The sequence below is a fragment of the Diceros bicornis genome, chromosome 14 (assembly GCF_020826845.1).
Source record: "Diceros bicornis minor isolate mBicDic1 chromosome 14, mDicBic1.mat.cur, whole genome shotgun sequence".
Lineage (NCBI taxonomy): Eukaryota > Metazoa > Chordata > Mammalia > Perissodactyla > Rhinocerotidae > Diceros > Diceros bicornis.
The window spans coordinates 38,397,743-38,541,921 of NC_080753.1; the positions used below are offsets into that span (position 1 = coordinate 38,397,743).

A 144,179-nucleotide genomic window follows, 5' to 3' on the forward strand; every position below is an offset into this window, starting at 1 on the left:
AAATGAAATAGAAGTTACAACTAAGACAACAGGAATTCAAAGGATCATAAGAGATTACTATGAACAATTATATGCCAACAAATTGGACAACCTAGAAGAAATGGATAAATTCCTAGACACATATAATCTTCCAAGACTGCATCAGGAAGAAATAGAAAATATGAACAGACCAATTACTAGAAATGAAACTAAATCAGTACAGTCATGCACAATTTAATGACAAGGATTCATTCTGAGAAATATGTTGTTAGGCGATTTCATCATAGTGCAAACATCATAGAGTGTACTTACACAAACCTAGATGGTATAGCCTACTACATACCTAAGCTATATGGTACTAATCCAATGGGACCACCATCATATGTGTGGTCTGTCATTGACAGAAATGTTGTTATGCAATGCATGACTGTAATCAAAAAACCCCAATAAACAAAATTCCAGGACCAGGTGGCTTCACAGGTGAATTTTACCAAACATTTAAAGAATAGTCAATACCTATCATTCTCAAACTATTCCAAATAATTGAAGAAAAAGGAATGCTTCTGAAATCATTTTGTGAGGCCAGCATTACCCTGGTATCAAAACCAGACAAAGGCACTGCAAAAAAATTATAGGCCAATATCCCTGATGAACATAGATGCAAAAATCCTCAACAAAATATTAGCAAATTGAATTCAACAATACATTAAAAGGGTCATACACCATGACAAAATGAGATTTACCCCAGGGATGTAAGGATGGTTCAATGTCTGCAAATCAATCAACATGATGCACCACATTAATAAAATGAAGGATAAAAATCATGATTATCTCAATAAATGAAGTAAAAGCTTTTGATAAGTTTCAACATCAATTTATGATCAAAATTCTCAACAAAGGGTGTATAGAGGGAATATACCTCAACATAATAAAGGCTATATATAACAAACCCACAGCTAACATCATACTCAACAGTGAAAAGCTGAAAGATTTTCCTCTAAGATCAGGAATGAGACAAGGATGCCTACTCTCACTACTTTTATTCAACGTAGTATGGGAAGTCCTAGCCACAACAATCAGACAAGAAAAGGAAATTAAAGGCATCCAAATTGGAAAGGAAGAAGTAAAACTATCACTATTTGCAAATATGATACTATATATAGAAAACCCTAAAGACTCCACCAAAAAAATATTAGAACTAATAAATGAATTCAGTAAAGTTGCAGGATACAAAATCAATCTATAGAAATCTGTTACATTTCTATACACTAATAACAAACAATCAGAAAGAGAAATTAAGAAAACATTCTCATTTATAATTGCATCAGAAAGAATAAAATACCTAGGAATAAATTTAACCAAAAAGGTGAAAGACCTGTACTCTGAAAACTATAAAACATTAATGAAAGAAATTAAAGACAATACAAATAAATGGAAAGATATATTTTGCTCATGGATTGGAATAACTGATAATGTTAAAATGTCCATACTACCCAAAGCAATATACAGATTCAATGCAATCCCTATTGAAATACCAACGGGTTTTTTCACAGAACTAGAACAAATAATTCTAAAATTTATACGGAACCGCAAAAGACCCTAAATAGCCAAAGTAATCTTGAGAAAGAAGAAGAAAGCTAGAGGTATCATGCTGTCTAATTTTCAAGCTATACTACAAAGCTGTAGTAATCAAAACAGTATTGTACTGGCACAAAACAGCCACATAAATCAACGGAATAGAATAGAGAGCCTAGAAATAAACCCACACATATATGGTCAATTAATCCATGACAAAGGAGGTAAGAATATACAATAGGGAAAAGACAGTATCTTCAATAACTGGTGCTGGGAAAACTGGACAGGTACATGCAAAAGGATTAAATTGGACCACTTTCTTACACCATATACAAAAATAAACTCAAAATGGATTAAATAGTTAAATGTAAGACCTGAGACCATAACATTTCTAGTAGAAAACATAGTCAGTAAGCTCTTTGACATTGGCTTTAGAAAATTTTTTTTGGATCTGTCTCCCCAGGCAAAGGCAACAAAAGCAAAAATAAACAAATGAGACTACATCAAACTAAAAAGATTTTGCACAGTGAAGGAAATCACCAACAAAATGAAAAGGCAACCTACTGAATGGGAGAAAATATTTGCAAATGATATATCTGATAAGGGATTAATAGCCAAAATACATAAAGAACTCATACAACTCAGAATAAAAAAACAAAAAATCCAATTAAAAAATAGGCAGAGGACCTGAACAGATGTTTTTCCAAAGAAGACATACAGATGGCCAACAGACACATGAAAAGATGTTCAACACCACTAATCATCAGGGAAATGCAAATCAACACCATCAGGGAAATGAGATATCACCTCACACCCATCAGAATGGCAATTATCAAAAAGATAACAAATAACAAGTGTTGGCGAGGAGAAAAGGGAACACTGTACACTGTTGGTGGGAAGGTAAATTGGTGCTGCCACTAGGGAAAACAATATCAAGGTTTACTGGACTTGTCATGGTGATCATTTCATAATGTATATAGATGTTGAATCAGTATGTTGTACACCTGAAACTAATATAATACTGTATGTCAACTATACTTCAATAAAAATAAGTGAAGGAGAAATAAAAGTTTTCTCAAAAAGAATTGAGGTAATTTGTAACCAGTAGACATGCCTTGCAAGAAACGTTAAAAGAAGTTATTTCAAGAGAAGGAAATGATATAGGTCAGAAACATGGATCGATGTATAGAAAGAAAGAGTGTTAGAGAAGAAATAAAAGAAGGAAAATAAAACTGTATTTCTATTTTTCTTAATTTATCTAATGGGTAATAGCTTGTTCAAAATAATATCAACAATATTTCAGTGACTATAGCTTATGGATACATGAAATGAGTAACAAAAATTTTATAAGGAATAGGAGGGAGGAATTGAGACCACATTGTTATCAGGTACTTGCACTACCTGCATAGAGCTATAGTGTTATTTGAAAATGAACTTGGATTAGTTGTAAATGTATATTGCAAACACAAGGGCAACCACTACCACTAAAAAAAATAAAATAAGAAACATAATTAAAGTGCTAAGAGAAGATAAAAAAATGGAATCAAACAAAATACTCAAAACCAGAGAAAGCAGAAAAAGAGAGGAAGACAAAAAAAGAAATAAAGAACAGTGGCAATGAATAGAAAACAGTAACAAATATGGTAAGTATTACTCCAACTTTATCAATAATCACTTTAAATGTCAGGGGTTTAAATACACCAATTAAAAGACAGACACTGTCAGAGTGGATCAGAAAACAAAACCTAATTACATATTGTCTACAGAGAAACTACTTTTTATATAAAGACACATATAGATTAAAAGCAAAAGATGGAGAAAGACATATCACACTAACAGTAATCAAAAGGAAGCTGGAGTAGCTATATTAATATCAGAGCACATTTCAGAGCAAAGAAAATTATCAGGGATAAATAGTGGCAATACATAATGATCAAAGGGTTAATTCTCCAAGAAAATATAACAATACCTAATGTATTTGTGCCTAACAACAGAGTATCAAGATACATGAGGCAAAAACTGATAGAACTACAAGAAGAAATAGATGAGTCCGTAATATAGCTGGAAACTTCAACACCCTTCTATCAGTTATGAACAGATACAGAAGACAGAAAAATCTGTGAGGACACAGTTGAACTCAATAGGACCATCAAGGAACTGGATTTAATTGATATCTATAGAATTCTTCATCCAACAACAACAGAATACACATTCCCTCAAGCTCACCTGGAACATTCACCAAGATAGACCACACTCTGGGCCATTAAAACACATCTTAACAAATTTAAAAGAATAGAAATCATACAATATCTACACTCAAACCACAAGGAAATAAAACTAGAAATCAATAACAGAAAGATAACTGGAAAACCCCAAGATACTTGGAGATTAAACAACACACAACTAAATAACTCATGGCTCAAGGAAGAAGTCTTAAGAAAAACGTAAAAATATTTCAAATTGAATTAAAATAAAAATACAATTCTCAAAATTTGGGGGATGCAGTCAAAGCAGTGCTTTGAGGCAAATTTATAGCATTGAATGCAGCTATTAGAAAAGAAGAAAGATCTAAAATCAATTTAAACTTACACCTTAGGTATGTAGAAAAAGAAGAAATTAACCCAAAGTAAGCAGAAGAAAAATATATAATCAAAATTACAGCAGAAATCAATGAAATCAAAAACAGGGAATCAATAGAGAAAATCAACAAAACCAAAAGCTGGTTGTTTGAAAAAAAAATTAATAAAATTGATAAATCTCTAGCCATGTAACTAAGAAAACAAGAGAGAAGTCACTAAATATAATATCAGAAGTGAAAGAGGGGGCATCACTATTGAACCCATAAACATTAAAAGGATAATAAAAAAGTATTATGACCAACTGTATGCTCACAAATTCGATAACTTAGATGAAATGGACCAATTCCTTGAAAGATACAATCTACCAAAATTCACACAAGCAGACATAGATAACCTGAATAGGTCTATGCTGTAGACTAAATGTTTGTGTACCCCCAAAATTCATATGTTGAAACCTATTATCCTAATATAATGGTATTTGGAGGTGGGGCCTTTGGAAGGTTATTAGGTTATGAGGGCAGATCCCTTACGAATGGGATTAGTGCCCTTATTAAAGAGACCCCAGAGAGCTCCTTCATCCTTCTGCTATATGAGGACACAGCAAGAAGATGGCCATTTGAGTGAGTAAGCAAGCCTTCACCAGACAATAAATCTGCCAGTGTCTTGATCTTGGACTTCCAGCCTCCAGAACCCTGAGAAATAAATGTTTGTTGCTTGTAAGCCACTCAGTCTATAGTACTCTCTTATAGCACTCTGAATGGAGTAAGACAGTCTATATATATTAAAGAAACTGAATCAATGGTTAAACTTTTCCAAACAGAAAGCAACAAGCCCAGATGGATTCATTAGCAAAATCTACTAAACATTTAAGGAAGAAATTATACCAATTTTCTACAATTTTTTCCAAAAAATAGAAGCAAAGAGAATAATTCCTAACTCCTTCTATGAGGCCAGTGTCATCCTAATACTGAAACCAAAACCAGACAAAGACCTCATGAGAAAGGAAAATTAAAAATCGGTATCAGTCATGAATGTAGATGTAAAAATTTACAAAAAAATATCAGTAAATAAAATCCAGCAATGTGTAAAAAGAATTATACACCCAACCAATTGGGATTTATTCCAGGTACACAAGCCTATTTCAACTTTCAAAAATCAATTAAGTAATCCATCATATCAACAAGCTAAAGATGAAAAATCATATAATTATATCAATAGATGCAGAAAAAGCATTTGACAAAATCCAACACTCATTCATGATAAGAACTCTTGGCAAAGTATGAATAGACGGGAACTTCCTCAACTTGATAAAGGACATCTACAAAAGACCTACAGCTAACATCATACTTAGTGATAAGAAACTAAGATCTTGGATGCTTTCCTACTAATGTCAGGGATAAGGCAAGGATATCCACTCTTACCACTCCTATTCAACATTGTGCTGGAAGTCCTAGCTACTGTCTTACAAGACAGAAAAGAAAATAAAATGTATACTGATAGGGAGGAAAAAATAAAACTATCATTGTTCACAGATGACATGATTGTCTATGTAGAAAGTCCCAAAGAATCAACAACAAAAACTGCTGGAACTAACAAGCAGACTATAGCAAGCATACAGGATAAAGTTAATATACAAAAATCAATTGCTTTCTTATATACCAGCAATGAACCATTGGAATTTGACATTAAAAACATAATATTGTTTATATTACCACCAAAAAAAGAGAAATACTTAGTATAAATCTGACAAAATATGTGCAAGATACATGAGGTAAACTATAAAAGTCTAATGAAAGAAATCAAAGAAGATCTAAACAAATAGAAAGGTATTCCATATACATGGACAGGAAGATTCAATATTATCAAGATGTCAGTTCTTCCCAACTGGATCTATTGAGTCAGCACAATCCTAATCAAAATACCAGCAAGTTATTTTGTGAATATTGACAAACTAATTCTAAAATTTATATGGAGAGGCAAAATACCCAGAATAGCCAACACAAAATTGAAGAAGAAGAAAGTTGGAGGACTGATAGCACTCGACCTCAAGACTTACTATAAACCTACAGTAATCACAACAGTGTGGTATTGGCAAAAGAAAAGACAAATAGATCGGTGGAACAGAATAGAGAACCCGGAAATAGGCCCACATAAATATAGTCAACTGAACTTTGACAAAGGAGCAAAGGCAATACAATGGAGCAAAGATAGTCTTTTCAACAAATGGTGCTGGAACAACTGGACATCCACATGCAAAAAAAAAAAAGAATGAATCCAGACACAGACTTATATCCTTCATAAAACAACTCAAAATGGATCATAGACCTAAATGTAAAACGCAAAACTATAAAACTCCTGCAAGATAACATAGGAGAAAATCTAGGTGACTTGGGTTTGGTGGTGACTTCTTAGATATGACACAAAAAACACAATTCATGAGAGAAAAAAATTGATAAGCTGGGCTTGATTAAAGTTTGGAATTTCTGTTCTGCAAAGGACATTCTTAAGAAAATGAAAAGACAAGCCACAGACTGGGAGGAAATATTTGCAAAGCACATATCTGATAAAGGACTGTTATCCAAAATATACAAAGAACACTTAAAACTCAACAATAAGACAACAAATAACCCAATTTTTTAAATGGGCAAAAGATCTGAACAGACAACTTAACAAAGAAGATATAGAGATGGCAAATAAGCATATGAAAATATGTTCAACATCATATGTCTTTGGGGGATTGCAGATTAAAACAGCAATAAAATACTACTACATACCTATTAGAATGGCCAAAATCCAAAACGCTGACAATACCAATGGTTGGTGAGGATGTGGAGTAACAGGAACTCTCATTCATTGCTTGTGGAAATGCAAAATGTTACAGCCACTGTGGAAGACAATCTAGCAGTTTCTCACAAAACTAAACATAGTCTTACAATATGATCCAGGTATCATGATTCCTGGTGCTTACCCAAATGAATTGAAAACTTACATCCACACAAAAGTCTGTACATGAACATTTATAATAGTTTTATTTATAATTGCCAAAACTTGGAAGCAACCAAGGTGTCCTTCAATAGGTGAATATGTAAACAAACCGTGGTACATTCAGACAATGGAATATTATTCAGTGATAAAAAGAAATGAGCTACCAAGACACAAAAAGACATGGAGGAAACTTAAATGCATATTACTAAATGAAAGAAGCCAATCTGAAAAGCCTATCAAACCGTATGATTCCAATTACATGACATTATGAAAATGCAAAACTATGGAGAAAGTAAAAAGATAAGTGGTTCCAAGGGGTTCCAGGGGAGGGAGGAAGACATGAGTATGTGAAGCACAGGATATTTTTAGGACAATGAAACTATTATTTTGTATGATACTGTAGTGACAGATACATATTATACTTGTTTGTCAAAACTCATAGAAAGTTTAATGCAAAGAATGAATCTTAATGGAAACTATAGACTTTAGTAAATAATAACGTATCAATATTGGCTCCTCAATTGTAACAAGTGCACCACACTATTGCAAGATGTTAATAATAGGGGAAGTTGGTGAGGGGCCATGAGAGGTGCTATAGAACCTCTCTGTACTTTTTGCTCAGTTTTTTCAATAAACCTAAAATTGCTCAAAAAACATAATGTTTATTAATTTTCAAAACAAGATAATGGGCTGTTAAAAGCAAAAACAATAACAATATATTTTTTGCTTGAAAAATTAAAAATACAATTAACATATGACCAGCAATTGCACTGCTGGTTATTTATCTCAGAGAAATGAAAGCTTTATTCACACAAAACCTGTATACTAACGTTTATAGCAGCTTTATTTATAAGAGCAAAAAACTGGAAATTCAAATGTCCTTCAATGGGTGCATAGTTAAACAAACTGTAGTACATCTATACTATGAAATACTACTCAGCAATAAAAAGGAATGAACTAGTGATACACATAAAATATAGATTAATCTCAATATAATTATAATGAGTGAAAAAAGCTAATCTAAAAGGATATATAATGTATTATTCCATTATTAAAAATTCTAGAAAATACAAACTAATCTATAGTAACAGAAAATATAATGACCAACAGATCAGTGGTTTCCTGGGGACTGAGTGGGGGGCAATGGAAGGATTGATTACCAGGCATCATAATTAGCTTTTGGGGATAATGGGTAAACTCATAACCTTGATCGTACTGCTGGTTTTATGTGTGTAATCATATCACAAAACTGAAAAATTTGTTCATTTGAATATATACAGTATATTGTATATCAGCTGTACCTCAATAAGGCTGTACCCCCTTTAAAAAAGGAATGAAAAAAATTAATAAAGATGCAAATAATTATGAATGAATTTTGCCATGTAAAGCAAACATGATAATATCTAACAGGATTTCCAAAAAAAGATATATTTAAAATATACATGTCAATTTTATATAGGTCAGGAGAAATGTAAACAAATTTAATACGTACTAGGGTCCTTTTTACTATCCAGAAGAAAGGAAAGGATGCTGACTAAATTTAAAGTTTAAGAAGTAAAGTGCACTTGTTCTAATATATAGAGTAACCACTAAAGAAAAGATACAATTTATAACTTTAAAACAGGTGGGAGGAAAAAGGAACCCTTTTAAAAATTAATTTAAATGAAGGCCAACAAGAAACAAAAAGAGGTAGCTCAAAAAGTCCCATTCCATTAGCAATAACATTAACCAAAATAGATAAATTTTCTTATACAAGACACTGATTAAGTTAATAAAAATGCAATAATACAACGTTTCCAAGAGACTCATCTAAAACTTAAGAATACAAAAAGATTTAAAGAAAACAGATGCAAAAGTTAAACCCTAAAAACATTGACCAGAATAAAACTGATATACTAATATCAGATAAAATGGAATTTGGTGCTGAAACATTGCTAGACATAAAGAGAGACACTTCAAAATGATAAAAAGCTTCAATTCAGAAAGAGAATAAAAATTTTATATTTGTAAATACCTAATTATATAGCTTCAAAACATATAAAGTGAAAATTCTCAGTACTATAGGCAGAATAGATAAATCCACAATCAGATTAAGAGATTTAGGCATATTTCAATAATTAATGCAAGCAAAAAGTAAATTCCACAAAAAGAAAAAGTGAATAATTTAAAATCTGACCTAATGGACCTATAGAAGATATTGTACCCAATATTGCAAAATATAAAATATTTTAAGGCATACACACAGAATTTAAAAAAATTGAACATATAATGCCATAAAGCAAGCCTCAACCCATTTCAAAGAAGAGAAACAATATGAAACAGGTTATTTAAACACAATGCCACAATTTAATGAATGAGATATTAAGAATTATAGAAAAGATAACTAGAAAATCCCCTCATGTATCAAAATTGAGAAATACACTTCTAAAACATCCATGAGCCAAAAAATAAATCATTAGAAAATATTTTGAATTGAAAAATAACAAAAATGCTACTTATCAAAATTGTATTTTGTTGCAAATTTGAAGTTATTATTAATAAAACTGCTGTAAATCTTGTACATGACTTTTTGTGGATATATGCACTAGTTTCTCCTGGCTATGACAAAGTATGTAGTGGGGTTGCTGGATCATAAGAGAGGTATATGCGTGGCTTTATTATAAAGTACAAAACAATTTTCAGAAGTGGTTGCACCATCTTATAATTGTATCAGCAACACGTGAACATTTCAAGTGTTCCACAGCCTCACCAAGTCATGGAATTATCAATCTTTTTCATTTTAGCCATCCTAGTGTCTAGTGATACCTCATTCTGGCTTTAATTTGCATTTTGCTTGACTATTACTACATAACAACCTATCCCCAAACGTTTCCTTTTAAAAAATAATCATCACTTATTTTGCTCCATGAATCAAATTATCATGCTATCACATGTGTGGAGCCTTGACTGGGAAGATTCAAACAAGTGGGCACTAGAAAACCTGAAGTTCCTGATGTCTCTCTCTGTTTCTGTCTCCATCTCTCTCTCTCTCTCCCTCCCTCCCTCTCTAAATTGATAAATTTCTAACCATAGTCTTCAGGAAAAAAAGAGAGAGGAGATGCAAAGGGATATCACTAGAGATTCTACAAATATTAAAATAATATAAAGTGATGTTATGAATTCTTTTGCCAATAACTTTGACAATTTAAGTGAAATGGAAAAATTCCCTGAAAGACACAAACTACCAAAAGTTCTTTCAAGAAAAAAATAGATAACTCAAATAGTCCTATATCTATTAAAGAAATTGAATTCACACTTTATAATCTTCCCACCAAAAAAAGTCGGGCCTAGATGGCTTCAAGGTGAATTTTACCAACTATTTAAAGAATAAATAATACCAATTTTATACAAATTCTTTCAGAAAGTAAAAGAGGAGGGCACACACCTAAACTCACTTTATAAGGCCAGCATCACCTTAAGGTCAAAACCAGACAAAGACATTACAAGGAAAGAAACTACGGACAAATGTTTTGCATAAAAAGAAAAAAATCCTTAAAATTACTAGCAAATCAAATCCAGTAGTTTATAAAATGATACTACATCATGACCAAGCAGGATATTCCCGGGATAAACTCCAGGAATAAACTCCAGGAATTCGAGGGTAGTGTAACATTCAAAACCCAATTAGGGCCAGCCCCGGTGATCTAGTGGTTAAGTTCGATGTGCTCTGCTTCCGTGGCCTGGGGTTCAGTTCTGAGCACAGACCTACACCATTCATCTGTCAGTGGCCATGCTGTGGCAGCGGCTCACATACAAAAAAATGGAATATTGGCAACAGATGTTAGCTCAGGACAAATCTTCCTCAGCAAAAAGAGGAAAATTGGCAACTGATGTTAGCTCACAGCAAATCTTCCTTAGGAAAAAAAAACAACAACAATTAGTATTGGTTAATCACATTAACAAGTAAAAAACAAAGCCACATAACTATCTCAAAGCTTGCAGAAATTGCATTTCACAAAATGCCACATCTACTCATAATATATAAAAACTTTCAGCAAATGTGGAACAGAAGAGAACATCCTTAATCTTATAAAGGACATATAAGGAAAACCTACAACTGCCATTGTGTATTATGGCAAAAACAGAATGTTTGGCCCTAAAATCAGGAATAAGGCAAGCATGTTCACTCTTGTCATTTCTATTCAACGTTGTTCCAGAAGTCTTAACCATTGTAAATAAAGCAAGAAAAAAATAATAAAAGGCATAAATTGTTTAAATGAAGAAGTAAAATAAAATTGTCTCTATTTTGAGATGATCAGCTACATAGAAAATCCTAAAATATTTATTAAAAAACTAATAGAAATAACAAGTGAGTTTAGCAAGATGACAGAATACAAGGTCAATTTTTTAAAAACAATTCCTTATGATAGCAAAGAAAAATTGAAAAAAATTTTAAAGATATAATTTACAAGAGCATCAAAACTAAGAAATACTTCAGGATAAATTTTAAAATATATGCTGGACGTGTACACTGTAAACTACAAAAGTTAGCTGAGATAAGTTAGTAAAGACTTAAATAAATGAGGGAAATATGAATCAGAAGACTCAACATTACAAAGACAGCAGTTCTCTCCAGATTGGTCTAAAGATTCAACACCAGCCAAATTAAAATCCCAGCAGGCTTTTTAAAAATAGAAATTGACAATCTGATTTATAGATTTATATGGCAAAGCAAAGGATCTAGAGTAGGCGAAACAATTTTGAAAAAGAAGAACAAAGTTGGACACCTTAATCTGCGTGATTTCAAGGCTTAGAATAAATCTACAGTAATTAAGAAAGTGAAGTATTGGTGAAAAGATAGGCCATCCAGTTATGATCAATTGATTTTTCAAAGAGGGTCAAGGTAATACAATGGGGAAAATTAAATCTTTTCAACAAATTGTGCTGGAACAATAGGATGTTCATATGATTAAAAAGAACCTTAACCTCATACCATATATAAAAAGAACTCAGAATGGATCATGACCCAAACATAAGAGCTAAAACTATAAAACTTTTAGCATAAAACAAGAAAAAAAATCATGACTTTGATTTGGGGAAGCAGATTGACTGGAAATTTTTGAGTTGTTGGAAATTTTCTTTATCTTATTGTGGTGGTCATTTTAAGGGTGTATAAATTTACCAAAATTCATCAAATTATACATTTAAAATTGGCACATTTTATTGTATGTAAACTATATACAAATAAAACTGAGGTTTTTTTAAGCCTTTAAGCTGTGCATTAATGATTAAGCACTTTACTGTATGCATAAGTTCCCTTAATAAAAAAATAAGTTGTCAATGAGGGACATTTATACCTTTGAACACATACATTACAGAGAAGTCTAGTAGTTAAGATGGGCTAAGATATGCTGTGGTTACAAACAATGCAAAACAACACAAGAAAACACAAGTTTATACCTTTCCACTCACTGAAGGAGACAGAAAACACATTGCTTCTCAGGGACACAACTTCTTTGCCACCACATTTCTCCAAAGCGGGGAAAGGAGGCCTGCCTTCTCTGAGGCTCTCTTAGGATCTCCAAAAGTAGGAAAGTGATCAGTTGTCTACCACACTAAGAGCTGACCTATTCACAGAAGGTTGAAACAACATTCTTTCAACTAAATGTTTTTAGTCCTTGACCTTGCTTATTTCCTAGACGCTATGCTAGGCTCTAGCGATACAGAATTCAGTCTGTTACCCCAAGAAATTTATTGTCTGAAACAGTGGTCCTCAACCCTACCAATGACCTATTTTTATATTTTCTAACACTTTATTTCATCAGCTACAATGCATAGATAATATAACTTACTTATACAAATAATTTCCCAAGAACACCAAATTATAATATAAAATAAATAAAAAGAAAGGATTTCATAATGATTCCATTTGTTTTTCGATATGTAAATACCTGAGCTTGAAAACACAAGAAAATAAAACAGGCAGAAAGATGTTCCGTGGAATCTGACTGATTCCACGGAATCGTGAACAATGCAAGAGCTGCAAACGAAGCAGGTGTGTCATACCAGACACTAGTATTGGCATTAGTGACCTGGTTTTCTGAAATAGTGAACACTTTTTGGCGAGTTTCTGAACAACAACAACAAAAAGACTAACATCCCTCAATTTATAAGGCAATTATATTCATTGAAAATTTGTTGTATACTAAGACCGTGAAAAACATGTTTTCACATCCCTGTATCTCCAATACAAATGCCAGTAATGTCCCCCAGATCATTTTGGCAACCAAAAATGTCCTTTTTTAGTGATAACATACCAAATGAAAACCATTAGTCTAGCATTCTTTTAACGGGTTCAAAACCTGTTGTTCATGTTAAAAAGAAGCCAATAATGTGGTTCCTGTTAGGAAATGGTGCAGAAGAAGTAGCACGGCAGTGAGAAATTCCAGGCAACACCTTACTCTGAAGGTCTTTGACTCTGTGATTGGAAAAGTTCAGAGAGACCTGGAAGGTGCTAAGAAGTTTCAGAAGGTGCCATAGAGTGTGATGCTCAGAAAGTTTCTTGATAGACATGGCTATGAGATATCAGAGGTCTGGCTCTCCTTTTTCTCCACTGGAACAAGCCCCCTTCTGGCTGGGCCACAATCATTGGGACCGTGCTAGGGCATTTGGCTTCCAAGTAGAGGTATCTAATTTGGCATAGCATAAATTTCAGAAAAGAATAACTGAAAGGAAGTGGAGAGATCTCCGCAGAAGAGAGGCAGATTTCAGTTACATGAAGAGAAGACATTTCCCTGAAATGTGGGATTTTCCCAGGCCTGCATGGTATGGAATGGTTATGGCAAGAAAGAAATAAAGGCAGAATCAGAAGTGGTGGTAATATTACCACTCATTATTTATGCCAAATGGATTCTGAGAAAAAGTCATGTAAACATGGCATTTCAATAATAATTTACTGTTGACATTTCAAACCACCTTCTAAGAGGTGTAGGGATTTGAGATAAACTGAAGCCTTTTAGGAAAAAGGGCAATGTGCAAGCCTGGTGTCTTCAGGAAAGAGCTACTGCCTGCACCCTCCCTATGCTTATATCACTGTCATTCTGTGTACATCATACAATCTTCATGACATACACAGGAGATCCACAATGGTCTTGAGAGTGTTATACCAGCAGACACACTGCCAACTTGGACTGAGAAGGACAGAGAGGGGACAAAATGAAAGAAAGAGGTTGAACTCCCAAAATTCTCTAGGCAGAAAACAGGTTGATCAAACTACTCAGCTGCAAACATGTACTACCCTTCACAAAAGTAGAGGGGTGACTCCAAGGGCAGAAACCCTAGTCTGGGGGCAGAGCCTCAAACTACAGAGGATTATTCCCAGACCTTGAAAGCCAATGTTGTTTGCCTGGCTGCATTTTGAAAATCCAAAATCGAGAAGGGATTTGGAAAATCCATTCTGGAATTGCTTGGAACTGGTGACTCCTTTATCCCTTCAATTTTATCCCTTTTTCGTTGGAATGTCTATAACTGTTATCCTATGCCTATTCCACGATTGTATTTTGGGGAGCAGATAACTTGTGATTTTCACAGATTTATAGATGGAGAGGAATTGTGCCCAGAATTGATTATACACAGAGCCTCACTAATACTGAATTTGGGTGACTTAGGTGATGATATTTGCAATTTTTGAACTGATAAGATTTAGATGAGTGAATGCTGAAATGAGTTGAGATTTTGGGGGAAATTGGAATGAAGTGAATGTTTTTTTCCCATAGGACAGGTGTGAATCTTTGGGGACCAGTAAGCAGACTATGGTAGGTGTAATAATGTCTTCCACCCCTTTCCTGAGATACCCATTTCCCAATCTCCAAAACCAGTCAATATGTTATCTTATATGGCAAAAAGAACTTTGCAGGTGTGATTAAGCTAAGGATCTTGATTTAGGAAGATTTTCCTGGATACCCAGGTGGACTCAGTATAATCACAAGATTCTTATAAGAGGGTGGTAGGAGGGTCAGAGTCAGAGAAGGAGATGCAGTAGAAGTAGAGGTCAGAGTGATGTGACCATGACCCAAGGAGTGTGGGCAGCCTCTAGAAGCTGGAAATAGTAAGGAATGAATTCTCCTGTAGGGTATCTGGAAGGAAGGCAGCTCTGTCACACCTTGATCTTAGCCCCATAAGACCCATTTCAGAATTATGACATCCAGAACTGTAAAATAATAAATTTATACTATTTTAAGGTACCACATTTTTTGTAATTTTCTAGGGCAGCAAATAGGCAATTAATACAGACAGGTATTTGTGTGCATTGTAGTCGGTGAATTGAAAAACTGTCTTGCCACCAAAGCAAGCAGGTACCAAAAGAAACTGGTAAAGTTGTTGAAGGTCTACAGCCCCATTTATAACCACATCACACCACATTGACTGGGAGTTAGTCCTGGAATCTAGATGTAAAGTTCTTGAAGGTCTACAGCCCCATTTATAATCACATCACACCACGTTGACTGGGAGTTAGTCCTGGAATCTAGATTTCGTACCAGAGAACTTGATTAGTGAAATACTTTTCTCTGCTATCATCCTTCTTTCTCAAATGAAAGTCTGTGGAAGTGACAAAACTCTCATGCCTTCTCTGAGGTTCGAACTCAGGACCTTCAGATTATGAGACTGATGCGCTGCCTACTGCGCTAAGAAGGCACTCCCTTCAGGGTTTTTCAGCAGAACTACTGACTTTAACCCTCTCAAGCCTAGGGGAAATTTCTAAGAAGCTAGATTTTTACAATCGGGTACAAAATAAGAGTATCATATGTTTACTGCTGCTCCGAGTATGTCACAATGATTGATCAAAATCATTTCAGTTTTTATCCTTGATTAAATAAACATGCAACACACTGGATTTTTTCCATGTGGTAAACACCACTTACTGCTGGGAGACATTAGACTTAAGTTTCACACTGCCCCACATTACAATGACATGTGTAGAAGGTGACATACGGATACAAGGGGCCTGAGCTGAGTCCACAGGCATGAAGGTTTCCACACTTCACCGATGTCGGTCGCAGAAAGCTGCTTAGCTCTGATGAGAGCCGAGCTGTGGTCTCTTTACCCAACTCTGAAGCTTCCCTGGCTGCCAATGTTCCCCTTACAATTGATATTCCGGACCTTGACATCTGAAGGCCGGTCTATCCCGGCTAGAAGTAAATAGAGGCGAGATAAGGCAGAAGAGATGAGGTGAGATGATTGAGAATGGAGAATGAATATACTGGATTTCAAGTTAAAACAATCACGAAAAATAGAAAATGTCCTAATTTTAAAATTGTAGGATTGGAATGTCAATCTTCCATGTGTCATCTATTAATTTAGGGGGAAAAAATTCACTTGGTTTTTTTGCGAATAAGTTACTTAATTTTAAAAGCTTTATTATCTGTAAAATGGGATAAGATCTCACAGTATCGTCAAAAAGACTGAACACAGCCCAAAATGTGTTCAATGAATAAGTGACACAAATAATGATAGTAAACTTTAAGTGCTTATTATAGACAAGATACTCTTTTAAGCAGCTTACATGTATTGGCTTAAAAATAAGGAGATAAATCTCTCATTTCTTTAGGTAAGTTTTATTGTCCCCATTTTACATAAGAAGAAAGTGAGACCCGCTTAAGCTTTAAGCGACTTGCCAATGGACCTATGGCTATTAAGTGGAGCCGCCGGGATTTGAAAAAGTAGAACTGAGGCTCACTCAAAGGAGGCAGAATCTTATGGATCAGGCGGGACTGAGTGAGAGGATGAGCGGTCTGGAAGCCGAGACCTGGGAGAAAGGACCCAAGGGACCCGCCCAGATCGCGTTGGTGGGGTTAGAGAGGGCAGGACACGTTCTCTCCGGGCCCGCAGAGGATGAGATGCTCCGCACCAAATGCAAACTGATTACCGCCCTGAACTTCGTAAATTGAGACCACGAACACATTCAGGAAAAAAAGTAGGTCTGTTTGCAAAGTTGTTTCCTTCCACGACTTTCACAAGAAGTCACACACAAACCAGGACTCGAGTTCCGGGTGAGAGGGAAGGGGAGCTCCTCTGTTTTCTGGTTGCGGACATTAAAAATGACTTTCCGCTGCCGACCCCCAAACGCAGCTGACAAACGGGCGACTCTTGATCTCAGCGTCCTTAGAGTTCCAATGCTGCGTCGGTGGTGCTGATTTCTAATCATTTTCCCGAGGACTGATTCTCTTCCCGTTTGATGGATATTGCGCATTGGCTGCCTCTCCCTTTACCCTCGGGTACCAGAAACAGCACAAAAGGCAAACGTAGGTCTCCCAGTTCAGGACAAAGGGCCGGGACTAGGAACCTATTTGAGGATTTTGTTGGTGGTTGGGACGGCAGAATTGTCTATGGGGGAAAAAAATGCTCTAGAAAAAATTACGCGCGCAACAGTCTTGTGCGTTCTAAACCATTAAGAAGTGTTTTAAAGTAGCGGGTATGTGGTAGCGTGGCCGAGCGGTCTAAGGCGCTGGATTAAGGCTCCAGTCTCTTCGGGGGGCGTGGGTTCGAATCCTACCGCTGCCAATTTTATTGTTATACCCACTGATCGGATCAATTTCTGTAGCGATTGCTTGAGGCTGTAGCGATTGCTTGAGGCTGGGAGAGCATTTTCCCAACTAAGGGGCGCACAGGTGTTTATCTCTGTAACAGTACTCTGAGACCAATTATAGTCCTCAGGAAAAAAAAAAAATAGTCTGACTGCCAATTATTTATATCTAAGAACAGGATTTCGCGTCCATGGGGAAATTCCTTTTTAATGTTTTTTAAATGTTTGTACAGAAAGAAGTAAAACTTTCACATGGTTCAAAATTACAAAAATGTAAGAGTACTTATACAGTGAAAGTCTACCCTCACCTCACCTCTTTCCACCCCGGCACCCGATCCTGGCTCCTTGAGAAAACATATTAGAGGCTGGAGTTACCTTCAAGGTATGCTTTTTGCATATACAAGCCAAAAGAAACCCGTTATTTTCCTCCTATTTTATACTTTCGGAACCTATGCTACCACGCCTTGCCTTTATCACTTCATGTGTGTTGCAGTGGTTTCCATGTCAACACAGAAAGAGCTTTTCTTTTTCTTTTGTCTCAATAGTATTCCATTTATGGATATATCTTCATTTATTTCACCAGCCACATTTAACAATATAAACAATGTTGCAGTAAGTTATAGCCACATTCCATAAGTGTGTGGGATTAGAGAACTTTCTAAAAGTGCAGTTGCTAAATCAAATCATATGTGTGATGGTCATTTTGGTTCCCTAAATGCTACTAATTTATCCTCCTATAGCGCTGGGGAAGGGCTTGTTTCCTTGACACCCTGACCAGCACAGAACGTTGTAATAATGACAATTAGCCACTTAGCTCCAGTTCAGCCCCAGACACTGTCATAAGTTCTTTAAATATATTAAGTCATCTAATATTCTCGATAGTATATAAGGAAGTTCATATTATTATTCCCATTTTACTGAAAAGGAAACTGGTTATAACCAGTTAATCCCTTGCTTGTATGTGGAGGAAGCAGGATGTTAATGCCTATGGTAGACTGAAAAACGGCCCCCCAAAAGTTATCTCCATTGTAATTCCTGGAAGCTGTAAATATTACTTTATATGGCAGAAAAATTGAGGAGTCTTTGCAGAAGAGATTAAGTTAAAGGTCTTGAGATGGGGAATTTATCCTGGATTATCCAGATAAACCTCGAATGCTGTCACAAATGTCCTTATAAGAAAGGCATAGGGAGATTACAGAGAGACAGAAGAGGAGAAGGCAATGTGAGTACAGAGGCAGAGATAGGAGTGATGGGACTACAAGCCAAGGAATGCTGGCAGGCACCAGAAGCTGGAAGAGGCAAGGACAGATTCTCCCCTACAGCCTCAATAGGGAGTATGACCCTGTCAACACCTTTCCACCCAGTGATAGTGACTTTGGACTTCTCGCCTCCAGAATTGTGAGAAAATAAATTTCAGTTGTTTTAAGCCACTGAGCTTGTTGTAATTTGTTACAGAAGCTACAGGAACCTAATACAATGTCTTTAAGTGCTAATAGGCAACTCTACCACAAACAATTGTTTTTGTTTGTTTGCCAATCTGATAAATAAAAAATATTATTTCATTGTAGTTCTATAGTTTCATTTTGGATGTCTCTAGGAAACTCCACGAACTAGAACAGAAGAAAAGACGATTAGGAGAGACTCCCACGCCTTTAACTACTTGCTCTTGGCTGGAAGAACTGTCCTCTGGTAAGCTATTTCCTCGAAGTGGGAATTTTCCCCAAGCTTTTAAGGAAGAGCCTGTTTACTAGTTATTTGCCTCCCCGAGCGAGCCGGGATGGTGGCAGTGGGATCCGAACCGGCGTTTCTAAAGAAATTGGAGACTTATTTCGCATCCTAGAAGACTCCCACACTACCTCCAAAGGAAGGGGCTTTTAATTAAACGTTTTTCTCGTTTCCAAAAGATATGAAGAAAGTTCTGCAGTCTGTCTGTATCTTTAAATGCACTGTACTTTTCCTGCTTTCTTTGTACAAAATAGGAGCTTCCATTCCTACCCCTAGGAATATCCGAGTCCCATCTGCGAGCATCACCTGCTGGATCCTACCGACAGCTCCCGCGTAACGAGCACTCCTCCACCCTCACGCGGCTATTGCCCCTCTGTCCGTCAAGTAGGGACCCTGGAGACCTGAGTTTCGCCTCCTCTTCTGTCTCTTTATGATACCCAGTGTAAAGGCAGCCAAAGAACAAAATCCATTAAACTCTGGGGGCAGGAGAGGAGATTATTTCTTGAGAAAATGATTAAAAATCACCACGGCGGACACGGTGCCAGGACAGTGACTAGCTGAGGCGACGAGTCTTTGGTCCCTTGTCAATTGCGTCAGGAGATAGACAGCGGGAAGTTATTTTTAACGCCTGCAACTAGAAGTCAGAGGAGCTCCCACCCCATCTTCCCAACCTCCCCACCAGGAATTGGAGTGAAACTGAAGTCGTGGGTGTGTGTGTGAGTGTGACAGAGAGAGAGAGACAGAGACAGAGAGAGACACATAGATAGACAGACAGACAGACAGAGCGACTAAAAGTTCAGGACAGGGGCTCCGTTTGCGTTTGATGCGGATCTACACGTCCTCCCGGGCCCTGAGAGGGTATGATCCTGCCGGCTCCAACACCACCAACGCGGTCTGGGCGGGTCCTCGTGTCTCCCCTCCCCTGTCCGGGCCTCCCTGCTCTCCTCGCCTCAGTCCTCTCAGTCCCTGCCTGTCCTAGGGGCCCCGGGGCCCTCAGACACCTCGACTCCCAAGGCCCTTCCCCGACCCTACGCGGGGCCTTCTGGGGGCGCGCAGCCGCGATCAGGTGGACCGCCCGCCGGCCCGGCTCTCTGCACGTCCCCAGGGACGATGCGATCCCCGAGGGGAAAAGGGCGGGTCACCTCACAGACCAGGTTAGGGGGGAGAAGGCTTTACTTTCTTTGCCAGTTGATGACATTGCACTCGAAATCAGGCCTTGGTTGAGCAGGAGTGGGCAAAGAGGTGGTTCACTGGAACCGTAAGGCTCCTCACCTTAGAAGGATTGTACCTGGACCCTGGGAACATCTGTAGCCACCCGGGGCCCACTCCGCCTCTTTTTCCCCAAAAGTCTCTCATCTGTGGTTGTCTGATCAGAGTGTTTACCGCGCCGTTGACCTTGGTGTTGTGGGATTTTAAGAGAGCGATGCCTGACTCTAGCCGAAGTCTACACACCCAGCCCTCCTCTTGTCCGCTCCCTACCCCTCCCCTCCAAATCTCTGCTTGCAAAGTGCAAGGGACGTGTAAGGACACTATATGCCCTAACCCGGCAGTCTAAGAGGCTTTCAGTGGCGTTCCTTTTTTAGAGATCCTCACTTAGTACATTCGAGTGAAGAATCTAAGTTACCAAAGACAAGGTGCATTACCAGCAAAGTTTGCTTTTAGAACATTTGGAAAGAGTGGGTAGCCTCGACGTTTACTGATGGTTATCCTTGGACAAATTGGAGTGTTATTGGTCCTAACACGCAAGCTACCTGAAACTTTTCCCGCTTGTATTAGCTCTGCCGCGCATGGAAGTAAGCAAAACGTCTTCTTGGAGTTTGCCATTTTCTCAGGGTAAACTGCTCTGAATCGTATAGATTATGTCAAACATATTTAATCTAACAGTAAGGACAGGTTTATTATAGTCGCAAGTGTGCAGGTGGGCTCCATGGCTTAGTGGGTTAAAGCGCCTGTCTTGTAAACAGGAGATCCTGGGTTCGAATCCCAGTGGGGCCTTTGCTTTTCCTCTTTCTGGAAAACCACAATCTCTTCATTACCCCTCAATACGCCTAATTCCCTGCTGTATTCACTGTTATTGTAAATTCTGATCCAATCACTTATAAGCAGTTGTGATTGCAAAATTCTCATTCTCAAAGAAAAACTGCTGGGTCTTTTTATGTTCAAAGTGATCACAACTGTAAGAGAGGAAACAGAGAGAAGGAAAATGGATTCTTGATGGCCCTGAGAGCTGGAAGGCCCAGAAGTCAGTAACTTTCTTTGTGACCTCTTTGCTAAAGCTCTTCCCTGTCCTCTCTTTTTTTGCGGGGGTGGGGCTTTTTCTGAACGCCAGTTTAATTTATTAGTGATTCTAGAGAGTCCAGCATTATGTTATCTGTTTTACACGATTTTCCGAATATTACTACATTATAAAACAGTAATTTATATTTGCTTATACGTTCTCAGTCTTCAAGGAAGGTTTTCGGTCCCAAGGAAATAAATAAATTGGCCCCACTGGAAACTGAATCTTAGTTCTGCAATTTAAAAAACAGAATGATCCTATAATGCAATGATTCCCAAGCTTAGTGTGCATTTAAATCGCCTGGGGAACTAGTGAACATACAGTTTCTTGGGATTCATCCCCAGAGGTTTTAATTCTGGTTTGGTGAAGGGCCCAGAGATGTGTATTTTTAACAAGCACTCCAAGTAATTTTGAAGCAAATGAATCACCTTTGCAAAACTCTGGCTTAAAATATTGCACACACAGCTGAACTGAAAGTGAGGCCCACCTGTGACATTAGCGCTTTTGTACTGATCCATGAACATCCACTTACACTCTAATCAAGGTAGCATTATTGGAATTCCACTATATTTCAGATGATTCCAGACACACTCTCATTTAACCAACCCAACAATCTGTCAAATGTGTGTTATAATCAGCTCTTTGAAGAAGAGGAAACAGGCTCAATAATGTTCACGGTAACGTAGTTAGCAAGTGACAGAGTTCAATTTCAAACCATGTCTGTCTGACTTTGGGACCCATGCTTCTCTCATGACATCTGTATTGTATTTGATTAAAGTCAAGAATGAAATGTTTGGCCACTGAGCTAAACCAAATTAAGTGACTTAGACTGATCTCAAACCTTGTCCTATGGGTTAGGGAGCCTGAGACAACTTTCTGTTTTCTGTGAAAAATACCAGCCCAGTGAACAGTTGTTTACCTCACTTAACTCATGGGGGAGGAAAATATAAAATAAAACCTCAGGAATCTATGTAGGAGGTTCTCCATGAAGAATGAACAGGCCATGTGAACAAACTGAATTAAGTTTCTCCATTTCCTAAGCTCTATCTATCTGCTTTTGCCTTGGACATGCTCTCTTCATCCCCTCATTCTTTCTTTTTGTTTGTTTTTTAATTATTTTTTATTTTTATTTTTTGTGAGGATGCTAACATCCATGCTAATCCTCCCGGTTTCCCCCCCCCCCCAAAGCCCCAGTAGATAGCTGTACGTCATAGTTGCACATCCTTCTAGTTGCTATATGTGGGACACGGCCTCAGCATGGCCGGACAAGCGGTGCGTTGGTGAGTGCCCAGGATCCGAATCCGGGCCACCAGTAGCGGAGTGCGCGTACTTATCCGCTAAGCCATGGGGCCGGCCCTCATTCTTTCAATTTAAACATAGTGTATTCATCAGCTGGGGCTGCCATAACAAAATACCACAGACTGGGTGGCTTAAACAACAGAAGTTTATTTTCTTATAGTTCTGGAGTCTAGAAGTCAAAGATCAAGGTGCCATCAGAGTTGGTTTTAGGTGAGACCTCTCTTCTTGCCTCGTAGACAGCCACCTTCTCTCTGTGGCCTCACAAGGCCTTTGCTCTGTGCGCATGAGGAAGGAGAGGGAGAGCACTAGCTCTGCTGTGCCCTCTTCTTATAAAGACACCAGTCTTATTGGATTAGGGGCCCACTTTTATGATCTCATTTAACCTTAATTACCTGCTTAAAGGCCCTATCTCAAAATATAGTCACATGGCCAGTTAGGGCTTCAACATATGAATTTTGGGGGACACAATTCAGTCCATAACAAGTAGGAGAGAGAGGATTGTATGCCTTAGTTCTGAGTAACCACTTAGTCATGACAGCATCTAACAACTTCTGAAGTGCAGCTTTTTGGATGTGAAGAGAGTGTTAAGATAAAAGTATTGTCAGACAGTCAAGGAAGGATTTGGTCTTTAAAGTACTTTTTTTTTCCTTTTTTTTTTTGCTGAGGCAGATTTGCCCTGAGCTAACATTGGTGCCAATCTTCCTCTGTTTTTTAGTATGTGGGCCACCAGCACAGCATGCTGCTAACAGAGTGGTATAGGTCTGCACCTGGGAACTGAACCTTGGGCTACTGAAGCAGAGCACACTGAACTTAACTACTAGGCCACCGGGCCTGGCCCTTAAAGCACTTTTTAAATTGCTTCTTTAGTTCTACCTTGTTCTGAGGAGTGACCTGCTCTGAGACAGTCTTCATGTGATGGAGATGAGTAGAAATTGTACTAGCATTTATAAGAAACAAAAGGAGGATCTTAGTTTGATTAGCACGTGCTTATGCCAGTTGAAAAAGAGGACATAAACCTTGTCCCCAAGGAGTTTTCAATATGGTTGAAAAAAACAAATAAGCACAAACCCCAAAGACTACAGACATAAGAAAACCAATGTTCACTCGTGACATTTCCAAAGCATTCACTTGGTGTTTGAACTCTGGAAATATGTAAAGCTTGGACAAATTACTTACCTTTTTTAAGCTTCAAGTTCCTCCACTATAAAATGAGGAGAATAAAAGTACCCACCTCAAGGAGTTGTTAGGAGCATTAAATGAGACAATTCATGTAAAGTGTCTAGGATGTATTAAGCTACTATTAACATCATTAACATTATTAACACAATATTTTTTGGCTTTCTAAAAATTACTGGGGTAAATCCTGCTCTCCCTTGTTATTAAGCTGGGATTAATGAGTGGAAGAACTGATGCAATCTATAATCATAACCAAAACTGTAAATAAAACACGAATACTGTTTCTCCAGGGAGATTGATTCTCCAGTGACAGCCCCACAGGATCACTGCCACACCAGGTGAGAACTGATTTTATCTACCTTTGAGTCAGACTTGGAATCAGGAGAGGCTAACCTCGGCCTCCAGAATTACATTCACCCAATCTGCCACATCAAGATCTTTGGTGACTCTTATTGAAGCCCTGGCCTGATTGCACCTGCCTCCCTCTCTCAGGACTTTTGGAATCCAACCTCTTTGCAACCTTTTTCCTAACCAAGCTTCTATAACTAAAGACACTTGCTTAATACAAGTTCAAACGAGAAGAGGTATGTTCTGGTGATGTCTCTTTCTATTCACACCAGCCTAGAAGGCATTGGGCTTTGTTTGGTTTTATTGTGTTTTGAAACAGAAAATGAAGGTTCTGAGTTTTGGACAAGATCAGGCAGGGTAAGATGTCTCCATGAGCTAAATGAATTCTCTTTATGTCAGACCAATGGCTGTCACTTGTTCACCTCTATCTCAGAATTATGTCCAAAAGATCCAGTTACCTAGGAGACAGGAGGGAATGAGAGAGCAGGTCAAGTCATTAAAAATCAATTCTCTAAAAGCCAATACTCTGAAGATAGATTTGAAGATCAAACAATGTAAACAATGACTAGTAAGCCAAAACATTGAGGATTTTGGGGGGGCAGTGGGATCTTGTTTTACTTTTATCCTCAGTCAATTTATATGCAAATGCATTAACTTTCTGGCAGATGTAGTCTATTATCTTCTCTGTCTTTGGAAACATATTCTCTGGCCACTGCCTCTGCATCTGTTATCTGTCCTGGTCCCTACCTTTGATGGTTAAACAGCTGCAACAAACCATCCTAGTCATGGATTCAGGAAATTGTATGATATTTTCTGAATGAGTAGTCGGTTAAATTGACCTAGAGGTGTCTGGGAGAAGCAAGAATTCATCCTTTGGTGAATGGACCCTCCAGGCCATGTGTTATAGGCCAAGCTTTACATTTATCTTTTTTGAAAGGAGTTCTTTTTTGATTAAATCATATGTTCCTGTCAATCCTCACATGTATGCCCCTTTCTGTTAATTGAATTTCTATTCTCTTTGCACCTCGGATGAAAACTTGAACGTTTTTTTCAACTCCTTCCTTTTTCTTACACCCATACCTTGCTCTTCATTTCCACTGCCACTATCCTAGCTAATGTTCTCAGCCTCTCCCTTAGACTCTTGCAGTAGCCTTCCAGCTGACCTCCTAACTTCCAGTCTCTTCCTTAAGCCCTCATTATGTGGCCATAATAAATGTTCTGAAGTGCAGCTTTCACACCCCTTCTGAAAAAAATCTTCATTGGATCAGTCCCCTTAACCTAGTATTAAAGATTTTCTGTATCCTGGATCCAAGTTATTTTTACAACCTGGTTTTGCGCTGTACCACTTTACGCACCCTATACTGTGATAATTGATAATGTGTGCTTTTCATCTTTTCAAACAATGCATATCCCTCTAATGCCCTTCACCATCATTTATAAATATTAAGATCCCTTCCATTCCTTCTTATTTAATTTTCATTTATATTAAAGACATATATGTTCAAAGTTAAAAAAAAAATACTATGAGCTTGCAATGAAAAACAGCAGTTCCCTTCCTCATCATTCCTCTCTCTCAATCCCTGTTCTCCTGAGGTAACAAATTTTTAATAATTTCAGTGTTTTCTTCTATTTACTCATATTTCTTAGTAACAAACTTTTATTCTATTTGGGTTTTTTAGTTTTAAATATTATTTATTTATTATTTACTATAAAAAATGAAAACTTTTAACTCATATAACAAAGAGAGAGTGAAAGCAAGAGCAAGTGAAAAAGAGAGAGATCTATGCCTCATCCTCCAAATACTCTTATTTCACACTTCTGGTTAGATCAGCATTGAGGGTTTACACTTTCATGATTGTGTAAACATTATTCACAGTGGAACCATGTAATGAAATATGGCTACCTAAAAATCTCCTCTCAGTTCTGTCGCTCTAGGTGTGACAAATGGTACCAATTTCTTTCTTTCTTTTCTTTTTTTTTTTTTTTTGAGATGACTCCTAGTGTCTGTTCAATCCTTGTTGTTCTCTAGCAGGCTCCTGAGACCTCCCTTCACCATTGTTATGGGAGTTCCCTTCATCCTCTTGTGTGGGTTCCCTGTTTCCTGGATGTCTCTCTTTTTTTTTTTTTCCTTACTTTTTTGTTTGTTTGTTTACTTTTTTTGTTTTGTTTTGTTTTTAGTCTTTTACTCCCTTCTTTTGGTGGCACATACCTCCAGTAATTTCCTAAGAAATAAAATTTGGGGGATTGTACATGCCTTAAAATATCATATTCTAACTTCACACTTGATTGGTTGTGGATAGAATTCTAGGATAGAAATCATTTCCTTCAGAATTTTAAATCATTACTCGTTACCTTCTCACTTCCACCATTGCTGTTAGGAAGTCCAGTACCATTTCGATTTATTTTACTTTATACGCATATTTTTTTTCTCCTTCTGGAAGTCTTTGAGATCTTCTCATCCTGATTAACTGAAATTAATGAATAATGCAACCAGATGTGGATCTTTCTCCTTTCAATGTCTGGATATCTGGCTACTCATGTCCTTTATATATATAAATTCCTTTGATAACTTCCTCCCCTATATTTTCTTTATTCTTTCTTGCCATCAGATCTAATCAGATCTGAACTTTGATGAGGGAGGAGGAACACTTACTTTCTAATCCCCATTTTTATGGAATGAAAGAATTTCTATTATATTTGTCAGGCAGGAAATGTATGGGAAGCATGTTTTCAGTTTATCTCAACTCTCCCATTCATAGTTTTAAGAAAGAAAAAAGAATTTATCAGATTGGTAAGTTCGACAGGTCTTTTAAGACAATTACCACCCAACTATATGCTTTCTTGCTTCCAAAATATTGTTGACATTGTTTTTCTGCCACCATCCCCCTTCTCGTCCTAATTTCCTTTGTGAGTTTATACCCTTTTTAATTCTTTTACTGCCATGTTGGTAGGTAGAGACAAATGCATGTGTTGTATATGCTGTGTTTAACCTGAAATCCATATCTAATATTCAAGGTCTAGTTCAACAGCACTCACCTTTATGACACCACTATCTCCTTGATTCCCATCTACAAATAATTTCTTCCACCTCCAAATTCTCTTTGTCCTTTACTCATACATCTAGGATGGCACTTAGCACATTTCTAGTCATTCTTAGTTATTTATGCACATGTAGAGAGGTATTGGGGTATAGTCTTCTTGGAACAGAGGATAGGTCTGTTGGTTTTCCTGCTCTCAGTGCCTAATACAGTGCCCTCTGCTTGGGAGGCATCAAAGTAATGTTAATTTAATGAGTGAATAGATAAATGACTCAGTAAATGAATCGACCAATATATTCTCTGAATTTAAATATTAAGACTATATTCTATCTTTGGGAATTGTAGGTATGTTAATTTTCTTCAGTACACATTTCATCTTATGAAATATTTGTCTCCATAATTAATTTGTTGGGTCTTTAAAGGAAGGAGCCATGTATTTTATTTCTTTTATATCATTTCTTGCAGTTATTACCTTGTTCTTCAGATACAAAGTACTCAGTCATTAATTTTTTCCAGGTGGAGGTAGAGGAGACGTAAGGCAAATTTGGGTCTCCCATTTACAGGGTGATCTTGAGGGACACCCATGCCACCTGGAAATTGGATTTGGAGACATTAGGCTACTCTTGGTGAGTAGATGAAGCCTTATGGTTTAGAAAGAAAATGAAATGACCTATGAACTTCTATCCATTCTTCTCATTTGCATTTTCTTCTCTAAACAGACCACTGAAAGTTTTGCTTGTTTGTTTAGGCCGTCCACAATTATTGAGCTCTTATTGCAATATATTTTTGCTTCTACTCAATCACATCCAGAACTCCTCTACTTCAGGATTTATGCTGTACCCTCTGACTGAAATGCTGTTTCCCCAAATTCCCCATGACACTTTCCTTCCCTCTATTCAGGTCTCTACTCAAAATGTCACTATATCAGTAAGGGCTTCTTTAATCTCCCTACATAAAATAACAAATCCCTTCAGCATGCCTTATCTCGCCTTATGCTGCATTATTTTTCTCTAGTACTTATCACCACATGATCTATTATATAATTATTTACTTATGAGTCTAGTTTCTGTCTCCTTTAACTACAATGTGAGATCTATGAGGACACTATCTATTTTATTCAGGTGTATCTCCAGCATCTAGAATGGTGACTAATACACAGTAGGTGCTCAAATACTTATTAAATTTTCTAAAGTATGAATATTTCTTAATGTATTATCCAAGGGCCACTTGCATCATTTGAAGTACTAGTTGAAAATGCCAATTCCTGGGTCGCACCAAAGGCTTACAGAATCAAAATCTATGAAAATGAGAAACATGAATATGTATTTTGCACTTTTTAACTGAACAGTTACATCACAAAGATGAAATGGCTTAAATAAGTGCATAAAGCCAAAACCCAGTAAGAGCAAAGTAACATAATGAAGGCTAGATGCATGGGTTCATAGGTGACCAAGAAAAAGAAAAGAAAAGAATGAGCAGATTTGAGTAGAATTACTCTGGAGAGTTTCTTAGGTTTGACATAGTTGTCCAAAGTGGCATTAATAAAATAAGACATAAATATTGGCTCAGAGCTAGATAGAGAACCGACCAGCTGGTTAAGTGGTATAGAATTTCTACAGAAAAGCCTCCTCCAGCTCCAAGTACAAGGTAAGAGGCCTAGATCTAGAACAAGTAGAAACCTCTCTCAGTGTACTCATTTTGAGAATTCCTCATTCTAATTGTATTTGTAGGTCAAGTTCATTCATTTAATTATGAATTAGGTCTGTCTCTTGTTTTACATGACATAAGTGTGTGTCACTATTACCTATGTTTCATATAAAATATTCTCCTTCATATACTATAAAGGTAGAATTGGTAACAAAGTCAAGGTTTCTCGTACTTTGAGTTGCTTTTTAAGGAACAAGGATACTGATCATCATCATGTGATGTCACCCATTTAAAACAGTTGTCTTATAATAGGAGTGTAGTCTGTGATTGTGGATATGATCCTTTCCCTTTGAAACCAGCTGAGCCACATGCAATGATGATCTTGTCCTTATGACCAGCCTGTTCTCATCAATTGATTTAGCTCAAATATTACATAACCCACATATGTCTTCAAGGTCCCTTTACCATATGCTAAGGGAATTCTGACTAATCAACATCATTTAGGTGGGTTATTTTAAAACCAGGTTTTAGTCAACCAACAGAGAAAACAATTAAAACCAGCCAGTAAATTGAAACAAGTCTCTCTGGTAAAGGTAACCATTATGACAAATTCATATCTAATTTCTTAGGTTGAACACTCAGAATTCATTACCACATACAGTCTCCAAATTTCTGCACCAAATTAGCAAAGACCTGTAATGTTTCTTATGTATGACCAATTTCCTCGTGTTTATTTTTTAACTGGCCCTGACAGAGCCTGCTGCAGTCTAACCCTGTTTACCGGATGGGAAGAGAGAGCTGTGAGAACTGGCTTCCTTTTACCCTGCATTCCTCTCATTAAGGAGCTTTTGTAACTTTTTTAATGACGTTATTTTTAAAAGTTTTACATCACAGCGAAATTCAGCAAAAGAACAGAGATTTCTCACATACCCCTTGCCCCCACACATGCATAGCCTCCCTCATTATCAACATCCCTCAACAGAGTGGTACATTTGTTACAATCGATGAACCCATGTCGACACATCATAATCACCCAAAGTCCGTGGTTTACATTATGCTTCACTCTTGGTGTTGTACATTCTACAGGTTTGAAAAAATGTGTAATGATATGTATACCCCATTATAATATCATACAGAGTAGTTTCACTGCCTTAAAAATTCTCTGTGCTCCACATATTCATCCCTCCTTCCCCCTTAACCCCTGGCAAGCACTGATCTTTTTACTGTCTTCATAGTTTTACATTTTTCAGAATGTCATATAGTTGGAATCATACAGTATGTAGCCTTTTCAGATTGCCTTCTTTCAGTTAGTAACATGCATTTAAGGTTCTTCCTTGTCTTTTCATGGCTTTATAGCTCATTTCTTTTTAGCACTAAATAATACTCCACGGTGTGGATGTATCACAGTTGATTTATCCATTCACCTACTGAAGGACATCTTGGTTGCTTCCAAGTGTGGGCAGTTATGAATAGAGCAGCTATAAGCATCTGTGTGCAGGTTTTTGTGTGAATGTAAGTTTTCAGCTCATCTGGGTAAACGACAAGAAGTGTGATTGCTGGATGGTACGGTAAGAGTATGCTTAGTTTTGTAAGAAACTGCCAAACTGACTTCCAGAGTGGCTGTGCCATTTTGCATTCCACCAGCAATGAATGAAAGTTTCTGGTGCTCCACATCCTTGCCAGCATTTGGTGTCATTGTTCTGGATTTTGGTCACTCTAATAGGTGTGTAGTGGTATCTCGTTGTTCTAATTTGCATTTCCCTGATGACATATGTCTTAGTTCATTTGGGCTGCTATGACAAAATGCCAGAGACTGGGTGGCTTATAATAACATTTATCTCACAGTTCTGGAGGCTGGGAAGTCCAAGATCATGGCACCGACAGATTCAGTGTCTGGTAAGGTCCCACTTTTTGGTTAATAGATAGCACCTCCTAGTTGTAACCTCACCTGGTGGAAAGGACAAGGAATCTCTGTGGAGTCTCTTTTACAAGATCACTAATCCCATACATGAAGGCTCCACCTTCATGACCTAAGCAACTCCCAAAGGCCCCACCTCCAAATACCATTGCATTGGAAATTAGGTTTCAACATATGAATTTAAGGGGACACAAATATTTAGTCTATAGCAACATATGATGTAAAGCTTATTTTCATATGCTTATTTGCCATCTGTATATCTTCTTTGTTGAAGTGTCTGTTAAGGTCTTTGGACTGTTTTTAAATCTGATTACTTGTTTTCTTATTGATGAATTTTAAGAGTTCTTCGTATATTTTGAATAACAGTCCTTTTCAGATACATCTTTTGCAAATATTTTCTCCCAGCCTGTGGCTTATCTTTTCATTCTCTTGATAGGTAGCATTTTCAAGCAAGGTGGCTTTATTAGACAAAAGAGGAAGTCTTCCTTGGCCAGAATGGGAGTGTGGGTGGTGGAGTACCATGAACACTCTGGATGTCCCATATATCCTCATTTCAATTCTTGGAGTCCCACTCTTTCTTCATTAGTGACCCAACTTACAAGAGATGTGCAGAAAATTTCAACCCACTTTCTGGTATCATGTTCTGTATTAGTCAGAGTCCTTGGTTGTAAACAAAGAAAACAATTCCGATAACTTAAGCAGAAAGAAAATACTGAAAGAGTGGTAGTTCACAGAATCAATGGGAATGATGAAGAACCAACTTGGCAAACAAACAGAAATGAAGAGAAGAAGGACATAGCCAAGATCTCACTCCAAAAAGAGACTAGGTAGGACACATTCTCTGGTGCTGTCACATGGGATACTAATCAGGAAGGTAGCTGCTCTGAATTTCTGTCAGTCTCTTTCCCTCTCCTCATTCTTTCGCATCATTTTACCAAGACAAATCCTGGGTAGAAGCATCTGACTGACCAAACCTAGGTCACACACTGCCTTAGCTGCAAGGTAGCTGTGAGAATACAGTGCCCACCTCCCACTGGTTTCTTTACTCATACAGAAGAGCCATAACAACTCATGTCTACTAACCTATCACAAAGGGCTTTGATTTTTAAAAAAATATATTTGAAACCACTTTCGCTACTGAAAGGACTTTTCAAATTTTACTTTAAAATATTAATTAATGTTGTTATGATTTCTATTGAGGATTGCCCCTGCTCTCTCCCATAAAAGTGTGTTTTTTCCTAATATCTTCAAAACTTCTGCCAACTCAGGGTTTTTTTAAACACCCTTATCGTCCTTGATTTTAGCAGGTATCACCCATCAAAATTCCATGAAGCACATGAATGAAAGTTTTCCAGAGCATTTCATTCTCATGGGCTTTACCAAATATCCATGGCTGGATCTTCCCCTCTTCTTTGCCCTCCTGATGTCCTACCTGTTCACACTATTGGGAAACATTGCTATTGTTCTGGTCTCTCAACTAGATTCTCAACTCCAAAGTCCCATGTATTTCTTCCTCACCAGCCTCTCCTTTTTGGACCTCTGTTTCACCACTACGACTGTACCCCAAATGCTGTTCAACTTAGGGGGGCCCAACAAGAACATCACTTATATAGGTTGTGTGGCCCAGGCCTATGTATTTCACTGGCTAGGCTGTACTGAATGTGTTCTGCTTGGTGTCATGGCATTAGACCGCTATGTGGCTGTGTGTAAGCCTCTGAGGTACTCAGTAATCATGGACCACAAACTCTGCCTGCAGCTCTCCAACACAGCTTGGCTCATCGGTCTAGCCAATTCACTGTTGCAGTCCACACTCACAGTCCAGCTGCCCCTGTGTGGGAACCAGGTACTGGACCACTTCTTTTGTGAGCTGCCTGGTCTTATTAAGATGGCTTGTGTGGAAACCACAGTCAATGAGCTTACTTTAGCAGTGGTGGCCACCTTCCTGATAATGGGTCCCCTCTCCATGATTCTTGTCTCTTACAGCTATATTGCCCAAGCTGTATTTCGAATTCCTTCTGCTGATGGGAGACTTAAGGCCTTCAACACTTGTTCATCACACTTAATGGTGGTATCTTTATTTTACGGCCCTGGCATCTACATCTATATGCAGCCCTCAGGGGATAGCCCTCAAGACCTTATCAAAGTTCTGACACTGTTTTACTGTGTTATTACTCCTATGGCCAACCCATTCATCTACACTCTGAGGAACAAAGATGTTAAAGGAGCTTTGAGGAGACTTCTGAGGAGGGCTATTTCGTCCAAGAAAATATGAGAAAATGATGCTTTATTCTGAATGGGAAAGCCCAACAATAACCTGAAACATATCCTCCTTTAAATATACGTTCCCCCAAAATCATGCTCAAAAGTCAAGAAAAGCTTTACGTGCTGTGTTTATCAACACGACTTCTGATATCAAATGTGTTGGGTCTTCTTTCTCTACATCAACCAATTCTCTGACACCAACTGGGTTTCTTACAATTCAATTCAGTTCTGATACTAACTACCCAGAGTTAGCATAGACCTCACAGGTTAAGGGTTCAATCCCACAAAACTGCCTCTACTTCAGATGCCAATCACAAGTCCAGGCCACTTGTACTTCTGACCAACCACCTATAAAGTCGAGAGTTCCTACAACTCCCTCCTCAGGTTTGATAATTTTCTAGAACAGCTCACAAAACCCAAAGAAACACTCTACTTGCTTTCACCGGTTTACTATAAAAAATTACAACCCAGGAACAGTGAAATGCAAGAGATGCACAGGGCAAGGTACGGCAGAGAGACTCAGTGGACAGAGCTTCCATTCGCTCTGAGGATGTGCCACCCTCTCAGCACCTCACCAACCTGGAAGCTCTCCACACCCCACTGTTGAGGGGTTTTTATGGAGGTTCCATTATAAAAGCAAGATTGATTAAGTCATTGGCCATTAACTCAATCTCCAGCCTCCTCCCCTCCCCAGAGTCAGAGGATGGGGCTGAAAGTTCCAACTGTCTAATCACAGGCTTGGTTCCTCTGGCAGCCAGCCCCCATCCTGAAGCTATCTAAGGGCCCACCAAGAGTCACCTTATTAGGATAAATTCAGGTATGGTTGAAATGGGCTTGTTATGAATAACAAAAGATGCTCCTAACACCCCTATCACTCAGGAAATTCCAAGGATTTTAGAAACTCTGTGTCAGGAATGGAGGGCAAAGACCAAATACATACATATTTCTTACTGTTACACCTAAAAGTTAGTTTGAAAATGCTTTGAAACTTTTAGTATACTATCAGTGAAAAATGCTAAGCACAAGTAAATTTCTGAAACAAACATATCTGAAAGGAATTACCTTCAAAAGTGTCTCATTATGTTAGAATTTTAAAAACCTTAAAATACAGCTATCAAAACTGTATGAAATGTTCTTTAAAATATAAAATTATTTTTAGAAGCTCTTACAATTAATTATTTTAAGAATTTATCAAATCAGAGGTATTTCAACAATAGGAAAAAGAAGCACTACTATTAAACAATGTGGATGCTGTAGGATGTTGGTATGGTGAATAATTAATTTCAGTCTATACTTCATACAACAAATTGTTATAGGCTAAACCAGATTTGGCCTAAGAGAACCCATCTTATAACTCTCTATAACTTTTGTTTCTCTTACCTCATAGGGGATGCTTGAGGCTGCACGTAGTTTAGATGATTAATAACTACTCTTCAAGAAATATACATGCTCTATAGGTTTTATGACCCACGCTTACATATATACCTCCCAACTGTGATTAGGAGAAAACTTTGTTCTTTTGAGTTCCTTAGGAATGTGACCACCTATGGATGAAAACTCTATACTGGTATCCATCATTGATGACAGCTAAAAGGCCTGGTGTGGCGATTCCCAGTCTGCAATGCCAGATGGTCGACATTCTTGACTCCCTGCTCTATAGCCCACTGCCCCTATATAACTGCTTCAAGATTCTATTCCCTTTTCAGATGGTTCTTTAGGATGCTAGTCTGCCATCTTCCAATCAGCTAGCTCATCATTTAATAAAGTCCTTTCTCTACCACTGTTTTGCCTCTTGACTAATTGGCTTTGTCTTGCAGCAAGCAGATTGAGCCCTTTGTGTGGTAACAAAATTACAACAAATTAAATTTAAATAAAAAAGTGAAAAATTTATGAGCCAGCTCTAATGGCCTAGTGGCTAAAGTTCAGTACACTTCACTTCAGCAGCTTGGGTTTGGTTCCTGGGCACAGGACCACACCACTTGTCTGTCAGTAGCCATGCTGTGGTGGTGGCTCACAAAGAAGAACTAGAAGGCCTTACAAATAGAATATACAACTATGTACTGGGGCTTTGGGGAGGAAAAAAAAAAAGGAGAGAGAGAGAGAGGAAGATTGGCAACAGATGTTAGCTCAGGGAGAATCTTTCCCAGCAAAAAAAATTAATAATATTAAACGATGTTCCCCTTTAAACAGAAAAGTTAAAAATTTAAAAAGCTTTTTATTAAAAGTTGAAATATTTTGCTGTCACAGTTGTGGAAGAGTAATACATTTCTGACAACTGAATAAATGGAAAATAGGCTAAAACAAGATGAATAGAAAGTATAAATATGTGTACAACAAAATAAACATCAAAAGTAAAGTTGTTGTTTTTAAAATATAGCCAATATTGTTTTTTTCTATCTGAAATATAGAAAGACTTAAGAGATATATATGTATAATACCCTGAAATCACTAACTAAGCAACAGCTAATAAATAAATATACAAATACTTTATATTTGAGGAAGCATGGACAGTATATCATTATGTGACAAAACTCAGTCTTACAAACAAGTCTTTAAAAAATGTAGGCAAGATTCTATACTGACATTGGTTCCTGGCCGTTTCTGCTAATCCAAGCTGGGAAATGTGATAGACATATGAAAGAAGTTAATGGATCTCAGAAACTAGCATTTTAAAAATGTGAGAAATCTTTTGGAATATGGAAATTAGCTGAGTCCTGTTATCTAGAGGAAAACAGCACCCTAAAGAAAGAGGTTTGAGGGCCAAAGCTAGAGGATAAGCTAGGGAAACCTTTCTCGCTCCCATACGACATGAGAGGATCCTTGCCCCCATCACCACCAAGAGCAAATCAGGCTTCTACTCAACTGGACGAGTCTAAAATTGGGCCCTTCAGGGTGATGTCAGATTCTGGCTAAGTATGGAAACAAATTACAACAGATAAAGTAAGAAAGGCCAGTCTGTACACATTCCCTTCTTCACTCCACTCCATGGGCTAGTTTATAACAACACAGAGGCAACAGTTGTAAAAGATCATTTCTTGAAGCACAGATATGGGCATTCCCTGATAAGCAAGACCCCATGGTGGCTAGGAGAGAAAACAAGATGTGATTAAACCAAAATGTTGACATTAGATGCTCCTCTGCCCAGGCACATCCCCCACCACTCACCATCCATTCCTTGAATTCACCAGGAGGGGTACACATTAGAGCCTGAAATTTTACCCCTCCCCCCAGGTGGACATTAGCAACAGGGATTGCTGACGTCCTAGAATATGAGCTACAGAACAAAAGCATGAAACATTTGAAGAACACTTGCACTTTAAGAGGAAGACAACAAATTGAACTGGCAAGATGGGCACATCAGTGGAGTAGCCAAGGTGGCAGAGATGAAGACTACACAGGAGTGCAACAGAATGGACTCTCATTTACAAGGCAGAAAGAGCTATTGCTATGACTGCTTCATGTCATACTCCCCCCAGAAAATTCAGTCCTAAATGTAAAACTTCTAATGTAAAAAATTGAAATTTTAAATAATTTGAAAGAAAATACAGAATATATTTATCTTCTAGGGTTAGGAAACTATTTCTTAAACAACATCCAAATAGCATAATCCATATAGGAAAAGAGATAAATTTAACTAAATCAACCATAAAATCTTTTGTGCATCTGATGACACCATAAGCAGCGTGGAGAAATGGGCCTCAGATTAGGACAGCAGGGATGGATCTAGGTTTTGTAGAACCTGAATCTTGTATAATTTGACGGGGTGTTGGGGGGGGCTCTTTAAAAATAGAATACAGAGTTCCTAGGCCTTTTCAATGAACAGAGTTAGCAAGTATTCTTAGAAACGAAAAAAAATTCTGAGTTCATACTGATACTTCCTCTTCAAATTTAGCAATGTAGTGGTTAATGTACTTTTTTTTATTTTTAAATTGTATCTATTTTATATTGGTTCCTAAGAATATTGACATAATTGCTTGTTTGCTTTATCCTATAAGTAAATATATAATGATTCCAAAATAATAATACAAATATTACTACTAATAGTAAAATAATGATTGAAGTAGACAATTACTTTGCCATACTTTTTGTCCTAGGAATATATCACTATAAGAATGTATAGGGCTGGCCCTGTGGCGTAGCAGTTAAGCACGTGTGCTCCACTGCTCGTGGCCTGGGTTCGGATCCCGGGCGCGCATCGACACACGGCTTGTCAGGCCATGCTGTGGCGGCGTCCCACATAAAGTGGAGGAAGATGGGCACGGATGTTAGCCCAGGGGCCAGTCTTCCTTAGAAAAATAGGAGGATTGGCATGGATGTTAGCTCAGGGCTGATCTTCCTCACAAAAAAAAATAAAAATTAAAATTAAAAAAATTTAAAAAAAGAATGTATACCGTATTGTGTTCTAGAGTCACTTGAAATAGTTTTATTTTTCTTTATGGTTATGTCACTAACCATATGTTATAGTGATGTTCCGTTATATATTATGTTATCGATGCTATAGTGAGGCTTTTTGTTTCAATTTGTTTTCATTTTTCAGGGACTTCTTAAATTTTTTATCTAAATGTTGGTTTTCAAATATTTGAAACACCTATGTAAATACTAAAGTGCAAACTATATAGTAAGATATATTTAGAGATGTCTCACTTGCATCTCTATCCCTCTCCCATATTCTCTTCTTATGCCCATAGGTATCCATTTTCATTATGTCTAGGAAAAATACACTATTTTTCTGTTATTTCTTTACTCTCACACTACTACTACACTCACAACACTTCTCACACCAGATGTGTGGGTTTATTCCCACACCTACCAATTCTCCAACACCAGTTGGGTGTTCTACAATTCAATTCAGTTCTGACATTATCTACCTGGAGTTAGCATTAGATCCCACAAGTGAAAGACTCAGTCCCACAAGACTGTCCCCACTCTCGATGGGGACATAAGTTCCAGGTTGTCCCTGGTGCTTTGACTGACCAGCTGTAAATTGGGGTTTCCATTACCTGCTCCTCAGGTTTGATTAATTTGCTAGAGTGGCTCACAGCACTCAGGAAAATAGTTTACTTACTAGATTACCAGTTTATTTTAAAGGAAATAATTTAGGACTAGCCAGATGAAGAGATGCATAGGGCAAGGTCTGGAAGGGTCCCAAGCTCAGGAGCTTCTGTCTTCATGGAGTTGGAGCACATCACCCTCCCAGCACATGAATGTGTTCACCAACCCAGAAGCTCTCTGAACTCCATATTTTTGAGATTTTTATGGAGATTTCATCACTAGGCATGATCGATCATTAAGTCAATCTCCAGCCCCTCTTCCCATCCCAAAGGATGGGAGAGTGGAGCTGAAATGTCCAAGCTTCTAATCATGGCTTGGTCTTTCTGGTGACCAGCCTAGAAACACTGACAACATAGTAGCTATGAACTCCCCTAGCACAGTGGTTTGCAAATGGTAATCCCAAAAAAAGGGTATAAGGTCTGTATCAGAGAGGAAAGAAGCTATCACACACTAATGGAGTTATGTAAAAAGGACACAGGGACCAATCTGTAGGAGCTTCTACCAGCCAAAGACGGGATAATTCTAGCATAATATAGAATATATGATATCAAAAGACATTGAGTATAAAAACTCATGAGTTCATAATGGGACTAAAAAAGAGAGAAAAAGCTAAAAAATAAACCAATAAATAAAAGGACTCATTGGTCACCGCTAGAGGTAGATAATGTATTCACATTATACCCTGAAACTGATAATTAAAGGAAAAGGAGTAAGCATTTTACTGCCTATCTGGTATGAATTGTATTCACATAGCAAACATGATCTAAAATAGCCTAGTTGATGAGGGAAAGGCCTACTTTATATAAATTATAGCTAATAAATATAGAAAGAATGAAAGAATTAAAAAATCATTATTTTGCATACCCTAAAGAAATACTTGCTTTAGGCAATGAGTATGAATGTATACATAAACCACTAAGAAAGAGGTTGATAAAAAACTTAACAATGGAGGGATCAAGCTGTCAACACCTGAACCCGCTGATCAAACTTAGCACTACAAAAAAATGGGGCAACCAGACATTACATTTCTCTTGATTGAGGGAATATCTAGAAGTATTATTGATTTTAGAAAAAAAGTTTAAATCTGAACCTAATCAAATCTTTAGAGGTAAAAATAAATTTTAAAAAACCTATTCGTATGCAATGAGGTGTGGATCTTATTTGGATCCTGTTTGAACAAACCAGCTTTAAAAAGACTTTTTTGACAGAGTTGCATACGGGCTTGGTATTATATGCCATTAAGGAGTTGTTAATTTTGGTAATTATGTTAATGGTATTGTGCTTCTGTAAGAATGTATTTTTTAAAAAGACACAAAGAGCAGTTTTCAGGAGTGAAATGACATAATTCCAGGGATTTACACTAAAATATGAAAGAAAGAGATAGAGAGGAAAGAGGAAGGAAGAAAAGAAGCAAGAAAGGAAGGAAGGAAAGAAGGGAGGGCGGGAGGGAGGGAGGAAGGAAGGAAAGGAGGAAGGAAGGAAAGAAGGAAGGAAGGGAGGAAGGAAACAGTGAGCAAAGTTGAAATGCCCAAGTTGCCATGGCAGATGGTGGAGAAAAGGACCATTCCCCATCCTGAAGGTCTCCAGAAGCCACCCAGAGTCACCTCATTAGAATACAAAGTTATGAATATATAATTACTTAAAGCAACCCAGGCAAGTGAGGAGCCTTAAATATCCAGGGTATATAAAGAGATTTTTATAAATCATAATACAAAAATAAACAGCCTAAGAAGAAAGCTCTCAATGATATGAAGCCAGTAATTCAGAAATGAGGAAATCCAAATTAGAAAACTGTCACTAGTAATATAAAAATGCAAATTTAAGATCAATAGGACATAAATTTATACTAATAATACTGGAACAATTTTTTTTAAAGTCCAGTGATATCAAATGTTGGAGAGGATGTGGATCAGCAAGAACTCGCATGCACTACTGGAGGGGTATAAATTGAAAGTAATTTGGCAACATCTAGTGCACAGATTACTAACTAGTGCATTGTTGCACATGGTTGTGCCATGATTGTGTGACAGGTATGCTCTTAAGATATTGATCTCCTCAGAGTGGCCAGGCAAGACAAAGGGAAATTAATAACTATAGAGCTGGTTGCCTCCAGCCATAAGCAGCCTCATGTTTATCCCAGTTTGTTATATAATTATCATCATTTTCTTATACACCATTACATTAGAAGGATTCAGAATAACTAAGTGTATCAGTTAGAACTCTTAGCTGCAAACATTAGAATCCACTCTACAGATAAAATAGAAGAGGAATTTATTAAAGAATATCAGATGACATACAGAGTATCCTAAAACACCAGAGAAACAGAACCTAGGGCCATGCATTCAGGAAAAATGCCCAAATTACAGTCCCAGACTGTTCATATAAGCAATCCCACATTAGATGACCACTACCATTTTCAATATGGACACTGAACAAAGTATACTAGAGCTGGGATCTTGGTTACTTTTACCTCTAAAAGTTCTTAATTTGGCCAAACACTGTCACCCTCATTTACACAATTCTGCACAGTATCCCTTTCCTCACAACGCTCTCTTCTAAATTAAAGTCTTTCATGGATGCATCTTATTGGCAAAATCTATGTCATATGCCTGCACATAAACCACAGGGGAAGTTGGAAAATGAGTTTTTCTAGCACCTACCCAGAAGAGGTAGGAGTTATGATGCAGAAAAGTAACAGCTATAGGAAGGGTATTCAAAGTATTTTGGATAGCCACAAATATGTCAAACACAACATCCAATACAATTGAAAGATGAACATATCCCATTACATAGCAATTCCACTCCTGGGTACATGATATAAGGAAAAGCTAAATGCAAAAGAGAAGCTCTCACACATGTTCACATGTGAGATGTACATTCTTGTACAGTATGTAGAATTATACTGCAGCATTGTTTGTAACAGTTAAAAATAGGAAACAATTTAATTCTCATCAAAAGGAGAATGGTGAATAAATTGGAGTATATTCACCATCTAGAATACTGTACAGCAGTGAAAATAAATGACCTAGAGATAGACAGACAAATCTCATATGTAAAATGTTAAGCAAAAAAATTGTAAAAGGATATGTAAGAAATTATATATACATATATGTATTACTTATAGACATTCTTTTTTAAATTACAGATATATAATTTAAAATGTTCATGGGGATGAAAACCACCAAATTCTGGATAGTTGTTAATATTTGTGGCTGGAGAGCAATGGGATCAAGAAAAGACCTATGAATACAATTTTATCTGCTGTATTTTATTTTGTAAACTTAGTGGTGGATATGCAGGTACTTGTTAAATCCATGCTTTTAGAACTCATTAATATTTCTAGGGGCCAGCCTGGTGGTGTAGTGGTTAGGTTCATGTGCTCTGCTTCAGCCACCTGGGGTTCGTGGGTTGGGATCCTGGGCGTGGACCTACACACTGCTCATCAAGCCATGCTGTGGTGTAGTCCCATATACAAAATAGAGGAAGACTGGCACAGATGTTAGCTCAGGGACAATCTTCCTCGTCAAAAAAAAAAAAAAAAAAACCACCATATATATATTTCCAAACAAATATAAAAGTAGAAAGGTTAGTTTAATGAACAACCATGTACTCATTACCCAGGTTCCATAATTACCAACTTGAGGCTAATCTTTTACCACCATCCCCAACTTCCCACCCTCTGGATTATTTCAGAGTAAATCCCAGATATCATATAAGTTTATGTATTAATAATTCAAGATTCATCTCTAAAAGATATAGACTCTTACTATACTTTTGCATGCCTCAAATTTGTCATAACAAGAGAATTTGGGAAACTGAATGAAATTGAAAATAGGACAGAAGAAAATAGCCAGAATAACATATTGTGAGAGAAATAAAGAAGAAAAAATATTGAATAAAGGGTAAGGAAAAAAGAGATAAAGTGAGAAGGCATAACACATGTATAATCAGAATCCAAGAAGAAGAAGAGAAAAAAATGGTACAGAAGAAAATTTTGAAAAGATAGTTGCTAAGAATTTTGTAAAACTAACAAAAAAACGTTGTCACAGATTCAAGCTCTATGAATTCCATGAAGGACAAATATAAGGAAAACCACAACTAGGTACACCAACCATAGGAAAACTGCTGAATTCCAAAGATAAAAAGAAAATAATAAAATCAGCCAGATACAGAAGATAGTTTACTGTCCAATGAACAATGATTATACTGACTTTTCAATAGAATTGGTGGCAGCATCAGGAAATGAAATATTTTAAAAATTCTAAAAGAAGAAAACGACTAACTTCCAACCTAGAAAACACCTTTCAAAAATGAAGGTGAAAATATTCTTCAAGAATTAAAGTGAAATAACAACTTTTTCAGATAAACAAAAACTGAGATAATTTATCACTAACAGATTAGAGGAATACTAAAGGGTGATTTTCAGGAAGAAGGAAAATGATTCAAGATCGAAGTTGGGAGATGCAGAAAGGAATTAAAATGATAAATATTGGTGTAAAACTAAATGAATATTGAATAATAATGTCTTGAGGAGTTTAAAATATAGAAAGTTTAAAATAATGTCTTGAGGAGTATAAAATATAAAATACAGGAAAACAATAACATGTAAACCAGGAGGTAAAGTCTTGCATTGTCCAGGAAGGCAGTGTAAGTACCAAGTCACATTGAACTTCAATAAGTCAAAAATCCATGTTGTAATCTCCAAGGTAACCACTAAAAGAATGGCAAAGACAACTAAATCCAATTACTTTTCTAGACCACATTTCCAGCATATAAGAATTACATGGACTAGAGGAACAAGTTAAATGCACATGAGAAAAGGATCTTCAAAACCAGAATATGAGATATTCCATGATGAAACTGGTCTGGCTTCTTCAAAAGCTCAATATCATGAAAAAAACAGTAGAGAACTGTTCTATATGAGAAGAGACTAAGGAGACATAACCAAATACAAAGCATAAAACTTGATTAAATCCTAGTTTGAAATAGATGATAGATAGATAGATAGATAGATGATAGATAGATAGATAGATAGATAGATAGATAGATAGATAGATAGATTCAAACCAAAGACATTAGTTTATAGCCAATACTCATTTAGCTATAAAAATATTTGGGGAAATTTCAATATTAACTAATTATTAGATGTTAGGGAATTACTGGATTTTTTTAAAGTCATGACAATGATATTACAGTTATCTGGGATATTATTACTATTATTAGAGGCATGCTGAGCATTTAGGTGTGAAATGTCATGCTTGTCAATTTTCTCAAGAAAATTTGTTGAGATTTTGATTTGGATTAGTAAGGACTATGACACTCAAGGATTTAAGGATGTAGGAAAGTCCAAAAGAAACTTAAATAATGTTTTTGAAAGATGACTGACTGTGTTGTGGAGAATTAATTGGAGGAAGACAAGAGTGGTTGTGGGGGGACAGTTAGGAGATTGTTGAAATAGTCTAGGAGAGATATGATGGCAGCTTATGAGATGGAGGCAGAGAATAAAAGAGAAATGGATGCATCCAAGAAATATTTTGAAGATAAATTTGATAGGACTTTGGTGGGTTTTATATGAGGGCAAAGATGAAAGATGCCTAGGTTTCTGATTTGGACAAGTGGACAAAAGGTACATTGGAAGAGGATAAGGTTTGGGGGACGAGACCATGAGTCTGTCTTTAGACATGTTTTGTTTGAAGTGCCTTTGAGATATCTAAGTATAGAAGGATAAACAATCATGGCTTTCAGAAAAAAAATCTGGACATATGAATTTGCAACACATCAGAGAATAAAATTAAAATGAGAAACCACTAAATTTCAGCCAAAAATTTTGAAAAGCTGTAACACCTGCTGCTCTTTGAAATGTGAGGTGGTTACAGCCTTTTGGAAAGCAATCTAACAGCATTTTTTTAAATCAAAAATACAAATATTCTTCCTCCCAGCAATCCTACCTGTGAGAACCTATCCCCTAGAAACAAAATCATCTGTGCAGAAGAGATCATGTATAAGAATATATATTGCAGACTTGTTCATATTAACAAAAAACTAGAAACACATTGTGGTATGCCTGTAAATTAGCTATTAAAATAAACACCATGGGACCATTAAAAATAATACTTAACAATTATTCCAGATGACTTGTAAGGATTTCTAGTAGGATCCTAATGGTATAAATAAAATATGCAAGAATATATGTTATATATATATTATAAGGTAATGTATATAGTCTTATTTTTATAAAACATAAAATTATTCCCCCTTCCCACCAAAGAACTTATTTTGTTGTTGTTAGTAGCATGGAGTGGATTCCAACTCCTAGCAACTCTGTGTACAGCAGAGCTGAACACTGCCTCCTCTTGGAGCCATCCTCTCACCCTCCAGCGCTATATCACGCGATGGCTCGGCTGCTATCCATAGGGTCTTCACGGCCGATTTTTCTTCAGAAGTGGGTGGCCCTTCTTCCTAGTCTTAGTATGGAAGCTCCACTGAAACCTGTCCACCATGGGTGTCTCTGCTGGTATTTGAAATACCTGTGGCATAGCATTCAGCATCACAGCAACATGCAGCCACCACAGTATGACAACCGGCAGGGGGGTGGTGTGGTTCCCTGACCGGGAAACAAACCCCGGCCCACCGAACCTTAATTAAGCACTACAAAAAAGCCTATGTATGTATATAATTAGCAAACATTTGTCTGGTACTTACTGTGCTCCAGAGGCTCTTTACATGTTAATCATTCAATACTCACAATAACTTTCTGATGTCTATGTTACTATTCTCATCTTACAGCTAAGGAAAATGAGGCAGAGAGAGATTAAATAACTTGATCCATAGCACAAAGCTTACAAGATTTCCAAAGTCAGGCTCAGAAACCAAGCTGTTAAGCACCACATTGTCTTTCTATATTTACATATACATGTGTGTGTCTGTATATGATTATACGAGCAGAGAGAAAAATATGGAAGAATGCATACTGGGAGAATGACATACGTTGGGGGAATGGGAAGGTGCTGATTTTTGGATGGCGGAGGTGAAGAGAGGGAGATAAAACCGCGGTGAGGGGAGGAGAAAACAAAATCAGTATCTCCAGACCGAGCGGTCATTCCTGGACTAACCAGGTGATGACTCGGGAGGGAGTTGTTCGGCTGCGGAATTCTCGGGAAATATGCATCAACCTTGGAAACGTGTAGCAAGTAGGACGCCGGCTAGGCAGCACAAACCATAGAGATGAATATTCCTAGAGGGGCGTGGCGACACTTCCGAGATGTCGGCTGGTCCCAGGAGATGGGGTTTTCTGGGCTTCCGGGTGAGTGGGGCCTGGGATCGCATCCGGGGCCCGGTGGCGGCGGGAGTCGTCCAGCCGCGGCCTGGGGTCGCACCAGGCCGACTCTGGACCGAGTGTGAGAAACCACCCCACCCCCTTTCCAATCTTGGGTGCCATGAGGTGGTCTGGAGTGACCCCTGACGAGGGAGACTGGGCTTTGTGCCTGGATCCGACCCCGGGTTGTGACCCCCACTGGGTCCGCCTCGGCGACTGAATCAGGCTCCTCTTCTCCAGAAATTTCATAGAAGCAGAGGACTCCTGAGTGTAAGAGGGGTGGCTTTTTTGGAATCTGGTGGGTCCTTGACACAGAAAACGGAACTTTACTCCAATCCTTGGGGTCAGAAGTGTTTTCAAAATCAGATTTTGAAGGATTTTTTAAAAACTTTATGGTACGTATATGGTATATTGAATGAATAACATCCCAGGAGTCTGGGGCAGCCTCATACTCAAACATTAATATTTCTTTAACAAAATATGAATAATCACTCTAAAACCATAAATAGCTTCATGTCATTTCAAGCCAAGCTTTGTTACAAAATGAATTTATGTCACTTTGAATATTGCCATCAGATGACTTATGAAAATACCCTTGGTTTTCAGAGCTTTGGAAGATTTCAAAATTGTGGAAAAGGGGTTGTGGACCTGTTCTATTTAATGTTTTTGCTGCCTTATTTCTCAAATCATGTTTGTTTATTTATCACACAGTATAAAGCAAACAGTTCCTGAACAAGTTTTGAGAAGGTCTTACAGTTAATGCCTTTTGTTAGTCATTCATTTTCTCAACAGGTAGTTCTTGACTTACTATGTACCAGGCACTCTCTTGGTACTGGGAATAGTGCGGTGTACAGAATAGATAAAGCCCCTTCTCCTATGGCATTTATAGTATTGTGAGAGTAAGAAACAAAAAGCAAGTAAACATATTGTCAGGCGGTGATGAGTGTTACAAAGAAAAATATAGTAGGGTAAGAGGGCGGATAGCAATAGAAGAACTATTTTATATAGCATGGGCTAGAAATGTCTCTTTGAGGAAATGATGTTTGAGCTTACTTTAATAAAATGAGGGAACATCCCATGCTAATATCTGGGTAAGAGCATTCTAAGAAGGTGTGAAGGCCCTCAGATAGAATGCATTTGACATGTCTAAAATAGAAAAGGGTTTAATTGGAGTAGAGTGAGCACAGGAAAGATTGGTAGGAAAAAAATTACTCTTTTCATTTCTAAAATAGTCATATAAATTTCCATTACCAAGAATGTCAGATCCTCAAATCATCTACATCACTGTTAGCAAAATTTCAAAAACCTTTTCTGTTGTGCTTAAAGTGGTATAGGCAGCCTTTAATAGTACATGTAGATTTTTTATTAACTGATGGTAATTTTTCATCTTAATACTTTCTATATTTTGTCAAAGGGAGTCTCCCTGGAGTATCGACCCATCTGCAGAGACCCCTCTCCTGAGAGAAAATGGCTACAGGTCTTATCATCCAGAATGGAGAAGAACAGGAGGGACCGTTGAGAGTAAAGGTGGAGGAAGATAACTTTTTTGTACAAGAAATTGACTTGCAGCAGAACAGCCAGTCCAGCCAGGAGGTCTTTCGCCAACGCTTTAGATGGTTCTGCTACCAGGAGACACCTGGACCCAGGGAAGCTTTAAGCCAACTCTGGGAACTTTGCCATAAGTGGTTGAGACCAGAGAATCATACCAAGGAGCAGATCCTGGAGCTGCTGGTGTTGGAGCAGTTCCTGTCCATCCTGCCCGAGGAGCTCCAGTCTTGGGTGCAGGAGCATCATCCATTGAATGGAGATGAGGCTGTGTCTTTGCTGGAGGATTTGGAGAGAGAACTTGATGATCCAGGATTTCAGGTGGGAAGAGGAGGCATGTTCTGTGATGGCATAGTACAGCATTTAATGGTTAGGTCAGTAGGAAAGCAGTGAGAGCAACATTACTGAGCTTTTATCGCTATCAGGCTTCATTGCTTCTGTCAGTTCCTTTTTGTGTCTTATCTCTCTTAATCCCATTGAGTCCTTTTTGCCTGTCCTATCTCCATGGGAGATGTTTCCTGAGGTTTTAGCTGTAGTTCTCACAGCAGTTTCCTCTCAAGCCCAATGGTCCCTAATTGTCTCCAGGGCACATCCCACGCAGGTGGACAGGAAGTACTCTGGAAGGAAGTGATCTCTCTCGGAGCTGCACAACAGTCATCAAGGTATCAGCTCCAGCACAGGGAGACCCTGCTCAAGCATGACTGTCTGGAACCCCATTCCCTACAAGAGAGAGGTGAGAAGGAAGAGGAGTCATCTCTGGAAAGGTGGGTTAGGGTAGGGGGCTCCTGCTTGGCCAATCAGAGCCATCCTTTACAGCATAATCATTAGTGTTTCTAACTCAGACTTGCCCCTAAAATCCTCCCTGGCTTATCTACTCTCTCTTTACAAAGTACAACCTTTATTCGTGGGCTTTTAAGCTAAAGATTTCTATTCTATTTGTTTTCCTATACACATCTTTGCTTTTCATTAAATTATTAAATTATCACATCATTCTGTTGCTTTTTATATCACCTCTCTTTTACAATGACCTCTTAAATGTCTTCTTTGTCCTACCTTTAAGTTTTCTCTAGCCATCAATGATAAAGTCACTGTTTAAACCTTTCACTTTGACTACATTGCTCCTATGTTCTTCCACATTGAATTATTTTCTCTTTTCATGTCACTACCTTCCCCTATTTGTCACTCCAGGCTAGGATGGGTACACCTTTTCCTTTCCACATTCTCTGCGTGTCAAATGTGCTTTCGATTTACAAAGCATCCCCCTTTTTACATCCTGATCCCCTTCAGAATCTGTCTCCAGAAAATAGCAATAAAGTGACTAGGAAAGCGAAGAAATCAGTCCTTTTCCAGTATTTCCTGTGAGTTCAGGTGGAATCTCCATTTTTTTCATTGAGATATAATTGACGTAACATTATATTAGTTTCAGGTGTACGACATAATGATTTGATATTTGTATATGTTGAGAAATCACCACAATAAATCTAGTTAACATCCATTACCACATATAGTTACAATTTTTTTTCTTGTAATGAGAACTTTTAAGATCTATTCTTTTATCAACTTTCAAATGTACAATACAGTGTTGTTAACTATAGTCACCATGCTGTACATTACATCCCTGTGACGACTTATTTTATAACTGGAAGTTTGTAGCTTTTGACCCCCTTCACCCATTTCACCCACCCCCTACTCCCCGCCTCTGGCAACCACTGGAATCTTCATTTTAATTATCTTGATGGGACATTTAACTTATCTCCTTCAGGTTAGATTTCACTAAAAATGTATTTTTTATTGTGTTTGTAAAGGATTATTGACCGTAGTTTATGTAAAGGAATTCTTGGTTTAGACCAAATCTGCAAGCAATGTGCTGTTTGGGGGAAGATTAAGACAAAGAGTTTTCTTTCCGAGCAATACATTAAATACACTTTTGCCTTTCTGCTACAATTGAATTTGAATGCAATTTAAAGTACTTTTTATACACTTAGACTTTTTCTAAGGCTTTAACGATTTGTGCCCTTTTTGGTGGTAAAGATTGTCCCAATCTCAGTAGGTATTACATAGGTTATTTATTCCTGGTATATGTCTATTTTACCTTTCCTTTCTAGCATTTTCCTTCCTTACTTGAGCTGAAAAGATATTTATTGATCATTGGGAGAGCATGACTGAAAAAGAGGTAAATGATCCCTTAGAAGTTTAGTATTTCATCAGTTCAAAAAGGTGACATTTCTATTCTGTTTACTTTTACATATGTTTAAAATTTTCCATAATAAAAAGTTTAAAAAGAAAGTGACATTTGAATGATCCATTTCTTATTTTAGAAAGTGAGACCAAGCCTGAGACTGGGAAGTTGGGTCCAAACCAGAAAGTATCCAAAGGAATGGCATCACAGAAGATGATACTCAACAGAATCTGCAGAGGCAGCACCATTTTCCGGGGTACTCATTTTGGAGACCTTCGTGAATGCAAGGACAGGTTGGGAAGGCATCAAGGAAATTCAGAGGAAGGAAAAGAACACAGATGTGATCAGTGTGGGAAGAGCTTCATGCACAGCCTCAGTCTTATTGGACATCAGAGAATCCACACGGGAGAAAAACCCTTTCAGTGTAAAGAGTGTGGGAGAGCCTTCAGTCAAAACACAACCCTGTTTAAACACCTCATAATTCACACTGGTGAGAAACCGTATCAGTGTAATCAGTGTGGTAAAAGTTTTAGTCGAGGCTCAGTCCTTATTAAACATCAGAGAAATCACACTGGGGAGGAACCTTTTGAGTGCTGTGAATGTGGTAAAACCTTCAGTAACAGCACAGGATTTGCTCAGCATCAGAGATATCACACTTTAATAAAATGTTACCAGTGCAGTGATTGTGGGAAGGCTTTCAGGGACAATTCCAACCTCACTAAACATCAGCGAATTCACACAGGAGAAAAACCCTACGAATGTGATGAATGCGGAAAAGCCTTCAGTGGAAGTTCTGACCTTACTAGACATCACAGAATTCACACTGGGGAGAAGCCCTATGAATGTGACGAGTGTGGGAAGGCCTTCCGTCTGAGCTCACATCTCACTGAACACCAGAGAATCCACAGCAAAGAAAAACTCTATATGTGTAGTAAGTGCGGAAGATCTTTCAAACAGAGGTCAGGTCTCTTTCAACATAAAAAAAAACACAACTAATCAAAATCACATTGCTTTAAGTATTATAGTAAAAATGTTAAGCAGCATTTATTCCTTGCAGAATTCAGAGAAGCCACGTGAGCACTCTCAATATCTGTCAACATCTCAATTTCCTCTGACATCAAAGTACCCACAGACTAGATTCTTCCTTTTTCAGAGTAAGCTAAGTCAGATTTTCTATTTCTAGGCTTCAGGCCTGGCTAATTAAAAATGTAAAGCTTCAGAATGGCTGGTCTCATCCTATTCACAATTAAATCAAATTTAGAAAAAAGTGCATACCCACAACCCAGAGTTGAAAGTACCATAACATATCTTAAGTGAAGAGTTAAAGGTTTAGGCATTGCTTTTCTTCCTCACTTTTTCTTCCTTTGCTTTATATATGTGTGGTGATCAACACCTTAGTAACTTATTATTATGTTGCTTTAAAAGGGAGTTGACATGAGATGAGTAAAGAGAACTAAGTTCTAGTATTCACTACACCACTGCGTGGCAAGTGACCTTAGTCAAGTTGCCCACACATTCTAGGCCTTAGATTCTCCATCTGTGAACTATGGGATTAGAATATGTAATCTCTCGAAGGTCCTTTCCAGCTCCACAGTTAAATGATTTTTGTGAATGACATCAAGCCTCTATATTTAATTCCTTAGCCTGACATTCAAGAGCCTGCTCCACAAATGTGTCCAATATTTCCAGTGTTGTTTTCCTTTACTGTCCTACAGGAGCTCCATGCTCCTATTATACAGGTCTTACTTTCCCCAGGCACCCCAGGTACACTCAAGCTTCCATGTCTTTGTCTTTCATTCTTCCCCCTTCACACCCTGAGTGCCCACTTTATCTTTGTTGTTTCCCCAACTAAATTTTATATATGTTTTACTGTAACCCCATTTAAAATAAACAAGCTTTCTGAGTGCTGAACCTCCTAGAGGTTGTGTACCAGTATTCCTAATGTGTCACTTAAAAATAGGCTTGGGGGGGCCAGCCCTGTGGTGTAGTGGTTAAGTTCACGTACTCCACTTCGGCAGCCAAGGGTTTGCAGGTTCGGATCCTGGGCACGGACCTACACACCACTAATCAAGCCATGCTATGGCAGGTGTCCCACATATAAAGTAGAGGAAGATGGGCACGGGTGTTAGCCCAGGGCCAATCTTCCTCAGCAAAAAGAGGAGGATTGGCAATGGATGTTAGCACAGGGCTAATCTTCCTCACCAAAAAAAAAAAAAAAAAAAAATACCACTGACCCTGTTGGGTACCTACCCTTAAAAGCTCTGGAAGGTTTTCCTGTGTGCTTTCAGTTAACTTTGTAACAATTGGGTTTACCTTCTAAAATATTGCTCCTTGGGGAAGAGAAGGACAATCTCTTTCTGGAATACTGGGAAAAAACTGGTGCTCAAAGAGGCATTGGTCACCTTACCTAAGAAAAAGGCTGTGATGCTGATCCAGCAGACACCAGACTGCAATGGGAGTCAGAGGAAACTCCTTTCCAATGGTACTCTATAAATTCCTGATGCAACTGTGCACTACATATCCAGGCAGGATGGTCCTAGGAGGAAGTGCTCCTTGTTTAGGTACCTTTATTTTATGTTAGTGCAGAGAAAAATAAAATGGGTTGGATCTGGAGGGTAAAAATAAAATGGTTTGGACCTGAAGAGGGTGGAGAGTGATTCAAATCAAAAGATATCCTAGAAATGTCACTGGATTAGAAGACAGGTAGCAGGGCTCAAAGCAGGGAAAGCCATTAGTGGACAAGAGTATATCTTAGGATGGGTAGACTAGGTAAACCAGAGAAATACTCTCCCTTGGCATGCCTCCTACATAAAAGTTGATTTTTTTCATTCAGAATGACAATGAAGGTATTGGATGTCATTTCTGTGGAGTCTGATATATTACTATCTGTTAATAATAGAGATATCATTTTGATATGTGAGCCAGTGTACTTATAAGTGGACAGACCTCGAATTCCCCCCAGGTTTCTAAGGGAGAGCTTAAACCTCCAAACATGACAATCCTGAAGGGTACTCAAGCTATGGACACTTAAGACTCTGGGACGACATTGTGGTATTTTGGACATTATAATTTACTGAATGTTTGGTGAATCACCTAATGCAATGCCATTCTTGCCTGTTCTTTCTTACCTTTTTTATGCACTTTTTCTCCCTTCTATTCTCTTTCTTCTTTTATCTCTTGGGAATCTCACTTCCCTTTTTTTTCTATTTACATTACTTCTATCAACATAGACATCATTTCCTTCTAATTATCTGCTCTCCCTCCAAACTTGTGTTTCTTAAATATCAGTATTTGGGGGGAGGAGCAGAGATAGTGGGTTCAATCAGAGATGATGAGATCACATTTAAGAAAAAAAAGGAGAAGAAAACCCAATATAGGGAGTCAAGGTACAAACACCCTATATCAGAATTTATGATCAGGTGCTGGTGACAAAGATCTGAAAAATACACAAGATGTATTCCTCTCATGTAAAAGAAGTCTAAAGGTAGATAGTTTAGGGTTGTTGCTTTTACTTCATGGAATCATCAGGGATCTGGGTCCCTTTCACCTTGTCACCATCCTCCACATGCCACTTTTTTTCCCATGGCTGCTGAAGCACAAGCCATCAATTCTGCATTCCAGTCAGCAGGAAGGGCAAAAAAGGGACTTCCAGATAAGTCAGCATCTTTCATGGAGCCATCTCAGAATACACACATTTCTTCTAATACCTAATTAGCAAAAATTCAGTCACATAATGACCACACTCATCTGCGAGAGTAGCTGAGAAATGTAATCTTTATACCAGGTGCCAGTGCACATAGATAAAAATTGGAGTTCTGTTGTCTAATAAAAAGGAGAGAATACTTATTTAGTAACCAAACAATAGCCCCAAATAAAGGCATGGCATTTTGAGTTCTAAAGTGCAGGTACCAACTCTTAATAAATGTATGCTGAAAGATCAATAAACAGATGAATGAATGAATGAATGAATGATAAAAGGGTGCAAGGAACAAAATTAGAACCAGGAGATACAGTGGTGTTCTAGTGGATGTTAAGAGGGGAGGAATAGAGCAAGAGAAGGAAAAGAGGAAAGTGGGGAATGAGAATCGATGAGACTCGTGAGTTGGAGGATCCTTAAACTCACCAACCTTCCTTCAGTAATAAGAATATTAAAAAGCCTTGTGAAAAAAATAGTTTAAATCCATTTTTAAATGGTTATCGAAGGATTAAAAAAAATTCTTCTAGAATCCTACTTTCCTAATTTAAGAATTATTTTCATTTCTTTACGTTGTCTATTTAGAGAGATTGATAGACATAAAGAGATAGCTAATTTTACATAATTTTTATTAAGTGTATTTAGAATTTTTCTGCTCTGTTCTACTTTTATCAAACACCCTTATTTAAAAAAAATACACTCCATATTTCTATATATCATAGTTATCACTGTATGGTTTGTATAATAATTTTAGGTCACTTTAGCCTTTAAAATATATAGAGAGAGAGCCACCTCTATCTCTATTTGAGATACATGTCACATAAGGTATAATAGCTGAGTAAGAGGATTATCATACATATATATTTAAGCATCACTAACAACTGCATTTTTGTCTAATGGACACTGTGTTAAACTTACAACCAAAGAAATGGCCCCTTTAAGACCCATATGTGAGGATCCCTAGTGAACTGATCACTCAGAGCCAAGGGAGCTGGCTGATCAGGAAACCTGGGTTTGAGTCCTGGTTCTGCTGACCTACGCAACACACTTCAATGCTCTGAACCTTGGTTTCTTCAACTGTAAAATGGCCTGAATTTAAAAAAATATTTTTATTGAAATATAATATACATATATAAATGAGTACACAAATCATAGGTGTACAGCTAAATGAAATTCACAAAGTGAAACTACCTACATCACCACCACCAAAGTCAGGAAGTATAACATTACCAGGTCCCCAGAAGACCCCACTTGTGCTCCTCCCAAACTATTCCTTTCTTCCTGTTTTGACTTCTAACAACAGGTATTAGTTTTACCTGTTTGAACTTTACATAAATGGAATCATGCAGTGTGTATCTTTTGGTGTCTAGCTTCTTTCATTCACTATTATGTTTGTGAAATTTATCACTGTGGTTTGTAGCCGTAGTTCTTTCATTTTCATTGTTGCCTAGTTTTCCGTTGTATGAATAAACTTCAATTTTTGTATCCATCCTACTGTTAATGGATATGTGGGTTTTTTCCAGTTTAAAGCTATCACCAAAAAATGCTGCTACGACATGTCTTTAGATGCAAACATATATATATTTCTGATGGCTATATAACTAGAAGTGAAACTCCTAGGTCACACAATATGCATATGTTCAACTTTGGTAGATGGACCAGAGTTTCCCAAAAACAGTGTTACCAATTTACACTCTCATCAACAGTGTATGAAAATTCCCATTGCTCCATAATACTGGCCAATATTTGGCACTGCGAATCCATTTTTACCAGAGATTTCGGCATCGAGTTTGTGATTCCTTAAGAAATACCTAATGGCCTATTATATTGGCAAAATTCAAAAGCCTGAAAACATACAGCTGGGGAGGCTATGTGAAAACAGGCACTTGCACATACTGCTGTTGAAAGTGCAAAATGATGCAACCCTTACAAAGACACCTCTCTTTCTCCCTCCTCTCTTCTCTCTCTTCACTGTTCATTGCAGCAGTATTTGTTAAAGCAAAATATTGGAAACAATCCAAATACCCATTCGGAAGATACAGGTTGAAAAAAAATTATGGTTCATCCACACAATGAAGTACTATGCCTCTGTAAAAAGAAAAAAAAAAGCGATATTTCTCTGGACAGATTTAGAATAATTTCCAGGTTATTCTGTTAAATGATACAGCAAGGTGAAAAAGAGTATATATAATATGAAAATTTATAGAGGTAAGGGGGGGTAAATGCTTATTTTTGCAAAAGAAAGAAAGTAGGGAAGGGAAGAGAGGAGGGAAGGAGAGAGGGAGGAAGGACAGGATAAATTGAAAACTAATGAAAATGGGGCATGAGTATATATGAGGTAAAGGGACTAGAGACGGAAGCGAAACTCTGAATATACCTTTTTTATATAATTTTGATTTTGAAGTAAGTGTTTTGCATGTTCAGAAAGGAAATGAAAAGGGATGAAAGGAAAGCAAACCTTGAAATTGAATACAATCAGAAACAAATGATCTTAACTGTATATCAAGTTTGTAACATAACTATACAGAGAAAGAATTCAAATAAGGTATGTATACAGTACTCTGACCAGACTCCTTTAAGGGATACAATTCAAGAAAAAATAAAGCAAAGAACTTTTGAACTCTATATAATAGGTGTGTTGCTGGTGATAGTTATTATAATTCTGAAAGTATTTTGTTATTATTGTAAGATAGAAAATATTGAGTAAACATATTGATGCTGTTGGGAACCAGAGTTTTCACTGCGGGAGAAAGGAAAAACACATGTACAATAGTGAAAATGAAAAAAATTCTGTGGAGTTGTATTTGAGTTGGAGATATCCTATAAAATCCTGATCATACATATATTCCAGCTCTTAGGTCCACTGATAGGGCCTAGAAGCAATGTTACATCCCAGTAGCCCTGAGCCTATCTATTGCCCCAAACCCAGATCTTGGCTTCTATATATCATTCTCCACTAAAAGCAACTATAGCTTCAGGGAACAATGGTGGATTCCAGGTCTAGGGCAGGGAAAGTGTAAAATGAGCCTGGAATACCTTGTTCGAGAAAGTAAAGTGCACAAAAACTGTTTCTTTGCAGGAAATATCAACTAATAAATGTGGCTGAAGGAAAGTGCCTCAATTTCCTCATGTGTTAAATGGGATAACTGTACCTAACTCACAGTGCTGTGTAAAACAGTGTTAGTTGTTATTATATTGGCCCCCTGGAAGAGAATATGCCACCTAGCGCCTCACTAACGCCTAGAGGGGGATTCAGCGAGGAGACCACAGAGGTGTGGAAACCCCCGGGCTTCCTAGAAGGAACGCGGGGAACAGCTGTTATCCTGGAGATCAGCGGGTGTGACGCACTTCCGGCCTTTGTAGTTTGTCTTTGTCTGGGCTGAGATTGTCAAGGACTCAGAGTTGGTGCGTTCTGGCCTGGGTGGCCTCTCCTGCCGTGGATGCCCGGTGAGCGTCGGAGTCGGGCTGCCGTCGAGGGCCTCCGAAAGGGCCGGTCTGTGTGCTGCGACCCCGGACTGGGTGTGGGGAGGAGGCAGCGGGGGCTTCTTGGCCAGAGCTTGGCCGGACAGGTGAGGGGCAGAGGAGGCTGCCCCGGAATCTAGAAGGGCCTTTTAAGTACAAGTCAGCCTCCTTGCCCCACCCCCAACCCCTTCGTCTGTACCTGAGCTCCTCAGCCACTCTGCCCTACTACCGGTGCCCCGCTGAACTCTTCCTCTCCGCATTTTAGGATAAGAATAGAGTCGGATATCAAGGAATGTGTGTATTTTCCGACATGTGTTATTCTCTACTGGAGACATTGTAAACGATGAGCAAGGATAGTTTTATAATATGCCAGAGCCTCAGTCTGATTCACATAGTGTAAAGGCTCTTGTCATCTGTTGGGGTTGGTTTTTTTTGAGTATTTAAATAGCACTTATGTGCCAGCCAGGCACTGTTCAATTCCAGATATTTACTTCTCATTAACTCTATGAGGTAAGCATTGTTATTATGTAACCTCTGCCCTCTCGCCCCTTTTTTTAACATCCAGGAAGAAAATGAGGTTAAGTAACTTGCCCAGGATCATAGAGCTGATAAGGGATGTAGTCAGGGCTCAAATCTAGGCAGTCTGGCCCCAGAGTCCATTTTCTTAAACCCTTTTCTATGCTGACTCTGTTCTTTTTCTGTATTAGCTGCACAGCCACAACCCAGGAAGTTACTTCTCTCATTTGAATCTGGTCCTTCCCCTTTTGGACCTCAGTAGTCCTGGGCTTCTAGTTAGGATTTAAGATTAGAGAGAAGTATACACCTGAAGGCATGTGTGGCTGAGTGTGTCTGCAAAGCTGATGAAACAGCCAGTTTATTGGTGTGTGCCCATGTTTTTCCCCACCCACTCACGCAGTGGTAGTGCTTTGGGCAATAGAAAACATTACAGTCCTGGCCGCAAGGCTAAGTAGCAGCTATTGATTAAGCCAGCTTTGTACCAAAAATTGTACATTATCTCATTAAAATGTGGTTAATTTGCATGTTTATTATGTGCCAAGCTTTGTGCAAAACCACTTTCTATGCATTATCTCATTTAATACTCTCAAAAACTTTGCAAGGTAATTGTTCTCATTTCATACATGAGGAGACTGAGGCTCAGAAAAATCAATTAGGTAACTTGCCCAAGATCACATTTCCCACCCAGATCTGCTTATGTTCTCTGCTACCTTGTGCTACTTTCTACTTGTCTCAGATAAATGGCAAAAATATTGGCTCTGTCATGTCTGTGTGTGTGTGTGTGTGTGTGTGTGTATGTATGTGTGTGTGAGATTGCAGATGCATAGACAATGTCTGAAAGGATACATTCCAATCTTTGACAGTGTCTGTTTCTGAGGAGTGGAACTTGGTGAGGGAATTCTATATTCTTCTGTACTTTTTGGATTTTTTTTAAAAGGAGAGAAGTAACTGCAAGATAGAGTGTGGCTGAGAGTAAAAGTTGGGGCTCATGATATAAGAGCTGGAAGGAGGAAGAGGGTGGACTGGAGTGGATGAGGAAGACTTCACAGGGGAGGTGAGATGAGAATCAAGCTACAGAGATTGGGTAGGGTTTGAATAAGTGCAGAAGGCAACCAAGGACATGGAACAGGAATGAGAAAAGCCTGATTAAAAAGTAGTGAGAAGAAAAGCCTAAGTGGATCTGGCAGTTTTTGCATGTGAAATAGAAGAAAGCAAGAGTGGGATCAGACAATGGAAGCTAGAGGTCTGATTGGCTTGAGAGTTTGGGAATTCATCCAGTAAGTAGTGGGGAGCCATAGATGGTAACAGCAGGGGTGAGAGTCGGGGGATGTATTATGATAAAGGCACATTTGCATGGTGTGCTGCTTAGTCTTCACCTACATGCATATCCTTGGTAAAGAGCATCCTTCCAAGAGAATGATGGTAGATTTAGGGGTGTTGAGCATGCCAATGCTCTAGGAGAAACCAGCTTTAAAATGCAGATGTATTTCTTTAAGGTGAGAGAGATTATTATGCTAATTATATACCTGGCATATACAATGGGGGAGATTAATAACTATGCTTGTGACCAGGAGAGCAGGATTATAAAAAACTTGGGAGCCCTTTTAGAGACACTGGGTTCAAAGAAGAACTAAGTTGTGCTGGTGTGAAGACCTGGGTATTCAGGCCACCAGATAAAAGCAAAATCAAGAGAGGGAAAGCAAAAGGGAACCTAGGATATATGGAGAATAGAGGGGAATTGATGTCAGTGAAACTGGGTAAAGATCTGAAATACCACATACCAGAAATGATTTTCTGTGGGCAGAACTCAAAGCTTCAGCTGCTGTGTCTGTGAATAGAAAAACTTTGACTTGAAACCAAGGTGGGAGGGCATCAAATAGGAAAAAGACATTTTTCAGGGGCCTAGAAGGTTAAGAAAACAAGAGGGCGTGAGTGGTTGTTTAATCCTTTGAACCCATGCTAGGTTAACTGAGTAACGTGAGAGCACATATTCTTAATTTACCTTTTTGATATCTGTACCCCAAAACTTTCTCACGGTAGAATGAACTCAGCAGACCGTAGTTCAAGCCACCATCATTTCTCCCCTAGATTGCCACAGCTTCCCTGCCTGCTTCTACTTTTCCCCATGATCTATTGTCACAGCAGCCAGTTATGATTTTATATTAAATGTGAGTAAAATTTTGTTACCCCCTGCTAAAAACCTCTGATGGCTTCCCACATCTCTTGAGTACAAGGCAGAGCCCTTACGATGGCTTTTCATAATCTCTTCCCACCCTGACTTCATCTCCTGTTACCGTCCCTTTTGCTTTCTCTGTTCCAGCCATGTTGTTCAACTAGCTGTTCTTGAAGGATCCAGGCATGCTCCTGCCTCCAGGCACTCAATGTTCCCTTTGCATGGAATAGTCTTTCTCCAGATAGTCATGTGACTTGCTCCTCAATTCCTTCATGTCTCTGCTCAAATATCACCTTATCAACAAGGCCTTCCCTGACTACCCCACATAAAATAGAAACCTCTCTTCCCCCTTACTCCCTATCTCCTGTACCTTTATTTTTCTCTATAGCACTTATCACCATTTGACATATATTTACTGTCTGTCCCTTATGGCCCCCTTTCTTTATCTTGTCCCCTTCTTCCCCCCACATAGAGGAGAGATAGTGGTATAGTGGTTGAGACTATGAATTCTTTTTTTTTTTTTTTTTTGGTGAGGAAGATCAGCTTTGAGCTAACATCTATGCCAATCCTCCTCTTTTTCCTGAGGAAGACTAGCCCTGAGCTAACATCTGTGTCCATCTTCCTCTGCTTTATACGGGACGCCGCCACAGCATGGCCTGACAGGCAGTGCCTCGGTGCACGCCCGGGATCTGAACCCAGGCCGCCAGCAGCGGAGCGCGAGCACTTAACCGCTACGCCACAGGGCCAGCCCGAGACTATAAATTCTGAAGTTAGATTTCCTGGGTTTGAATTGCAGCTTCACCACTTGCTACCTATGAAACCCTGGGCAAATGACTTAAACTCTTTGTATCTCAGTTTTCTCATCTGTAATATGGGGGTAATAATAGTACCTTACTCATAGTTGTTTTGAAGATTAAATGAATTAATGTATGTAAAGCATCTAGAACAGTGTCTGGTATATTAAAAGCACTTTAAATGTCAGTTATTATTAATATTGTTATTAGAATGTAAATTCCATCAGACTAGGGACTTTCTTTCGTTTGTAGCTTGTCCTCAGTGCCTAGAACAGTACCCGGAATATAGTAGGCTCTGAATAAATATTTGCTGAATGAGTGAGTGGTGTATGAAAAGTTTTGACAGAAAAAGATAATGTGGTGGTCACAGTGGTGGTGAGTCAGCACCAAGAAAACTTGGGGGAAAAACACGAACTCAGGGATCCTGTCTTTTGAGTAAAAACTCTCTCCACTCTTGCTGGGGTGGTCTATAGAAGTCAACTAAGCCCAAGACGTTAGAAATTTGTTAAGAGGATTATGTTTGCAGGTTATCCAGAAGGATGCTATCCCACACCAGTGGTTTTTTTCTCTTTGATAACTATAACCAATAATGGCAATATGAGTTTAATAACTTTTCTTTTAGTTGTAGTGTGATCAGTGTCCACTTGTAATGTAAATACCTTATCCTTAGTTTTTTAAATTTTGCAATGCATGCCAATACCTAAAAACAGTGTAGAGTTATTTTTACAGTGAATTAACAATAATTTTACTTAAAATCAAAACAAAAACATTTTTAAACTATAGGTCATGACCCATATATGGGTCATGAAATCTATGTAATGGGCAGTGACCAGGGTTTGTTTGTTTTTTTATGAAATAGGATTTAAAAAATAATAACATAGGGGCCGGCCCCGTGGCATAGCCGTTAAGTGCTCGCGCTCCACTGCTAGCGGCCCCGGTTTGGATCCCAAGTGTGCACTGATGCACCGCTTGTCAGGCCATGCTGTGGCGGTGTCCCATATAAAGTGGAGGAAAATGGGCATGGATGTTAGCCCAGGGCCAGTCTTCCTCAGCAAAAAAAGAGGAGGATTGGCATGGATGTTAGCTCAGGGCTGATCTTCCTCACAAAAAAATAAAAAATAAAAATAATAACATACGGGCCGGCCCGGTGGCATAGTGGTTAAGTTCGCACACTCGGCTTCAGTGGCCTGGGGTTCACAGGCCCGGATCCTGGGCACAGACCTATGCACCGCTTATCAAGCCACGCTGTGGCAGCATCCCATATAAAGTAGAGAAAGATGGGCACAGATGTTAGCCCAGGGCCAATCTTCCTCAAAAGAAAATATATGTATATCTCATAAGGTAAGGATACATAGTATTTTGTAAAATTATTCAGTTATTTGTGTGTGAGTGGGTGTGTATCTCACACATGCACAAACATTCATATGCACATGTATGTGTGTTCTGGGTCACAATATAAAAAATTTCTTACTGAGAGTCCTGGTCAAAAAAGTTTGAAAGCCTCTGCCCAGAAATGGTGTTTGGAAATCACTAGGTCACATAATTATTTTTCTTTCAGAAAATTGCCCTCATTAATTACTATCCTGGTTAAGATTGTTCATAAGCTTTAAGTGGTCATAAACATTTGTCTCTTTATTAGCACTCATTTTACATACAGTTGCCCACTCTTTATCCTCAAGGAGCTTCAAAGAGAAACACTTTCCAAGAAATTAAAGGGCAAAAAAGAGCTCAAACTGTACCCCTGTTTTAAAATATTAGAACTAATATTTCCTTCATTTTAATATCTCTGAGCCAAGACCACTCCAGGTGACTACTTTCTGGTTTTGTTTGCCGCAGTGTTTAGATCACTAGGATATTCATTTAATCTTTCAATAAAATTTATAAGAAAAATAACAATGGTGGTAATTTATAATACTTTAGAGTTTACCAAGCTGCCACCTTCTTTGTGCTCTTTATCCATGGTCTTATTTTATCTCTATATCAACCTAGAAAGATAGGCAAGGTTGGTTTTAGGATTCCTATTTTACAGATTGAGTAAACTAAGGCTCAAAATGTGAAGCCCAAGACTACGCAGGGAGTACCTGGAGGATCAGTCGTAAGACCAGATCTTCTCCACTCCAAACATGGATCTCTTTCCTCCACACTTCACCTGACTGGAGGGACTCTGCCTCTCCTCCAAGTACATTTCTTTTGCTCCTCATTCTGTCTTTTTATCTTCTTTACTTTCCCTCCCTCCTCTATTTTCTTTCCCTTTTCTCCTTGACTCTTAGTGTCATCTGTGACCACTTGGGCCCAAAGTGCTTGTTTACCTCCATTCAACTAAAAACTTACTCTGAGTCCAGTATCTTGCCATTCAGTTGGAAACCCAGTATATTCAAGCTGATTTATTTGAGTGGATTCATTCGGGATGATCAAATGGTCCCTTCCTTCAATAAAACTTTCAGGGGGTGGGTGGGTTTGTTTTGTTTTTGTTTTCATTCCTATATTATCTGCATAAGTATTTGCGTGGTCCTTATCATTAATCATGCATTCATGTTTCTCATTAGACAAAGTGATTGATTTTGATATAAATACTCCCAGTGCCTGCCAACAGAAAATATTTTCTCATTTTAATATTTTTTTCTCTGCAAATTATTTTTTAGGTTTTGGGATTTCCAGAAGAACAGATCAAGGGGGAATTATCAAGAATAGATTCTTTTTCTGAATAGTTAAGCCTTAAATGGCCACAGCCTTGACCCTTCAAACTCCAGAGATGCAAGAGGTACTTATGGCAGTAAAAGTAAAAAACGAAGAGAGGGACTATGCTTGTGGGCAAGAGTCTGGCCTATCAAGAGATAACAACCCTCATACCAGAGAGATCTTTCGTAGACGCTTCAGGCAGTTCTGCTATCAGGAGACACCTGGGCCCCGAGAGGCTCTTCGAAGACTCCAGGAGCTCTGCCATCAGTGGCTGAGACCAGAGGTGCACACCAAAGAGCAGATCCTGGAGCTGCTGGTGCTGGAGCAGTTCCTGACCATCCTGCCCGAGGAGCTCCAGGCCTGGGTGAGAGAGCACCGCCCAGTGAGTGGAGAGGAGGTGGTAACTGTGCTGGAGAATTTGGAGAGAGAGCTGGATGAACCAGGAGAGCAGGTGGGAAGATGGGAGAACAGGGATTTGTACCTGTATGATCAAGTATGGGGTTTGAGTGCCACAAGAGGAAGAGGAGGAGAAGGAGGATTTCTTTATGCCTGACTTGATCTGTAGGAGGCTCTTAATCTCTCTGCCTTTTCTTTTTCTTTGCCAGCTTCTTGGTCCTTCTTTTCCTATCCAGTGGCCCTGAGAAAGCCCTTGTAATGTCTTCTCTGATATTTGGTTCCCAACTGTTCTTAATTTCCACCAGGTCCCAGCCCATGATTATGAACAGGAAGAGCTTGTGAAGGAGAAAGCAACTCCAGGAGCAGCCCAGGAGTCATCAAGTGGCCAGCTCCAAACCTCAGAAGAACAGCATCAGTGTACCTTCCAAGACGTGTGCCCGGTTCAGGAGATTGGTGAGGATTAGGATTTCCTCAGGAAGCCTATGTCATTCCCTGAATGTTCATCAATTCAATAATTTATTTAGTGTCTGCTGTGTGCCAGGCACTGTGCTTGGTACTAGGGATACAGTGATGAGCAAGGTAGACATGGTCCCTTCCCTCAGGAAGTTTACAGTCTGGTGGGAGAGGAGAGGCAGACAGTAAACAAGCAGTTACAATACAGTGCATCTTCTCCCTGAGGTCCAGGCATTCTTGTTTATAGTGGGAAAGTACACAGAAAATGTGGTTACTTATCCCCTTCCACCCACTCTCTTGGCCACTTTTTGTCTTTTATCTTTGGAAATATATATTCATGTGATCCTTTTATTATTTCAGATAATAAGGCTGGGACTTGGAATGTGGAGTTAGCCTCAAAGAGGGAGCTTTCTGAAAAAATTAAATCTCTTGTGGAAGTACCTGGAAAACTGAATGGTGACATTATTCAGATGCCTGAATGTGACCATGAGGGCAGATTGGAAAGGCAACGGGTAAGCTCTTCGGTGGAGAGACCCTATATCTGTGGTGAATGTGGAAAAAGCTTCACCCAGAATTCCATCCTTATCGAGCACCAGAGAACGCACACAGGCGAGAAGCCCTATGAGTGTGAGGAGTGTGGGCGGGCCTTCAGCCAGCGGTCAGGCCTGTTCCAGCACCAGAGACTCCACACTGGGGAGAAGCGCTACCAGTGCGGCGTTTGTGGTAAAGCCTTCAGCCAGAATGCCGGGCTGTTCCATCACCTCAGGATCCACACTGGGGAAAAACCTTACCAGTGCAATCAGTGCAGTAAGAGCTTTAGTCGACGTTCTGTCCTCATTAAGCATCAGAGAATTCACACTGGAGAAAGACCTTATGAATGTGAAGAATGTGGCAAGAACTTCATTTACCATTGCAACCTCATCCAGCATCGGAAAGTCCACGCTGTGGCTGAATCCAGCTAGCTCCTTGGAACAGGTAGGGCAAAATTTCCTGCCATCAACCACTAGGCAAAATAGCAATGGTCCTGGTTCTTACTTTGTCCCTGGAAGAAGAAAAATAGTTTTAATCCTCTAGTATAGGAAGCTCCAAGGAAAGCCAGTGAAAATGTCCTTATTTTTATGCTGAGAGAAACATAATAATATCTTAAATACATCTGTTGAGTTCTTTGTGGTCAGTGACATCCACGACTTTGCAATACTGAATATTGTTGTGTTGATTTCATCGACATAGTCTCACAGACACCTGTGCAAAAGTTTTCTAGGTATACTTCAGGAAAACTTCATTCTAGTTTTTAAAAACTTTTTTAAAAAGTTTTAGAAAATTGTATGCAGCCTGAATACAAAATAATGTCAAAGGTAGTTCACTGAGTATTTAAAAATTGATTTAAAAATAATTGCAGTAAAATCTGTAATGTAAACTACTTGACTATTTTCCATTCTCATAAGATACGATAATTTGCTTTTTAACCTACAAAAGGGGGCAGATGAATCCTCCCATAAATGTACAAAAGGCTTCTCCTTATAGAGTTTTAGTAACTCAGCCTTCAGTTAGGAACCAAGGAATGGAAGCAACCAAATGTTACTAGTAGCTCAGAGGCTAGTCGTAACAGATATTGCTCATGAATTTTGTGCAAAGACCAAGAAACTTAGCTAAAAATCTGATATCTCCCTTCAGATCTTTGTTATAAAAATGTAGGCCTCTTTGCATTTTTCCTGTGACATTTCGGTTTTTGCTTTTTTTCTTATTTAACCTTTTGTTAAGGAAAATTTCAAACATACACAAAAGTAGAGAGAAAAGTCTGATCAATCTTCCATGTTGATTGCTTTTATAACCTCCAGACTTCTCAGCATTACCTAGTGATTACCACCAAGGTCATAAATACAAAAATTTCTTTCCCTTGACATTGATTGAGTGAATGTTTACCAAGCTTTATTCTAAGCCCAGGAGACAAAGAAATGGAAAATATATGGTGATGATAATCTGGACTGGAATACCAAATATACAGCAAGTAACTTAAGAATGACAGAAACAGTGTAAGAGACCTCAGAGATCACCCTGCACATTCTTATTTGACACAGAGGGCAACAGAGCTCTGGGGAGTAACCGTCTAAGATCATACAGCTAGTTAATAGAGCTGGAACTAGAATCCTGTCTCATTCCTAGTGCAATGGGCTTTCTACTAAGCCACTGGACACATTATATCACTAAATAGAAATTACAAGTATATGCAACTTACAGGATTTATAAGTCATTGAGGTTTGACTTTTTAGATCAACAAACCCTCCCATCTATATGTTTCAGTAAATGCAAAACTCCTCCATTTAATTTACAGTGGAGTTCCAGGAAAGACTCCTCCCACTTCTCCTTCATTTGAGGCATTTTATTTATTTTTGTAGTGCTCATTTATTTTTAACTTTTAAAATTTAATTTACTTAGAGGAACTTTTTAAAGAAGATAATTCAAAACAACGTAAAGAAAGATTCCTATCTTTCCTCTTACAGATAGCCATTTTACTAGTTTCTTATGTATCTTTCAGTGTTTCTTTATGTAAATAAAAGAAAATATGACTATATAATCTTAATTCCTCCATTACACAGAAAGATGGCATACTATTTACACTCTTCTACACCTTGCTGTTTTCATGAAACAGTATAATCTTTAGAGATTTCTATATCATAACAGAGTTTCCTCATTCTGTTTACAAGTGGATAATATTTCATTTCTTGGTGCTCCATAGTTTAACATACTCCTACAGATGAAAAATCACTATTTTAATATGTTATATATTGTGTTTCATTCTTCTCCCCAATGTAGTCCAAGTCAAGCTCTTTCTATTTAAAAGCTAACAACTCCCACATGAGCTAGGAAACAGGGTTTAGGCAACTAGAATTGCACATAATTCTTCTATAGAGAAATGGAGAAGTGAAGGGTGTTGTTTTTCAGTTTCATGTATTTGGTTCTATTATATATTCTTAGACCTAATGTTTCAAACTATTTGTGTCACTACTGTGGCTAATTGTAGGTATTATCAACAATCTTAAATTTCCTCAAGAGTATATTTTATTGTGTCTTGAGGTTATTTCCGAGAGAAATACATATGGATTTTAGAGTGATGTTAAAGAAAATGTAGTAGACAAATTTGAAATAAAATCAACTCTCAAGTAAATATATATTCCATATAGTTATATAATATATATACTGTCATAATCTGAGTTCATAAGTATCTTACATGCCTCTCCATATGCTTAAGCAGCATGTTTGGATAATTCCATTATATCAGCTCTTAAAAGATTTAAAATATGAACACATCAGGATTTTAAAGGATGTATTTCTAACGGACTGAGTTTTTATACCTGCAATTGAAGGTTGGATGTTTGTTTTGTGCTTATTTTTTTTTTACAGCTTCTCAAAAATTCTCATTTTTCTCAACAACTGATAAAACATAAAGATATAAAAGGCATTATATGTATTGTAGAGACAGATGTACCATTAGAATGCAATGATGGTTAACATGATTAAAATGACTGACAGTTTACCAAACTAACTTTTCTTGTTTTCTGATACTAATTGTGCTAATTCTTTTATCTAGGATGCACATTGCTCATTAGTTGAAAAATAATAGTTGACTTGTTATAGACAATGGCATGTAGACCTTTGCTTCTTCTGTGATTATTCTAGTCTTCCCAGCCAGAAATCCTTAGCTGTCTCTCTTTCACATTTCTAACTTTCTCTCACTTCTCTCTTCTCTTTTTCCACCTTGGCTCCTTTATTCAACCCATGAAGTCTCTGGCCTTGATCTCCTTTCAGGTGTTCCTAGACAAGTCCTTATCCCCTTGAAGAGTCCAATCTGAAAGAGCAGAATAGTCAGTGTTTTATGGTTGAGCAAGGTGTAAGAAATATTGATTCAAATCCAATTAAATAACCTTATTGGTTGTTGAGGATAGTCCAGCACCCCTTTTAGCACCGTTAGGAGAGTGGACACTGTACATCAAGAAATGGCTCAGCATCTTGCAACCAAAACCTGCCTAGAGCTGTAGATAGAGCCTTGAAGACACTCTTTCACTATAATTTGATTTGAAGGTCAGGACTCCAGGAGAACCAAGTCTCTGTCCATATTTTGTATTTGGAAATGACTCGTATTTTCTATATCTGACAATACTTGTCCTTTAAAAAGTAATTATAATTTATAGTGGAAGATTGTTTTATATTTTTCCAATAAGACAAAAATTATCTCTGAGGTGATTTTAATATAAAAGTATATGTAAAGTCAAAATTATTATAAAATATGAAATATTTTCTGTGGAGGAATTTTGAAATATAAAATATATACCAGTATACATGTGTCATTGGTTAAATGTTGAGTTAGTAATTGAGAGAAAAGTAGATTTTCTGCAGAGGGAGATGGAGGATAGAGGAAAGTGTTCTAGGCAGAGAGGACAGAGTGAGGCAAGGCCCATCTAAAATATACTCAAGAGCCAGGAGTTTTCCAGTTTGGCTGGATCATGGAGTTCCTAGGAGTGGAAGATGGTAGGTGGGCGTCGGATTGAGAGGGCCGTGAACACTCTCTTAATGAGTTTAGTCTTTGTTTGGTAATCAGTGTGAAATCACTGAAAGTATTTTGTTATGCTATAGGAGCTTTTTAACATAGAATCAGACAGTATTAGCTTTAAAAAGAGATTTTGGAGTTTAGCCCATTTTATACCTTCACGAGAAAAGTGAAGCCCAAATGGTTAAGCATTTGTAGTGATCTTTCTATTGTTTAATCACATTAAAAATTTTAAAACCAAAAGTATGAGCAAAAATCATTGTGAATTATATGTAGTTTCATAGACACTTAGACTTGGAGCCCTGAGACACGTACCAGGCATCTACATACAATGACAACAAAATGGGATGGAAAGAGAAAAAGGAAGAACAAAATGTGAGAACATAAAAAAGAATCAGACAGAAGGTAAAATTAGATGCTAGAGCTCTGGATTAGTCCAACAAATGGTGACCAAAGAGAGGGAAAAATAAAAAGATAGGTGCAGAAATAGTGTTACCAAGAAATGTGCTTCATCTTCTAATACTTATTAGAAATCTGTCTCTCAGTTGGTCCGACTGTCTTAGGTACAGATGTCTTAAGCAGTGAAAATAATCTCACTACTCTTTAGTCCTAACTTGTTTTAGTACTTTCCATAAAAAGGAGAATAGGGAGAAAATCACTGTCTATAAATCACTGTGTGACTTTTTTTTTAGGTCTCTTGGGACCCACACCTAGTTTTCCATGCCAACTGCCTCAGCTTATGATGACACCACTGTTTCACAATGTATACCTCTGTCAGAATCACCTGGGCTGTTTGTCTGAAGCACAGTTTCCTGGGCCCCAGACTGACTGAATCAGTTTCTGAGGGCAGGGCCTGGGAATCTGCATTTCAGCTAACATATTAGTGGTTCTCAGACTATAGGTAACTATATAATTTATTCCCCAATCTGGGACACTTTTGAGACTGAAACGGAGTGCTGTTAGTAATTACACCCAGACAACAGGGATAAATCAGGATGTATGGTCTCCCTACTCATGACTCTTCCAGCTGAGGGGATAGAAGATGAGACAGAGAATCAGAAAGAATACAGTGTTCTCTCATGAAAGCTAGGCAGAACATATATGAAGGAGGCTGTTGGAGATTTAGGTGTAGGCACCTAGACCAAGGTAGCCACCACCTGCCTGGTTTATAATAATCCCCATTAACAGATCTATCAAGTAAGAAAGGGTGGGACATCTACAAAAAACAAAACCAACAAAGAGACACCCCCCCCCAAAAAAAAAACCCCAATGTTAAAATATCTAGTTACCTAAGATGAACCTATTGCAAGAATGGTTTACCAGACAAGATGGAGGACGTCATGGAAGCTCAGGAGCATTTCAGTGGTATAAGGACCGATGGAGTTGTATAGGGTGTTCGGCCTTAACTTGTAGAGGAAAAGTGGAAAGATAGGGCACTGGGTCAGAAGTTTGTAGGGATAAGGCAGAGGGTGAGCCATTTTAAGCAAGTACCTAGGATGCATGGGGGCCAGACATTGTGCCAAATAGTTTCATTAATTATTACATTTAATGCACACAATTCATTGGCTGTGGAGCCAGAGCCCTCTTACCACCACAAGGTACCAAAGATTGCTACAACTGACCCTGCCTCCGTATTCCACTGTTGCCTCAAGATCGTTCAGAGTCGGGTGGTGTGTGTGTTGGGGTGACCTCCCATCACTACCACTGCTGTCTCTCAGCTTTCTGCTAATTCAGCACAGTTAGGGATCTATAAACCCCAAACTTGCTAGTAGTTAGGTTACTCAGAGGGACCTGAGTTGTTTAAACAAAGATTTAAAACAGGGGAGAGCAAGCCAACACCTGCCCCTCTTGTTGCTGCTCTCCTCAGGTGGGTGTAGATCACTGCTGCTTACCCTGGGGCCAGAGTGAAGGTAACTGGACAGTCGGTATCTTAAGGGACGCTACGGGAGAGGGGCCCTGAGGGCTGGGGCCTCGCAGGACCAGGGGGAGGGAACGTAGGGCTCCGCAGGATCCAGTAAGAGCGGCCAGGTGTCCTCAGCGGGGTAGAGAGAGATTAGCTCAGACTGAGGGGCTGCTGGACACCAGAGATTACGAGCTCTGGTGGACCTGCCTGCCTAAGCTGTTCGATGGAAGCCTCTCACCACTCGAAGGCCGGTCAGGTGGTGGGCGCAGACCAACCACTGAGATGACGGGTCCGCCAAGTGTCCTAGAGACGCGGCTGAGGAGCCGGCCGAGACGCGGTCGAGCTTGTGACGTATTTCCGGTCTCTGGTGCGAGCTGTGGCGCAAGTCTTCGCTTACCCTCAGTACCCTTTATATACATACTGAGTGGGTGTGGGTGGGAAGCTGGCTGGCTGGCTGGCTGGCTGGCTGGCTGGCTGGCTGGCTGGCTGGCTGTCTCGCCGCAGGCAGTATGCTCTATATCTCCGCAGAAATTTCGGGACTTGGAGGTGTCTCCCCCTTTTCGCAGGCCTGCCTCGGATTTCTTTCTCTTACATAGATCCCTCAGGATCCGATTCCCTTTTCCGTGTCGGCGCTTCCGGACGTTTTGGAGATGCAGGGAACTGGACACAAGTGTTATACAGAGCTGGGTCTGTGCGGACCATTCGCTTCTCAGATGGGGACACAGATTTACCGGGGTCCGTCGGCGGACGGATCCTTAAGGCTAAAAGGTGATTTTTTTACACCTTTCCTGAGTTCTACGGCCGTTTTACCTGAGCAGTTTTTCAGTTTTTGGTTAAAATCCCCTATAATAATGGTCATGATATTGCATACTTGTTCTATAAAGGCTTAGTACTTTTAAAAAGTACTTTACCATCAAGTGATCCTCACGTTTTTGCAAAACAAAGGGAAGTGCTACGTGAATTTCTATGGCTAGGAAAACTGATTCAGAAGTTAGCACATTCATCAAGCAAACATTTGTTGAGTGCCAAATATGTGCCAGGCTCTCTCATAAAAATGTGAATAAACCAGATAAAAGAGGCATTCTCTACCTTAGAGTGTCATGAGAAAGATCGATAAACAATTACCATATAGTGTGATAAGTGCCTTGAGGAAAATAACGTCATACATAGGAGGGCCTTTGAGGTGGGGAGTGGAGAGTTAAAGATAACCTCCCTGAGTAGGCAATAGCAGAGCTGCGTTTGTCAACTAACAGAAATTGGTTAGCAAAGAGGAAATGGACCTTGGGGGATAGGTACAGTATGTGACATTTTGGAAAACTACAAGTAGATGAAGGTAGGTGTAGTGGAGCTGGGGCAAAGAGGAAAAGTAGTTAGTAATTGGGATATGGCAAGGAATTTAGACTTTATAGGGCAAGTGTGCTTCCTCATCTTTTTAATGTAATGGCTCAAAGACAAAATGTGTGTATGCTGCTTTGCAGAAGAGACCAGGCCAAGGGCTTTGGCTATCCCAGATCTGCCTAGCCACTTCAGGAGCTGAGGAGATCAATATTCTGGGACTGCTGTAAGTCATTTGAGGCACCTAGTGAACTGTGGCATTGCACAGAAGACAGGAAGGTATACTCTACAGAGCAGAGAGTCTCTGTCTGGATTTAAGCAGAGGAGTAACATAATCTTACTAGCCTTCTAGAAGTATTCAAAAAGCACTGTGGTGAATGAATTGGAAGGGGGCAAGACTGGAAGCAAGAGAGACAAGAGACTTGTAGTTGTCAAAGAAAGAACCAATACTGTAAGCTGGTGAAAGTAAGGCTGTGGCTGTGGAAATGAAGAGGGGATGGAATGGAACTATGTTAAAAGGGTAGATTTAACTAGACTTGATGACTAATTAGATGGATGAAAGGAAGAAAGATATAAAAAAAAAAAGTGCTGAGTGCAATGCCTGGCACATACTAAGTACTACATAAGTGTTTTTTGTTGTTGTTTAATAAATGTAGTCAGGGATAATTAGGCAAGCTTTGGATTGGGTGATTAGGTGAATGTGGTACCATTTTAAAAGCAATGGGTAATATTGGTTGGAAGAGGCATTGGTTATGGGGGGAAATGATGAGTTAATTTTTGGTGGTGTTGAGTGGAAGATGATCGTAAGACATATAAGTGGAAGGGTCTAATATACCATTGGATTATAATGGTCTGGAGCTCCAAAGCAAGATTGAGATAAGAGATAAGGAAGATGGGGATCAGATTTAGGAGTTCTCAGGTGACAACTGATGCTATAGAATGGATGAGATTGCCCAGAATCAATGTGGAATGAGAAGGCTGAATCTCAAGTTAGGGTAACCAGACCATTTCTTGGCAGGCAGAAGAAGAACCATCAAGTAGATGTAAGAAGGAGCCATTAGAGACATTTATTTATTTTTTAGTTAGTTAGTTAGTATGTGTGTGTGAGGAAGATCAGCCCCAAGCTAACATCCAATGCCGATCCTCCTCTTTTTGCTGAGGAAGATTGGCCCTGGGCTAACATCCGTGCCCATCTTCCTCTACTTTATATGGGACGCCACCACAGCATGGCTTGACAAGTGGTGCATCGATGCTCACTGGGGATCCGAACTTGCGAACCCTCGCGCGGCAGCAGCGGAGTGCGCACACTTAACCCGCTAGGCCACCAGGCCAGCCCCGAGACATATATTTATTTGGTCTAAGCACTTTTCAAAAACTGACTCCTGGAAAAACAGCCAGAGGCGTGTAGTGTTCGTTAGAAGACGGGGAGTGCTTAGCAGTGTTAGGTGCTGTAGGGGCATCTGGTAAGAAAAGGACTGAATAATATGCACTGGGTTTGTGCACCAAGGGGGCTTGGGTTAGTTGACTTGGGACCCATGACTCAAATGTGGGGCTCCTCGACTACCATGCACACTATTCTTTTCTAACACCAAAAACGCCTTTGAAAGCATCTAGTGCAAATCTTGGCACAGAGAGGTTGATTTATAAATGTTAATTGACTAAATCTGTGACATGCAATATAAGCAGGCAAAGCTGTTTGCATTGTTTTTCTTCATTATCTGAATATTTCACGTTATCTGAGTATTTCGCTGAAGTTTGTAGATCTAAAAGCTAATAGTCTTCTAAAGCTTTAATCCCAAAGCAACTGAATTGTCATTTAGTTAATTTTATGCCATTATTCTTATGCCATTTTTTGCTTGTTTTATCTTTTACAGAGTTTCTTTACTTTCAGATCATTGCCTTGATCACAGCCATTCGCTCTGAGTAAATGTGTTCTTAGTTTGGAGTTGATCTCTGTGAACAACAATGGGTTATGCCTCAGCACCAGCATGAAGCGTTCCTACTGCTGCGGTGAGCCAATTTTCTGAGCTGTTTCACACAGGAATGGATTCACCCCAGTGCTTTTGCGCTGCAGAAGAACAGAAGGAATGTCAAATAGTTAAAGAATTTAGCCTGCATAGAACTGGGTCTTCTGGCCAGGAGTTCTTCAGACAAAGCTAGGAGGATTCTTTTGGGCCTCAAGAGTCCAGCTCCAGTCTCTTTGCCATCAGTGGCTGAGATCAGAGATAGACAGCAAGGAACACGTCTTGGATCTGCTGGTATTGGAGCAGTTCCTGACCATCCTGCCCAGAGCTCCAGGCTTGAGTGCAGGAGCAGCCCAGAGTATAGGAGGGAAGCTGTTACTGTACTGGAGGCCCTTGGAGAGGAAGCTGGAGAATCCAAGAGGAAAGGTGAGATAAGGAAGAAATGATCTATTATCATAAAACAGGTATTATCTTCAGAGAGAGAGAAGAGAGTTGAGATCTTCTCTCAAGTGCAATGAAAGGAAAATGGCTAGTGTGTATTGGAGAGTTATGTTCCCCTGTGTATTTTCCTCTCTGTCCTTTTATCCCCTGTCCTTGCAGATTAAGGGAAACTGCTTTCTGCCCTTCTATCCTGTGTTCCACATTAATATTGGGATCTTAAGCTCTAGAACCCTCAGCAAATATTACCCTGGTTAAACTGTATCTAATTGTCCCCAAGTCCTAGCCCTCCTACAGGGACAGGAAGTGCCCCAAGGGCAAATAGTTTATCTGGCAGCAGCAGAGGACTCACCTGGGGTCCAGCTCCAGCCAGTAAAGGGTCAGCTCAACTCTGAATCTTGAAAGCTTTCTCTCGAGAAGGTGAGGAGGAAATTCCACTAGGTTGTCGAAAAGATAGGAAATGCGGGTGTTTTTTTTGCGTTTTCCAAGTGAACCTCATCACTAAAATCTTTGCTTACCTTTTACTTGATCTCTGATACCTGTTCCACTTTTAATCTATTCCTTTAAGCATATTGTTTTAACCTCAATTATGATTCTTTTCTTCCTTTACTTCTTTGCATTAAAATTGTTGAAAAATTCTGCTATTTCATATCACATGGTTTCTCCATTCTAACTTAATACTGCCAACTTCCCTGACCCAGACCTCTTATCCCAAAGGCAGGAGAACATTTTTCTACATTGAAGCCAATAGAAAACTACTCAAGGCTACATACAATAGAGAAATTTTAAAATGTACATTTTTAAAAAATGAGTGTGGGAAACAAAACTTTATTTAGTAATTGTGTGGTTATTGGAAAAGCACACATTCATACCCAAATGTAATTATACTATACATATCAAATGCCACTATTTTTATATTTAATATTACATTATGGACATCTTTCCAAGAGAATTACGTGTAATACATACATATCGCTGACATACATTTCACTGTATGAGTATCAAATTATTTTTTAACTAGCCCTAGAGGGCTTTTAAATTGATTCTTTTTTTTTTTTTAAATACTACCAACTAAAATACATAAACTCTTTTATCTTTTTTCTTTACTTTTTATCATGAAAAAATATAATCCCGTATAAAAATAGAATTGTATAGTGAATCTCAATGAACCTGTCACCTAGCTTCAACATTGTCAAATCATGGCCAGTCTTATTCATAATCCTACTCATTTCCCATATTATTTTTTCCATGTAATTTTTGTGTATGTGTTTGAGGAAGACTGGCTCTGAGCTAACATCCATTGCCAATCCTCCTCTTGTTGCTGAGGAAGATTGATCGTGGGCTAACATCCGTGCCCATCTTCCTCTACTTTATATTGGACGCCGCCACAGCATGGCTTGACGAGTGGTGCGTCAGTATGCACCTGGGGTCTGAACCTGCGAACCCTGGGCCGCCAAAGCGGAGCGCGCGCACTTAATGGCTGCGCCACCGGGCTGGCCCCTCCATATAATTTTCAACTACATCTCAGGTATCATATTCTTTCAGATATAAATATTTCATTATATAGCTCTAAAAGATGACTTCTTAGAGGCATAACTAAAAGACATGAATTTTTTTAACATAACCATAATGCTGTTATCACACCTAAAAAATTAACAATAATTTCTTAATATCAAATTTCCAATTGTCTTAAAGATGTTATAAACTTTTTTTTTGTTTTGGTTTTTAGCTTATTTGAGTTGAAACCCCAAGAAGAAAACACACTGCAATTGGTTGATATGTCTCTTAAGTTTCTTTAAATATGTAGGTCCCCATTCCTTCTTTTCTCCCTCCTTGCAACTCACTTATTAAAGAAATCAGGTTGTTTGTCTTATGGAGTTTCTCACCATCTGGGTTTTGCTGCTTGCATCTTGTGCTGTAGTTAACATCTTCTGTTGTCCTCTCTGTTTTCTATAAATTGTAGTAAATCTAGAGGCTTGACCAAAATCAAATTTAAGGTTTTTGGGCAAGACAAGTTTAATTTGGCAAGGTGGTGTTCTGTTAGGAGCCTATAATGTCTGGTTGTCTCTTTTTCTGTGATGTTACTAGCTTTTGATCCTCAATACCTACATCTAGTAATCCATTAGAGGATCCCAAAATGATGATATTATGTCATTCTTTCTTCACTTAATTAAAGCTGGAATGTTTATATAAAGAGATATTTCCTCTGATTTCTTATTTGGTTACCCAATGGTTTGTATAGGAAAGACGAGATAATCGCTTAACTCCCTCCTTACCATGTTTTTTTTTTTTAAATCAGTTTCAGAACAATGAATTAGTTTGCTGTCATCCTCTACAACAGTGGCTAGTGTTATTATTAGTAATAATATCATTAAGAATTCACGGATTTAAACATATTTGATATTTTTCAATCCATTGTATTGACTGTCCTTTTGAAGCTCCTTTGTCTCATCTTTGGGCAGTAGGAGCCTCTTCCGTTTGACTCCTGAATTTATGACATGAACCTAGTCAGCTTTAATAGCTTTCTTGCTCTCTGGTATGACAAGATGTATGAGGCCCATCTTATAATTTTACTTCCCTGCTCCTAGAATTAGTCATTTTTCCAAGGACCCTTGCTTCTGTTTAATGGGAAATAGTATTTCAAACCCCAAAATAGGGTACTATGAGTGCTCATTGCTTAGTTGGACATTGTTCCTTTTCAGTGCTCAGAGCTAGGAAAATATTTAAGATAAAATATGTATTATGGGTTCACACCGATAGTTCCAATTTAAATTCAGTAGCTCAGGGTCTTAATCTATCTTTCATCTGTATCTCCTTTAGGAGAATTCTCAAAGACACCAGGAATGATAGAATATCAGATACTCATCTGCTTTATCCCACAATATATACACAATAGCCTTAGAATAAAAATATTAGCATTACCATCAACAAATATGATTACTATAAACAGCATAACAGTAGCATGTGTGTGTTTTCCCGTTCATTTTTTTCCTTAAGGTATATCTCCTTGGGGATGTACAAAAAAATTACTATATTAAGGACATTTGAAATAATTCCTCTTTTTTGTGGTTATGCCATTGTTGGTTATGCCACCAACAGGGACACATTTAAGTTCAGTTTTTTTCATTTCTTCTTCTTCAATATTTAGAGATTACTTTTTTATTTTATTTTATTTAAAATGTTTCATTTTTTTAATTATGTAAAATTTTAAATGTGAAATCTAAAAAGTAAGATATTTTCAGTTATATACCTGTTCCCTCCTTCTATTCCCTCTCTTCCCCATAGGTAACCTTTTCTTGCTCTCTACTTTTATGGTTTATCCTTTTATTATTTATTCTTTTAATATAAGCAGATGTGTACATACACACATGACTCTGTTTTTAAAATGATAGCACTCTATAAAAAGTCATAAATTTAATGCACATCTATCTTATGTGAAACATTTTGTTCTGTTATCTTTCTTCCAGCGTGTAGTTCCAATAAGTGCTTATTTAATGAGAATGTAATCAAGTAAGGTATGTGTGAAGGAGTGAATTAATTATGCTGAAATTTTTAATCTCTTCTTTCAGAAGATTTGATCAAAATGGGAACGAGAAGGTGCTTCCAAAGTAGAAGAAAGCTGAAGAAATAGCAGGGAAACACTGTCAGATTTGATGGCAGTATTTCTTAGAACTTTGATTATGGAGAAGTCCAGAAATACCAGAGAAGACTAGAAAGCTATCCAGAAATTACCAAAAGGAGAGATAGTATAAGTGTGATGAATGTGGAATGAATTTCATTCAGAACTCTGTCCTTATTCATCATCAGATATCCACACTGGTGAGAAACCCTATGAATATGATAACTGTGGAAAAGCTTTTACATGATTATTATATGTGGAACACATGCCCAGTGTTGCCACGTCTTCCAAACCTTATTCTTATATGAACTCTCCCTACTTTTAGTCTTTTGCCCCCCCCCTTTTTTTTTTAAAAAACTTTAGGACAACTTGACTTGCCCATGGGCTATCAGTTTATCAACTCTACTTTTAAAAATGCATATTTTATCCAAAAGACTGTTGTAATTATTAACAATGATTTTGGGAGTATAAAGATGAGTGCCATGATACTTTTGTATGCTCATGGGCTCTTAGTGCCTTTGGGCCTAGAGATTACCAACTGCTGATACAGACTGCTCAACAGAGTTGTTAAAATGACTTGCTTACCAGCTTATCTCTGCCTCAGTGCCTCCTCCCAGCAGAGATCTGCCTGCTTTTAGGTAGCCACTTTCCCTCACTGCAAGAATGAAGGAGTTAGCTTCCCTGGTGTAAGGACCACTTGAAGGAAGCACTAAGCTTCTCATGCTCTGTCTTTTATGTCCCATAAGCATATAAGCCTGGGGCTATAATGGGAAAAAAATATTTTCCTTTTCGCTAAGTTCAACTCAGGCCAGTGAGGTATTTGAAATACCAGCCAGGACATGATAAAGGGTAACAAGACTTATCATTGATCTGCACTACTGAGTGCTTTATATGTATTTCACTTAATCTTTACAGTGAATCTATGAGGTAGATCCAGTCATTCCCATTTTATAGATGAGAAAACGAGAGGTTAAATGACCTGCATAGCAAGTGATGAATTGCAATTCAAACCAAAACAGTGTGACTCTGAAGCCTGCACTCTTGTTTCTAGTTCTGTAGCCTAGGTTCAGGAGGAGGCAAGTAAGTTGTTTAATGATAACTGCGAGAATTCATTGTGTGGCCAATTTTTTTAAATTTATTTTTTAACTAAACAATGTTATGGTTAACAAAGTTATATTTAATTTTGTCAGGAAAAGCATTTGTTCAGCACCTATTTTATGCTAGGTACTTTTAAAATGGTACTTCCTATAAGGAGTTCATAATCCAATAATTATTTATCCATGCATACATATGTATGTGAAAAGTCAATTTTGGAGTGATTTTTTTCTGTTTTCCTTGCTGCTAGCCACATAAAGCTCTAAAGAGCAACTTTTAATGATGACAATTGCCAATTTCTTGGATTTTTGAGAGCATAAAAGCCTGATTGAAAGCACTATTTTCAGTTTCTATCCTAAACTTGGAAATCTGAATAATTCATTTTGGTAGGCAGAATAATGGTCCCCAAAGATATCCTCATCTTAATCCCCAGAACCTGTGAATATGTTACCTTCTATGGTAAAACGGACTTGGCGGAAGTGATTAAATTAAGGATCTTGAGGTGGGAAGATTATTCTGGATTATCCAGGTGGGTTCACTGTAATCACAAGGTCCCTATAGGAGGCAGGCAGGAGGGCCAGTCTGAAGATGTGACAACGGAAGAAGAGGTCAGAGAGATGTCATTCCTGGAAGGGGGTCATGAGCCAAGGAATGCAGGAAGCCTCTAGAAGCTGGGAAAGGCAAGAAAGCATTCTCTCTTATAGCCTCCAGAAAGGACCACAGCCCTGAGCCAGCTCTGATGGCCTAGTGGTTCAAGTTTGGCATTCTCACCACTTCGGTGGCCCAGGTTCATTTCCCAGACATGGAACCATACCACCAGCCTGTCAGTTGCCATGCTGTGGTGGCGGCTCACATAGAAGAACCAGAAGGACTTACAACTTGGATGTACAACCATGCACTGGGGCCTTGGGGAGGGAAAAAAAGAAGATTGGCAACAGATGGTAGCTCAGGGCAAATCCTGCCCTACCAAAAAAAAAAAAAAAAGGACAACAGCCCTGATGCCCTGAGGACATCTTGATTTTAGCCCTGTAAGACCTATTTTTGGACTTCTGACTCCAGAACTGTAAGGTAATAAATTTGTGTTGCTTTAAGCTACTGTGTTTGTAGTAATTTATTTCAGCAATATAAAACTAATACACTCATCATTAACGTTTGTTATCATAAACAGAATTTGTATTCCTTTGTAAATGGAAAATAATAAATGAGAAGCTCTGGAGAAATAATCTGTCTTTGATACCAAAATCATCTAGTCAGACATCTCTCTAAATGGTCATCAGCATAAATTCTTCCAGGGGCATTTCAGTCTGTTTATTCCTTAGTCTGGTTTTGAAACTGAAGCCAGGAGAAGGTAAGTAACACACAGCTGTAAAGAGGTGAAGCTGATCTGACTCCAGGTTATGTGCTCTTCATCATTATACCACCTCACACTTCTAACAGCCTTGAAAAAGTGCTTTCATTTGATACCTTTGATTCTCACAGTTGCCTTATGAAGTAGGACAAGTATTCCCATTTTGCTAATAGGAAATTGAGAGTTAAACATACTCAGTGCTAGACAGCAAGATAATAAATTTTGGGACTCTGTATCCCAGACTGTTATTCTTCCATTAGGTGTACACTGACTCATGATTAGTGACTCCTCTCATTTAGAGTCTGTTTTGCTGTCTCTGAGTACGCACTGAAGAAAAAACTTTTTCAGTGTAATCTGTGTAGTAAGAGGTTTAGTGGACACTCAGTACTAAACATCAGAAGGTCCACTTATGAAAGACCTTATGATTGCTGTGAGAGTAGGAAGATCAGCTTTCACTGTTAATACCTTAACTAGCACCCAGATAGTAATAAAGGAGTTGAGTAAACTAATTTCAGGTATCAGAGAAAATTTTCTATTATAATGTGTTATTGTAACTAATGCCATTTATTGGGAATCCATCATGACTGGGTACTATTAGATACTATATAGTATATGCACATGAAATGTTTTGTTAGTGAGGCAACTAAGGCTCAATGGAGTTGTCATTTGCTCAAGGTCACTGTAATAAAATATTTCACAAGTGCAGTCTTGACCCAGTTTTGAAGTCATTGCCAAAAAGTCTCAATTCCCCTTCGCAGGCAGGTTGCTAAGCCCCTACTCCAACCACTTCACTTATCAGGCTCCCATACTTCAGGGCCACTACATTGTTATGAGAGGTTTGGGGGATTTGGTCGGAGACGTAAAGAAACTTTTCACTCCAAACAAATGGACTGAAAGTATATTTTGTTATATAGAGGATAGTAAAGGCGATAGTCTGCAAACAGGTCTGAATAGGTCAAATATTAAGAGGGAAAAACATCAGCTCGACTGGAAAGGGAAAACATCCACATCGACTGAAGAGGAATGACACAAATCAACTGGAAAGAGAAACAGCAGGTTGACCGAAAAGAGAACACATCAGATCAATTACTTCATAATAAATGAATTGCTCACAATAAATCAATTACAACATCCACACCCCACTGCCAGGAGGGTCCTGTCAATCAACACAGCTGGGCGGGGATCACACGTCCTGGGCAAGGTGTCCCTTCCACAGGTGGAACTCTCGCCACGCCTCAGTTTCCAGCAGTTTTTATAACATCAGTAATTTCCAGAGTAAGCAGTTACAGAGTTTTCCAGAGCAAGCATTTGGTGTTTCCATGCACAAATGGTTATCAGTGGCGTACGTGCTCTGAGCCCCCTGGCTATCGTCCCAGCGCAGTAGTTGTGTACACACGTGCATTGTTCTCTCTGGTTATCTTCCCAGCCCGGCACAGATGGCCAGTCCATCCTGTGCTATGATGCCCAAAGAGCCTTGAAATGTTACAACTTGCAACTCTCTCCATGGGAGAAGGGCCAGTTCCCGCCACAGAGAAAGCAGCTTTATATTTCTTTGTGTGCTGGTGGCTATAGGTCAATGGAACGGTCAAACACGGCTGTACTTATGTCAAGACATACGCACACACCAGGTTTTGTGGTGAAAAGCAACAGATCTTGCTATTCCACTTACCACACTCCCTGATACTCCTGAGGGGCACGTTTTCTATCCCTGGTTTTTCTAGTAGTCACTTCCTTATCAGCAATATGCTTCTATTATTTTTTTGGTTTACTTACTCTACACATTGCCTATTGAATACTTGCTATGTTAGATTGGAATTTAAGTCATTTACAATCCCCCAAATATATTTATATTGCTGTATAATGTAACTGTCACTTTAGGGGTAAAAAAGCTTCAATTTTTACTCATTTTTTAAGCAAGAGTTTACTCATTGTGTATTCTGGCTCACAGCATGTGCCTAGTTGCATGGCTCAGTTTTTGCTTATCAGCATAGACGTGTCTAAATATTCGTGAACCTTTTTCTCAGTCTGTTTCACATATTTTAAAGAAGGGTGAGTTTCTTGGCCTGAGTAAAGAACTATATCAATGGTTCATCAATTAGATACAAGTTAACTTTTTTAAAAACCACTGGTTGTGGATTCTCCCATTAGAACAGTGGGTAGGAAGCAAAACATTCCATTGTCTCCAGGTGAACCCTGAAAGTTCTTCCTTTATTGACATATTTTACGTGTGTTTTCAACCATGTAGTTTCTAAAAGCTCACAAGATTCACATCACCAAACCTTGCTTTGCTTTTGGCTTCTGATCTCAAATGTGCAAATGAAATACTTCCTTTATTATTACTCATGATGACTTAGATTAAGGAATTAGTATTTTCTTTCTAAATACAAGAATTTAAAAAGTTGGCATGTGTTAAATGTTATTATATTGAGTTTAGCTACTAACATTTTTCAAGATGAGAAATATCTATTGGAAGTACAAAAATGTAATTTGAAAACAACTTTTTCAGTACAGTTACCTCAGGATCCCATGGTTTGATTAGTTTTAGTGTCCAGTGTAATCACTTTAAAAAAATTGGTTAGTAACTATTACCCATAAAAGATTGTCCTATACTTAAAATTCCCATTAACAATTGGAGTTATACCTAGTCTAAAATTTAGCACAAGTCCTCAACAAGCCTTTTCCTGGTTGGAAATCAAGAAATCACTTGCAAATTAAAAATTGCTTGTAGACTGTACCATTTAAACTAAGGAAATGTAATATTTTGAGGGAGTAGTCTAATCAAGCTGTTATACAGTCTAGTAAACACCTGATGTGGTTATCCACTGCTGCACAAAAAAAGTTACCCCGAAAACAGTGGCTTAGAATTAACCACCCCATGAGGTTTGGGGCCAGGAATTTGGGGAGGGCTCAGCTAGGAGATTCTTCCACTTCATGTGGCATCTACTAGCATCACTTGGTGGTATTCATCTGGCAGCTGGTTCGTCTGGAAAATCCAAGAAATCCTAGTGCCTTGGCAGGGACAGCTAAAAGGGTGGGCTCAGCCGAGCCCCTTTTCTTCTCTACATAGTCTCAGGGCCTCCTGTGCTCTGTCCAGCAGGGTAGTCAGACTTTTTCCATGGTCGCTCAGGGCTCCAAGAGCAATTGTTCCGAAAAGCAAAAAGGGAAAGCTGCTGCTCTCTAAAGGCTGGGAAACTAAAACAGCATAACTTTTGCTGCATTTATTGGTCAGAGTAGTCATAAGGCCCACTCAGATTCAAGGGGAGATGATGACGACCCCACCTCTCGATGGGAAAAGTGTCAAAGAATTTGTAGCCATCTTTAATTTTCCACTACACCCTTATCCACCCAGTTTTAAAGTCTGGAAAATGAATTAATGAATAAATGAAGGAGTTCTTTTTGGATTCTCTTTTCCTAAATAATTGTTCAACATTTTTCTTCATTGTTTCTTGGCCCCTTTTCAACTTCCCAAATACACCTAACATGATTAAGAGCTAATCAAGTTTATATCTGCTTTTATTTTCACAAAGTAACAAAGTGACCTTCTGATGTTAGTGTTTCTCCTTTTTTCTTATTTCTTGAGTGCTAGATCTCAAAGTCTGCTTTTTTCCCCTCTTTTGTTGTTAGAAGTAATTAGAAGGCTTATCAAATATCACAAGAAACCATCTCTTTTTAAATGTTAGAGTTATTTGGTTAATAAAATGGCCAAGAAGTGTTAGTAATAAACTTGGACAAAAAGTGTGAGAAATAGAAGTTTTCTAGAGATCCATTTTTACGTTTTGTGTCTATTCTCTGTCTCTACATCCTTGTGTTTCTCCAGTGTCAAAATATGGAGAATGCAGTTACGCAGCCTTCTGTCTGTCTTAAGCTCTCTCTTTGTGCTTAGATGCTCATTTCTTGTGGCTGCATTGCATCTGTGACAGGAAGCTGCTTCACCTTGGTCCACGGGACCTGTGGCAAGTCAGTCATTTTTGGTGCAGGCTGACTCCTTATTGAAGACTTTCATATTAGCCTCCTGAAGGAAGCCATGCTCAGTGGGACTTGAAGAACTTCTGAATTGCACAGTCTTTCAAAGTTCCTAGAAAAGGACCCAAATGTCAGCTTAAGGTTCACTTCCACGTGGATTCAAGTTGTTGTTCAAGACTTGCTGTGTGTCTGTTCTTTTCTGAGATGTTCCATGGTTGGGGTGAGATTTGAGCCCTGGCAAGTATGGGAAGGGATCCCTCTCCCTCTTTTCCCCAGATGTCCTGGAAGAGGGGTCTACAGTGGCTGGGGTGAAGAGCATGAGGAGTGCTCCACCGGAGCCCTCCTGGGCTATCCTTTAGCACTACACACTTCATAAAATATCTTAATCAGTTTAACCATTTCTGAAAGGTGTATGGCTTCGGAATATGGATCTTGAGCCTAACTCTCTCCCCTTGAGTCCTAGACCCACAAATCCTTAAACCAATCCATTAACAGATAGCAACATCTGCAGTCTAATGCCTCCTAGGATCTCAAACTTAACATGACCAAACTGATCTCTTCAATCTGTTCTCAAAATGCTACTTCTTATTTAGTGTTCCCTTTCTTGGTGAGGGAACCACCATCCTGTAATTATACCTAGATCTTTTGTTCTCTTACCTCCCGCATAATCAATTACCATGCCCTGATCCGTTTTCCCGCCTGAGTATTTCTCAATTTTATCCCCTCATATTTCGCACTTTCTTAATCAGACTTCCTCTCCCTGTGCACCCACCCTGCCCTCATTTGTTGCAACACTAAACAAACTAGTCTCCCTGTAGCCAGTTACCGCCAGGCTTAAATTCCTTCCATGGCCTTCAAGTTAATGTTCAGCTCCTTACCCTGGCTTTGAAGCACCTTCCTGTTCCGGTGCTGCCTGCCCTTTAGCCCTATATCTCAGCATTCCACACATATCTACATACTTTATATCAACATGCCCTTTCCAGGGTTTGGTTCTCTCTCTGTCTAGAAGGCTTTTTCCTGCTTCTCCACTTGGATTATTTTTATACTTTCTTTACAACTCAACCCAAGTGTCAGCTCTACCAGAGACTCTCTGGGATGTCTAGCACCTCCTGTCTACCCGTTCTCTGAGTGGCCAGAGCTCCACCAGTGCCTCTTCCATCTTAATGCTTCTCACATTGCTCTGTTGTAACATTCTGTTTACAAGACACAAAACCATAGTGACGTGGTGTGGAATGTCTAGAAGGATAACACCTTCCATGAAAGGAAAACTCCACCTATTGGGTCAGAGAAGCAGCAAGATATCTGGTCTTAGTAAATGGCTGGGTTGGTGAGGTGAGAAAGAAGTGATGAGGCCAGAACAGAGCAAAGCTTGTGCACTTAAGGAGGATGTCTTCCATGAGAGAGCTAACCCTGGAGACTGCACTCAGTGTGAAGTCTGAATTTACGCTACAGACAAGATGAGTGTACCCTAAACTAGAACTTCAAGATATAAATTGGTCCTGAAGAGGAGTTCCATTTTGAGGAAGATCGAGTACACTTACTTTTCTCTTTTCTTCCTGCTAAGTACAATTAAAACCCTGGACATTGTATATAACAAATATAAGACTCTAAAAAGTAGAAAGAAAAAGGCAGACCCACTTGGACCTCAGGACTCAAGGAATGACAAAACTAAATACAAAGAAAAGATTTCGAAATCATTCAGGGAAAAACAACATCTTACCTATAGGATAAAAACAGTTCAAATGACAGTGGATTTCTTATGAGTAATGAGGGAAGCCAGAAGGAATTGACACATTATTTTTAAAGAACTGTCAAGCCAGAATCCTATACTCAGTGAAAATATCCTTCAGGAGTGAAAGGACAATCAAGATATTCTGAGACGAATAAGACATAGAGTTTGACACCAGCCGACCTACCTTTAAAAATGGCAAAAGGAAATTCTCTAAATAGAAAAGAATCAGGAAAGAAGAAGGAATATGGGTAAATACAAAAGGCTTTCCTTCTCCTCCTGAGTTTTCTAAATTATGTTTAACTGTTGAAGCAAAAATTACAACACTATCTGATGTGGTTCTAAATGTATTTAGGGAAAATATTTAAGAGAATTATATTATAAATGGAGAGGGTAAGGAACGTAAGGGAAAGCAAGGCTTCTGCACTTCGCTCAAACCAGTAAAATGATGACACCAATAGAATGTGATGTTATGTGATACCTAGAGCAACTACTAAAAATGCTATACAAAAAAATGTACTCAAAAATACTATAGGTAAATCAAAATGCAATTCTAAAAAATGCTCAAATAACTTATAAGAAGGCAGGAAAACGAAAACAGAGAAATGACAAAACAAACATAAAACAAAAAATAAAATAGCAGATCAAAGCCCTAACATATCAATAAATACATTAAACATAAATGGTAAAATATGCCAATTAAAAGAGATTGACAGAGTAAATTAAAAAACATGATTCAACTATATGCTGTCTGCAAGAAACTCACTTCAGATATAATGATATAGGCAGGTTGAAAGTAAAAGGATGGTAAAAGATATGTCTTGCAAATATTAGTCAAAGGAAAGCAGGAGTAGCTATATTAATATCAGAGTAGACTTTAGAGCGAAGAAAATTACTAGAGACAGAGAGGGACATTATGTAATGATAATAAGGGCCAATCTATTAGGAAGATATGTAAATAATAAATAAATATGCACTGAACAACAGAGTTTCAAATATGTGAAGCAAAAACTGAAAGGAGAAACAGACAAACCCATTCCAATTATAGTTGGAGACTTCAACAACCCTCTCTCAATTGTTAGAACAACAAGACAGAATCATCAAGGGTATAGAAGAACTCAACAATACCACCAACCAACAGGATCCAATTGACACTTATAGAATACTCCACCCAACAACAGCAGAATATAAATTCTTTTCAAGTGCCCGTAGAACATTTGATAAGATGGACCACATTCAGCAAACCTTGACAAACTTAAAAGATTGAAATCATATAGAGTGTCTTCTTGGAAAATAATTGAACCAAACTTGAAATCAATTGCAGAAAGATAACAGTTCTAATAATCCATGGGTTTTAAATAATCTCAATAATTGGTGGGTCAGTTCTAAATAATCCATGAGTCAAAGGGAAGTCTCAAGGGAAATGTTTATAAATACACTGAAGTGAAAGAAAATGAAAATGCATCATAGCAAAATTTGTGAGACGTGGCTAAAGCAGTTCTGTGAAAGAAATTTATAGCATTAAATGTATACATTAGAAAGAAGAAAAGTCTTAAATCAATAACCAAATCTTCCAACTCAAAAACCTAGAACAAGAAGAGCAAAATAAACCCAAAGCAAGCAGAAGAAAGGGTAGATATCAAGGAAATTGAAACCAGAAAAAAATAGAGGAAAATCAATGAAACAAAGAGCTGTTCTTTTAAAATATTGATAAAATTACAAAGCACTAGCCAGAAAAAAAGGGAAGAAGACACAAATTACCAATATCACATATGAAAAAGGGGTTGTCACTACTGATCTCATGGGCATGTAAAGGAAAATAAAGGAATACTTTGAACAACTCTATGCTCACAAATTTGATAACTTAGATAAAATGGTAAAATTTCTTGAAAGACACAAACTCCCAAAACTCACACGAGGAGAAGTAGATTATCTGAATAGGCCTACATATTAAAGAAATTGAATCAATCTTTAGTAACCTTCCGAAAACCTCTGCATCAGGTGCAGATGGTTTCACTGGTGAATTCTACCAAACATTTAAGGAAGAAATGATACCAATACTCCACAATCTATTCCAGAAAATATAAGTAGTATAAACACTGGATAACTTATTCTATGAGGCCAAAATTACCCTAATAACAAAACCAGATAAAGACATTGCATAAAGGAAAATTATAGACCAGTATTTCTCTTGAACATAGATGTAAAAATCCTCCACAAAATATTACCAAATTGAATCCAATAATACATAAAAATAATTTATATATCATGACAAAGTGAGACTTATTCCAAGTATGCAAAGACGGTTCAACATTTGAAAATCAGTTAATGTAATCTGCCACGTGAAATTGCTAAAGAAGAAAAAATCATATCAATTGATGCAGAAACAGCATTTGACAATATCCAATGCCTATTTATGATTTTTAAAAAAAGCAATTAGGAATAAAGGGGAACTTCCCTCAAATTGTTAAAGAGTATCTGCAAAAAAACCCTACAGCAAACATTATACTTACTGGTGAAATATTGAATACATTCCTCCTAAAACAAGGAACATTGCAAGAATTTCCAATATCACCACTCTCATTCAAAGTAGAGCAGGAAGTTTTAGTGCAATAAGGCAAGAAAAGGAAATTAAAGTCATACAGAACAAAAAAAAAAAACAATCCCTATTTGCAGATGACATGATTATATACTTAGAGAATCCCAAGGAATCTATAAAAAACTCCTAAACCAATAAGTGAGTTCAGCAAGTTTGCAGAATACAAGATCAACATACAAAACTCAATTGTATTTCTATATACTAGCAATGAACACATGGACACTAAAATTAGTAATACAATACTATTTACAGTGACTCAAAAAAAAAAGAAAATACTTAAGTGTAAATCCAAATGCTGAAGAAAGAAAACAAAGAGGGTCTAAATAAGTGGAGAGACCGTGTTCATGGATTGGAAGACTCAATACAATAAAGATGACAATTTCCCCCAAATTAACATACAAGTTTATTGCAATTCCTAGCAAAATCTCAGCAAGACTTTTTGTAAATACAAACAAAATTATTCTAAAATTTACACAGAAAGGCAAAGCAACCAAAATAGCTAAAATGATTTGAAAAACAAAAATAAAGTGTATGGAATCAGTCTACTTGATTTAAGACTTCATATAACTAGTATAGTAATGAAGGGATGTGGTATTGGTGGAGGATAGACACATAGATCAACGGAGCAGACTGGAGAACTGAGAACTAGATCCACACAAATATGCCCAACTGATTTTTGTCAAAGGTACAAAAGCGTTCAATGGAGGATAGGTATGTTTTTCAACAAATAGTGCTGGAGCAAGTGGAAATCCATAGACTAAAAAAACACAAAAACAAAAACCTTGATCCAAGTGCCACATCTTATACAAAAATTAACTCAAAATGGATCACAGACTAAGATGTAAAACAAAACTATAAAGGTTTTAGAACAAACATAGGATTAAATATTAGGGTTTAAGAACGAGGGGTTCTTAGACTTGACACTAGAAGCACAATCCATAAAGGGAAAATTTGGTAAATTGGACTTCATCAAAATTAAAAAGTTTTGCTCAGTGAAATACCCTGTTAAGAGGATGAAGAGACAAGCTACGGAACAGGAGAAGATATTGGCAAACCATATATCAAAGGACTAGTATCTAGAATACATAAGGAGTTTTCAAACCTCAGTAGTAAAAAAGCAAACAATCCAGTTAGAACTTGGGCAAAGGACATGAAGAGACATTTACCAAAGATATATTGATGGCAAATGAACATATAAAATATAAAATGATGTTTAAAATCATTTGCCATTAGGGAAATGCAAATTAAAACCACAGTAAAATAGCACAACTATTGGAAAGGCTAAAATAAGAAAGAGTGACACCACCAAATGCTGTGAGGATGTAGAGAAATAGGAGACACTAATACATTGCTGATGGGAATGTAAAATAACACAGCCATATAGTAAGTGGTTGGTAGTTTATTTAAAAGCTAAGCATGCAACTACTACATGACCCCAGCAATTGCACTTTTAGGCATTTATCCCAGAGAAATGAAGACACACAAAAACCTGTACAGGAATGTTGAGAGCAGCTTTGTTTGTAATAGCCAAAAACTGGAAACAACCCAGTGAGAACACAATTCAGCAATGAAAAGGAATGAATCATTGATACATGGAACAATCGGAATGATTCTCCAGAGAATTATGCTGAATGGAAAAAGTCAATCTGAAAAGGTTACACATTGTATGATTCCATTTATATAACATTCTTGACATGGCAAAATTATAAAAGTAGAGAACAGAGTCCTGGTTGCCAGGAGTTAATCAGAAGATGGGGGTGAGAGGGAAGTGGCTGTGTTGATAAAAGGGATTCTGGTAGTGATGGAAATGTTCTGTATCTTGACTCTATCCATGTAAATATTCTGGTTGTAACATTGTACTATAGTTCTGCAAAATGTTACTAACCGTGGAAAGTTGGTAAGGAGTAAATAGGATCTCTCTGCATTATTTCTTACAACGCATGTGAATCTACAATTATATTAAAATAAAAATTTAATTTTAAAAAATCAAAAGAAGCATAATATTTTGTGATATGAGAAAATTACATTGAATTCAAATTTCAATGTCCATAAATCAAGTTTTATTGAAACAAACAAAAAGTTGGTCCTGAATTATGAAAACCTATCTTAAGGTCAGTTGATTAGCAACATTTATTCTATCTGCAACCTTAATTCCCCCTTGCTATGTAACAAAATATACTCACAGGTTTTGGGGATTAGGAGTATACATTTTGGGGGTATCATTGTTCTGCCTACCACAGGTAGTATACTATAAACACCTGTCAATCACTCCATAGCGGTACATCAAGATATTTCTCATTTCTTTTTATAGCTACCTAGTATTCTACTAGGTAGAAATGTCATAGTTTATTCAGTCAGTCTACTATTGATGGACATTTGGTTTGTTTCTGGTCTTTGGCTTGAATGCCTCAATGAATAACGTTGTGCATATATGTCAGTTCCTATTTTTGTCAATATATCTTTGGGGTGGATTTCTAGCAGTGATATTGCAGGGAAAAAGGGTGAACTTACATATGTAATTTTGCTATATATTATTACTTTTCCAAATAGAGGTTGTACCATTTTGTATTCCCATCAGGAATGTATGAGAGTGCATCTTTTCTCATGAATAGAGTATATTGTCAAACTTCTGGATTTTTCTGCCAATACAATAAAATGACTAATGGCACCTCAGTGTAGTTTTTAATTTGTATTTCTATATTTTGAGTGAATTTGAGCATATTTATAGATGTTTGAAGGCTGCTACAATTTCTTATTCTGCCAACTGTTCATTTCTTTTGTCCATTTTCTCCATTGGGTTATTCTCTTTTTAGGAAATATTTTAGTAGCTCATTATATATTAGGGATATTAGCCGTTTGTGATACATTGCAAACATTTTTCCTGTCATTTGTCTTTGACTTCTTTATGATGTTTTTTGACAAGCATTACATTTATTTTTATTTAGTTAGATTTATCAATATTTTTTGTTGCTTTTGAATTTTGAATCATGGTTAGATAAGATTACCCTGTTTCTAGGTGTTAGAATTATTATGTTTCTTCTAATACATGTCTGAGCATATTTTTTACATTTGTGTAAAAACGTAAAATAAATTCCACATTTGGAATCTACCCCGGTTGTGATGTGTGGTGGGAGATATTAATCTAATTTTACCTTTGACTAAATGTCTATTAGTTGTCCCAATACAACTTATTTGTATGTCCTTCATTTCCCCATTTGATGTGAGATCCCATCATCACCATATACTAAATATCCATATGTACCTGGCTTTATTTTGGGTCTATTCTCTCTGTCTGTTCATGCACCATATCCCGCTCTAAACTGTAGAGGCTTTATAATATGTTCTAACATCTGATAAGGTTGTCCCTCCCCTTTGTTCTTTTTCAAGGGGTTTCACGGCTATTCTTATTTTCCCAAACTTTATAAATTAATTTGTCTAATTCTACAACAGAATGTGTTGATACTTTTATTATAGATTGACCTCTTTATTGAGTCTTTTTAGCCAAGAACAGCATATGGCTTTCTATTTGTTTAAGTTTACACTTGGCACTTCCAGAGTTTTTTAAAAAAGTTTTCCCCATATAGGTTTTGCACATTTCTGATTAAGTTTGTTCCTAGTAATTTTGGTTGTTGCTATTATAAATACAGTCTTCCATTATATCTTGTAACTGTTTATCACTGGTCATTTGCATATATGAAGATAATTGATTTTAGTATGTTAATTTTATATCTTGCTGCTTTACTAAATGATCTTTTTTATGTAGTTTTCCCATTGAACTCCGTGGGTTTTCGGATATATAATCATATCAACGCATAAAAGAGAACATGAGGAGAATCATTGAAGGTGAAACAGCAGGCAGAAACCACCAGGTTGCCCCTTGATTAGCGTGTGTAGAAAATCTTGGTCCCTTCATCATCGTGAAGCCTTGCTGAGTCGGGAAGGACTTGGGGAGAACATCCCTTTGAGGCACCTTGAACCTCAAAGGTGCAGAAACCCAAATAAAAATGAGAGTGAAGCAGCATGGGATTTGCCTATTTCAGATCGACTTGCAAGTCTCGACCACCCTTCGGGTCAGGGGAAGCGGGGATAACAACCAGGCACACAGGAGGAGAAACAGAAGACACTTCCGTGTAACCGCAGGCCTTAGAATCCTCAGCCGTCCTCTCGCGAGGGCGGGGCGGGGGTGGGGGGACGACGACCGAGTGGAGAGCCCCTCCCTCCTCCTTCTTAGAGCAGCGGCGGAAGTGCACTACGCGCCGACCCGGCTAGCCGGCCCTTCGTGCTTGGGCGCCGTTGCGGCCTTTGTGGGTCGCTCTTCTTGGGTTCTGGCTTCCGAAGGGGTTCGAGGCCTCGGCCCGTAGTCCCGGGAGGAGGGACTCCTCTGCTGGCTCCGGGGCTGCTGGTGAGCGAGCCTGTGCTCGGCCGCGGCGGGGCGTGGGGGGCGGGATATCACGGCGTTCTTGCGCCTGGGCCCCTCCGGCCGGCCCAGGCTGGAGCGGGGCGCCCTCCGGTTCTCGCCGGCCCGGGCGGGTCCGCGACAAGCTCCCGAACACAGAGGCCATCCCTCCTCCCTCGGAGGGTGGGTCGGAAACCCGGGGCTGAGGGGCCCGCCCTCGGTCTCTGCGGAGTCCGGCTGCGCCTCGGGCCGTGTACCCTTCTCAGTTCGGCGCCTCCCGACATTTCTGGACCTTCCTGGGTCTCAGACGCCGACCGGCGGCCTAGGGCCCCTTTCCTGGGCTTGCCTTACTTCAGATTTAGAATCATAGAATGTGAGGGTAGAGGAGGGCCTTAAAGATCACCATCTCCAGCCTTTTCGCTTTATAAATGAAGAATGAGGAGCGGAGAGATTCAGTTCCCGAGGGAGTAAATTCATGTGACTTTGCTGTTTCATGACATCATGGTTTTCACCAGACATCTGGGCATTTAAAAAATAAAAACAGCTAATCAAGGATGTCTCAACTTTTTATTATCATTGTTTATTTGCTCTGAATGTTGGTTTTATTCCATTTAATTGTCCTTTTTCTAGAACTAAAGGGAAATGTTCCTACCAAGTCTTACTCTTTCTTCTTCAAGTCCTGAAACAACTTAACACCTTTTACCTAATCTTTCTCTTTAAATTAGTCTATTAAATCTTTTTTATCAAAGTATTTCCCTGAGTATAGTAAATTAACCTGGAGGCGGGTTTCAAAGCACGTATTTAAATTCTTAGAATTGGCAATTTTTGACTATGGTGTAATTTGTGTTAACAATGATGGCTTCTTCCTCAAGTCCACCCAGGAAGAAACTTACCACTGGAGATCTTGCTTGAAGCACTGATACAGCTTTTGCAAAGCTGTGATGGCATCTACTTGGGCTCTCCAGGCCGGCAAGGACCAGGATGAACTTTTGGAAGTAAAGATAGAGGAGGAGGAGCAGAGGGAGGAGGAATATAAGGATACCACCAGACAGGATCAGAACCTGCAAAAGAACAACATGCATAGCAGAGAGGTCTTCCGACAGTACTTCAGGCAATTCTGCTACCAGGAAACATCTGGACCCCGTGAGGCTTTGAGTCGACTGCGGGAACTTTGCCGTCAGTGGCTGAGGCCGGAGACCCACACCAAAGAGCAGATCCTGGAGCTCCTGGTGCTGGAACAATTCTTGACCATCCTGCCCGAGGAGCTCCAAGCCTGGGTGCAGGAACAGCATCCAGAGAGTGGGGAAGAGGTGGTGACTGTGCTGGAGGATTTAGAGAGAGAGTTGGATGAGCCAGGATATCAGGTGAGGAAACAGATGTGGTTTCTGTTTGAGAAAAGATGAATTATGGATTTCTAGGCCAGAGTGAAGTACAGTAAAGTGTGGTCTTGACACTTTGGTGCATCAGAAAGGGGCCTGAGTGTCATGAAAAACTGGTTAATGTAGTCCTAACTTAATTATACCTTTTCTGTGGAAGGATCATGTATTTCTGTACTAAGCTACAAAATTCTCTGATAAAATGCTGCTCAGAAACATTAGAAACAGAAGATTTAGAAACAGAAGTCTTCTAGGACAGAGAGAAAATGTTAGAGAGATGACAGCAGCCTCTTGAAAGGGGCATCACTTCTGTTGCTCAATACAAATAATTAAGAAATAAGGTTTTGCAGATATATCCACTGCCCTGTCTCCATTAAAGGAATAAAAGGTGGAGAAGTTAATCACCATCTCAGAGGAATGAGATATGGGAGCAGAGTAGAAAGTTAGGAGGGAGGGGCAGGTTGGAGGATCCATGTTTGTTTGAGTGGTAGAAAGCCTAGTTAGGTTGGAAAGGTGAGTTGTGAGAAGAGTTGAAAACAGACAGTCCAGGACCTTGAATATCAGCCCCTGGAGTTTAGATTTTATTCTGTAGGACAGAGACTCCTAACCTTTTCTCTTTGAGTCTAAATGAGCTTTATTAAACCCAAGATATGAAAGAGAACCAAATTATGTAGGACCTTTTTGTTTTGTTTTAACATTGATAAAAGGCAGTGGTTCTCAGCCAGTGGCAATTTTGTGCCCCAGAGGGCATTTGGCAGTATCTTGGGACATTTTTGGTTGTCATAATGGGGGCATACAGTTGCTAAAGGGCAGGGATGCTGCTAAACATCTTACAATGCATAGGACAGCCTTTTTTTTTTTTTGAAATAATTATTTATTTATTTTTCCCCCAAAGCCCCAGTAGATAGTTGCACAACCTTCTAGTTGCTGTATGTGGGACGCGGCCTCAGCATGGCTGGAGAAGCAGTGCGTCGGTGTGCGCCTGGGATCCGAACCCGGGCCGCCAGCAGCGGAGCGCGCGCACTTAACCGCTAAGCAACGGGGCTGGCCCAGGACAGCCTTATACAAAGGAGAATTATCTGACCCAACTTGTCAATAGACCCAAGGCTAGGAACCCTTGGTATAAAGAGTATGAAACAGTGAGATAATAAAACAAAAAGTGTAATCTAACGTTGGGGTACAAAATAGACTGGAGAGGGAAGGAGTATGTGGCAAAAAGATCTAAGTTTGAAATAGAGTTATGAAAGTGTGGTTACAAAAGATGAGGCATGTCTTAGGTAAGAATTAACTGGAAATGATGACAACTTAGATGTATGAAGAAGGAAGAATGAACGGAAAACTCTTTACTAAGCAATCTCTTCTAGGCTGTGCACTAAGGATTTCAAGCTTGAAAGACTAGCGTAATGAAGACACTCCTAACAGAGTTCAAGACTGTAGAAGAAGTGGATTGGGGGAGAGTTCATTCGTTCAGATATTTATTGAATATCTGTTTTGTACCAGGCATGATTCTCGGCACTGGGAGTACGGCAGTGAACAAAGTAGAGAAGGTTGCTGCTCTCGTGTAGATAGATTCTAGTCTACCGAGAAGAGACAGACAGTAAACAAAAAATGGACAAACATGTCAGGTGGTGATAAATTATATATGTAGAAAAAAAAAACACAATAGGGGCCGGCCCCATGGCATTGGTTAAGTTCGGCACGCTCCACTTTGGTGGCCCAGGTTCGTGGCTTTGGATCACAGGTGCGGACATACACCACTCGTCAGCCATGCTGTGGTGGCGACCCACATACAAAATAGGAAGATTGGCACAGGTGTTAGCTCAGGGCTAATCTTTCTCAAGAAAAAAACAAAAAAACAAAAAAACCAATAAAGCAAAGAAAAGGAATAGTGAATGACATGCAGATTGTGCTAATTTCAATAGACCAGTCAGGGAAGTCTTCTCAGATAGGGTGACATTTAGAGCAGGGATCTGAATTAGAAGAGCAAGCCATGCAGCCATCCAGAATAAGAGCATTCAGGCAACGGGAACAGTAAGTGGAGAGGTCTTAAGGTGAGAATATGCTTGTCATGGTGGAGTTGTGTTTGACAAGGAGGAGATGAAATCAAATAGTTATAAGGAGATCAAACCATGTAGGAACTTGTAGGCCATTAAAAAGACTTTGGATTTTATTCTGAGATGGAGAGTCATTGGAGAGTTTTGAGCAGAAGAGAGATTTAATCTGACTTAAATTTTAAAATAATCACTCTGGCTGCTATGCTGGGAAAGTTCTACATTGGGGGTTGGGGTGGGGAAAGCATAGAGGTTAAGACCAGTTTAGGAGGCTATAGCTATACGCAATAATCCAGGCAAGAGATATGGTGGCTTGGACTACAGTAGTAGCAGTGGAAGTGGTGAGATGTGATTGGATTCTGGGTATATTTTGAAGGTAAAGCTTGACAGTATTTGTTTTTATATAGGATGTGAGATATGAGAGAAAGTGAGTTAAGGATTATGCTAAGGTTTTTGGTCTGAACATCAGGTAGAATGTATTTGTCCTTTGGTAAAGACTGGGTGAGAAGTAGATTTGCAGTGGAGGGACAGGAATCAAGAGTTAGGTTTTAGATCTGTTAATTTTGAGATTCCTGTTAGAATCCAATTGGAAAAGTTGAGCAAGCAACTGGATATAACAAGTTGGGATTCAGTGGAGGGATCTGTGCTAGAACTATAGATTTGACACTTATCATAATATGGATATTTAAAGCTATGAGACAAAAGGAGATCATCAGGAGAGTAACCAGCAGTGGTAGCTGAGGAGTGGCCAGCCAGGTAGGAAGAGAACTAAAAGAAAAATGGGATTCTCGAGTGCAGGCAAAAGTAATTTGGTTTTAAACATGTTGAGTTTGTGTTGCCAACCAGTCTTTTCTCTTACAGCGTGCTGGAGGCAGCTAGTGGAGTTTACAGCTTGATTTCTGAGGTCTAGCCAGAGATCCAGGGATAGAGGGCACAGCTCACTGTACTAGCCTTTTTTTTTCAAAATTTGAAGCATCAAAACCTCTTTTCTGTACATCTGAGACAGCATTCTGTTGATTTTGGCTCTTACTCAGGAGGCAGAGGTTACGATATGAAACTGTGTTAGGGAAATAGAAGCAGTGTATGGTGATTTTTTATTTACAAAATTTAGCCATTGAAGGGGATAGGGGAATAATTTGAGGGCCTGTTGTATGCCAAGGCCCTGCGCTCGGTGCTTTATAGAAATGATGTCTTATGTTCTCAGGTAACTAGCCCAAGTTCACAGAGCTACTAAACTAAGAAACATAGTGAGTAAGTAGAGTGATTCTGCTTTTTACAGTACCGTACTGGGGAAACCTGTTATTTTTAAATGCAAGAGGGAATGGGCCCATGGAGGAATGGAAGCTAGAGTAGCTGAAATTGCTGAATAAATGAGTTAATTGAGGGATAGGATTGAAGGCAAAAGTGGAGATATGAGCCTTGAAAAAGAAAAGACATCTTCCTATAAGATAGGAGGGAAGGAAAGAGTATGAGTGGGTAGATGATTTTTGAGATGATTATGATCTTGGGTAAACAGAAAATAAGATCATCTTCCCAGAGAGAAGTGGGATGGAAACCTTGGAAGAGCAGAGTCTATTGGGAACAGATTCTGGAGTGAATATGGAAGAGATTTCTCTCCTTTTCCTTCTTTTCTCTTCCTTTCTCCTTCCTCCTCCCACCTGTTTCTTTTATTCCTCTTCTTTGTTCCCTTCTGCCTTCATTTCTCTCCATTATTTCCCTTTACTTATCCCCTTTCCTTTTCTTCTTTCTCTCTTCTGTTTTCCCCTAAGTTCTTTTTTCCTCCTTTCTTCCTCTTTTTAGCCTTCTTTTCCTTCTCTCCTCTCTTTTTTCTTTCTGTCTTTCCTTCTCCACTTCTTTGAGCATAAGACAAAGAAGTAAAAGTGGCACAGCCAACATACTTTAGCTGTTAAGTATGGGGGAAATCACTTCCAGCTGGGGAAGGGAAGGTTTCTCAGAGGAGGTGACATTTATATTGGCCTTGAAGTAGGATGATGGCCGGCTGATATCTGGAAAGAAGTTCATTGAAATTTCAGAGAGCTGGGTGCCACTGCCATGAATAATATACTTTTTTGTTTTCTGTTGTCAGAGCAAGTGTGTCAGATATATCTCATTTACCTCAGGTCTCAGTCCATCCTGAGGAACAGGAAATGTTCTTGCAGGAGATGGCACCTCTAGGAAGAGAACAAGAACCCAGTACATCCCTCCAGTGTGTGAAAGCCCAGCTGAAGTGTGAATCTCCAGAACTTGAAGCCCAACAGAAGCAAGGTAAAGAAGAAAGACCCATCTTGGGGGAAGGAGAAGGCAGGGCTAACACAGGACATGGGACTCTTGTACTTCATACTGTTTCTCATCATTGAAGTTAGGAAAGTCTCTCTGGGAATCTTATGGCTCATGCATAGACTCTCAGACAGCCTAATTTGTTACTCTTCAATTGTGTTTTTCTCTTTATATTAATATTTTTCTAAATTCTGTATTTTATTTGCGATCACTTAATTCAGGCCTTCTGATAGTTATTTTCCTTTATACTGACCTCCCTACTATTTCTAGCCTTTATCCTACCAGATAATACCACTATCTTCCACTTTGACTATATCCTTTCTCCTTCAGTAAATAAGCGTTTGCCCCATGATGTCTGCAACTAACTCCCAGATGGTTCAGGAGAAAAAAAATATGTGTGTACTCTTATAAAGAGAAGGAGTAATAAAGCAAATGTGGCAGAATGTTAAAAGTTGGTGAATGGGTGAAAGACCCTGTATCTTCCTTATCTTTACTTTATCTATATTTTTTCTTTTTCATTTAATTTTTTTAAATTGGTAAAAATTCATATGGTTCAAAAACAAAAATTTAAAGTTATCCAGTGAAAAGTTTTCATTCCACTCAATTCCCCCAGCCATCTTGTCTCCTCCTCTCTGCTCTGAAATAGGTTGTTACTGTTATTAGTTTCTTGTTTGTCCTTCTAGAGATTTTTTTATGCATATACATTTTTCATATTCAAGCAAATGTATTTTCCTCTCTTTATCACTAAGATAGTACAATCTTGCATATTTTATTTCTTAACAGCAGCTTACTATTAAAATGTCTGGACATACTACACATTTTACTCATCCATTCCCCTGCTGGTGACATTTAGGTTGTCCCCAGTGTTTTACTATAACAAATAGTGCTTTGATGAATAACCACGTGTGAGTATATCCATAGCATAAATTCCTATATGTGGAATTACTAGGTCAAAAATTATATATATTTGTAATTTTGATAGATATTGTGAAATTGCCCTCTATAATGCTTGGATCAATTTACACTGGCAATGTGTAATATCCATTTTGTGCATACAGTGTTATATCAAACTGATGGCAAATCTGATGGGTTAAAATTATATCTCAATATTGTTTAAATTTGCTTTTCTCTTCTTTTGAGGTGGAACATCTTGTCTTATGTTTAAGAGCTATTGTATTTCCTTTCCTGGAAACCATGAATTTTCCCTTTGCCTGGTTTCCTATTGGATTATTGGTCTTTTCCTTAACAGTTTTTGGAATGTTTTATATGTTAGGTCTGTCCTAGATTCTAATGCCATTTTATAGCCATGCAGAAACTCTAGGTTCTTATGTATTTTTCATTTGAAGAATGTTGTGTTGCCTAATGAAGTTGCTCTTTGCTATCATAGGAAACTCGTTAAATTTGTGATCCATTTGTAGTTTCAGATGTTGAGACTGGAAATGAGTACAGGAATTTAACTCTAAAGCAAGAAGTTTCTGAAGAAATGGAACCATATGGGAATATATCTAGCAGATTTGAAAATGAAATGTCCCAGTCTGGTAGGTGTGGAAAAACTTATGAACCTGAAGAAAAAACAGAAGAGCCTTCTGGACACTGTAGTGAAGATAAACAACCTATATGTGATGAAAATGGAGTAAGTTTGACTAAGAACTCAGACCTTACTGAACGCCAGAGAATCTGTCCAGGAAAAAAACCTTATGAATGTGATGACTGTGGAAAAGCTTTTAGTCAGCACTCACGCCTCAGTGAACATCAGAGGATCCATACTGGAGACAGGCCCTACAAATGCGAAGAATGTGGAAAAACTTTCCGTGGGAGAACTGTGCTTATTCGTCACAAAATAATACACACTGGAGAGAAACCATACAAATGTAATGAGTGTGGCAAAGCCTTTGGCCGGTGGTCAGCTCTTAATCAACATCAGAGACTTCACACAGGAGAGAAACACTACCACTGTAATGAATGTGGCAAAGCCTTTAGCCAAAAAGCAGGCCTCTTTCACCATCTCAAAATCCACACAAGAGACAAACCGTATCATTGTACTCAGTGTAATAAAAGTTTTAGTCGACGTTCAATACTTACTCAGCATCAAGGAGTTCATACTGGGGCAAAGCCCTATGAGTGCAATGAGTGTGGAAGAGCCTTTGTTTATAACTCATCCCTTGTTTCCCATCAGGAGATCCACCACAAAGAAAAATGCTATCAGTGTAAGGAATGTGGGAAATCCTTCAGTCAGAGTGGCCTTATTCAACATCAGAGAATCCACACTGGGGAGAAACCTTACAAGTGTGATGTTTGTGGAAAAGCCTTTATTCAGAGGACAAGTCTTATAGGACATCAGCGAATTCACACTGGAGAGAGACCCTATAAATGTGATAAGTGTGGGAAGGCTTTCACTCAAAGATCAGTCCTCACGGAACATCAGAGAATCCACACTGGAGAGAGGCCCTACAAGTGCGATGAGTGTGGGAATGCCTTCCGAGGAATCACCAGCCTCATTCAGCATCAGAGAATCCACACTGGGGAGAAACCCTACCAATGTGATGAATGTGGCAAAGGCTTCAGACAGAGGTCAGATCTTAGTAAACACCAGAGAATCCATAATAGAGGTGGTCCCTGTAAATGTAAAGAGTGTGGGAAATCGTTCAGGCAGAACTCAGCTCTTATTCAACATCAGACTATCCACAAAGGAGAAAAATCTTTTTCTGTGTGATAACTACAGGGAAGCTATCTCACCGAGTGCAGGCTGGAGAGAAATACTAGCTTTGAAATGATTTAGGGCAGAATGTCAGTCACTATTGCTATAAGGAAACCTCAGATATTTTATAAAGAATCCACTAATAGGTGCTGTGGAGAACAAGAAGCATAACACCAAATTCTTTTTCTTAAAGAGTTTACCATCTAGGTTGGAATATATAAGATCCACATGTTTAAATAAGACTACAGAATGGTAGAATTGATGCTCAAAGTAGTGTAGAATTAAAGTGGCACTTGGCAGACAGTAAGTGCCATAAATTCTGAAGGACAGATCCTTGTTGCCTAAGGTGGTCAGGAAAGATTTAATTGAAGATAAGGGTTTGATGGGCAGATTTGAAAGGCAAAAGAAAGAAAACATTTAGGGTCAAAAAAAAAATGGAAGCAGAGGCAATCATATGGTTTGGAAATAATCAGCGACAGGACTGGCCAACCTAAAGTAGAGAGCTTGTTCAAATTGGGCAGTTGATGACATTAAGTTGGAAATAGCGTGGGGACAGACTATGGAAGGGCTAAAATGCCAATAATTTTACCTAATACTTTATAACGCTTTGACACAACGCACTCTTCTCATTTAATTCCTAAAATATCTCTGTAAAATTAAAATTATTCTCCGTTTTAAAACTGAGGATACTCTTGTTTATGGAGATGGTGACATAACTACAATATCACACAAAGGAAAAGACCAGCAACTTAAGTGCAGGTCTCCAACTTCATTCAGGTCCTTTCCATTACAATAGTGATTCCTCAACGTCAGTGGAGCTTGATTAAAATGCCTGAGTCCCACTCACAGATATTCTGCTTCATTAGGTCTGGGATGGGCTTGAATCTTCATTTTTATAGCTCCACAGTCACCTGATGTTAGACTAAAATATGAGAAACATTGCATTGAGTCACAGCTGCCTTCGTGGTTGCCAGTGAAGTGAGGAAGCATGAACACAGTCCTGTAAACAAGGGACCACTGCAGACTTTTAGCAGAAGGAAAACCCTACATGGGACATGTGCCACCAGCTCTTGAGAGTGAACAGGGAATTAGACCACCATCCTGCCCAAAAACTAGGGCTTCAGGATGGCCTTTCCATTGCTTCAAATTTAAGTGTTTCAAAAAAAGAGACTGACCTACATTCCAAGGCTCCAGAGTCTTCTCAGTACAAGCCCTTTGTGTGTGTGTGCATGTTTAGTTAGGGGAGGAGTGCTGGTGCTCTTCTCTGTTTTACTCAACCTCCCTTTCTTCCCAACTCTATAGTTACTATGTTCTGAATTCCCTAAAAATGGCTCTTGAGAACTGCCTTACAATTTTTGGTTTGTATACCTTCTTGAGCACATAAAAGACTCAAAGATTAGTGATTCTTTTCCTTGGGGCTTCTGAAAAAACAAATCAACAACTGGTTGACTTAACCCCTACGTTACTGAGTAAACAGTTCTGTTTTGGATGAGAACCTATGATGATTATTGTAGTCAAAAAATAGGCAAGCCACACAGACATATACATGGCTCCTGGTCTGTTTATCTTTTTATTTACTGAGATCAGTTTAAATCTCTACTGAGATGTCCTCTTATTTCTTTCCCTTTCTATCTTGCCACTCCAAACCACAATTTCTGGGACTACCTTTCCATTCCCCCACCCCCGCCCCCACCCCCAACTCCAGTCCCCTCTTCTCCCTTCACCTCTAGCTGGTCAATAAATTTGAAGTGGTGAGACAGTGACAGAAGGGAAGGGGGAGAAAAAAGGGGCAACCACCATTCTTTAACTACTACTAACTACCTTTCTGTCCAGCCTTGTCGTTATCCCATCTTCTCCCCACCCCTGTAATATACTGTATCCCCATTTCCCTAGTGCCCTGTCTCTCGTGCCTCTATCCATAATCCCTGTATAGAACACAAGAATATCGTCACTGGCTTTGAACCAGACGAGTCCCTGGTCCTATAGAAATACATATGTTCCTAGCTTTCTAAATTGTAAGTGTGAACAGATTTTCCCATAAAAATGATAATAGTTTTAGTACTATAACTTAGACAAATTATGTGTCAAATTGACTTTTGGGATTGGAATTTACGTGACTCGGTGTGGGAAAACGTTCTGAGTTCACAACAGAGGAAAGCAAGTGATCATTTGAAAAACACCTCATTCACAAGTTGAAAACTGTTTATTTAGGCTTTTTCACATGACCAAAATTGAAGTTGCACACACAAGGCATTGAGGCAGCTGGGATTGGAAACCTAATTTTTCACATCTAAGAAACAAACAAGGATCCCAGAGTGAGCCTGAGAGCTCTGGAGCTATAAGTATGTGAGGCCTATTCCCTACCTAAGCTTATCCTGCCTCAAATTTCTTACTCTCATGCAAACTCTTCTCATTGGAGGGGACTTAGTGACAAGAACCTTTATGAGAATGTCCTCTTTACCAAACTGATGCTCGCCATACTTGGCATCTAATCTGATTTCACAGACGTTATCCAAACTGAAGTTACTCTAACTTCAGAGCCTCTCTCTTTAATCTGACTGCTGTCTGGAATGCAATCCTTATTTTACTTGGTTTCTACTCTCAGTGCCATTACTTGCAGTCTCTCTAGTTCATCTTCTGCTTAACATCTTCTCTCAACGCACACTTTTTCCTCCATTTGCCTCTAACTCTCTTAAGTACCTAATATTATAAAGGAACCATAAACAAAGACCCAGAACAATCGGATATGCCTATTACATATAAGGATACAGTTCATAACTTGTTTAAAAATAAATGGGGATTTTGTTCAGGTGGTTGTGCTTAAATACAGTTGTAGTACCAAAAAGGGGGGGGGGTGGCATGGAATTTCCAGGTAGGCGTCAAAGGGGATCAAACTAGTTATCCAGGATAAAGAGAAAATATAGTGGAATAAGGTTACTAATTGGAACTAAATTGCCAACACAGAGAAGTTGAAGGCCCTGCGGGGCAAGTGGAGGACATGACATGTTAGATATGGAATTGGGGAGCAGTGAACAGAGACTGCCTTGTGATGAAGCCAAGAGTACATCTTCATGTGTAAAGGATGCATGTGGTATGACAGTGACAGGATCTAGGAAATCAGAGTCCTTTGAAGCAGTTTATTTACGTGGATTTTGAAATCACCAACAAAAACAGGAGGCAGGATGGAAAGGAAGAATATGAAGTGAAGTCAGTCCAAGGTAGAAGTAATGGCAGCCAAAAGTAGTAACAACAGCCAGATAAGAGTGGTGTAAAACTCAAATAAATCATGAAGCAGCGGCTTAGAAATAACATTAAGGATGAGAATAAGATTGACTGGCTTGTCTTTTCTAATTAATTCAAGGTAAACAAGATATTGCATGTTTAAAACAAGATATTGCAAAAAGCACCTGGAGAGTGGGAGGAGAATGAACAATGAAACAATGAAAAGTGAAGTGAGCTTAAACATGGGCTTTGGGTGAAAAAGTAACCTGACAAACAGGGGTTCCAGAGAGTGCAATAGAAAGGGACTGCAAAGGGAAGAAAGATAGGCTCCCTCAAAACAAAAAACCAGTTGTATGAAGAGGTTGCTGGAATTTGAGGTATGAGATACACCTATTGAGGAAAGAGAGGGGCATTGAGCAGGGCTCTGAAGTGAGAAATGCCATCTGTATGGTGAGGATGGATGTGGAGAGCACTAAGATACAAGCACTTAGAAAAGCTCTGCACTCCTGTACTCAGAACAGAAGTAGTCTCTTCCGTTAATATCCAGTATTTATTGATTATAAAGTTGTTACCGTTAAAACAAACCCCTTATTAGTAGTAGTCATCTTTTGGAATTGAGAAAAGGATTTATTAACAATACCTAACATTTATTACCTGCTTACTAAGGGCCTGACATTACTGAATGCTTTACTTACGTTATTTCACTTTGAGCTGGCGAAACTGAAATCGATGAATTAAGCTGCTTGAGGTCACAAAGTTAGTATGTGGAGGCGCCAGGATTTGAACCCAAGCAGCCCAGTTCCAGAGCCCGCACTTCCTCTGTTTATTTCACTTGAAAGAACCCTGTGTTGCAGTGGTATTCAGTGTTTTGAGTACTTATCTCTAGAAACTTTTCAACTTCTATCATTATTCTGGAAAATACTTAAGAAACCCCAGAGTCCTGGGTCCAAACATCAAAAGTAATAATATCACCATCCTCTCTGCCTACTAAATCTTGGATGAGGTTGGGTCAGCATACACATCAGCCCTAAGCACAATGAGGGTGTCTGCTGGAGACATTCCTGTTTAAAAATGGGATCTTTATATGAAAGGATCACCCTCCTCGCTTAGAACCATAATTTACTCTGCATTGTTCTGACAGAATAAGGGATATTTGGCCACCATCTTTAATACAGATCATGAAGATTTATAGAGATGTCCCCATTATGAATCTATCCAATAACTCATTATGGATCAATCTTTAATGAGGTTTTTCAAAAGTCATTGTATATCTGTAGCGAGTACCACTTCTTGGATTAAGAAAATCATAGATAATTATATAAAATAGTTCTTTCAGGTGTCCCTCCTGACTCCACAAGCCCAGAATTTATTTGAGCAACAAGTGCTTGTTCAACTTAGGGATAATCATTTGATAGCCTTTAATTGAATCTTCTCAACTTGGATCTTTTCACACTGAAAAGTTCACAGATCACAGCTCCTCCAGCAGTTCATGAATGTATTAGAATTTCTTTGGATCCTCTCTCCTTCTAAATGTTTCTGGGTATAATTGGTAAGGAGTCCTTGCACATTATTTTTTATACATATATAGTATTTTTATATATATTTATATATAAAATATTTTTTTAATATATTTTATATAAAATATGTTGTAATTTTTATTTTATACATTTAATTTTATGTATATAGTTTGATTTTGACAAAGCCAACCATAGGTATTTTAAACTTCTAAGTTAACTCCCTAGCTCACATTGTAAGACCGTCATTGAGAGCCAGCAATTTTCCCTTGATTTCATGAAAACAGTTGATTGTCTTTGCACACATTATAAAAGACCATTTCCAGGTCTGAAAACCCATCATTCAAGGCTCCCAGAGCTTTCACCCATCACAGTTCATGGTGGTCTTTGGGGGATATATGTGTATGCTCTACCAATCATCTGAAGTCCAAATGGCCTGGTCCTAGGTGTTCCCAGAAAGACTCCTAAGTGGAGGCCATTTGTTACCTCTAATTCATAGTTAGATCTTCATTGTTCCTCTCTAAGGTTGATATGCATATCTTTTTGATCTAGTGTCTCAGTTCTGCCTACGTCAATGAAATATTGAGGAGTAAGTATCTCACCATTTCATCCCTGATAAGGAACTGGACAGCTTGCTGTAGCCAAACACTAGCTGTGTGACTTTGGGCAAGCAATTTAATCTCCTTGTGCCTCAGTTTCCTCAAAATGTAAAATGGCAATAATAATAGTACCTACCTCATTGGGCAATTATGTGGATTAAATGGGTTATATATAAAGTGCTTAGAACAGTATTCAGTACATGGTTAAGTGCTTTGTAGCCATTTCCTATTTTATTACCATGGGCTCTCCCAAATGTGTTGGCTCTAGATGCTCCATCCCAGGCCAAAAGTTACCTGTAACCATGCTGCAGGTTTCCCAGGACTGCTGCATGGTCCCCCCAGACCTGGGATTAAAGCTCCCACCCAGGTCTACTACTTTCTTACCTTGGGAACTGATAAACAGTGGCCGGCAAGCGACAGATATCGCCTAAACTGGCAAGGAGAGATTTCCCCATCTTTTGTATCCGCCCCTGTTAGTTATCAGAGATAACTAGTAGCCCAGGTTTTCGCTTTTTGTCTTTGGAGTGGCGCTTCTGATGTTCTGCAGCTGGAAGGCGACCCGGGGCGGGCCTGCGGCGCCCCAGCCTCAGAGCGTAGGCCTGAAGTTGCCTGACGGCGCCAGCGCGGCTCGGCGGGGGCGGGATACTGTCAGGCGACCACAGAGAGCAGAAAACCTCCAGATTCCTAGAGAAGACCGAATGATGAGGCTGCTGGTGACAGGGCCGGCTTAGAACTTCGAGCTCATAACAGCCTTTGCGATGTACCTTTGGAGGCGGATGTCGCAGGTTCGTGGCCTCCGGGTTCGGCTCAGTGTCTGATCTGGCTCTTCAGGGAGTCTGGTGAAGTTGGATCTGATGATTGAGAGTTACAGGGGAAAGTTAGGGAGGGCTTACAAGTTTTGAGTTGTATTAGGATACTGGGGCTGTTGAGAAAAAGAGGAAAGTCTGGAAGCGCGGTTTGGTAAGAGGGAAGTTGCGTTCGTTTGCGGTGGTCTGACCCAAGACTCTCACTAGAGCAGACAGGACGACGTGTGAGTGCAAGGAAAGACATAGATCCAGTTACTGATTGTGCGACTTTTAGCAAATTACTTAATCCCTTGATGCCTCAGTATCATTCATCTGTCAGTGGAATTGTAATAGTATCTACTTAAATGAATAAATTCGTAGTCAATTTTAAATAAATATTAGCTGTTATTATTTTCTCATCTGTGATGTCCCTGAGCTAACACCTGTTGCCAATCTTCCTCTTTTTGCTTGAGGAAGAGTGGCCCTGAGCTAACCTCTGTGGCCATCTTCCCCTGTTTTCTATGTGGGACACTGCCACAGCACGGCGGCCAACAAGTGGTGTAGGTCTGCACCAGGGATTGGAAGCTGGGGAACCCGACCTCCAAAGCGGAGCCCGCTGAACTTAACCACTACACCACCAGGCTGGCCCCCTCTGATGTTCTTTTCTTTATCCTTTATTTGGGATTTTCTGAAGGGGAGAACCAAAGGGAAGAGGGTCATGGTCTTTCTCTCAAGCTTTATTAACATAAACATTTAAGAAATAAGAGATTTTGGCAGATGGTGCTAGCTAATAATTTGCAAAGTCACTTCCACTCTCCTAATTTACTTAGCCTCCTGACAAAGATCCTTTTTCTTTCAGTGCATTGTCCAGGTAAGTGAGTTCTTGGATAAAAGGGCTAAACAAAATTTAGAGTTTCTGTTAACGGTGTTATTTTATGCCTTAGGAAGAAGACTAGCTACAGGGAAATACTTCTGAAAAATCACTGTGAACCCCAAGCTGGCGTGAATCTTCTCCTGAGCTCTCTCATTCCAGAATGGCAGTCCTCTTGCAGGAAAGATCTCTAATAATGACAAATGGTAAAGGAAGAGGGCTGTGCCAGACCAAGAATCAGGCTGGCAAAGAACTCAAACTTTCTTCAAACTTTAAGTTGTTACTATCAGGAGATAGAAACCTGGACCTCACAGGGTTGTCAGAAGACTCAGGAAGCTCTGCCCACAGTTGCTGAGACTAGAAATACAGTCCAAGGAGCAGGTGTTGAAGCAGATCCTGACCCCTGCCTGGAGAGCTGCAGACATAGGATAACATCATCTAGAATGTGGAGAAGAGGCATCGGTTATGCTGGAGAAGTTGAACAGACAGCTTGAAGAACAAGCCGTCAGGTGGGAAGGGTTGGGGAGATCACTTATGGCTTGACTAGTGAAAGGCTTCTGGAATAGCACAGAAAGCAGCAAAACTGGACTTTAGGATCCACCGGATAACTCTGGAGCCATAACCCAGCATCTCCACTATGGCCTTTAATTCCCCCTGGTATTCATGTGCACCTCTGGAACCTTCTCTTTCTATATTGGGTTTTTTGAGTGTTTTTACTGAGAGTTTAGCTTCAAAATCAGTTTTCCAAGACCAGCTTCATCCTATTGCCTTTAGGGCCCAGGCTAAAGGATAGAACAAGATATGCTTATGGCAGAAATAGTACCTTGGGATCAGAGGTTTCAGGTCCAGCCTGTTAAGACCATATCTTAGTTTAACTCTCAGAATTATTGCCTTTTGAAATGGAAAGCTGATGAGAAAGGATTTCTGCAGAGAAAGAAGAGATCCTGGAAAGGAAGCTTTTTAGAACTCTTGTTAGTAGTGTTCTCTCCCTTGAAACGTTGCCCCTACCTATGTCCTTCTCATTATCTGCCCAATTATTATTTATTTATTTTGCTGGGAAAGATTTGCCCTGAGCTAACATCTGTTATCAATCTTCTACTGTTTTTCTTTTGTCCTCCCCAAAGCCCCACTACATAGTTGTATGTTCTAGTTGTAGGTACTTGTAGTTCTATGTGATCCACTGCCACAGCATGGCTACTGACAGACGAATGGTGTGGTTCCACGACCAGGGAATCGATCTCTGGCCGCTGAAGCGAAGCGGGCCAAACTTGAACCACTAGGCCGTCAGGGCTGGCTCTACCCAATTCTTTAGGTAGAAACTCTCAGCCATATTTGTGGGGGGTTTTGTGTTTTGTTGTGTTGTTATTTTGTTTTGACCTGTCCAACTCCTTTAGCTTCAAATATTGATTTTTTCTTATGTTTTAGTCCTGCACATTATTGGGAAAGTTATTTTCCCCACTGCAGTTTTTCCATGCACAATAGCATCAAATACTATTTCATTCCCCACATCAAAATAGTATGTATTTTGAAACTGGTCTCGCTATCACTTCAAGAGAACTTTTATCATATCCTATTGTTTCTTGATCCACTCAACAAATATTTATGGAGCATTTTGTTTGTCTATAAGAGTGGCCTAGGTACAGTTGGTGTAAATGGTCCTTTTAACTATCCTTTGCAAATTAAACTTTCTCTTGGTTTCATGATATTCCGTGTTTTTCGTCTCTGGATTCAAACTGATCTCCTCTTAACTTTTTTTATTATACCTTCCTGATTCTTTGTCACATTTTGTGAGAAAATCCTGAACGCTATTCCAGTCTCTTTCTGCCCAGCTGTCTCTTTTTCTCACTCAAACTGGAACTTCACATGCCTTCTTGGGCACTTTATAAAATTGAGATGGCAGTTTTGAGACGTAGAAAAGGCATGCACTTTAGGTAAAACTGGGTTTTATTTTTGTCAGTGTTCCTCATCATAAGTCTCATTATCTCAGCAGAAGAGACAACTGACATTTGAATTGTCTGTGCATTTTTTTTAGATGGTGTTACTGAGAATGAAAATAAGGACTTGTCTCCAACACAAAAAAATTCTCAAGATGCTAAATCATGTTGGGGGAATCTCTATAGAACTGCATTATCAATGCAATACGTGTAGTAAAAGCTTTAGGTACTGGTGAGTCATTACCCAGCATTAGGGAGTCCACGCCGAAGAGAATCTCTTTGAGAGCAATAAGTTTGGAAAGGCTTTTGTTTATAATGCGTCCCTCCTTTGCCAACAGGAGATCCACCACAAGGAAAAATGCTATCAGTATAAGAAATGTGGGAAAGCTTTCAGCTATAGTGGCCTCGTTTGATATCAGAGAATCCATATAAGTGAGAGACTGCATAAATGTGGTGACTGTGAGGAAGCCTGCATTCAGCGTGGAAATCTTATAGAACATTATGTGAAGGAAATAGGAAGGCAAGTCAAGACTGACTGTGCGCTAGAGAATCTACACAGGACAGAGATCTTATAAACGTGATGAATGTGGAAATACTTTCCCTAGAATCACCAGCTTTGTTCAGCATTGGAGAATTTACACTAAAGAGAACCCTGACAGTGTGATGAGTATGGAAAAGTCTTCAGATAAGAGTTTGGATCTTGGGGCCGGCCCCGTGGCTTAGCAGTTAAGTGCGGGCGCTCCGCTACTGGTGTCCTGGGTTCGGATCCTAGACGCACACCGACGCACTGCTTGTCCAGCCATGCTGAGGCGGTGTCCCACATACAGCAACTAGAAGGATGTGCAACTATAACATACAACTATCTACTGGGGCTTTGGGAGGAAAAAGGGGGAAAAACAAGGAGGAGGATTGGCAATAGATGTTAGCTCAGGGCCGGTCTTCCTCAGCTAAAAGAGGAGGATTGGCATGGATGTTAGCTCAGGGCTGATCTTCCTCACACACAAAAAAAACAGTTTGGATCTTGGTCGACATCAACAAATCCATATCAGAGGAGCTCTTATAAATGAGAGGATTGTGAGAAGTTATATGGACAGAGATCAAGCCCCAACAACAGTCTCTCCACAATATTGGAAAATTAACATGATTAGTGTAAATCGGCAAGTTGTATGGTGAATAAGTATTCTAAATTGACCATTTTAGCCAGTACAACATTCACTGAATGTCTCAGGTCAAGAAAAGGAAATGTCAGAAGTTCTTTCATTTCCTAGGGGAGTCTATGTATAAGCAACCAAGACTTTTGAAATAAACTCTATCTGCACCCCTGGACTTGTGATACTGTCTCCTGGATGATTATCTGTGTGTTGAGGACGTGTTATTTCCCCATGCCTGCTCTAATCTCGTATCTTAAATTCATTCAACAAATGTAGGCTATAGTATTATTGTCTTACTGTGTTGTAAATATATTTTATTGATGGGCTAAATAAGCTTGTATGAGTACCATGGGACACAAAAATCACATTTATAATGTTCGGTAAATGTAAAGAAAGGAACCACATCCTTGAATTGTTGGATACTTTCCTAAATTTGGGACTGCCTCTATGTTCAACACAAGGCCATATAGGTGTCCTTCAGAGAGTATATATTTTCCAGCTTTGGTTTGATTATTTTTTTAAGACAGAAAAAGATATTTCGCGTATAGCCTATTGACAGATAATGCTAGAGATATTTTCCCTTATACATAACACATAGTATAATATTGTGAAGGCTAATACTTTAAGTGACTTGCTTGTTATCCTTTTCAGTTCTAAAACCTACAGGCTAAAAGAGGAAAGAATTTTTAGAAGCTCTTCTTCAGCAAGTTGGTAATATAGCCCAATCTCTAGGAGAATAAGGTTTATGTATTTTATAGTAGCTCACTAAATGTAGGACCCACAGATTTCAAAACTTTGCAATGATTGTTTCAGAATTCTGAGTTTGTATCTGCTATGTATCCCTAGATTTTTCTGAAAAAGCATTATAGTCCCTATTTTAAAAGATGGACTGCATTTTCTAGAAGGTGTTTTCAGCATCTATGGAAATCCCATTTCTTTTCCTTAACTTTATTATTGGCTTGCATTATATGAAAATGTTTCTTAATACTAGGACAACTTTGCATTCCTGGAATTAATCCCACTTAGTCATGATGTTTTGTTAATGAGTTCTAATTGCTAATATTTTATTTAGTACATTTTTCTTCCATATTGCTGTAAAATTGGTCTAATTTCCTTTTTTTGTACTATATTTTTCAGGTATATGTTTCAGTATTTTATTTGCATCACAAAAAGAATTAAGTTCTTGATCATTTTTAGTGCTCTAGAACAATTTATAAAGCCTTGGAATTAGCTGTCTTTGAAGATTGAATTTCTGACATAAAACCTTCTGGGCTGAGTGCTTTTTTGTGGAATAATTCCTTGGTAATTTTCTCTATTTCTTCTACAGAAATGGTCTATTTAGGCTTTCTGTTTATCATGGGGGTCAATTTTGGTAATCTACTATCTGCCTAGAAAATTATCATCTAGATTTTCAAATTATTATTGCATCTAGATTTTCAAATTATTTGCCTACAATCTGCAATATAATCTGTTATGACTTTTTAAACAGCTTTATTGAGGGAAATTGATATGCAGTAAACTGCTAAGTGTACAGTTGTACATAAATTCTAACATGGGCACACCTGTGAAATAATCACCACAAAATAGTGAACATCACTCTCACTCCAAAAAGTTTGCCCATGTCCCTTGATAATTCCTCCTTCCCACCCTTCCCTGCATCCTGCCCCCATATCCAACCTCTGCTTTCTGTTGCTATAAATTTAGTTGGCATTTTCTAGAATTGTGTATGAATGGAATCGTACAGTATGTTGTTTTTTTTGTCTGGCTTCTTTCATTCAGCATAATTATTTTGAGATTCATCCATATTGCATGCATCAGTAATTCATTCTTCCTATTGTTGAGTAGTATTCCATTGTGTGGATATACCACAAACTGTTTATGCATTTACCTATTGATGGACGTTTAGATTATTTCCACTTTGGGGCTATTAAAAATGAAGTTAGTATGAACATTTGTGTGCAAGTCTTTGTATGGACATATGCGTTCATTTCTCTTCAGTGAATACCTATCAGTGGGATGGTTGGATATAGATGATAAGAATATTTTTAACTTTTAAAGAAACCGTCAGATTGTTTTCCAGGGTTTGTTCTCTTTTACATCCTCACCCGCAGTGTATGAGAGTTCCATCACTCTACATTCTTGCTAACGCTTGGTATGGTCAGTCTTTTTCATTTTAGACGTATAATAGGTTGTGCAGTGGTACCTTATTGTGATTTTAATTTACATTTCCTAATGACTAATGATATTGAGCATCTTTTCATGGGATTATTTGCCATCCCTATCAGCCTTTGCTGAAGTATCTGCTGAAATTTTTGCCCATTTTTTTCCTTGGGCTGTTTGTTTTCTTAATTTGCATATTCTGGATGCCAGTGCTTTATCAGTGCAATGATTTGTGAATATTTCTTCCAGTTTGTGGATTGTCTTCATTTTTTTAACAGTGTCTTTTGAAGAGCAGAGTTTTAATTGTTAAGTCCAATTTATCTTTTTTTCCTTTTATAGGTCATATTTTTGGTGATATGGCTAAGAAATGTTTGCCTAACCCAAAGTCTCAAAAATTTTATTCTATGATTACTTTTAGATGCTTTATAGTTTTTTCTCTACTGAATTGCCTTTGAATGTTTGTTGAAAATCAGTTGTTCATATTCATGTGAGTATTTCTGGACTTTCCATTCTGTTCAAATGATTTGTCTACCTTTACACTAATACCATTCTCTTTTGATTACCAGATCTTTATAATTAAATTCTTGAAATCAAGTAGCATTAGCTCTCCAACTTTTTCAAAGTTGTTTTGGCTATTGTATGTCATTTCCGTTTCCATATGAATTTTGGAAACAGCTTGTCAATTTCTACAAAAAATCTCCTGGGATTTTATTTTGGATTGCATTGAATCTATAGATCAATTTGGGGAGAACTGACATCCTAAGAATACTGAGTGTTCTAACACATAAACATGATAAATTTCTTTCTTTATTTCTCTTTGTTGTCCTGCCTTTTGTCAGTGTTCCTTTTAAGCTTTAAATTTAGGGTACTCTTCCTTAGGCATCTTGTCATATAGTGTTCATTTCTGACATGATTTTTTCTTCTATTTATTTCCTGAGTTCAATCAGCTCTCTCTTCATTTCTTTCTGGCTTTTTTGTCCATCTTTGTTTTTAATTTTTGAGTTTCTGAGCTACAGTGTTTTTCATATCCCCAGTGCTTACTTGAGAGATTCAGTTCACTTTGGAGTATTTTATTTCATTTTCCTTTTGCTTCAAGTATTTTAGGGGGAGTGGGTTAGGTGGCATTTATTAACTGATGTGTATTGGTTCTGATTTTCCATTTCCATTAGTAACTTTGCCTAGACTTATTCAAGTTTTTTTCCTATTTATGAATTTAGGGTATGTACAAGATTCCTTATTCAATGGTCCCTTCTGTCAATGTAGCAAAATCCAGTTTCTTTAGTGGATTTTTTGTGTGTGGACTGTGTGATTACTGGTTTTGAGATTTCTCTGTGTGTATATCGTGCAGGAATTGAAAATTTTCCTTTTTCACTCTGTATGCCTTTTAGTACACGTTTCCCAAACAGTGCTGCTTTTTTCTTCTTTGTCCCCCTCCCCCTGAAAAGCTGTGTTTTTTGAAGACTGCCACCTTGAATTGCATGCCCTTTTAAGGCCCTTGCTGTAATCAGTGTTCTCATCTACCAGTATATTTTTCCCAGTTTGCACACTTAGGGTAGACTTCCTCCTTCTGTTGGTGGTTTTACAGCAATTTTTAGGCTCACTGCTAGCTCCCCTCTTCTCTCTATGAACTTTTTCTCAGACTGCCCTTTCTCACCACAAAGGCTTACCATAGGAAGATTTTGGTGTTTTGTCATTTTGTACTTCCAGGTAATTTCTTTAGGCATTTCCTGTCTTCTAGTAGTCTTGAGGGCATAGTTTTTGTATAGTTTTATTTGTTTTTCTTGTTCTTTTATTATTTTGGGGGGATATGTTTAGAGACACAGATTTAAGCAGTTACCATTATCCTCCATCAGTAGGTTTTCTAAATGAAATAGAAGCATTTAGAACAGAGACTATCAGAATTCACTCATACTGAGGATAAGTATTGTTTTATGATATTTTTGTGTCAGTATTATATTTTTGGGTGTGTACTGTGTCACATTCAAAATAGTTTAAAGAATGTTGCACTAGATCATTTCCCAGGCCCCTCTCAACTTGTACTATCAATGGTTCTGAACCCTCACTCTTTACAGACTTTTTATTGTTCAGTTTCCCTCTATCATATTTGTCCCAAAGAAGCACTGTTTTGTCAGTCAACTTTGATGGGGGATATTGTACTGGATCAGGCATTTGTTAAATGCAAAAACCAAGTAGAAAAAAAATTACTTTCAAACTTTCAGGGAACTTACTAATAGGGAAGAGAGAACTTTATAATAAGTTATACCTCAAGAATACCTATGGAGCTACTGCCATCATGTAGAAATGACCATCTTTTCCTCACTCCCTACAACCTTTCATGATATAATTTTATTCACTGGGCTATAGGTGCTGTAGGCTCATGATTTGGAGCCCTGACACTTTATTTAATAGTTTCATTCTACTATATTTACGCTGCAAAATAGAATAACGATGTCTCATCATAACAGCCTTCCCTTGTTTGGGGGAAAGGCCAATGATCCGTGGGCAATGCTGCCAGCCATAACAAAGGAGGTAAAGAGTGGTAACACATCATTAGATTTCATGCTAAAAATGAGGTAACTTAGATTTCATATGGACTACTAGATTTTGAATGGTCAGGAAAAAAGGGCTGCTTGGACTGGCTGGATGGTAGAGGATGGCCATGAGATGCAGATGGGAGCAGACTATATGAAGTAGGTCTTTGATAAGTGTTTTCAATTTTAATAAGTAGGCTTGGTTTAAATCAGTATTCCTCAACCAGGGGTGATTTTTGTCCCCGAGGAGACATTTGACCATGTCGGGAGACTTTTGGTTTTCACACTTAGCATGGGCAGGGGGGCAGAGAGAGGAAGGAGCTACTGGCATCTAGTGGGTAGAGGCCAGGGATGCTACTACACACATTACAATGCACAGAATAGCCTCTCAAAATTATTCTGCCCAAAATGTCAATAGTGCTAAAATTGAGAGACCCTTGTTAAAAATGAAGGAATCTGGGGGCCAGCCCGGTGGCGTAGTGGTTAAGTTCACCTGCTCCACTTCGGAGGCCTGGGTTCAGATCCCGGGCGTGGACCTACACACCGCTTATCAAACCATGCTGTGGCAGGCGTCCCCCATATAAAGTAGAGGAAGATGGGCATGGATGTTAGCCCAGGGCCAACCTTCCTCAGCTAAAAGAGGAGGATTGGCAACTGATGTTAGCTCAGGGCTAATCTTCCTCACACACACAAAAAAATGAAACTGACAAGGAATGGAGTAGGAATGAAATACATGTTTTCTTGGTTGAAATTCCATTACATTTCTAGGTTAGCTTTTCAAATGTGCTACTTGATCCTTGGGCTGCATTCTCTTGACCAGGAAATAAAGGGCCAAGATTGTCATCCTTTGATTCAAGTCCCCACCCTGTTATTAATTTAGCACACCACAAAGTTTTCCTGTGGGAAGTTTGTTTTCTTAAAAAAAAAATCAACAGTATGCCCACTCATGCTTCCTAGAGTCAGACATTTCCTTTGGATCTTGGCTGTGCCTTGGTAGCAGAGAGAACCCCATGTTGTCCTCCTATAGCAACAGCTGCCTGTGTGGATTAGTGCCAGCCCCAACAGGTGCATCTGGAAGTACCTTTTATTTCTTAGATCCTCAATCTGCCTTTGGATTGCTGGTGGACTGGACTTAGTGTTTCTCTGAGCATACCACTGGGCACTGATCATTTCAGGTGTCCTGAATGCCTGAATCCACTTCTGGATACTGACAGTACAGGTGAGTTTCTCAAGATGCCTCCTGCCCTGCTGCTGCTTTCTGAAGGTAGACACTGACTTTCTGTATTCAGAATACTCTTTCAGTACGTGGCAGTGGACAAGAATGTCAGAACTCTTCCTTTAATATATATTTTCTAATTAACCTCAGTTCACATAGAGTAAATATTTGCTAGTGACCCTGGGTACAGTTAGAATGAAAAAACAATTTAAAACATAGGCAGTGAAACACTTGCACAATTTTGTTTTCTTCCTTATATCTAGGAGCTATCTATAAGCATATCCTTGTAGGAACAGATAGCTTCATTTTCATGCAAAATTGTTGTTTATGTCATCAGAACAGGAAAAAACGCCCAGAATAAGGGCAAGAAATACTTACGTGTAAGAGATGCCACTCTCTCCCACCCTTACCACATAGCATTCCTCTTTCAACTGAGCCCTGAGCCCTGAGATCAGAAACTCGGACACATTCCCAGAGACCATCAGGCTGGTCAGTGATCAAAGGACGGACGGATGAGGGTCAGACCAGTTGGGGCAAGGCACTATTTTTATTTAACAAATACAAAGTACTTACTTGAGCCAGGCCCTGTCCCTAGATGCTATATATATAAGTCCGGTAAGGTCGGCAAACAACCCTATGAGGAAAGTGTCTGAATTTTACAGATAAAGAGAATTGAGTCCACGCTCATAACCACCACCAATACTGGAGATCGGCCTGTAGGGCGGATAAGGCGTATCAAGTGCCTCCTTCAGCAAGGAAATGGAAGGCCAGCTTGAAGCCCAGGTCCATTCGGTCTATGAGGCCCATCTAGCCAAAGCCCTTCAGTCTTCTCAAGAGCAACCACGGAGTTTGCTGACCTTCCTACGATCCTAGAGTGGCTCCGGAAGTGCATCCGGGGTGAGGGAAATGCCGGTGCCCGCAGAGGTGCGCTTCGTGAAAATCTCAAGCTTTAGTGGTTTGCTGCGCAGGGAATCGGAAGGGCCGTTTAGGACGGTTGGACTCCACTGTTGCGCTCCTCCCCTCGGAGTCGTCCTCGAGACCCCAGGTAGGGCTCTGATTAGGACCGGGTGGGATACGGAGGGAGGGGCTGCGGAGCCGGGTTCTCTGGGCGGGGCAGCCTCCCCCACATTCCTTCTCCTGCTGTCTCTTCCCACCTGCCTCTGCCGCAAAATCGGCCCAGATAGGCGACTGGGCGTGGTGGGTGGGGCCTTTCTGGGTTGGGAGGCTGAGGCGGAGGACCTTTGGAAAGATTCGACCCTGGGCTGGAGAATCTGGGTCCGATTCTGTGGCCAGCTTGACTCACTTCTCTGACAGGACTCGGATGTCGCCTCAGTGAGGCATGTCTTTACTGCCGTATTTAAAATTGCCACGTACACCCTCAGCATCTTTCCCCGTCTGCTTCTTCTGTAGCTCTTATCGCTTCACTATATAATTTACATATTTTCTTTGCCTAATTTTATTGTCTCAACATAGGTTTATTGTTTCAATTGCCAACTCACTCCCACCCTAACATTACTATAAGATCCTCAAGGGCAGAGATTTGTGTCTGTTTTGTTTAACTCATCGGTAAGAAATGTAAAGTGCCCAAAATTGTGCCTGGCACGCATTAAGAACTGTGTTTGCTGTTAGTATTTTGTTCACTGCAGCATCCTAAGGAGCTAAAACAGGACTGGCATTTAGCAGGAACTCAGTGTTTCTCGAATGAATGAGGTTCTTGCAAGAACCTTGTGACAAAGGAAGGAAACAGATTTTCTGTGATTAGCTAAGCTGTATAATAAATGCTTCTGAGCAGGGCAAGAGAAACCCTGAAGATACAAAGATTGCTGGCAGAGAGAGGCTTCTGAGTCAACAGGAAAGAATAGCTAGATTAAAGGAAACAAAAAAAGGCATCATAGGATGCGTAGGAAATAACTCCATGGCTAGCAGTGACAGAAGGTGCTATTTCTGTAATCACTTTTGGTTCTTGCCAGTAGGCACTCTCGGTTGTTTTATAATTCTAATTGATATCCAGTATCCAGCTTCAGCACCACAGACATCAATGGCCAAAGGAGTTTAGGTTTCTTTGGATTTTTCAATGAATATGGAACCAAAAACCACATCTCAGACCTTCAAGGGGTGAGAAAGAAGCACTCTGTTCCCTTGAAAGATACAGGTATAAATTAAAATGTGAAATGAATTAAAAGGAAAATTAAGTGCTTTTAATCACATTGAGAAAGCTGTAACATACATACTTCACTCTTACCTAGGTTGTTTTTGTTTGTTGGTTGGTTTTGTTTTGTTTTTGTATGGGCATTTGGGACTTACTTGGATATAGTATATGGGATATTTGCTCTTGGACGTGGAATGAGATAGATGAGATTCACGGTTTCTATTTATTGACATTTCAGCAACTCGATTTTCATGCTCTTCACATTTTTACAGTGTTATTCACCAAAGATGGAATTCTACATACTTACAGTCCTTAATCCCTTTTTTCTTTTGAAGAGCACATATTTTAGAGATGGAAGAAAGCATTAATTATACAGGATTATTGCTAGGACATAACCTTTTCTCTTCACAGAAATAAAATCTAGTTACTCTGGGACATCCACTGAATAACTTGAGGGTTTAAAAAAATTATACCAATTGTATATATTCAAATAAGGATAATTTATACTTTATCACAAGATTCAGTCAATTATTTATATCGTCCAAAATTTACTATCTTCAAAAATGTGTTTATTTGGGGGTCTGGATATCAATGTGTTTTACTTTATAGCTCCATATAGGTGAAACCTCTCCTAAAAGATGGCATTCAAATGGGAAGGCGTATCCTTGTTGGTGCCCCCTTTGGTCTTGTTTATTCTGTGCGTTCTTAAGTCTGACTATGCATGTACATATAAATCATACTTTGAAGTATCCTTTATGGATTTTCCCCTTAGATTCATTCATTGCCTTTCAGTTTTATGGTGATAAAACTTTGCATGCCTAACTATTTTTTTAAAATTCTTAATTCCCTCAAATTACATACGTATGTAGGTATAGGAGGCCAGCACTCAGAATGACCACCTTTTAACTTCTGCCCTGCTTTTCCTTCTTGAGGAGCAGTCACCTTGCTCATTTAGTGCCCATCTGCCCTTGTTACCCTCCTTTTCATCTTTCCTCCCTCCTCCATCTAGTTGTTCCTAAATGATAGTCCTCACTGCCGACCATAACTGCTTTTTTCCTTTCAGTTAATTAGCCTGAGGTAGTGAAAGGCATATGAATTTTGGACTTAGAGACCTATATTTAAATCAAAAACTTCAGTTTACCCCCTTTTTTCTCTTGAGTATGTCACTGAACTATTTTGAACCTCAGTTTCCTCATTTGTAAACAGGGATTATAATCCAAAATTGGTCACTTATAGGAATTAAATCATAAATATAAGCACCTACCTAGCACAGTGCCTGGCACAGAGAGGATATTCAATGAATTTAGCAACTATCTCTTCATCTACTCTCCTTCCCATTAGACATCTAGCAACGCCCAGCCTTTACCAATGGCCATGATGACCTGCCCATCATGAACTGAATGTTGTCACATATACCAAGCCATAAAACCGGGCATGCATAGCAACACTTGGTATATATAAGATCAGGCTTGAGCAGGCCCTGACAACACAAATAAGTTGCATGAGGAAGTGACCCAAGTACCCAAGGCCTCTATCCCTGCTACATTACCTCCTCTCTATCTGCCTGAACTTATGGCCTCATGGAGAATTCTCTATGACCAGTTGACTGAGGAAGAAAAAAAACTAGGGACTGGTTTACAGATGATTCTGCATGACATACAGGCAACATCCAAAAATGGACAGCTGCAGCACTTGAGCCCTACTCTGGGACGGCCCTGAAGGATGGTGACAAAGTGAAATCCTCCCAGGAGACAGAACTTTGAGCAGTGCAGCTAGTTGTTCATTTTGCTTAGAAGAAGAGATGACCAGAATTATGTGTCTATAACACATCATGGGCTATGGCCGTTGGTTTGGCTGAATGATTAAGGACTTGGATGGAACATGATTGGAATATTGGTGACAAGGAGGTCTGGGAAATAGTATGTGGATAGTAATGAGCACAGAAGCAGAAGATACATGTGTACCATTGATGTTTACCAAAGGTGACTTCAACAGAGGAGGATTTTAAGAATTAGGTGGTTAGGATGACCAGTTCTGTAGCTATCAGTCAGCCTTTCCCTAGACACTCCTGTCATTGCTTAATGAGACCACGAACAAAGTGGCCATGGATGCAGGGATTGAGGTTATGCAAGGGCTTACTTCCACTCACCAAGGCCAACCTAGTGATAAATAAATGAAAAGCAATAGGATACACTGGAGTATATGAGGAAGCCATTTGCTGTAAAGCTAATTCAGCCTGACCTTGTTTTTCCAGAAGGGCCTGACGTGGCCTATTAAGCATGCGTTGTACATCTGCTTTAAACATTTACTATGTCCCAAAGACAAGAATGATGCCCTTAAAGATAGGGATGTAACTTCCCCTCATATCAGCATTTCTTTAAGAATAAGCACCTCTTCCTGGAAACTCAGGATTAATTACCAACCTGCTGTGTTCACCTCGTGACCACCGACCTGCTAAACACTGACTTGCTGTGCCAGCTAAGCATCTTGTGACAGTAGTAAAAGAGATATTCCTGTCACATGTGATGTGTGCTCTTTGTTACAAGATGGTATATAACCACTCTGTACACCTCACTTCTTTGGTGCCCTTCCTTCCTTGGGGAAAGAAGGTTCCAGGCTATAGTCTTCAAACCTGGCTCGTAATAAATTCACCCCAATTTTGATTTATAGATTAATTATGGATTATTTTTGTCAACACTAGTTAGAGCCATTGCTGAGTACCCAATCTGTCAACAGCAGATACCAACACTGAACTCCCAATATGCACCATTTCTTGGGGTTGCTCAGCCGCTACCTGGCTACATTGATTACATTGGATCACTTTCATCATGGAAGGGGAAGCACTTTGTTCTTACTGGAATAGACACTTATTCTGGATATGGATTTGCCTTCCTAGCCCATAGTGTTTCTGCCAAAACTGCCTTCTGTTTTTGCCTTCTGCCTTATCCACCATCATGGTGATACCTACTCAATGCAAGTTTGGCATAAGGGAAGCCATACTATAGAAAGGAAGACATATTGTAACTATGGGTAACTTTTAAGTAACTAACTCAGCTGGACGTACTCTAGTTTGCACATAGGCTAGATAATAAATAACTGAAACTTAAAGAAAACTGCATACATCATGATTTATGACCCCTGCTTAGCTATATACCTCCTAGCTTCGATGAGACAATAACTTTGTTCTTTTGAGTTCCTTAGAAACATGATGACCCCAGACAGAAATTCTGTACTGGCATCCATCATCAATGACAGCCGAAAGGTCTGGTGTGGTGACCCCTAGTCTACAGGGCCAGATAGTCAACATTCCTGACACCCTCTGCTACAGCCCACTAGCCATATAGAACTGCTTCAAGATTCTGTATTCCCCTTAAGATTGTTCTTTAGGACCTTAGTCCACCATCTTCCAATTAGCTAGCTCATCACTTAATAAAAATCCTTGTCTTGCAGCAAGCATCATGCCCTTTGTGCGGTAACAGAAATTGGCAACCACGAAGGAGCCCGTGAGTCTTCCCGTGGCTAGCTGACTTCGGGAGAAATTCTTGGGAAAGTCCCTAGCAGCTGCTGAGGCTCTCTTTGGCTCGGGGACGGGCCCTGTTGGCTTCCCTCCACTGCCAGCTGCCTCCAACACTGCATGGTGGAAAGAGAAACGACTGCTTCGGGTGAGTCAATGGACTCACGTCTGGAGTAGGATAAGTCTCCCCGGTGTGTACAATGGAAAACTCCCCTCCCCCTCCATCTGGGGTCCTCCCCTCTTCGAGAGGAAGGACTGTCTGGTTGATAGGGTGCCCTGCCAGAGTGGGAATAGTTGTAGGATTTTACCTGGAATCTGGGAACAGATTCACTGGTGTCTAGTTTGTCTGTGTCTGGTCCGTCTCTGTGTGTCGGAATGGGGAATGCACCATCTGTCCCCAAGCAGAGCCCATTGGGGCTGATTTTGAATAAATGGTCTGATCATAGTTATGAGCCTATGTCTAAGAAAAGGACAATTTTCTATTGTAGTACTACATGGTCACGATATTCTTTAGAACCCAACGAGCACTAGCCATTTAACAGCTCACTAGGTTATTATACTATCTTGCAGTTAGAATTGTTTTGTAAAAAAACTGGAAAAGATGATGAAGTTCCTTATGTACAAGCCTTTATTTTGTTATACCAAGACGAAAAAATGAAAGGAAAGGATTTCCTCATGGTACAGAGAGCAGAGAAGGAACAAAAGGGGTCTGTTATGCAGGATATTAGAGGAGATGATGATGATGTAATGGCATTACAAACCCTTAATCCCCCTGTTGCACAGGCACCAGCCCTTGCAGCTGCCCCCACTGGTGCCACCACCCCTGGAGGCACCCTCAGTACCTGAGGCAGACGTTCCACCCTCCTAAGAGAGGAAAATGGAAATGGGCCCAGGAGCTCTGGGTTGGGTTTCACCCTTCGGCACTAGACAAGGAACCCAATTTGGCCAGGGACCCCTGGCCGAAGCAGGGCAGTTTCCATTACGACAGTATCCAGTAGGGGTTAATACCCACAGACAACCTGTGGGATTCGTAGAGCCCCTTCTCTACCTCTGATTTATTTAATTGGAAAAATAATACTCCACCTTACTGGGAGGATCCCCCGTGGATGACAAAATTGTTCTCTTCCATCTTGGCCACCTATTACCCGTCATGGGCGGATATTCATATTTTAATGAATATGCTCCTAACAAGAGACAAAAGAAAATTGATAATAGACAGAGCCACAGAAGAAGCTCACCGGCTCCATCTAGAGAACCCTACCAGTACACTTGAGGCTAACACAGCTGTCCCAATAACTGAACCAGACTGAGACCCTAACGATGCCTCAGGGAGAGGCAGACTAGAACATTACAAGAGATGTATCTCAACAGGCCTGAGAACCGGGGTCCCTAAGCAAAGGAGCCTACATAAAATCTAGAAAATTCAGCAGAAACCGGACAAAGACCCTTCTGAGTTCCTAGAGTGGATTTACCAAGCTTAGAGGCACTATACAGTTGCAGATCCGGAGGTTCCTGAAAATCTTAGAATGGTTAACATGACTTTTATAGGACAAAGTGCTCCAGATATCAAGAAAGAGTTGCAAAAACTAGACAGAGCATTAGGGATGAATCCCTCCCAGCTTATAGATACTGCCTTTAAGGTGTACAACTACAGGGAACGTCAGACAAAGCAAGAAGATGCCAAAAGGAATGCTGCTTTCCTGGCTGTCACCTTGAGTGGGCAGAATTTGAACCATCCAAAAGGAAAACCAGGCCAGTCAAGGAAGGTAAGCATCCCCTGGGGAGAAACCAATATGCTTATTTCAAAGAGGAAGGACACTGGAAAAGGGAATGCCCTAAGAAAGGAAAAGAAAGTGCTAATGGTACAAGAAAAGAAGCTGCCCAGATGGTCGAGAGGGGAGACTATTCTGATGATGATTGAAGAGGTCCAGGGGCTCCTCTGGACTTAAAACACCCCATCCACATTTCTCCATGGGAGCTCTGGGTACAACTGACAGATTGAGCTGATTGACTTCTTAGTTGACACTGGTGCCACCTATTCAGTCCTGAACACTAAATGAGCAAAGAAAACATCAAGATTGACCGCAGTCATTGGAGTCTCTGGTGAAATCCAAGATCGTTCCTTCCTACAACCCCTAGAATGCCTGGTGCGGGACTTGGCCCTGAAACACAGTTTTCTCTGTATGCTGGAATGCCCCATCCCGCTTCTGGACCGAGATCTTCTTTGTAAACAGAATGCGCAAGTAACCTTTGCGCCGGGACAACTTGATATACCAGTTCCTTCAGAACAGTCCCTAAGTTTGCAGATGGCCTTGCTGGGAATCTTGGAGTTGCAACTGGAACTATTACCGCCTGAAATCTATGAGAAGGCAAGGCCCGGCGTATGGGCAAATGAGACCCCGGGGAAAGCAACGAATGCCCAGCCAGTATGGATACCCTTAAAGGAAAAGAAAATAAAGCGCAATCTGAAACGATATCTGCTAAAACAGGAGGCTCCAAAAGGCATACAGCCTATTTTCAAAAGGTTTTTGAAGGCAGGATTAATCAGACCTGGTCAGTGTCCATATAACACCCCTATTCTCCCAGTGAAGAAGCCAAATTCTAATGAATATCGCTTCATTCAAGATCTGCATGCCATAACTGAGGTGGTTCAAGATTTGCAACCTGTGGTGCCCAGCCCTTACACCATATTAACAAGTATATCGGGAGAATATGGTTGATTTTCAGTGTTGGACTTGAAGGATGCATTTTTTTGCATACTGTTGGCAGAGGAGGCCCAACAGTTGTTTGCCTTTGAATGGCATGATCCACACACTCAGATGACTCAACCTTATTGTTGGACTGTCCTTCCCCAGGGGTTTAAGAACTCTCCTACTTTATTTGGGGAAACATTGGCCAGAGATTTGTGTTATCTGAGACTACAGGGGGGACTGTTATTACACTACGTGGATGACTTGTTGATAGCAATCCCCACTTGTGAACAATGTCTGGCCAACACAATTAAGACTTTAAATCACTTAGCAGAATGTGGATATAAGGTCTCTCAGAAGAAAGCTCAGATTTGTAAGCAAAAGGTCACATACTTGGGATTTACTATATCCAAGGGAGAAAGAGAGTTGTTGCCTAATCAGAAGAAGGCAAATAAATAGCCTGCTCGAGTCTTCCCAAAACTCGCCGACAATTGCAACGTTTTTTAGGAATGGCAGGCTTCTGTAAAATTTGGATTCCTAATTATGGGCTTATAGTAAAACCTGTATGAGGCTCTGAAGGATTTAGATTCAGAACTTTTGGACTGAACTAAAGAGTGCCAGCTAGCATTTGATGCTATTAAGGCCAAGCTGATCTCAGCCCCGGCCTTAGGATTGCCAAACCTGGACAAGACCTTTAGCATCTATGTGCATGAGAGACAAGGCATAAGCCTAGGAGTATTAACTCAAAAATTGGGAACAGCCTCTAGGCTGGTGGCCTATTTCTCTAAACAATTGGATCAAATGGTGAGGGGATGGCCCTTTTGCCTCCGGGCAGTAGCAGCCATGTGTGACATTCTTCAAGAGGCTGAGAAGTTTACCCTAGGCCAACCCACCGCAGTATATGTACCCACCATGTCCTCACGTTACTGGAACAAAAAGGGGGATACTGGCTCACCTCAGGAAGGACGGGCATATGCCAAGCCATCCTTCTGGACAATCCAAATGTCAGGTTACAAGTCACTTCAACCCTAAACCCAGCCACTTTGCTTCCCAATGAAACCTCACAAGCTTTGGAGCATGACTGCTTACAGGTTATAGAAACAGTCTATTCTAGCCAGCCAGACCTGAAGGCCCAGCCATTAGAAGAACCCCAACTGGGGGCCGGCCCCGTGGCTTAGCGGTTAAGTGCGCGTGCTCCACTACTGGCGGCCCGGGTTCGGATCCCGGGCACGCACCGACGCACCGCTTCTCCGGCCATGCTGAGGCCGCGTCCCACATACAGCAACTAGAAGGATGTGCAACTGTGACATGCAACTATCTACTGGGGCTTTGTGGGGGGAAAAAAAAGGAGGAGGATTGGCAATAGATGTTAGCTCAGAGCTGGTCTTCCTCAGCAAAAAGAGGATTAGCATGGATATTAGCTCAGGGCTGATCTTCTTCACAAAAAAATCAAACAAACAAACAAACCAAAAAGAAGAACCCCAACTGGAACTTTTCACAGACTGTGGTAGCTTCATGGACCAAGGTAGGAGGCATACTGGGTATGCAGTTGTAACTTTACAGAAAACCATAGAGGCCAAGGCTTTACCCCTAGGGACTTCAGCCCAGATGGCTGAAATCATTGCCCTCACCAGAGCCTTACTCTTATCACAAGGAAGAAGGGTAAATGTCTATACGGATTCCTGATATGCATTTTTGGTGGTCCACGCCCACGGAGTGATCTGGAAAGAAAGGGGGCTTCTAGCCGCTGACAAAAAGAAAACTAAACATGCTCCAGAGATATTACAATTATTAGAGGCAATCTATGAACCTTCTCAGGTGGCCATAGTACATGGCCCCAGCCACGAAAAGGGTGAAACCTCCATAGCGAAGGGAAATTAACTGGCTGACCAAGCAGCAAAAAGGGCAGCAAAAAGAGGAGCCCCAGCTATGATGGGCTCTTTGCTCTCCCAGGTACATTTGCCTGAGTACCAGCCAGTGTACTCAGAAGAGGACCTAATTTGGGCAAAAGAATGGGGTTTCATCTCTTAGTATTCTTCAGACTGGAAAAGTAACACCCAGGGAATAGTTTTAATTCATGAGGCTCTTCTGTACCCAATTTTAAAATGCATGCATGAAAGCAGTCATTATGGGAGAGATGCTACCTAACAGTGGGTCCAGGAGTACGTCATGAGACCTAATTTGCTGAAAACTGTACAAGTGACTAAAAATTGTATGACTTATGCAAAAAACAACCCTAAGACGACTCCGGGACCCTGCTATGTGGGAACCCAACATAAAAGGGACTGGCCTAACTGAAGATTGGCAAATAGACTTTACACAAATGCCGCGAATAGTTGGAAACTTTTGATACTTGCTGGTGTTTGTGGATACCTTCTCTGGGTGGGTAGAGGCCTTTCCCACTTGAACTGAAAGAGTATCAGTGATAGTCCAGATTTTATTAAAAGATATTTTTCCTAGATTTGGCCTGCCTAACACTCTACAAAGCGACAATGGACCTGCCTTTATTTCTTAAATCAGGCGACAGGTATCTAAGATGCTGGACATCAAATGGAAGCTACATTTGACATGGAGACCCCAATCAACTGGAAAAACAGAGAAGATGAACCATACCTTAAAAAAGAGCATCACAAAGATATGTCAGGGAACACAATTAACCTGGGATAAGGCTTTACCCCTTGCCCTGTTATGGATTAGGGTGGTTCCCTATAGTAGGCTCAAGTTAAGCCCCTATGAAATTCTACATGGCAGGCCATTTCAGACTTTGTCTTTCACAGGAAAATCTCTTGAGGCCCTAAAAGATATTACAATTATAACTTATGTTAAATCTTTAAGTTCTATACTAACTTCTATTCACGATTTTGCTTCCAGCAGGTCAACCTACCTGCCTGATGTGTCCTTGCACCCTTTCTGTCCTGGTGACCAAGTCCTACTAAAGAACTGGAGAGAACAAGGACCTGAAAATCAACTGACAACTAAGTAGACAGGTCCCTTTGGTGTGCTGCTGACCACCCACTTGTCCATCAAACTCGCTGGAGTCAAGTGTGGATACATCATACCCAAATAAAGCAAGCCCCACCAGTAGAAGCGCCAGAGCCGCCAAAAACCTCTGTGTGGACGTGTGAGCCCATAAAGGATTTAAGATATGTATTTCATAAGTCTGCTTAATTTATACATACTGGTCTTTGTACCCGTCACCAGGGGGTGGGAAGATAACTTCTTGGTATGAATTTCCCAAGCTATAGCTTCTTCCACCAAGGCAACTGACTGCTGGATTTGTCACCCAAAGCCCTACGCAGTACATGATCATGGTGATCCTATAGTAATCCCAGTAGTCAGTTTTTCAGATATACCTGATTTTACTATAACGTATGATATAAAACCTCCAGATGTAACCTATAGGGTCAGGTTAATTGACAGGGGATCTCCAGTCCCCTGTTTCTTTATGACACCCCCCACAAGACAACCTCTAATGCATTCTGGGAAAAACTGTAAAAATGAACAATCCTATAGCCATAAAAACCTGACATTAGCTAATGGACAAACTGAACTTACCTGTTTACTTGATGGCATTTACCCCTCACTTCCTGTCTCTTACCCTCTGGTCAGTGAAAGATGCGCGAAAATGTCTTCAAAATATTGGTCCACCCAATTAAGTCAAGATTTTAATGAAAAATATCAAGTGTACCTTCAAAGGTCGCCCACCTCGCTGCCAATTTGCAGACTGAATTTTTCCTCCTGGACACTGCCTTACACTGACTCCTGGCTTGACCGGATCCTAGATAAAATTCCCAAAAATGAAGGCTTAAATTTTAACAACATGACTGGTATTCTCTGTGCCCCCTTAGGGTACGTCTTTGTCTGTGGCCAATCATAAACCTTGGGCCTATAATTTCCTTGATAGCTGGCGCATAGGAGGTACCTATTAGAATATTTAGTTAGTCTTTTCTCTGTACATAACTCAAGTGAAACAAAACACTGGATGAGTTCCCTTAAATTGTTTTCCCAGGTAAGCCGGGACCTTCCAGGAGGAATATCTGTTGGAGATGCCTATTTCTTTGGTTATACCCTACTTCCACAGTGGGAAGTAGCAGCCCATCAGCATGTGTTACGAAATTTATCCCATACTCTTATGATTATAGCTAATGAGACCGCCAAATCCCTCACAAATTTACAGAAGTCCCTCAATTCCTTAGGTAAAGTAGTGCTAGACAATAGAATTGCCCTAGATTATATACTAGCAGAGCAAGGGGGAGTCTGTGTAGTGGCCAATTCCTCCTGCTATTCTTACATTAATACTTCTTCACAAATAGAAACTAGTATTAACAAAATCAGGAAACAGGCTACGTGGCTCCAAAAAACCAGAGAACATAATAGGTCCCCTGTCAGCCTTGACACAGATTGGTTTTCTGGTCTGTTTTCTTGGATACCCTCAGGCATCTGTTCTGTGCTGGGTGGCATAATTAATATAGGTTTAACCATACTCATGATCATCTTAGGGATTTATATAATTGTGAAACTAACTTTCTGTTGTATAAACCAAGAGTACTCAGGATTTAAGAGGGTAACAAAGAGACAGTTACCGGTACAGTTACTCCACTGAGAAGAAGCACTAAGGATTACTTTAATAATCAAGTCAAGTTATTCTGTTCCATAATCCCCCTACAATGCGCCAATACAGCAGGAAGTAGCCAGATTTGAGACGACGTCCTTGACCCCACAAGACTGTAGAATGGGCAGCTGACAGTGGGGAATTGATACCAGCTCAACACAAGTTTGGCATAGGGGAAACCATACCATAGAAAGGAAGCCACGTTGTAACTATGGATAACCTCTAAGTAACTAACCCAGCTGGACATATTCTGGCTTGCACGTAGGCTAGATAGTAAATAACTGAAACATAAGGAAAACTGCATGGCATCGTGGTTTATGACCCCTGCTTAGCTATATACATCCTAGCTGTAATGAGTCAATAACTTTGTTCTTTTGAGTTTGTTATAAATATGATGACCCTGGACAGAAATTCTATACTGGGATCCATTATCAAGGACAGCTGAAAGGTCTGGTGTGGCAACTCCTAGTCTACAATGCCAGATGGTCAACATTTCCTGACCCCCTCCTCTACAGCCCACTAGCCATATATAACTGCTTCAAGATTCTCTATTCCCCTTAAGATTGTTCTTTAGGATGTTAGTCCACCATCTTCCAGTTAGCTAGCTCATCACTTAATAAAAATCCTTTCTCTACCACCATCTTGCCTCTTGACGGCTTGGCTTTTGTCTTGCGGCGAGCAGATCGTGCCCTTTGTGCAGTAACAATGGTATTCCACATAGCATCACTTCTGACTGGAGAACTCATCTGACAGCAAATGAAATGGGCAGTGGATAATAGGCTCATATTCATGGAGTTTATAGGTCTTACCATATTCCCCTGGGTGCAGAGTTGGCATTGTCTTCCAGGATGCAGTTTATACTCTAAATTGTCATCCAGTATATGGTGCTGTTTCTCCCATAGCCAGGATTCATGAGTCCAGGAATCCAGGGGTGAACATAGAAATTATTTTGTTCACTCTTAGCCCTCGTAGAAATCCAGTAGCAAAATTTTTACTTCATATCCCTGACCTTGGGCTCTGCTGGTCTAGGGAGGAATGCTTCCACCAGATGACACAACAAGGATTCCATTGAACTGGAAGCTGAGACCCTGACCTAGCCACTTGAGACTCCACAATGCCTCTGGATCCATAGACAAAGAAAGGTGTTACAAAACTGTCTGGTGCGATTGGTCCTAATTGATAAGGAGGAAACGAGTTGCTACTAGACAATGAGGAGTAGGGAGGCTGGACTACAGGAGATCCCTTAGGGGATATTTTAGTACTCCACTACCTGTGGTTAATGTCAGTGGACAACTACAACTCAGTTCAGGCAGGACTACTAATAGCTCAGACTCTTCAGGAATGAAGGCTTGGGTTACCCTACCAGACAAAGAACTACAACCAGCTGAGGTGCTTGCTGAGGGCAAAGGGAATTTAGAATGGTCAGTGGAAGAGAGTTGTTATAAATAACAGTTATGACCATGTGACTAGTTACAAAAAAAAGAGCACAATAATAGTTATGACTATTTCTATATTATTTTTATATGAATATATTTGTATAAATTAACCAAATTTTTTTTCTCCCTCTTACCATCTAACATAAGACATATCAATGGTAGTTAACTTTATATCTCAGTATTTAAGTTAAAGGATTTCAAAAGGAGGAGTGTGAATCAGCTAGGAGATGAATGAAGATTGGCCAAGGATAAAAAAAAAAGACTTTGTATCCTCTTCTGAGGAAAGGGTTAGTGTGTTTGTGGTTTTATGGGATATAGTTGTATCCTGTTAGATGGAAGTATAATTTTGTAACTGTCTTTATGAGGAGATTAAGTATGGTTAAGGAAATGTGTATAGGTACCAAGTCGATAAGGGATGGACTTTGATGGCTTGTGATGTGTCAACTTGGCCGGACTGAACTACATTCCCCAGAATTCTCTTTCTAGTATGTTTCCAGTTAGGGTGGGCTGCAGGAAGATTCTCTGGTGAGTAGAGGGCAAGAGAAAGGCAGCGGCCATTGTGTAGCGTACACATGTTGTTGCTGATCGGCCGACTCACCTGGTTGGTGTGAAGCAGCATCTGGGCTTGAAATTATTCTCCCTTCCGCTGGATACTCCTGGTTTTTTGACTCCTGATCCAGGTGTTTGTGTTTAACTCCGTGATAAAGGTCCCCAGCTTTCACAGAATACCTTTGTCACAAATGTTGGAGACAACAGGAATAGATGTAGGTCCTAGCCGGCTTGTGATCTTCCCTTCCTGACTGCCTGCCTGTGGACTTTGGAGCCTTGTGGAGACTGTTTGGCCAGCCCCCCAATTGCATAAGCCTATTCATAGATAGATAGATACCCCCCAAGTGCATAAACCTATTCATAGATAGATAGATAAATAGATACGCAGAGATAGAACGGACTTGTTCTCTGGTTGAACTCTGACTGATACAGGAGAAAATAAGACTCTCTTTTAACACGGAATCTTTGGCCCACATCTCTTACGTGATGTTCTTTTTCTTTCCTTTATTTTTCTTTGCAAATCATGAGTTCTTTTTCAACTCTTTTCTCCACTTCCACAGCAGGCAAAGTATTACCAAACAATGATTCTCAAAAATGAGTGTAAGCAAATCACCTGGGGATCTTGTTAAATGCAGGTTCAGATTCTGTAGGTTTGGATCTTAATTTTTAATAAGCTCCCAAGTGATTCTTATTTTGCTTGTATTCATTTTCTATTGCCACCTTAGCAAATTACCACAAACTTAGTGGTTTAAAACAACACAAATTTATTATCTCACAGTTCTTTAAGTCAGAAGTCCCAGTTAACTCAGCTAGTTTCTCTACTCCAGGTTTCACAGGCCAAAATCAAGGTGTCAGCCAGTTGGGCTCTTCTTGGTAGGCACTTGGAAAGAATCTAATTCCAGGCTCATTCAAGTGATTGGCAGGATTCAGTTCAATGTGGTTGTAGGACGGAGTTCCCCATATCCTTGCTGGCTGTTGGCTAGAGGTCATTCTCAGTTTTTAGAGGCCACCCACATTCACTGATTCATGCCTGCCTTCGTCTTCAAAGATAGCAACAGCACATTAAGTCCTTCTTATGCTTTGAATCGACTTCTTTCCTTCTGCTTCATCTCTTCTGCCACATCCAAAGCACATCTTCTGCTGACAACCAAAGAATGTTCTCTGCTTTTAAGAGATTGTGTTATTAGATTACACCCACCAGGAGAATGCAGGATAATATCCCTATCTTAAGATCTGTGACCCTTTTGCCATGTAACATAACATATGTTAAATATTATAAAAGAAAATGGACTCTCTCTTGCTATATGAGGCCTAAATTCTTTTCTGTTGACCCCAGGTCGGTTTCTCAAGCAAATGGAAACTTGAGCAATGTATATGTAGCCACTGATCCCTAACTTGTGACATTCTGTTTCGTAACTGACCTTTTACCAATAGTCCTGTTATGCTGGTTAAGATAAAGACAAAGATAGACTGACACCAGTAGTCGGATCACCAGACCATGTCTGCAGATCCTGTTTTATGTCAATGGTCACTATGGAATTTGGCCTGACGCCAACATCCTGTGATTTCAGCCCCCATAATCTTTTCCCTACCCTTCTCCTGAACACCCACTCAGGACCTCCTTGGGTCAGTGCTTCCCTAGCCTGTAGACTGTAACTGGACGAAATAAACTTCAACTGTCCTTGAAGCTCTGTTAGTGTTTTCTTCCAGGTTAACACATATCATAAGTTCTAAAGATTATGATGTGGACAACTTGCGGGGAGAGCATTATTCTGCCTATGATACAACAGAACCACACTTTGGTTATGAGGGCTCTTTTGGTAGCAAGGAAGAGAATCCCATGGGAGCTGACCTAAGCAAAAAAAGGGTAATGTAGTATAAGGATACCAGAATATCTCATAAAGCTCAAGAACAGACTTACTGTTATCCACCTCTGGGGGGCCACTGCAATATTTCTGATACCAACTGACTTCCTGTGCTTCACAGTCTATGTGATGGTGAAAATAGGGTTCCAGTGCTTCCCAAGGCACTGCTGTGTGTCCACCTTTCTAAAGAGAGAGTCGATTCCAAATCTAAACTCCTGGGAAAGGGACTATGCTTAGCTCAATTTAGATCAAAAACTTAACACCAAACTAGTTGGCTGTGTCCAGGGAGGAGGGATTAAGATTGTTGGGGTATGGTTGCCAGAAGCCTATCCTTTGTAGATCACTGCAAAGACGGTTAACACAGAAGGGAGCAACTGTAATAAGCTGGGAAGATATACAAGAGCTATCACAGTAGGGCTGGCAGAAAGAAAAAAGACTTGCTGAAACACTGACTTCTTTCCTGTTTTTGATTCTTGACACACAATGTCTTCATATTCAGAATAGTGCTCCAGTTAAAAGCCTTTGCTCTTATGCATGGAACTGATAAGGAGAGTTTGGAAATTTTCCCTGATAAAGTGTTATCTCCCAGGAAATAGAAAAGAGAATGGCTCTGAAAAATGACTGTGAATCTGAAGCTGGAGTGAGCCTTTTCTTGTGTTTCTACTTCCCAGAATGTCTGCAATCACATTGCCTAAGACCTCAGAGGAGCAGGAGGAGTCCGTCATAACAAAGGTGGAGGAGTTTAGGACTCACAACAGAGGCTAGAGCTCTTCCATTCACACTGTGTACATTTCTGCTATTAGAAGACCACTGGGCTTTGTGGGGTTCTGGCCCAGCTCTGGGAGTTCTTAGGATGCACACCAAGGAGCAGATCCTGGAGCTGCTGGTGCTGGAGCAGTTCCTGACCATCCTGCCCGAGGAGCTCCAGGCCTGGGTGAGAGCACACCCAGTGGGCAAGAGGTGGTGACTGTGTTGGAGGATTTAGAGAGAAACCTGGATGAATGGGGACAGCAGGTGCAAAGGGGAAATCTGATTTTTTCTTAGAAAGTTGGAATGTAGATACTAGGCTGGAGTTAAGGGTCCAGTAATGAAAGGAAGGTGCCATCATGCACTGCATAATGACTTTTCAGTCAATGACAGACCGCATATGTGATGGTGGTCCCATAAGATTAGTACCATATAGCCTAGGTGTGTAGTAGGCTATACCATTTAGGTTTGCTTGAGGACACTATGATGTTTTTACAACAATGAAATCACCTAATGACACATTTCTCAGAACGTATCCCCATTGTTAAGCAATACGTGACTGTACTGAGCCTGATATTAAGCATGAGTTGTTGACTAATCTCTGAGTTCAATATACTTTTTATTTTCTTCTAATCAGAACCTACTCTTGAAGATTGTTCAGGTTCTTTTCCTATTTGGGGATACTCCCTGTTTTCTCTAGGATGTGAGTTGAAGTTTGAATAATATCATAAGACAAACTTTAGCTATTTTTTCTAGCCCTCAAGCCATATACAAGAAGTGCTGATGGAAAGCCAACTCAAAAAGTAATGTCTGGGGGGCCGGCCCCATGGCTTAGTGGTTAAGTGCACACGCTCCGCTACTGGCGGCCCTGGTTCAGATCCCGGGCACGCACTGACGCACCACTTGTCCGGCCATGCTGAGGTGGTGTCCCACATACAGCAACTAGAAGGATGTGCAGCTATGACATACAGCTATCTACTGGGGCTTTGGGAAGAAAAAGGGGAAAAAAAGGAGGAGGATTGGCAATAGATGTTAGCTCAGGGCCGGTCTTCCTCAGGAAAAAGAGGAGGATTGGCATGGATGGTAGCTCAGGGCTGATCTTCTTCACACACACGCAGAAAAGTAATGTCTGGATCCCCACTCCAAACAAGAAAGAGATAAGGAGAAGCAGTTTAAGTTTAAGTAAGTCCTACCCACCTTCTATTCCCAAAAACAAAAGGAACACTCTGAAAGACTTCTTTCAAGAGAAAACATACACGTATACTGTTGGGCTTTTCTAAGACTCCAAAGAAAGTTTTTACCCCCAAGATATGTATTCACGCATGGAAATTTTTTTTTTTTTTCTCTGTCCATGTGTTGGTTTATATTCCACATATGAGTGAGATCATACAGTGTTTGTCTTTCTCTTTCTGGCTTATTTCACTTAACATAATACGCTCCAGGCCCATCCATGTTGTTGCAAATGGGACGATTTTGTCTTTTTTTATGGCTGAGTAGTATTCCATTGTATATATATACCACATTTTCTTAATCCAATCGTCAGTCGAGGGACACTTAGGTTGCTTCCACTTCTTGGCTATGGTGAATAATGCTGCAATGAACATAGGGGTGCATAAGCCTCTTTGGATTGTTGATTTCAGGTGCGTTGGATAGATTCCCAGTAGTGGGATGGCTGGATCATAGGGCATCTCTATTTTTAATTCTTTGAGGAATCTCCATACCGTTTTCCATAGAGGCTGCACCAATTTGCATTCCCACCAGCTGTGCATGAGGGTTCCTGTTTCTCCACATCCTCTCCAACATTTGTTGTTTTTTGTCTTGGTGATTATAGCCATTCTAACAGGCGTGAGGTGGTATCTTAGTGTTGTTTTGATTTGCATTTCCCTGATGATTAGTGATGTTGAGCATCTTTTCATGTGCCTATTGGCCATCTGTATATCTTCCTTGGAGAAGTGTCTGTTCATTTCCTCTGCCCATTTTTTGATCGGGTTGTTTGTTTTTTTGTTGTTCAATTGTGTGAGTTCTTTATATATTATGGAGATCAACCCCTTGTCAGATGTATGTTTTGCAAATATTCTCTCCCAGCTGGTTGGTTGTTTGTTCATCTTGATTCTGGTTTCATTTGTCTTATAAAAGCTCTTTAGTCTGATAAAGTCCCACTTGTTTATTTTTTCTTTAGTTTCCCTAGTCTGGGTAGGCATGTCATCCGAAAAGATTCCTTTAAACCCAATGTCAAATAGTGTGTTGCCTATATTTTCTTATATGAGTTTTATAGTTTCAGGTCTCACCTTCAGGTCTTCGATCCATTTTGAGTTAATTTTTGTGAATGGCGATAGCACATGGTCCACTTTCATTCTTTTGCATGTGGCTGTCCAGTTTTCCCAACACCATTTATTGAAGAGACTTTCCTTTCTCCATTGCATGTCCTTAGCACCTTTGTCGAAAATTAGCTGTCCGTATATGTGTGGTTTTATTTCTGGGCTTTCAATTCTGTTCCATTGATCTGTGTGTCTGTTTTTGTACCAGTACCATGCTGTTTTGATTACTATTGCTTTGTAGTATGTTTTGAAGTCAGGAATTGTGATGCCTCCTGCTTTGTTCTTTTTCTTTAGGATTTCTTTAGCTATTCGGGGTCTTTTGTTGCCCCATATAAATTTTAGTATTCTTTTTTCTATTTCTGTGAAGAATGTCATTGGGATTCTGATTGGGATTGCATTGAATCTGTAGATTGCTTTAGGTAATATAGACATTTTAACTATGTTTATTCTTCCAATCCACGTGCATGGGATATCTTTCCATTTCTTTATGTCATCGTAGATTTCCCTCAATAATGTCTTGTAGTTCTCATTGTATAGGTCCTTCACCTCCTTGGTAAGATTTATTCCTAGGTATTTTATTCTTTTTGATGCAATTGTAAATGGTATTATCTTTTTGAGCTCTCTTTCTGTTAGTTCATTATTAGCATATAGAAATGCAACTGATTTTTGTAGATTGATTTTGTACCCTGCAACTTTGCTGTAGTTGTTGATTGTTTCTAACAGTTTTCCAACAGATTCTTTAGGGTTTTCTATATATACAATCATGTCCTCTGCAAATAGTGAGAGTTTCACTTCTTCGTTACCTATTTGGATTCCTTTTATTCCTTTTTCTTGCCTAATTGCTCTGGCCAAAACCTCCAGTACTATGTTGAACAGGAGTGGTGAGAGTGGGCAGCCCTGCCTCGTTCCTGTTCTCAGAGGAGTGGCTTTCAGTCTTTCCCCGTTGAGTATGATGTTAGCTGTGGGTTTGTCATATATGGCCTTTATTATGTTGAGGTACTTTCCTTCTATTCCCATTTTATTGAGAGTTTTTATCATAAATGGATGTTGTATCTTGTCAAATGCCTTCTCTGCGTCTATTGAGACGATCACGTGGTTTTTATTCTTTGTTTTGTTGATGTGATGTATCACGTTGATTGATTTGCGGATGTTGAACCATCCCTGCGTCTCTGGTATAAATCCCACTTGCTCATGGTGTATGATCTTTTTAATATATTGTTGTATTCGGTTTGCCAATATTTTGTTGAGGATTTTTGCATCAATGTTCATCAGCGATATCTATTCCCAAAAACAAAAGGAACACTCTGAAAGACTTCTTTCAAGAGAAAACATACACGTATACTGTTGGGCTTTTCTAAGACTCCAAAGAAAGTTTTTACCCCCAAGATATGTATTCATGCATGGAAATTTTTTATAGTTTTGAGGAGGGAAAAACAAACAAGCATTTATTTTTTAGTTGCAGGTTGAGAATGGAATACACAAGATGATTTTCATGAGTTTCCTCTGGCTTATCTCCAGCATAGCCCCTATCTTCCCTCAGGTAAAGAGGGAAATGCTTTTTCCTAAAGTATTATTGTATGAGATGTCTCCAAGACCACCCTCAGGCTCAAACATTCACTAGAAGGACTCAAGAATTCAAGGGATTGTCATTGTTTTGCATTTCCTTATATATTCAGTGAGTCAGCTTCTGAGCAGTTGGGTCTATGATTTCTAAATCCCATTGGTAACTTTTACCTCTAATAACTGATCACAGAGCAGCTGCTGTCTCATACCATGACTCAGTAGCCATCCAGGCATCAAAAGTTCATCAACCCCTGCCCTGTCCTCTTTCCTTTTCCTAAATAATGCATTTGCCATGTTTCAGTGAGTCGGGGTTGTTCTAACAAATCCCTCTTCTGACACATGTGTGTCCGGGACCCCCAAGACCACTCTTAGGCTTGATGATTCTCTAGAAGGACTCACAGAACTCAGAAAAACTGTTTTACTCGCAATTACGGTTTCTTACAGCAGAGAGCTACAGATAAAAATCAGCAAAGGGAAAAGGCACATGGGTGGAGTCCAGGAGAAACCAAGCACAAGCTTCCAGGTGGTGTCCCCTCTCAGTGAAATCATGTGGGGACGCACTTCTCAGCAATGATGTATGACAACATGTGCAAAGTATTGCCAATGAGGGAAGCTCATCTGCAACTTGGTGTCCAGGATTTTTATTGGGGGTCAGTTATATAGGCATGTAGTGCCTGAATGAATGACCCTAGCTACTAATTCTCCAGCCCCCAGAGATTAAACTGATAAAACATGACCCAGGGCCTCAGGCTTACAAAAGCGAGTGTTCACCATAAGTCACATTGTTAGCATAAACTATCTGGTCAAACTAATACAGTGCAACCCAAGGCCTCAGGCTTATAAAAACACTTATCAGACAGGCTCTTCCAAAGGCTCAGAGGTTATGTCCCAGGAGCCAGTCAAGGGTCAGTCCTCCTAAAGAAAGACTTTTCCTTAGAATGTGCAGAGTTTGAGCAACCTGAGTGTGCTAAGTTAACCCTTTACTGTACAACTATCCAATCAGGTAACAAATATGACTAAAACAGGCCAGGTCGGGGAAACAATAAGGGATGCTGGGGAGTGTGGCTAATACATTTCTCCTCTTCTCAGTTCTAGCCAATTACTGGAAGTTGTCATCCACTCTCAGAGAGCTAGATCCTATGGGTTTTCAAGAGAAGCAAGTTAGAAATGGGACTTTTGGTTAAAGATATCTTAAAGCCAATTTCCATCTTAAATTAAGAAGGAATTCATTCAAAAGTTATTTGTTGTAGGCAATTGAACATTACAGACATAGTCCCCTTGTTCCTGTGGACGTTATAGCCTAGTGAGAAAGACAAATATTAAACAACTAAATAAAAAATTACACAAATAGCCATATAATTGAAACTGTGGTAAGAGAGTTGAAGGAAAAGTACAGATGATGTGATGGCAATTTATAACAGGGACCTCACGTGATCTGGAGAATCAGACCTCTCTGAGGAAATTACATTAAGCTGAGGCCTGAAAGAATGATTGGAGTGGGAGTCGGGGTGGAGACAGGTTTTCAGCCTTTTCAGAGGAATCTGCAAAACTGAAGGCTCTGAAGGAGAAGAAGCTTAATGAGTTTGTGGAGTAGAGAGAAGATTACTGAGCTGGGTATTAGGAAGTCCAAATAAATACCGGAGTCCAAATAAAGGTGGGGGAGAAGCCCCATAGCCAGCTCTCGGCAAAAGTATGGCTTTTGTCTTTAGACTTTCTAAGATCCTCATTGTCCCTTCCTTCATGGCTTCAACCTTCCCTGCTTCTAGCTTCCTTCAGATAAGGAAGGGTCACATACTTTTTCCTAAGTACTATCTAGGCAGATAACAAAAATGACTGAAGCGGGCCAGGTCAAGTAAACAATAGAGAGTGGTGGAGACTGGTAAAAACGCTTTGCTTCTTCTCAGTTCTACACAATTACGCCAAGTTGCAATCCACCTCTAGAAGCCAGATCCTAAGATTTTTCAAGAGGACCAGGAAATCAGAACTTTTCCATGAAGTGGAAAGTAAATTTTAAAAATGTTAAAACACTACATAGGTCAATTGTGTGCAGACTAAACTGTGAAAACCACCAACATGTAACCTCTGAAATCGTGGTTAATAAGAGTAGGGAGTATTGAGTGAATTAGAATTAGTTAAAAGGTTAGCTAACTAAGCCATTATTCCTCTCTAGTAATATAATACTTGAACGTTGGGTGTTTTAGAGTTAATCCAATTGATACTGAGCAAGGGCTCGACCTGCTCACCCAAGATAAAAGGCCAAGCATGTGGTAGTAGAGAAAGAACTTTAATAAGTGATAAACTAGCATATTGGAAGATGGTGGACTATCACCCTAAAAAACCCATCTTAAAGGGAGCTGATTTGGAAATGACATATAAGGCAAATGGGGTTGGAGAGGGGGCTCAGGAGTGTGGGGTGATGGATGACTGCAGAAGGTTGGGTGCCTTTCGGTAGGTAGCAGATCTGCTGAATGCAACATTTATGAAGAATCTAAGAAAACCTCAGTTTCCTCCTTATCTGGGACAAAGGGAACAGTTTGGGCAGACGAAATAAATTTTCTGCTAATAAGTTATTCTTTCTACTGGTTACAGATTAGCTTGCCTTCGTGCAGTTCTAAGCATTTTTCCAAAGCACATTGTGAGAATATGATGAGGAAGGGAGTATGTGGCCTTGGGGGCTGAAGTTCTAAGAGTCCTCTGTTCAGGGGTGACTGTCTTGCATATTTCTTATGACGTGCGAAGCTTACAATTGGTCGTTGTAGCTTCTCAATTCTCCTGCGAGCTGCTTAGTCAGGCGGAGAGCTGTCAGTGAGCTACTCTTTTATCAGCGGTCCTCCTGCTGTTCTGCCAGGCAAGCTCAGAAACCTTGGTTACTTTGTTTCCTACATTAACCTTGTGAGTATAGGCACAGTTTCATCCTAATCCGGGAAACTTTTAACTCCTTCATCCTCAATTTCACAATGATGACAAATTCCGGTGGGGGAGGGTCCCCCAGGATCTCCTCCAAGTGAAGTATCTAGACCAGTGGTTCTCAATTACCTTCCATCTGGAAAGCATCATTTATGGGAAGGCATCCTAATCCTCCCTTTCTGTGGTCCTAGTAGTTCAATAACCCACCACGGATTTTCTTCCTCTCGATTTCCTTAATGGGTCTTGTCTGTGCTCCTCAAGCCCAATACTATCCTGGCCAAGAACATTTAGGCCAATGGGAGGTAAGGGGAAGAGATGCTAGCTGAGGCGTTATGAGAACCCCCAAGATAGGGAGGATGGTGGACGAAGCAGGTTTCTGTTGGGACGAGCAGAGGGCACCTGGGCCGGGGTCGCCCCGCCCTCTGCTGCCGGGGGGACGAGTGCCTGAGCTGAGCGAAGGAAGCGCATGAAGCTGGAGGCGCACACGCGAGCGAGCGTCGCAGGTCGCGGGGTGCCCTGAGTGGGAGAGGAGATCACCGAGTCCAGACAGCCCCCTGGTTCCTAGAGAGGAAGCGGGAGCGCGCCTAGGGGACGCCGCGGCCAGCAGGCTTGGCAACTGCCGGCAGTGGGGGCCTGCTGCTTGCAGCTCCCGGTGGGTAGGCGAGGTGGGAGCTCTAGGTTCTGGGCCGTTGGCCAAGACCGAGCTCTCTCGTGCTGGCGGTGCGCATCTGCGGGAGCGGGGTGGTATTGCCCCTTGGGCCCTCCAACTCGGCCCGTTTCGTGTCAGACTCTCCAGGATCTCCGAGGATTGGTAGCTTCAGAGGACTCGGGGTCGGGGGTGGGGGTCCAGGGACTCCTGGATGACTCTTCTTCCACGTCCCTGAGGGGAGAAGCCTCCCACCCTACCCTCCCCGTGCCCCGAGTCCGTTTTCAACTTCGTGATTGTTTATAGTTGGATCACGTTCTAAGTTAACTCTCGTCGTCCATCCAAGCCTGGGTTCTGTGCTGACCGCAGCTCGACCTCTGTTGATTTGATTTGTACGGCTAAACTGCTGTATTTATTTTCATCTTATGCGAAGTTTTGGATTAATTTTATCAATCAGCAGACCCCCTGCCAAGTATTTGCACTGTAGAAATGTGAAATATTTCCAGCTTATTTTCCTGCACTGGTCTTTTTATTTCCTTTTACTGTGAGCTCTGAATTTATCTATTCTTAGAAGCTTTTGATTTTCACCCTTAACCTATCATATATATCTTACGACATTGAGTTATTTGGTCAACTTATTTTGTAGTTGCAACGTTTGTCGAGCTCCTCATACAGTGAAGATAACAGTAAAGATTTGTAACAGCGAATTAGCCTAATTGTATTTAGATATTCTAATCTGTTTTTGTTTCCAGTTCAATTTTATTGTATTGGTTGAGTAATCTACATAATCTCTCTAGCCTGGAACATACTGATTTTAATTTTTTCCCCCACAAAAAATTCTGTATAAGTTAGTCATTTTAGACATAAACAGTCCTTAGAGATGGTAGAAGAATTCCCATCCATTTCACCACAGAACTGATATTCTCACCCCACACCCTATTTTTGGAATATTGTGCTTGATAAACAAGTATAATTATTTAATATATCTAACTTATTTTCCTACTTTTTATTAATTCAAGAACAGCATGACTAGACAAATACAGTCACTATACGATATTGTGGTTTATAAGAAATACATATATTTCATCATTCAGATGACCCAGTATATTCTCAGATATATTTGGTCTTCTTCCACAGTTCCTTGCTTACAGCTCCCACAGCCCTTGGAATTTCCTGAGCAATAATAGCAAGGGGAACATCTTTGTTATAATATTTGGCTTCTAGTTCTCCATTCCTGAAAATGCTTCAGAGCCATAAAGGTGAAATGGGTGTTGTGTTATTCATAACAAGCCCTTTCCACCACAACTGGGTTTATGTGCATTAAGGTGACGTTTGCAAAGCACCTAAGGATGGGGGCTGGTTGCCAGGGGAACTAACCTTGAATAGAGGGTTGGAACTTTCAGTCCCACCCCCTGACTTCTAGGGAGGAGAGGGGGGCTAAAGGTTGAATCAATCACCAATGGCCAATGGGTTAATCAATTATGCCTAGGTAATGAAGCCTCCGTAAAAACCCAAAAGGAAGGGGTTTCGAGACCTTCCATGCTAGGGAGCCAGAACACTTGCGTGAGCCACCATGCTGGGCCCCAAGCTCCACAAGGACAGAAGCTCCTTTGTTCTGGACCTTGCCTTATCTATCTTTTCATCTGGCTGTTGCTTTGTATCCTTTAATAGCCTTTGTAATTCCAACTGGCATCTGAAGTGGAGGGTGGTCTGGGGGACTGACCTCCTAACCTGTGGAATTGGATTCTGTCTCTGGGTAGATAATGTCAGAATTCAGTTGAATTCTCAGATACCCTGGTGTGGGGAAGCCTAGACACACACACACACACACACACACACACACACACACACACACACACGTTGGAATTGGGTCCAGGAACACTTTTACTCTCATTGCCTGACGTATGGCTACAGTAACAATCCATCAGCCACATCACAGGAATTCTTCTCATTTCAGCAGCCACTCAATCTGAATTTCCGATTCACTCATTCAACAAATAGTTATGTTCCAGAAAATGTTGTAGATATTGTTGTTAGAGTGGTAAACAAAACAGACAAAAATTCCAGCTTTCACAGCATTTACATTCTAAGAGACGTAAGCCAGTTGACAAATGAACAATTGAAAAAGAATGTGTGGACTTATAATTCCTGAGGAGATGGAGTAGACACATTTCTCCCTATTTCTCCCGCTAAGTACAACTAAAAACCCTAGACATTATATACAAAACAAACATA

General features: G+C 39.4%; 4 protein-coding genes and 3 non-coding genes across 22 annotated transcripts; 6 read left to right on the top strand and 1 right to left on the bottom strand.

Moving 5' to 3' along the window:
* Nucleotides 1-15,718: 15,718 nt before the first annotated feature.
* Nucleotides 15,719-15,791, bottom strand: TRNAM-CAU (transfer RNA methionine (anticodon CAU)). Its single transcript has one exon. It is a non-coding gene; the product is annotated as a tRNA-Met (tRNA).
* Nucleotides 15,792-17,574: 1,783 nt separating this feature from the next.
* TRNAL-AAG (transfer RNA leucine (anticodon AAG)) lies at nucleotides 17,575-17,657 on the top strand. Its single transcript has one exon. It is a non-coding gene; the product is annotated as a tRNA-Leu (tRNA).
* A 3,668-nt stretch (nucleotides 17,658-21,325) lies between these two features.
* TRNAT-UGU (transfer RNA threonine (anticodon UGU)) lies at nucleotides 21,326-21,399 on the top strand. The gene has a single exon. It is a non-coding gene; the product is annotated as a tRNA-Thr (tRNA).
* An 11,036-nt stretch (nucleotides 21,400-32,435) lies between these two features.
* On the top strand, nucleotides 32,436-33,380 carry LOC131413977 (olfactory receptor 2B11-like). Its single transcript, XM_058554999.1, has one exon. It carries the CDS (start codon nucleotides 32,436-32,438, stop codon nucleotides 33,378-33,380), a length of 945 nt encoding a protein of 314 aa, XP_058410982.1.
* Nucleotides 33,381-45,747: 12,367 nt separating this feature from the next.
* LOC131413970 (zinc finger and SCAN domain-containing protein 31-like) lies at nucleotides 45,748-51,372 on the top strand. The gene is made up of 4 exons (XM_058554988.1): nucleotides 45,748-46,132; nucleotides 47,152-47,603; nucleotides 47,868-48,015; nucleotides 49,601-51,372. Exons 2-4 carry the CDS (start codon nucleotides 47,205-47,207, stop codon nucleotides 50,455-50,457), a joined length of 1,404 nt encoding a protein of 467 aa, XP_058410971.1. The 5' UTR covers nucleotides 45,748-46,132; nucleotides 47,152-47,204; the 3' UTR covers nucleotides 50,458-51,372.
* A 5,170-nt stretch (nucleotides 51,373-56,542) lies between these two features.
* On the top strand, nucleotides 56,543-79,652 carry ZSCAN23 (zinc finger and SCAN domain containing 23). Of its 10 annotated transcripts, none has more exons than XR_009222075.1 (7): nucleotides 56,543-56,602; nucleotides 62,743-63,230; nucleotides 63,481-63,628; nucleotides 63,989-64,603; nucleotides 70,644-70,845; nucleotides 73,287-73,802; nucleotides 77,384-79,651. XR_009222075.1 is itself a non-coding variant. In XM_058554994.1 (4 exons), exons 2-4 carry the CDS (start codon nucleotides 62,820-62,822, stop codon nucleotides 64,588-64,590), a joined length of 1,161 nt encoding a protein of 386 aa, XP_058410977.1. In that variant the 5' UTR covers nucleotides 56,551-56,724; nucleotides 62,743-62,819; the 3' UTR covers nucleotides 64,591-67,963. The 10 variants fall into 10 exon arrangements, 1 of the variants encoding a protein (XP_058410977.1); XR_009222077.1 differs by having other exon boundaries at nucleotides 56,551-56,724; nucleotides 77,387-79,652; XR_009222080.1 differs by having other exon boundaries at nucleotides 56,551-56,724; nucleotides 62,743-63,143; nucleotides 77,384-79,652.
* Nucleotides 79,653-92,427: 12,775 nt separating this feature from the next.
* Nucleotides 92,428-112,233, top strand: ZSCAN12 (zinc finger and SCAN domain containing 12). Of its 7 annotated transcripts, none has more exons than XR_009222070.1 (6): nucleotides 92,428-92,569; nucleotides 93,436-93,927; nucleotides 98,111-98,255; nucleotides 99,686-100,838; nucleotides 108,030-108,465; nucleotides 109,989-112,233. XR_009222070.1 is itself a non-coding variant. In XM_058554972.1 (5 exons), exons 2-5 carry the CDS (start codon nucleotides 93,505-93,507, stop codon nucleotides 108,148-108,150), a joined length of 1,842 nt encoding a protein of 613 aa, XP_058410955.1. In that variant the 5' UTR covers nucleotides 92,428-92,569; nucleotides 93,436-93,504; the 3' UTR covers nucleotides 108,151-112,233. The 7 variants fall into 7 exon arrangements, 4 of the variants coding, with proteins under 4 accessions (XP_058410955.1, XP_058410954.1, XP_058410956.1 ...); XR_009222071.1 differs by having other exon boundaries at nucleotides 110,229-112,233; XR_009222069.1 differs by lacking the exon at nucleotides 109,989-112,233 and having other exon boundaries at nucleotides 99,686-107,085; nucleotides 108,030-108,118.
* Nucleotides 112,234-144,179: the final 31,946 nt, after the last annotated feature.

Coding starts and splice junctions, on each gene's coding strand:
- ZSCAN12 (XM_058554971.1), top strand. CDS start 93,505: ATGGCATCTACTTGGGCTCTCCAGGCCGGCAAGGACCAGGATGAACTT. Junction 93,928..98,110: donor TGGATGAGCCAGGATATCAG/GTGAGGAAACAG, acceptor CATTTACCTCAG/GTCTCAGTCCATCCTGAGGA. Junction 98,256..99,685: donor TGAAGCCCAACAGAAGCAAG/GTAAAGAAGAAA, acceptor ATCCATTTGTAG/TTTCAGATGTTGAGACTGGA.
- ZSCAN23 (XM_058554994.1), top strand. CDS start 62,820: ATGGCCACAGCCTTGACCCTTCAAACTCCAGAGATGCAAGAGGTACTT. Junction 63,231..63,480: donor TGGATGAACCAGGAGAGCAG/GTGGGAAGATGG, acceptor AATTTCCACCAG/GTCCCAGCCCATGATTATGA. Junction 63,629..63,988: donor GTGCCCGGTTCAGGAGATTG/GTGAGGATTAGG, acceptor TTATTATTTCAG/ATAATAAGGCTGGGACTTGG.
- LOC131413977 (XM_058554999.1), top strand. CDS start 32,436: ATGAAGCACATGAATGAAAGTTTTCCAGAGCATTTCATTCTCATGGGC.
- LOC131413970 (XM_058554988.1), top strand. CDS start 47,205: ATGGCTACAGGTCTTATCATCCAGAATGGAGAAGAACAGGAGGGACCG. Junction 47,604..47,867: donor TTGATGATCCAGGATTTCAG/GTGGGAAGAGGA, acceptor AATTGTCTCCAG/GGCACATCCCACGCAGGTGG. Junction 48,016..49,600: donor CCATTCCCTACAAGAGAGAG/GTGAGAAGGAAG, acceptor TTCTTATTTTAG/AAAGTGAGACCAAGCCTGAG.